The sequence below is a fragment of the Dermacentor silvarum genome, chromosome 1, assembly GCF_013339745.2.
Source record: "Dermacentor silvarum isolate Dsil-2018 chromosome 1, BIME_Dsil_1.4, whole genome shotgun sequence".
NCBI classification, from domain to species: domain Eukaryota; kingdom Metazoa; phylum Arthropoda; class Arachnida; order Ixodida; family Ixodidae; genus Dermacentor; species Dermacentor silvarum.
Genome location: NC_051154.1, coordinates 346,533,895 through 346,661,335, shown reverse-complemented (window position 1 = coordinate 346,661,335; position 127,441 = coordinate 346,533,895). Strand labels below are relative to the sequence as shown.

The following is a 127,441-nucleotide window of genomic DNA, read 5'->3' as shown; positions in this document are numbered from 1 at the left end:
TGAATTCGAATCGTCTTGGTGGCGACGATTGTTGACCCTTTTATTGCGATAGCAATTATATGGACACTCCAAAGCAGATTTCTGCCGTCGGCGTCGCCGTTGCCGTCGCCGTCGCCGTGAGGTTCCGTATGACGTCAATGGAGATGAAATCGTCGCCGCGCGCCGCCGAACGCTGTAGTGCGAGTGAAAGGACGCGAGGGACGCGCGCTTTCACGGGGAGTGAACGCACGGCGGAGAACAAACGCGCGTTCTGCGCCGTGCTCCCTTAAGGGCTGCAGAAGTAGGCGTCTCTTTCCTCCTTTACAATCACCATATATGTAGAGCAAACGCGCCTTCTTCTGACGCACGAAAGGCCGTGGGGGGGGGGGGGGGGGGAGGGAAGGGAGGCGACGTTTAGCTGCGGCACCAAGTGCCTATTTATATCAGAGGCTCCAGCAACAGTCACCAACGCCGCACGCATTTTGAGCTAACGCGGGCAAAACGCCGATGGCGTCGACAACAGTTCTGCGTGTTGTTGCTACCAAAGCGGCTCACCTTACTTCGTCTGACATTGCTGTGTTGCTATCGCATTCATTGCTTCGCCCTTAGGGCGAAACTGTGACATTTTTGTGTATGCAAGTGGTCGATTGTGCGTGATAAGGAATCGGTTGGTCGCATTAACCTGTGTGTGTGTTTATTTGACCAGAAATTTAGTTCGCTCCGCCGTAATGCTTCAGGCTCTTTCTATGTTCTCAAATTGCGCAATCTGTTCACATCTGTGCGCCCACTAACCTCATGATTCCAAAAAGTCACGTTAGAAACACGAACTTTCCGTTTTCTTGAACCAGTAAGCTGTTGCCGGTTAGAGCTACGGGAAGTCCGCGTGGCAGGTCGAAAAAGTAAGGCGACTGTTGCAATGCACCTGTAGATCGTGAGCGCGTTTGTCAACGCAGATTATAGGCTGACTTTATTTGAACTTGTGAATCGATAAGTCGCGCAGTGTGTGCTGCTATGAGATGCAGAATATGCAAAGGCACAAACGGAACCGAGATCGAGTTTTCTCAGACGTGCAAAATTTTTACAATAATCGGTTCAGGTCAGCCTGCTAGCTGGAACCGTGCAGTGCTGATGACATGCTGATTGCAAAATAAACTGCACCACCATAAGCTTAGCAACTGCCTTGCGGAATAGATAGCATTACATTTGCTAAATGTTTTGAGCATCAACAAGATCGAACGACCTACAGAACGCTGATTTACGCACAGCAAGATATGTCAAGGACGGGTGGGAGGGCAGGTAGGTGAATGGCCTCGAAGTCCAAGCAGAAAAAAAAAAATATATAGGAATGCTAGGCGCCGCCACGCCGTTCAAAAATCAGATGAATGTTGAAGAGTGCGACAGTGACTAACGTAACAGAAAATAATTTTAAGAATGGGGGGGGGGGGGGGGGGGGGCGTATAAAAGGCGTCAAGAACGATTCGAGAGAGCGTCTCGTCACTGCCCGATCGCTCAACACCAGACGGCCGTGGCCAGTCGCCTAGCTGAGGCTCACCCACAGAACACCCATACGCTCACCTACCCTGTCGTTACACGTGCTAACTTAGATTTCTCATAAATAAATGCAACATAGTTTCATTTCTCTTTAGAATAAGCTGCAAGTGTAAACCTTGCGCCCACGTTCATCTCCTGCGTGCACACATGTTGAAATCTGGCGCACGCACGTACGAGGAGGTGGAGGCGATAAGAAGGCGAGCGCGCACGCAGTCGCGTGACTTCACTAGGGACATCTCCGCCTCGCAAATCTAGGGAACCGCACAAGACGAGATCTGGCAACACTGGTGTGTTCTGGTGGGGATTTAGTCGCTCCCAGAAACCGTAGGTAACGTGCAACTACCAGAAGCGCTTGGGTTTAAAGTGGAAGGAAACATAAACAGATCAGCCGTAGAGATCAGCAAGAGACGATTAGAATAGTGGTGAAAAAAAAGCAGGGAAAACATGGATACGACCTGATCTCTTAAAATGATAGGCAGCGGTACAAGGTAATTTTTAAAAAAGAAAAATAATAATGAGAGGTATACAAAAATGCTAGATAAATAACATGTACAGTATACCTGATTAAATCAAGCAGGCTAGGTGACTATTTGTCGCCGCCCCGTTTCAAAGGGGATGCCAATAAATCATCATCATCATCATCATCATCATCATCATCATCGCTGCTTTACCGGAACTTCTTAAACTGTAGAAGGGAAGAATCTCATTTGATCAATGAGAAGATTAGAAGAAAGGGGACCCAATGGTTGTCAGAAGTAAATAAAAAAGGATAGAAAAGCAGCGAAGAAATTTTGGAATTCATCTCAACTCCTTGAGTAATAAGACTAGCCTAGAGCAGAGGTTTATAGTTACAGCTCAAGGAGTTCGGCTAGAGGGAGATGAGGCAATGGAACATATAAGAACAATGATGACAGAAAAATTTAAAGAACAAAACATAGCATGTGTTCAATCAGGTGAGGATAGACTATAGTTAGGGCAGTGGCTCCACTGGCACAAAGCGAGTGGGAAAGGGCAGAGAAGACGGTTCCTAGTAGCACGTCGACAGGTCCTGATGGCATCGCAATTATGTTAATAAAGACACTGGGCCCAAAATCTGAGAAAGCATTAAGAGAGGCAGTGAGCAAAACGATAATGGTAGGTAAAGCCCCCGACGGGTGGAGACTGAGCAGGATGAGCATGATATATAAGGGAAAGAAGGGACAAAGCCGACATAAACAACTACCGTCCCATAACAGTGACGTCAGTGGTTTACAGGGTGGTGATGCAGATTATAAAGGACAGACTGCAGGCACGGGTGGAGAGCGAGGAGGTGCTGGGGCAACTACAAAATGGGTTCTGAAAACAAAGAAGGTTAGAAGATAATCTGTTCTCATTGACACAGTGTATTGAAATAGCAGTAAAGGAACACAGGCCCCCATGGCTCGCATTTCTGGATATCAAGGGAGCCTTTGACAGTGTAATCCAAATGGACTTGTGGGACATACTGGGCACTCTAGATGTGGAAGGTGGAGTAAGTAATCTTTTAAAAGATATCTATAAAAGTAACAAGGTGCTTATAAAATGGAAAAACAAAGTATCTGAGCCTATAGAGATACAGCAGGGGCTTAGGCAGCCTGCAGGGGTGCCCTCTGTCACCTTTGTTGTTCATGCTTTACTACTTACAAGGATTAGAGAAAAAAAATTGAGAGGAGTGGACTTGCAGGCTTCAACCTTTCCTTTTTTCATGCAAGGAGAATGGATTAAACAGTCATTACCAGGACTGATGTATGCGGATGACATTGTGCTTATGGCTGACAGCAAGGAAGACTTGCAGGGATTAATGGACATCTGTTGTAAAGAGGGAGATAGCTTAGGTTTGAAGTTTAGTAAAGAAAAATCAGCAGTGATCATTTTTAATGATAATCAGGGCAGCAAGCATAGCTAGATACAGGAGATTATGTTGGAGGTAGTGGATAAGTACAAATATCTTGGAGTGTGGATAAACAATGGGGATGAGTACGTAGCTAACACAACATGAAAAATATGTAACGACTAAAGGTATACCAGGAATGCAGCTGTGATGAAAAATAGGGCACTGTGGAATTACAATAGGTACGAAGTGGTGAGCGGGAATTGGAAAGGGGTGATGGTCCCTAGTTTGACTTTCGGTAATGCGGTCCTGTGCATGATATCAGAGGTTCGAGCAAGGTTGCAAGTTAAGCAGCGAGGAGTAGGTAGGCTTGCTCTGGGAGCACACGGAAATACACCAAATCAGGGGGTACAGGGTGACATGGGATGGACGTCATTTGAGGGCAGGGAAGCCAGCAGCAAGAATTTGAGGAGCGATTGAGAGAAATGGCAGAAAAGCGGTGGGCAAGGAGAGTTTTCAGTTATTTAACATGAGGAATGTTGACACAAAATGGAGGAAGCTGAGCAGAAAATTGTCAATCAAATATTTGGACTGCAGGAGGGGTGCAAACCAGGAAACAGCGGTTAAGAAAAAGGCTAAAGAAACAGAGAGGGGTCTGTGGAAAACAGGGATGCAGACAAAATCAGCACTGGGAACATACAGAACTTTCAAGCAAGAAATTGCCAAAGAAAATATATATGATAATTCTAAGGGAAGCTCTTTGTTGTTTGAAGCCATGGAGGACGGGAGTATATATTGCGGACTAAGATGTACCGAGTCAAGTACCAAGCAGTACGTTCGATTCGCCTGCACCGCATGAACCAGTTCACGAGGTGCTGCACCTTGCCATTCGTTTCAGCGGTGCAGCAATGGCGCCTGCTGAACCACGCCGTTCGTTTCAAAAGGTGCAGGAAAGGTGCAGGGCTGGTTCATGATTTTGCTGCACCCACTCCGCGGTCGGTGCCGCCTTGGTGCAGGCGTACAGGTGCGCGGCAGCAGCACAGCAGACGACACAGCACATGGGCGCGAGCGCCGTTGAAACCCCGCTTATGCACGTCTGATGTGTCTACGCGAGTGTGGTGTGTATTTACGCCCCAGAATTCGATCATATCTGCAGTTCAGGTCCTCTCAAACTTACGCAGTCCGTGCACATTAGTCGGACATGACATAACGCCTGCACCGCGTCTGCACCTTGGCATTCGTTTCGAGTGTCGCGCTGTGCCTGCACCACAGAAATCGAGCTGCACATTTTCTGAACTTCTCGTGAACCACCGTGAACTGGTTCACAGTGGTGCAGGCGAATCGAACGGACCCAAGGTATAGACACGTTGTGCGGTGCATGTGGAGAAGAGGAAACGGCTGAACACCTCATACTTTTCTGTAAAGGGCTTAACCCTACAGTGCAAAGCAACGGGGCTGATTTTTTTCATAGCAGTGGGGTTTAAGGACAGTGAAGGCTTTAAGCGGGTAGAAATAACCAAACGGAGGTTATCTGATTAGTGTCTAAAATCAAGGCAGGGGTGAAATTTCACCCACCACAAAGTACAAAATATGTTAATAATCATGGCTAGGTGGCGTACGCGTATGCCACCGGCCGATTTAAAGGGTTCAGCCTCATCCATCCATCCATCCATCCATCCATCCATCCATCCATCCATCCACCCATCGTGTGGCGCCATTTTGTCTGCGACTGTCGGCACTGATACAGCGACGATAGCGAATATTCGCTGCTAGGACGGTAACGAAGTGCTGACGTGAGCATGTGTCACAGAGGAAGGTGAGCTAATTTTGCAAGAATATAAAAATATCTTACTCACGGTTGATGCGGGCTGTCTGACTCCCGGCTGTTGTTATGCATTGACAGGTTGTCTTCGTGCACCGCGCATTCACGATGTATTTCACTGCAGTTTGTCCAGATTTGCTGATGAAAGGAAACTCGTACATTGGTGTTTAGTTTTAGGCAAGGGCATATACGCAGCTAGTAAGTGCGAAGTCAAGCGAAGTGCGGATTCGGGTGCTTTTGGTCTGCTTATGCAGACGACGCGCAGTCTGCTCTGATTGGCTACAGCCCAGCAAACCAAGTGCAGCATGCGACGTCATAACCTCTGCCCGGCACTACACTCGTCTACACGAGCCTGCACGAAGTGCAGGTAGAAAAAAATAGCCCTCTTGTTTGTCGTTTGCTGCCTACACTCAACAAAACCGCAGTGTAGAAAGTGTGGTTTTCATGCTACACTACAGCTATAAAAAATGTCTTCGTGTAGGTGGGCGGAGCTACAAGTAAAAAAAAAAAAAAACATGGCGACTTTCTACACTAGCTACACTCGTGTAGGCAGTGTAGGTAAAAAAAAAAAAAAAATAGCCCTCATGTCTCGTTTTCCTGCTCCTGTAAAGCGCGAGCAAAACGCTGGAACTATTTGGCGTAGTAACACGAGAGCAGAAGCTTTGCACGTGCTAGCGCGTGCGCGTAGCTTTGACTGTGCTGCCACAGAAAGTTGTCGTCGGTTAGCGTTGTTGCCGATGTGTCATTGGAGAACGTACAAAGTAAGTTGCTTATTTAGGAACGCCTGCTCTCGACAAAACTTTACATCGAATTGATGTTTGAGACATTTTTGCGGCCCTAGCTATCCGCAAAAGTAAGCTTCTTGGGAAGGGTTGCAATGATCTCGAATAGTCATTTCGTGCGAAGCAACGAAATGCGAAATGTTTCATTCCATTTACATATGTTTCGGCACTTTAGCGCGGTAGCTTATTGTTGAAGAGTATGACTTCCATGTCTGGTTGGACAGAATCCAAAGGAGCGTTTCTTTCCTGTTATGGTTTGACTGGATCGTCTGAGCAAATCAAACCCTCGTTGCGCCTTGCAGAGTATTGCCTTGGCCATATTCGAGAGCTCTTGGATTAAGAAATCTACCCGTCTACAAAGAGCGTTTTGCGACGCAGCCTCTACTAACACTGCCATTAGAGCACGCACACACACAGGCTCGTTGCAACTGTTCATCCGTTGCGATGTCTGATAGAGCATAATTTCTCACGTTTTCTGACCCTACCGCTTTAGCAGATACGGACCGGGAACGTGCTATGTCAGTAGAGACCCCTCTAAATAATTGGCATATAACCACTAGTGTAAATGTGCTTATTTTGTGCTCCTATTTAAAGGCTCAGTGGCCGTGCGCTGTTAACTGTTTTGATATGCTTTGGCATTTAACAAAATAATGTGCTTTCACTAAGCTGCTAAAATGTGTTAAGAGTAGCGTGATCGTCACAGCCATTGTGATACGAGTGTTGAGCACAGGAGGCAGATAAGGATGTGTAACATTTAATCGCATGTATAAAAATTCGGAAGTTGGAAACAACGAAAAAGACCGCGCGCCTGCCGTGAAAATGGTACCTGTAACCATCATATGTTGCATGCATTGTTTTGAAGTAAGTGAAATTCATATATGCTTGGAGAGCGTTAATAGGCAGCAGCAGCAGCAGCATTTGAGTAGCCCTGTGACCCATACGTTGGTGTTTGCTGTAGATATATATATGACTGGCAGCCTTACTGACATATGAAGTGCTCATTATTGGCCCACTCGGTATCATTGTAGGTATGCAGTGACATTACATTGCTGCAGTGTAACGTTTTAGTGCACTGACAGCTTTGCTTGTGTGACCTCCTTAACTATACTTGTGTTCTACCAAATCTCTGCAAGTAATCAAAATGATGTGGGTGGGGGAGGCCTGTGTTCACTAACCTGAACTGAGTGCTAATTTATACTGCTGCGGCTGAGCGTGCTGTCAAGAGGGGGCTCGCCTTACCAACCTTAAAATTTGAAAGGCGCTGTAGTTGAAGGCCAAAAAATACTCAAGGTTAGTGAAAACTACTTATAAAAAAAACTTGTTACTCAGGATGTTGACTTTATTGATAAAGTTTACAGACTTCGTTCTGTAAAGGTGCTGTGAACAGGCACACTGCTCAATAGACCAGAATTCTTTCTTTTACTGTCAAGCCTATTTAGAGTACGCTCAGTTAACCTGAACCCACGTCATCAGTTGTTGGCACAGCCCACACTGGGTGCAGGTTTGATCTCTGGCCATGTGACAACAAAACCATGCCAAGTGAGCACTGGTGGCAAACAAGTGACAAGAACAGGCTGAGTGTTATCATGCTTCTTCGTTCCAACAGTTCCCATACTCCCCAGCATGAAATGGCTGCTCCTTAAAAGTGCTAGAAATTCTGGTCTATAGCAGCAGCTACAATGTGGATCTGCAAACAGACAGTTGGAAATAATCATGAAATTCATTAAATGTTAATCAAATGGCATCTGGAATTTTGGTTGCCATTATACACTGTTTCTCTGGAGTGGTTGTTGCGGATGCATTTGAATACTTGAGTGGGTCCAGAAAATCGGGCTCTTAAAAACTATATAGGTCTAGGTGTGACCTGTGCTGAATGCACAATTGTGCCAGTGTGCAAAAGATATTTTTTGTTAATTTTAATTCTGGGATCTTACGTGCCAAAACCACAATATGATGCAGGATTAATTTTAACCACCTGGCATGCACTACAACACAAGTACATAAACTTTCTTGCATTTCGCCTCCATCTAAATGTAGCCACCTCTGGGATTTGATCCTGATTTCGTGTTGTGGCCATAAACTTTGTGCAAAAGACATATTTTGTTGTGGCCATGAACTCTGCAACTTTATTTGCAAAGGAATGCCATTTGTGTGCCTCCTGTTCAACAAGGATCAAAAAGAGAAATGTGAAGTGGCTGGTGTTAGCTTTCTGGCATTGCTTTCAATGACTGTGCATGATGTTGCAACAAGTATATCGGTTTTATTTTTGAACAGTGGCCACATATATATCATTAACTTGTTGCTGAAGGACAGGGCTACATGGTGATGCAATTCATATTGCCATATTGCTAGGCCAATAAAAGTTACAATGAACTGAAAGATCAGATTCGTTTTTCTGTTTCATTTTTTGACCATCACGCACTGCCTTACACGGAGCATTTTTGTATGTTCTTTTTAAGTACCAGTGAAAAGTTTGGTATCAATATATTTGTATTGAATGGATCTAGACAGTGATGCTATTTATTTCTAAAGTTGTCTGCCAAATTCTAATTGCCGCTAATTATAAATGAAAATTACCAAAAATATTGCAATGAGATGTACATCTGGTTTTTTCACACTATAAGCGCACTGAGAACAATAAAATTAGTATCACCGGCTAGAGCAACTCTCTGGAATTCTCTCGCCATATACATTGCTTATGTTTTTGACAAAGTCACGTAAGAAATTGACTTAATTTTGTAAAAGTTTGTATCTTTTGTTCTAATGCAGATATACAAAATCTAATTAGATATTTACAATCAACAGAAAGAACTGAACAATACTGTTATATATCATCCAATTCATACCAAAATTAACAAAACCAATTTTAGAACCCACATCTCTCCCTAACTATGAAGAAGGTAACCTGCTGCTCCTTATTGCCCAGGCGAAGTGGCAATGATGCTGTGCTGAAATGCTGAATCACATTTTCTTTGTAGCTTGTCAGCGTTGTCTTGCTTGGGCAGACTCGCACAGCTATTTTTAGCCTTGCGAAAAGTGAGTGAGGCAGCAAAGTCCGCCTGTGCACCAGTGTCGACCTTAAATGTCATAGCTTGCGTGCCCACTGTTGCATCAATTGTCCAGTCACAACCCACCGTACTTGCCACGCCACTGATTTGCACAGCCAGAATCTGGAAGCCATGCTCAGAGTCTTCGTATTCTTCGTGTGCTTCACGGTCAAGTTCATTAACTTTTTTCGCTCTGCACCAAACGGCAAAATGGTTCTGCTCAATGCCGCTTTCGCACATCTTTTTCCATGCTGGACCCTTCCTGGGTGGAATCTTGCAATAGGTGCATCGATGGGTGGACTTTTTCTGATCTTCACTTCGATTGCATTTCTCTACGACACAGGCCTTTGCTGTGCGTTCTTTCTTGCCTAACACTTGGTCTTGGTTGGCTGCAAGCTCAGCTGCTTTGCAAAAATATATAGCCTTGGAGAGGCTCAAATCATTTTCCCTCGGGAGGTGGGATCTGGGCCAGTATTTTTTAGCGATGCCTTTCTGATGCTAATACCTTTTCGTGCTTGGTCAGTGGTCAGAGCGACGGTCCGCTCACGTTATCAACGGGACCAGCCGGCCGTGAGCAGTGGATTATAAGACTAGTATAGAATAAGGCATCGCTACAAAATACCGGTCCTGAGATTCTTATCTTTCATCCCACAAACAAGTTGGTCACGCACCATTGAATCTCTTAGGTCTCCAAAGTTGCACGTCTGCGTCGCTATCTGTACGTCTCGGGAATTGTTCAAATGTTTCATCTTGCTGCTGCAGGTGGGAACAGAGAACATAACTTTCGTATGTTTCATTGTGCTAAGGAGTGCAATACTCTTCGAATTTTTGCACGATGACATCGTAGTCTTCTGCTGGGGCGAGCTGAAATGTGTTGTGCACATAAATGGCCTGGCGGGCAACGTGTAGGAATACAGCAGCTTTTTACACACTCGTCTTGCCTGTCGCCTTGAAGTATAGTTGAATGTGCCGCTCCTTGAACTTTTTCCAATTTTTGGCTGCGTTATTCGGGAGGACGATTCGGTCGGGGGTGGAAGCGTTTCCATCTTGGTTTACCTGGGCGAAGCTGGACGACGAGTACACTGCGCATGCGCCACTTATCTGCGACGAGCCACATCTGACACCATGCATTGATTGATGACTGACAGTGAGAGGCTGACACGGTAAGACTGGTCACGTCGGTCATTGTCGCGTGCTCCTTCTTATACTGATCGGGCTGGCCAGAATTGCCAGACCACATAGCGATACAAATAGTAGGTGATATTATATGTAGTTGCTCTACATTTGTGACTGTGACTCTGGTTTGCCAAACATTTTGCCCAATGTGTGCTCATTCAAGTGATGACGTTATGTGTGAAATGTCAAAGAAACAGTGGTCGAGAGCTATTACGTCGGGCATAGCTTTAGCCATTTGCATGGTGTGTATTTTGCTGCCAATTTACCAGCGCTGTCCAGCTCCGACTCGACGGACCAGCTCCTGGACTGTGGACCAACTCCTGGACTGTGGGGACCACCCACTGCAGAGTGGAAGAGCTACCTACGCTCGTGTGCTCTTTTGCATAAAGTTTATTCTCTCTCTCCCCAACAAAGGAATAATAAATTGTGCACTTTTATAGTGTTGTGGGGCATTAAAAGGTTGAGTGAAGCAATGAGCAGCGTAGAATGTAGCTGCAAAGACCCCATAGCATTTGAAACAGCAGCAATAATCACATGCTTCTGTTATACTGACTTTACATTGCAGCATTTTTTAAACACTTAAACCATTTCCACAGGAGGGAAAGCATCCTCTTTTCCCTGTAGTACATTTTTCGCTCGTCTCAGTGCCTCTCCAACCTTTCATTGTTTGAAGCCCATAGTGCCAACCCGTTATACTGTGGGGAAGTCCTGTGTCTGAACAGTGGCCAGCTGTGTGGTGGCACACCTGCACCGGTCTCGTTCCTCTTCCTTCTTGAGATGTTGCTGCTACTTTCGTAAGAAGAGATCGCTCGTGGGAGTGACAAGAATACCCGCAATACAAAGTCTTTGCATGTTTTGCTTTTGAGGAAGTATAGGCACTGAAGAACAGTGCCTTCGGCAGTGTCTAACGGAAAGGAGTCGGATAAATTGGTGCCGTGCTTAGGTGATCATGCGGAGAGTCTGGTGGCATGTGCCCACATTTTCGTTTGTTTCATTTGGTCACCAACTTGAGAATGGGTTGGGGCATAAGAATAGTATTTTTTGAGATTTAATTGAATGCGAGTTGAATTGGTGCCAGAGGAGAATTGAATATTGAATGCGTTTTGAATAATTGTTTTCAAAACCATTAATATGAAACAGTCTTGGCATCCTAGTATTCATAGCATGTTTCTGTTATTACATTGTAGTTTATGCAGTGTTGTTTATTAAAATTGCAAGGGGAACATTAGAAAAAAAAAGTAGCTTCTTTGCATACATAGGGCCCTTTGGAGAGTGGGAATTATTGTAGTGATGTAGTGTGCTCCACCGTGTAACTTCTTGTGCGTTACATTTACTGTGGCTACAGGGATAAAGATTACTTTTGTGCCAATTTAATTTTAGACTGCACACAGTTTATTATGTGAATTATAAAAAGAAATATTAGAAGAATAGTAATGTTTACGAATAGTGACTACAGTGTAGACCACTTATAACGAACCACTTATAGTGCAGAACCGGATATAGTGCGGTCTTTTCAGACTCCCGTTAATTTTCCCATAGCACTCCATGTATACACATATCGCTTATAGTGCAGTTGCGGGAAATGAAATACCGGTTACAGTGCGGCTGCCTGGGAGTACGGAAGTCAGCGGAGACGGCAAATGCTCCCCTCAAACGGGCACCCCAAGGAGTGCTCGAGGAAGAAAGAGTGACGAAGTGGAGGAGAAGGGCACGTGGTGCCAACGAACGGCCAGTGAGGCTGAAGCCAGAATTTTGAGTGTGAGTCGTGAAATGTCACGGCGCGCATAGCGAGCGAGGGCCACGAAACTGCCAACGCCGGCCAACGCTCGCTTCATGATAATGGCAGTAAACGAAACTTCAGGGAGCGGGCGGCGCCGGCATGGCACGGCGAAGGGCGCACGCTGAGACCGTGGAATGTGAGGAAGGAGGGCGGCAGGGCAGCGGATTTCGCCTCGGCAACTCCACCGCTTCGGTGGCTTCCCTCGCCCTCCCTCGTAGCTCCCCCACTTTCGACTATCACCGTGTGCGCCCGCCGCTGTGCAGGCACCGCCGCTCCAGCCGGTCCGGCGCCAGCTCCCCGAAGTTTCGTTTTCTGCCGTTATTGGGAAGCGGGCGTTTGCCGGTGTGGGGCAGTTTCGTTGGCCGGCCTAGGACAGTGCCGCTGCTTCCCTCTGCGCCGTAGCTGCAGCGTGCAAGGTCAACGCGTGACTAGAAAGTAGAGGAAGCATAAAGGAGAAAGAAGGGTTCACTGCCATTTTCTACGCGTCGCTACGGTTGCGTGGCTGAGACGTCGGCACGTACACACATGTTCCGGCGTAATGCAGGATCGGCGACCTTGCCATTTGAGAGAGGGTGAAATTTCCGCCGCGTTTTTCTTTCTTTTTTTTGTTTTGTTCGTGCGCGACATTGAGGGGTCTCTCCTAAGCTTTTACTCTATGGTGGTGCTGGAGCAATGCCGGTTGGAGGCGCCGCCGCGTGATTTGGTTCGAATTAACGAGAGTCAACTGTAAATTGAATGCCAACGTTCTAGCCGCATTCTTCGACTGTCGCATACGTGTGGCGGCTCGGTGCACATGTTTTGCATATGTGCGGGCCTTTAAAATTGTTGCTTTGGTTATAGTGTGGTACCGCTTATAGTGTGGATATTCGCGACTCCGGCGACTTACCTTATAGGCGGTCTACACTGTATTTGATTCAAAAACCAAATGGAATAGGACAGTATTGGATTCGTTATTTGAAAGTTTTGAATATTAGCATACCTCTACAATTGGGTGAAAATGCCACTGATGTGGGTGGGCCCCCTGATTTTTTGCAGCTAAAGGGAATCTACAATCTCGGCCCTTGAAGCAGCCATGGGGGAGGCGACGCAAGTTAGTTCACTGCCGCTGCCGCCGATGCAGTATGTTGGCCTCTACACAGATGAAAACGTGCAGCGTGGACGAGCTCCGTCGCCACCTAGGCCACTGCATGAAGGTATGTGCATAGCACGTGTTCTTTTTGAATATGGAATACTCGTAGCCATTGTCAACCACATTTGTGCTAAGCTGTAGTAGAGCTTGCCAAACAGGATGTGTGTTTAGCCTTGAGGTGGTGAGCCAAAGCAAAGAAAGTTTGGCAGCATTGGTCGATATGGAAAACGGACTTTTGAGCACTCTTGATTTGAGCACTAGACCTAACAACTCTGCCACAAGTTAAGGATGTTTTTTTTTTTGTTGCAACACCTCACAATCTTGACACTGCTTTCCTGGAAAGGTGGTTGGTACTACTGGGCAAGAGCCCTCATTTGTACTGGCTGTGCACAAGCCTATTAGGGACAGGACAGCATATTTAAGCTACTTCATCTTGAGAGAATGTGGTTAGAGGAAGGAGGGCTAATGCTGAAGAAAAATAAAGCAGCAGGGGATGTGTTATAAGTTTTGTGATGATATGAAAGGGGAGAGGACGTCCTCAGAATAGAAAAAGTCGGTAACATTGGCTGTTTCGTACTCTGTGATAAATGGACGTTAAGTGGCAGTGAGCACAACCAGTGCTACGTGAACTATGGAGCCTGTTGTCAAGGCTGATAAAGGGGCCCTGCAGCACCTTTATGCTAGCTGCAGAATATGTCTCATATTAAAGAGACACTAAAGGCAAATAAGAAGTCAAGCTAAAGTGATAGAGCAATGCTCCAAAAATGTCTAAGGCGTCAATATTATCGCTAACAGAGCTTTAGTAATCGAGAAATTGAGGTAAATGCAGGACACGATGAGAGACTTCCCAGGGACACTCAGGTACTTACTCGATGACGAAGGCACTCCTAAAAAAATGTCACTTGTACTAAACCACTCGGATTAAAAACATAATTTTGTTGGATTAAAAGACGGAAGAAAATGCTACTTGTCTACTTATATTAGATTCTTAGAAAAAAAGAACTTTTTGGCGTTACTCTTGATAATTGCATGGGTAGTGTAAAGGTTTCATTTTAGCTCGACTCTGCGCCGCGCGCTTTCGCGTTTCAGTAGTTCTGATATCGCGTAATGCTGCGCTTGTGTTACTGGCTCACTAAACTCGCACTTGAAATTGCAAGCAGCAGAGAATGCCGCGTCCATGTGATGTCGTGGGATGCCTGAATGGTCTGCGCGACGCCGCGTCCAGACGGGGACCAGTTTCGTCGCCCGACGTCGTATTGCTGGAGTCCTTGCTACTGTCGCGCTCCGAAGAGCCGGTGTCGAGGCTGTTGTCGTAGTACGCAACGATGCCATCAGCGCGAGCCCTCAGCAGCATGTCATGCTCATCGGAGCTTAAATTTCTCAAATCGAGCCCAGCGTCGCGAACCAATGTGTCGTCAGTGTCGTCAACATGGTCCATTACGACGAGTGTCGACTTCATCATGTTTACAATGCGGCACACACTTTTTCTTCCACTTTCGTACTGCCGTCAGCTCTTCTTGGCTCTGTTTCTTGCCGCGCGTCTATATTTTCTGCAAGAAAGCCGTAGTGCCGTCTGCGGGCGGCGCTTTCTCACCGGCGGCACAACGTCGCTGTGAGACCTTGGCTCGGGAAGGCGGGTGATTTGAATGGCGCTAAAGGTACGCGGACGCTTCAGACGCAATTTTCTCATAAAATAAGTCTTTTCTTAGCACAAAACAGCAGTTTCGAGGTTTCTGTGATCGTATTTCAACATTCAACGTTGACTTAATATTTGCCTTTAGTGTCCCTTTAAAGAGCTTCTCCTCAAAATACTTTTCCAAGATGTTTTTGAGTGCATTTTGTATGAGCGGAGTTATTGGGAGTCGAAACTGCCGCTGCCATGCCCATGTGGTAGTGATGCAGAACTACTGATAGTACATATCAATGCTATATATAGTTGAATCCCTATTGAAATAACAATCACAAAAAAATAAATATTGATAGTACCATTGATAGCACAAAATCACACGATGTACCATACATAATCACTGTAACACAAAATTGGCAGCATTTTCCTGCTTATTCTTAGCCACATGCTATGCAGACTGCGATAACGATCATAGCAATCTGCATTCTTGCAGAGCATGCATTAGCAAGCACTGCAGGCAGATACCCCTCCGCACCATGGCAGTGAAATTTTTACATGGTATAGCTTTCCATGCTGATAGTATAAGGCCATGCGACAATTGTTAGTGTACAAGAGGAGCGGACTATAAACACTCAACTAAATCTGTTGTCTTGTGTGAGGTCTTTCGTGTTACCTTTTATTTTTCTGTCAGCATCTTACTGTGTGAAAGTTTGTTATTGACCTATCTTGGTACTGCTGTGCATTTTGCCTTTGATTGCATGCTTCGCTTTATCTTGAAAATATAAATTTCCTTTATCGCTTTAACTCATGTTCAGATTGGTTCCAATTTGGTAAATATGTAGCTGTGTTTTGTTTAATTTTCATCATATTATTGTTGACTGCAGACACAAACTGTGTGGAGGGGGGGGGGGGGTCGTCAAGCTACTCATGCCACTTTTTCGCTTGGCACACCCCAAGTGAGAATGGCATACCAGCTGAATCTCCCAAATCTTTCACGAACGAAGTTCATGAATTAGGGCTCATTCAACAATTTTATAAATGGTGTGTCAAGTATTACGAAAAATAAATCCTGCTGTGGAATAGTTTCGCTCGTGGGCCTAACACTCGACTGCTAAATGTCTTGTGATGGTGAAAGGACACCAGAAGGGTACTTGCCTTGGGTATGTTTATGCCGACAAGTTCCTGTAGCAGGTGAAATTGGGAACACTAAAGTAGCTGAAAAAGTCACTGTGTCTCTACTGTTACAACTTTGCTGCTGCTTGTGGTCTCTATGTAAAGGTAAATTGGCATTAAAGGAGTACTACTGACAGGAAAATTTGGTGTCCCCCTTTTCTTGCTTTTTCTTAGGTAGCTGTTGACTCCGTAGTTAGGGTACGAAGCCTGAATTCCTCGAGAGCACCACAAATTAATAATTACCGCACCTTTTGTATGGCCTTCTCAAAGCATGAACGAGGTTACTTCTCGTGTCACCGAAAGCGGAGGTGGCGGTGTGTGGTGATTGAAGGGCATACAATGACTGTGTCACCAAAAGCTGCCAAACTGGCCCCTCCGATCGTTCGTTTCTTTTGGAAACACAGGGGGTACGCTCTGTCCCCTCTTGTCCCATCGAGTGCTGAATGGACTCAGCTTTAGGCACCCTGGCCACAGTATAGGCGCAACCACAAGGGAGAAATCTTCGACGAATTTTTGGCGTTGGTGCCAACCGGCATCACACGGCGATGGCCGGCCGCATAGAGAACAATGCACCGCCGGTTCACGCTTGCTCGGCGCCACAAGACCGAGCATGCCAGACTGCAGCGCCTACGGCGGAAGTGGTGGTAGACACAAGAGGCAAACAAACTATGGCCTCCAAGATTGCTCGATGCGCAATGTGAGCGAGCTCGGAGGCCATTTACAAAGCGAGCTTCCGGCGTTGCCGTCTGCAAGTGCCTCGTCGACGTCCTAAGCAGCCGATTGCTCGCACGTGCTCCAGCCATTGCAAATGGTGCAGCTTTGTACGGTATCACTCTTTCCAGGTAGTGACATGCAAGGAATGCTGAAGTGCGCACTTAAGGCCCGTCCATGTTACTGGCACGGCAACTTGCCGCACGCTGTGCGCATGCCATCGTTCGACGGCGGTTTTGCTCGTGAGCGGCGAGATTTCCTTGCCGTAGACAGGATGGGACCGGGACCCATTTGTGCGGCAGCCGTTCAGCGAAATGGCCAATCAGTGACCGAGGAATGGTCACTTTGGCACTGACGGCAGCCTACCGCCGCTGATCGTTCGGCGGCGCCGATATCGTCGCTAGGCCTTCTCCGGCTCACTCGAAAGCTAAAGCTGACGGCGCTTCGGAATGAATCACCAACGCTCACAAGCCGCAATATTTTCTCACCATTGTTGTCGCTCTTCGCAATAATTATACGCAAAGAAGAATATGGGCTGATATCAGCAGCACTGTCGGCTGCGATGCGGGCACAGCCGAGCCGGTCGTCTGCCCTCGGTAGCCGTGCACTGCAGCCGAGTTCGACATGTATTGGAGCTCTCGTTCGTGTTTAACGTTTGATAGTGGATATCGTTTTTCATACAATGTACAATTTACGTGTCACGTTATCTAGCGGAAAGTATTTTTCTAGGAACAGAAGCTGCAGCTGATGTTTGCGTCGCTGGTGACGGTGGCGCGCAGAATCTCGGTTGTTATTGGCCGGGCGACGGTGCGCCGGCCGAATTGTCGTCTACTTTGGACACCTTTCGCATGGCAGACGTTCTGCGTCACTGGAGGCCGGTTCATCGTTACGGCATGTTTGCCGCTAGCGTGGACACGTGCCTTTATAGCGAGCACGGCAGCTGCTGGTGATGCTATCCATGTGATGTCATTGGTGCTACATTTTTCAGTAAGACAACCAGCAACACACTTTATATGTTTGCACTAGAGCTACGGACAATTTTTATGAAGTTTAAAACTAGAAGTCCTTATAAAGTAAAAATAATTGTTCTGTTAGCGCAACATTTTGCAATACTGGCCAGCTAAATTCGGGGCCAAGGATCTGGCCACATTGCGCCACGCTTCAAATACGTCGAAGCCGAGAGTCTCTTGTGGTTGAGAGCCGTCAATAAACCTCCTTGAGCGTTCATGCCGCGTGCCGCTGGCCGGCACCGACGTCGAAAATCTGCCGAAAATCAGTTCCTTGTGGTTGGGCCTTATGTGTGTACGTGGCAGTGGTATCTGATACCATGAGACCGCCACAACAGGTTTTGGTGATGAAATGGGCAAACTTTTTCACGTCCAAAGCCATGCCGCTCTCGGTGCGTGTTTTGAAACTGTTGTTTTAAAAGCTAATGTAGTTATTTGCTGCGCTCTCGGGGGAATTGAAACTCCGTAACATAATTACTGGGTCAAGGGCTATGCAGTGAAGTAATAAAAACGGGCTAAAAAGTTTCTATCAGTACGCCCGCTACGCCCTGAGCGCGTCCTGCAGGACCTAAATAAAGTTTTTCTAGTCCAGTCCTTTAATGAAGTGCATATTCGCCCCATAGAAAACATTTGCTCAGGGCAAACTTAAAAAAAAAATCTCCTCCCCCTTGGCGTTGTTACCACAGGTTTTTTAACTAATTTTATAGTTCACAGGTTGGCATGTATGGAATGGGGAGTAAAATAATTTGAATTTCAAGTGCATGTCGGAGTGAACAAAATAAATGAGGTGTTTATGAACATTAAACGGCCCCTAAACCACCCAGAGGTCGAAATTTAGTTGTAGTGTTGCAGTTGTACACGAGTCGACAACGAACACGTAGCCGCGAGAATTTTTTGAAATGGTGCCGTAATAGCGGAGTTACATGCGTTTGATGATCGAAAAACGGCCCTCGCTCGTTTTGCTCTTTCCTTCGCTACGGCTGGTCTCTCCTCCTCGCCGATTGCTGCTACAAATGTCACATGACATACGTCATCGCCAACGCGCTTCTCAAAACACTGCCTACTTCCAGTTAAGCCACGTCCACGCTAGCCATGCTAGCAGCACATATGCGGACGATGATACAGCCTCCAGTCTGCCGCGCTAGAGGTGTCCAAAGTAGATGACAGTTCGGCCGGTGCCCCGCCCGCTGCACGATCAATGGGCCAATCGACGACCGCGAAGCTGCGCGCCTCTGCCACCGGCAACGAAAACATCGGCTGCAGCTGAGTGCACGGCTACCGACGGGAGACGACCGGCTTGGCTGTGCTCGCATCGCAGCCGACGGCGCCGCTAATATCAGCGTATTTTTCTTCTTTGTGTACAATTATTTCGAAGAGCGATAACAACGACAATAAAATATTGCTGCTTGTGAGCGTCGGTAATTCATTTCGAAGCGTCATCCGCTTTAGCTTTGAAGGGAACCGGAAAAGGCCTAGCGACAATATCGGCGCCGTCGAGCGATCAGCGGCGGTTAGGCTACCGCACAAATGAGTCCCGGTCTCATCCTCTCTACGTACGGCAAGGAAATCTCGTCGCTCGCGAGCAAAATCGCTGTCGAACGGCGGCCCGCGAATGCCAAACGGCGTGCGGCGAGTTAGCGTGCCGGTAACGTGGACGTGAACTCGGCGCTTCTCGGCTACCCGCTGTTGCTGCGGTGCCGGTGCATGTTATGCGAAGCGTGCCGTGTGTTGCGCGCACGTCTGGAAAGGCCAACACTGTTGCACTCTGTTCGCGCAGCTAATGAGACCGCTAAGCATGACTGTGTTGGAACACGAGCGATTTGGTACTTGCGTTGCGGGCTGTAATTGCGCTTGTGTGCGCTTGCGCACACAAGCGAGCAACACGGCGAGGATGAGCAGGGAGCGTGCGTACGTACCTGCTAGCAGACAAACCGGAAGTCGTAGGTTCTTGTTCGACCAATGGACATCGTTTCCGCCGTTGACATCACCAGATTCCCCCTGCTGACATCATGACGACCGCTGGGGTTACTGGAAAGGCGAGAGGAGGAGGACGCCATTGTTTTTTTTGGTTTTGTGGCGTGTGTTTGGCATCGTTGATCGTGACGGCATTCTGAACTCGATGCGCCTGTTTACTTGCAATGTTCAAAAAATATCTGAGGTGGTTTAGGGGCCCTTTAAGGGTACTTTTGAGAAAATTGGTTTAATGCAGTGGTCTTGGGCCATTGATGTTAAAGCAGTGTACCCTTGCGCTGACTTCTTTGTTATTGCTCTTTGTACTGGATATATAGTGGAAGATACTATACGGGCATGTCATGCCCCTAACTTTGGATGAAAATATAAACCCTGAAATAGTTTAGGGTTTCTGTTTCTCAAAATAAGCTGTGCACCTAACTTTTGAAATGAAAAGTGCCTTTTAAAGAGGTAGAAAACCCTGCTTAGTTGTGCTAAGTTGTATCCAAAGCCTTATACTGTAATAGTCAATATTTGGTTCCCTTACAAAAATTTCGCTTATAAACAAACAGTTCTTTATCTGCATAATGTGATGTGTAGCGCAAGCAAGGCACGCAAGCCGACAGAAGATGAACACACGGTGCTACTAACAACTGATGGTTTGTTGCACGATGTCAATACTTATACAGGGTGTCCCAGCTAAAAGTAGCCAATGTTTTAAAAACGACGGAGTGTGCTAGGAGGCTCAAACCAACTCAGTGGTGTTGAGGGTCGCGTGTCCTAGTCTGTGGTATTTTTTTCGTTTTACAAAGTCAATTAATTAGTGTAAACTAATTGCCAAACTTTTTAAATATTGGCTTCACCAAGAAAGGGCCAATACGAAAGTTGTAGATCACATTCAAAAATCGCTGACTGAAGTGTTTGCAACTAAGTACCATTGATGGAGGTTCTTGTAATTGCCTTTAAGGAAAGCCCGCAAAATACAAAAACAACCGCGTGATAGCACCACTATTTCAGCGCTCCCAGACGACCGATCAAGAAACGAAATCTGCATATCTGTACAGCGTTTCTCGGATGGGCTTGGCGTTTCCGGTGGCCGCAAGGTACATGGCAGCAACTCTCGCTAGTGAAATATGATCGCAAACAAATAGAACATGACAATTGCATTTTCCTTCCCGACTAAACAGTTCTGCGGTCAACATTTACTCAAGCCTGAGCTTCTTTTCTTTTTCTTTTTCTTGCCTTGTGCGTTCGGGCTTCATTCCACAAGTTGAGAGAATGATACGATTGCCATGTCATGTTGAAGTGCGACACAGCTTCATCGACGCTGCTCACTCTATGTGCCTGTTTGCAACAGGGCACGCGAGATAGTAGTCTTGAAAAAAGGCATGCAAACAATGTCCTTTACTGATCGGTCGTCTGGGGGCGCTGAAATAGTGGTGCTATCTCGCGGTTGTTTTGTATTTCGCGAGCTTCCTTTAAAGGGCCCCTAAACCACCAAAAGGTCGAAATTTAGTTGTGTTGTTGCAGTTGTGCACGTGTCTACAACGAACACGTAGCCACGAGAATTTTTCGAAATGGTGCCATAATAGCGCAGTTACATGCGTTTGATGATCGAAAAATGGCCCTCGCTCGTTTCGCTCTTTCCTTCGCTACTCTGCTCGTCGGCTGGTCTCTCCTCCTCGCTGAGTGCTCCTCCAAACGTCACGTGACATTCCTAACTATGCACTTCCGGTTAAGGCACGTCCGCGCTAGCGGCAACTATACCGACGGCGAACCGACCTCCAGTGCCGGAGGACGTCTGCAGCGGGAAAGGTGTCCAAAGTATACGGCAGTTCGGCCAGCGCACCGGTGCGTTCGCTGCACGATTGGCGGGCCAATTGATGACGCACGAAGCTGCGCGCCTCCACCGCCGGCGACGAAAACATTGGCTGCAGCTTCTATTCCACGCAAAATTATTTCCGCTATATAAAGCGATGCATAAATTGTACATTTTATGAAAAACAATATCCGCTGTCAAACGTTTAACATGAACGAGAGCTCCGATACTTGTCGAGCTCAACTGCAGCGCATGGCTATCCGACGGGAGACGAATGGCTTGGCTGTGCTCGCATCGCAGCGGACGGCGCTCCTAATATCAGCATATTTTTCTTCTTTGTTTACAATTATTGCGAAGAGCGACAACAACGATAAGAAAATATTGCGGCTTGTGAGCGTCGGTAGTTTATTCCGAAGCGCCGTCCGCTTTAGTTTTGAAGGGAACCAGAAAAGGCGTAGTGACAATATCGGCGCCGTTGAGCAATCTGCGGCGGTGAGGCTACCGCACAAATGATTCCCGGTCTCATCCTCTCTATGGCAAGGAAATCTCGCCGTTCGTGAGCAAAATCACTGTCGAATGGCGGCCTGCGAATGGCAAACGGCGTGCAGCGGGTTACCGTGTCGGTAATGTGGATGGGCCTTAGCCGCGACTCAGTGTTTCTCAGCTACCCGCTGTTGCTTCCGTGCTGGCCCATGCTCCTGCGAAGCGTTCTGCTATGGACCCTGTGTTACGCGCATGTCTAGAAAGGTCAACACTGTTGCACTCTGTTCGCGCAGCTAATCAGATGCTAAGCACGACTGTGTTGGAACGCGAGTGATTTGGCATTTGCGTTGCAGGCTGTAATTACCGATTCGCAAGTGCGCACAAGCGAGCAACACGGCGAGGAAGAGCAGGGAGCGTGCGTTCCTGCTAGCAGATTAACCGGAAGTTGTAGGTTCTTGCTCAACCAATCGACATCATCGACCCGGTTGACATCACCAGGTGCACCCTGCTGACATCGTGACGACCGCTGGGGATATACCAGAAAGGAGGACAGCATTTTGTGGCGCGCCCGCGGCGCGTAGCGCTGCAGCGTTTGGCATTGTTTATCGTACACGCGCATCGCATTCTGAACTCGATGCGCGTCTTTACTTGAAATATTCAAAAGATATCTGAGGTTGTTTAGGGGCCCTTTAAAGGAAATTACAAGAAGCTCCATCAGTGGTACTTAGTTGCAAACACTTCATTCGGCCATTTTTAAATGTGATCTGCAACTTTCGTATTGGCACTTTCTTGTTGACTCCAATATTTTAAAAGTTAGGCAATTAGTTTATATTAATTGGCTTTGCGAAACGAAAAAAATACTGCAGACTAGGATAGTGATCCTCACCACCACTAAGGTGGTTTGAGCCTCCTAGCATCCTCCATCGTTTTTAAAATGTTGGCTACTTTTAGCTGGGACACCCTGTATAGTATACCAACACACAGCAGGAAGCAAAAAATAGAAATAACATCACAACATAGATGACATACCAGCAGAGCCATCTGTCTGAAGTCGCCATTTAGAAAGGAACAGAATTTCTTTTATGAAAGAGAAACAGATGGACAGCTCATGCAATTTTCTCTTCTACTGTTTATCTGCTATCTGCTGCTTCAGCTATCTGCGTTGAGCAGCACTTGTGCTCTACCAAGCAAAGAGCTATAACCGCTGTGCACATTGTGTGGCAAGTTGACCGGTCATTGCCAGTGTGCTAAATTTGTTCCAATGTTTCCATAAGTGATCGTTGAGGCAGCTGCCTGTCTGTCTGATATATTCTTTGCTGCATGACAAAGTTGTGTTGTTTTTTCCCTTTTATTCTTCCTGTTGTACGATCGATCGTATATATCATATGCAGGGCTCTCTCCAGAAAAATTTTCGAGGGGTGGACAAGATATCCTCTGCCACTCGGTCATGGGGGGAGATTACGCCTTTTTTTTTTCCAATGTGACCTGCCATTTTGAATTGTAGTCGCCAATTTTGCATTTTGGATGCATTAGCCTAAGTAACGTGAGCCAGTGTCACATCTGATAGTGACAAAGAAATGCACAGCTCGCCGTTGTCAAAATGCGCTCGAAACGCGCCGGCGATTCAATTCTGTGTCGGTCTTTTGTGTCTAGCACTTTTGTATCCACGTGGCAGCAGTAATAAATTGCGACTCTAGTTCTTCCCCTTTTCGTTCGCTTCCCTTGCTTTTATTTTTGCACGGCAAAGTATGGTGTTGCAGCTCTCAGATGCTGAGATCTTTCTTCTTAATGATGGTTCCGAAATGTCCCTGCTGCATCAATGAAAGGTCGTGCGGAAAGTCAGAGGTGCCATTTGCCATGATGTGGCACTTCCTGACGCCCGATTTTCTGCAGTCTTTGTTGACAGTGCACTAGGAAAGTGCGATTCCCTCGATTGGACATCACTTTTCTTTCCAACATTTCTTCCCATGATAAAGAAACAAGCGAGGATAGCGAAAAAAAAAATTTTTGCCAGAACCCATCTCACGATGACTGTTGATGGTAATGTGTTTAACTTCGAATCAATATAATGACACAACGTGTATTGCCACCGTCCAAACGAGTTATGTATGAGGCGTGTACTGCAGCGGGACTCCTCTTTCGTGCTTCCCTAAGAACAGACGTCGCCATTTAGCACCGCTACCGCAAAGCCTGTGCATGGCCTTGGAAATCCATGGCGCATCGGTGCGTGCGAACACTTAGAAATGCGTCATGCAGAAGCCGGGCTCCTCTCTCGTACTTCTTTCTGGACACGCTGCACTATCTAGTGGCGCTGCCGAAAAGTCTGCACATGGCCTCTGAGACGAGAAATGTGGCGTACTGGTGCCTGCGAACACTGAGAATTGGTCCCTCGCTTGCCGCACACCCAGTGGCACATGCTCAGTGACCCAAGTTGGCGAGAGGATCATTGAAGAGTGGACCAACCAGTGTATTCACGGTGCAGCTTGCTAATGCATCGGGTTGCTGTCCTTGAGGAACCCATGTGACGTGGGCTTGATTCCGCTCAGCATGGGAGAAACTTAAGGGGTCTTTTTCGTCATTGAAGATTGGCATGCACCTACTGGCACATACTCGGTGACCCAAGTTGGCATCAAAGAGGTTCATGGAAGACCAGCACAGACCGAGTGGCACATAGCCAGGGCTCCAAGCCGGCATCAAACATGGGTCACTGTAGACCCATGACTGGATAGGTACTGCCACGGCCGCTGGATAAAAAAAAAAGGTGCGGCCTGCTGCGTACATCGAAAACGGTGTGATCCGCCGCGGCGCCACACGCCGGGGTCTGTTGTCTGGCATCGGCATAGAAAATGTGTCAGGAACGCGCTCGGAACGCCGTCGCGCGTGCAAGCCGAAGCGTTCCATCCCCCTCAGCTAGCGCCGTTCGGCACAGCCAAGCGGCCGACAATGCAACTACGGCCATCACATTCGCTCCCATAGGAGCGCGCCCGACGCGGCAGGCCGCTCTTTTTTTTTATCCAGCGGCCGTGGTACTGCTGTTCAAAGAAAATCTTTGATGCCAACTTGGATCACTGGGTACATACGACTAGTTGTGTGCTGCTCTTCAATGAACGCCTTGGACGCCAGCTTGGGTAACTAGGCATGTGCCACTGGGAATGTGCAGCCCTACAATGATGAAAAAGGTTCCCTAAATTTATCCGATGCTGAGCGGAATCATAGTCCCTTAATAGCTTTTTCTGGTCACGAAACTCCCGCCTCAGTTTGATATAGAGCCAGCGCCTGCCACTAGGGGCGCCATAGTAAGAGAAAGGCCACCTAGCCGAGCAGCCGTCGCAGGCGGCGGCAGTATTTTTTCTGCTCTGGTCGTGTTGTGGCCGAAAGCCCAGCTTCTTTTCGAATATGAGCAGTTACAGTATCCAAACTTGAACATCTGAGTGTGTTTTCTAACCGAAATCAAGGCGCATACAAAAAGTAAACAATCTCAAAGTCAGCTGGTGGCTTTGTGTGTCAGCAGACGACGTGCATAGAACTCTTCTTACAGAGAAATCTGTCGTTAGTTGGCCCAACCGGCTTCGATTAAAAACTTTTAAGTGACTTTTATGCGCAGTACAAAGAATAAGACATTAGCGGCGTGGCGTTGCCAGCAAACGACAACCTGAGCTCAAGGTCGTGTGCTGTTACTGAATTCCGATTACACTCGAGCCGCTCAGGTGATGGTGACAGATTCTAATCGCAGGTAACATAAAATGTTCTATGACGTCAGAATTAGTTTGGAGCTGGTACATCGGCACATCGTAGCTGTGAATGAAATGCGTGCTTGAAGGGAAGTATTGTCATTCGCATGTATCGTAAGCTTTGCTAGTTTTCATGCGTATTATTCCAAATGTGCAACAAAGTTTTCAAATGCTATTTTCGTTGTCAATATACCCTATGAAAACCCAAACGGATTATTATGCCCCACTGCCTCAGCAGTGCGCTTTAATCTGCACTCTGCAATCTGCAGCAGTGCGCTCTCAGCAGTGCGCTTTAATAGCAGTAATCTCTAACTCGCACGAGCAGACTGACAAGGATTGACGGTTCGTTGCACACAGTACCATACCTCCTTGGCGAACTGCGATGCATAAATTATGGACGTATGCCAAACAGAACAGCGAAGGAGGCGTGAAACCAGTTCTGAAGTTTGATACGCTTCACTTGGGGAGCAGGCGCTTTCAATGGGACAGTAAAGCCGGCGCTGTACGGGAGCAATGACAAAGTACTGTTAATGCTGCGATTTGCCCCATCAGCGTTCTATTAGTCAACTGCCGCAGTGTAAAAAATAAAGTTGATGATTTTCACATTTTTCTTCGTACCATCCAACCGACCATTGTTTTGGGAGCAGAATCTTGGCTAGACCCGACTATCGTAAGCACTGAAGTATTCCCTGACACGTACGAGTGCTTTCGTCGAGACCGCGGTGCACGTGGCGGAGGGGTGTTTATTCTTGTCCATAATAGTATCCCGAGCGTCCAAATGAAATTTCCCGATAATGTAACTGAATCAATTTTTTGTAAAGTAAGGCTGCCGAATGGGAAAACAATTGTTCTTGGGTCATTTTATAGGCCTCCTGGTCCTTGTGTAGAACCACTAGTTAATTTATCCAATTTTCTTGAAACTATTACCAATGAATGCCTTGTCCTAGGGGGGGACTTTAACCTTCCAGATATTGACTGGTCAGCTGGGGAACCAAGGGATACTGCTCGAGGGAGCCTATACTCAACTTTCTTTGATATTGTAGATCAGAACACTTTCTATCAGTATGTGCACGAGCCATCGCACACTGACGGGACAGGTCACGTTCTCGACCTCTTGCTCTGTAACGTACCTGATGTTGTGTACAATGTACGGGTGTTGCCAGGTTTGAGCGATCACAATGCTGTTCTAGCAGATTTATCAGTTCTGTATGTGAAGGTTGCAAAAACACCTAGTCGAAAGATTTATGCCTACAGCGGGGCCAACTACGAGGCAATTAGCACTGCTTTCGAGTTGTTCTTTCCAACCTTTGATGCACTCGCAGATGATCTAGATATCGAACAACTGTGGAATGCTTTCAAACTGAAAATGTTTGAACTACGTGAAGCTTTTGTCCCATCACGAGTTATATCAAGTAGGCGAGCTCGAGACAAACCCTGGTTTAACGCAGAGTTACGTGCCCTTGTTCGACGACAGCGACGAACTTATACAAGGCGTCTAATTCGCCAGAGCATTTGGCATTGCTGAAAGCAATAAAAATTGAATTTATACAAAAGTCTGACATTGCTAAGGACTTGCATTTTTTTAATCTAGGTGAAAGACTTGTCAGGGATACCAAAGAATTTTGGAGGTATGTGAAGCGTAATGGCAAGGACAACAGATCAATACCTGCTTTAAAAAATGATGAAACAATTATTCATGATAATGAGTCTAAAGTTGAAATTTTTAGCCATTATTTTTCATCTGTGTTTTTGCCGTCTAGCTCATGTACTGTCTGTTTTGAATTACCTGTTGAAATAGACCGCATGCTGGGAGTCGCCTTTTATGTCGATGGTATCCGTAAATTATTAAAAGATGTGAACCAGGCTTAGGCATGCGGCCCTGACGACATTCCTGCCGCTATCATAAGGAATTGTGCGGACGCGTTATGCTTTTATTTCACCCGATTGTTCCAGAAGTCCCTCAGTGAAATAGACATGCCTGATGATTGGAAATTAGCTCGAGTCGTGCCTATACATAAAAGTGGTGTGCGGAACTCCGTTCAGAACTATAGGCCCGTTTCCTTAACTAGTATTACCTGCAAAATTATGGAGCATGTAATATACAGTTGCGTTATGGCCCATTTAACTAAGCATAATCTCCTAAGCCAACATGGTTTCAGGTGTGGTTTATCTTGCAATACACAATTGGTAGAGTTTATACACTATTTAGCCTCGGCAATTGATAAGCAACAAGTTGTGGACTGCGTTTTCTTAGATTTCCGTAAAGCATTTGATGTAGTCGCACACAGTCTCCTAATCTCAAAATTAAAAGCTTATAACTTGGATGGTCAAGTAATAGCGTGGATTGCTGAATATTTGTCATTGCGGAAACAGGCTGTTGTTCTGAACGGTATATCTTCACAATATGCATCAGTTACGTCGGGAGTTCCCCAAGGCTCAGTGTTGGGGAGACTATTGTTTTTGTTGTACATTAATGATATTTCAATTGGTATACAGTCTTCATTCAGGATGTTTGCCGATGATATAGATTCCATTTCAGATTCACAAGTCCTACAAGTTGACTTAAATACTATAGCAGACTGGTGTGTGCGTTGGGATATGTCATTAAATATAAATAACACTGTTCACGTCACCTTTACAAGAAAATGAGCTAATCATCCGTGTAGGTATAGAATTAATGATTTTACTCGAAACATAAGCAAGGAATTTAAATATCTAGGCGTCTTTTTTACTTCTGACTTACAATGAAACAAGCATTTTAACTATATTGTAAGTAAGGCAGCATCAGTTTTGGGATTCTTGCGGCGCAATTTTAGTCATTTACCGAGTAACTTAAAAACGCAGCTGTATTTCAGTCATGTACGTTCAATACTTGAATATGGATGTGTTTGTTGGGACCCACACACATCTAAGCTTATAAATAAATTAGAAAAAATCCAGAATAGGGCAGTTAGATTTGTTCTTGGTAACTATAGTCCGCAGCTTAGCATGACAGAAAGCAAACATAAACTTAAATGGCAAGAGCTGAAGGATCGTAGAAGGCATATCAGATTAAAATTTTTCCACGATATTTATTATTCTAAAACGGGCATAAACCGTGAACAATATATCCAGGCACCACACTACATATCTAAGCGACTGGACCACTGTTTGAAGGTCAGAGAATTTTCTTGTAGGGGTGACGTTTTCCGTTATTCTTTTTTTTGTTAGAACTGTTCGAGATTGGAACAGTTTGCCATCGCGCATTGTATACATCACAGAAAATGATGCTTTCTTCCACGCATTGTAATTATTTGTTCATGTATTTAGTTAAGTCTGTAACCTCCCTGCTGTAATGCCCTATGGGGCGATGCAGGTAACTAATAAATAAATAAATAAGTAAATAATAGTATTTGAATCGCGAGCTTTCTTTGAAGCAAATGTAACCGTTCTAACTCGCGAAAATTTTTATGAGAAATAACATTTAATTTTCGCTTTCACTCAGCACTGCTGTAGTGTAGAGCTCAAAAACGATCTGAAAGTTGTATTGACACAGAAAACTGACATCTTGTTTTTTCCTGTTGCACCAAGTTCCTAATGCCCCATTTATCACGGCTGGAAGCCTACTTTGCTTCAGGAAACAAAATTACTTATGTGGCATGGCCCTTTTGTAAGCCGTGCAGCGCTGAGGTAGCAACCTTAAGCAAATGTTTGAATTGTCAATAGCTGTTGCTATCAGCATATGAAATCTGTAGGCAAGAACTCGAACTAAGTGGTTATGCGAATAATTTGCCGTCTATAAATATCAACACACAGACAGTGCAATCATGGTTACAGGTCATAAATATTTTATTGTTTAAAGCAGAACAATGTTTTTATATGTGTTTATGTTCTCAAGGAGGGTACTAATTGGCACCGATTTTATTTGCAATATATAAATGAAACAAATCTTGTAAACAGAACAGTCTGGGAATCACACATGCGTGCACGCACACACAGACAGACAGAGGCTGTCAAAAACATGAGGAATGGCAGCAACGATACAGCGTCACTGTTTATCGTGAAATCGTCCGTACTGAGATGGATGATGGATCAAAGTGCTTCGCGCACACACGCACATGCTTGGACTCGAAGCTGAAATCGTCCGTTTCTTGCAGTGGTGTGGCTCGCTTCCAATTCTCGAAGTGCTCTCGAACACTCGGCATGCAAAATAGCGATACCTTTTCAGTAGTGCCTTTGTAGCCGGAACGGCCCCCCCGGCACACAACACCTGAACGGCATTGTCAGGCGAACGTGCCAATTAAATTGTAGAATGCCAGAATTCGGATCTTGCCTAAAAATCAATCACAAATATAAAGTATGCGTCCAAACTTTCACCCCACGCCGGCCGCATCTGCAGTCTCTCCGGGTGTAACACGGAGAAAGGTGGCGTCTCGGCTGCGGTGGTGCCGCAGTGCGGCGGCTTCATGTGACATATCAAGCTCTCCCATAGAGTGACGGCGGAGTTACGTGACCAGAAAAGTATTGAAGGACTGTGGCGGAATCGAACTCATGTCGCAAGTGTTCCTCAAGGACAGCAAACTGACGCATTAGCACGCTGCGCTACAAATGCACTGGGTATGTGCCACTTTTCAATAACCGTCTCTCATGCCCATTTGTTAGCGAGCTGCTCCATGAATGCACTGTTCAATGAACCTCGAGCCTCTCGCCAACTTGGGTCCATGAGTATCTGCCACTAGAGTGCACTGCAAGCTAGGGAACAATTCTCAGTGTTCGAAGGCACCGGCACGTTGCACTTCTCATTTTTGAGGCCACGCATGGACGCATTTCCAGAAAGAACCGTGAGAAAGGAGTGCAGTTGCCCCGTTTCACAGTGTTTGTACGCACCGGCGCACCATTAATGTTGGAGGCCACGTGCAGGCTTGCGGTGGCGGCGCTAGATGGTACTGAGTGTTCTTGGGGAAATGCGGAAATGGAGTCTCGCTGCAGTACACGCCTCATGTATAACTCGTTTCGACTGTGAAAATACATTGTGTTGCTATATTGATTCAATGCTAGCACATTGCCATTGACAGGCATCGTGAGATGGGTTCTACCACCATTTTTCTCAGTTGTTTCGTGCCCCATTTGCACTACATATCATGCAGTCGTAATATCAACTAGCCCATCAGTCAGTCTGTGTATTATGTTTTGAAAGTCTTTTTTTTCTTTTTTTCATTATATGCGTGCCAACTGATAGTGTAATATCCTTGAAAAAAAAAAAAAGGGTGCAGCTATCACTCAACCTTATTTTTTTATTGCGATAGCAATTATATGGACACTCCAAAGCAGATTTCTGCCGTCGCCGTCGCCGTGAGGTTCCGTATGACGTCAATGGAGATGAAATCGTCGCCGCGCGCCGCCGAACGCTGTATGTGCGAGTGAAAGGGCGCGAGGGACGCGCGCTTTCACGGGGAGTGAACGCACGGCGGAGAACAAACGCGCGTTCTGTGCCGTGCTCCATTAAGGGCTGCAGAAGTAGGCGTCTCTTTCCTCCTTTACAATCACCATATATGTAGATCAATCGCGCCTTCTTCTGATGCACGAAAGGCCGTGGCGGGGGGGGGGGGGAGGGGGGGGGAAGGGAGCGGACGTTTAGCTGCGGCACCAAGTGCCTATTTATATCAGACGCTCCGTCAACAGTCACCAACGCCGCACGCATTTTGTGCGAACGCGGGCAAAACGCCGACGGCGTCGACAACAGTTCTGCGTGTTGCCGGTGCTGCTGCATGTCCAAGTTTATACAGCTGATAAAGCTACTATCATTACTCCGTATAACTCTCTACAAATTTGCTATCGCAATTGATGCTTCGCCTTTCAAGCGAAACTGCGACAACTTTTTTAGTAATGTGTGCTTAATCATGAAGCTGCACTTTCAAATTGATCCAAGGTTACTTGCTGTTTTGCTATCATTCAATTTCCCTGGTAATCTCGGCTTCAGTTGAGCAACTAACAATTCTGCAATCTGCTTGTGACAAAGGTTAAGTGATGACTATTAAAACCCTAAAAAAAATTGAGTTACAGCATCTTATGTGACATTTCAAGAGAACTCTATTGTTTCAATGGGACGAACAGGGCAAAGAATTTGCAAGGAGAAGCTGCAGGATTGATAGATGCTTAGTCTTGTTCATTTCTTCTGTGCCTGTGTTCTTAATTTGCTGGAACTTTGCCGTGATGCCAATCTATACACATTTCCAGTACTGTAAAATGAATGCTCTTCGTCTATTGCTGTGCTATCAGCAGCTAATATGTGAAGGCACGTAGAACTAGGTTGCTCATAAATGCAAGCATTAACTTAATGAAGCGAAAATAGCAAGAGCACCCACAACAGCTTCATTGGCAGAACTGCATACAAAGCAAGCACGACGATGTTCATTTGTGTTATGCTTGGTATTCCCCTGCTGTTTCTCATTTCTTCTTGTCCACTTTCTCAACATCGCGTCATTATTGTTTCATTTAATAGAAAACAGATTGATTTATGAACCCCCTTAAAGCTTTTTTGGCATGAGTGACCACTGGCATGTTTTTATTTATTTTATTCATAGTACCCTTTTTTTTTTTTTTTAAACCTTGTCAACTAGTATCTGTTGTGCTGTGCTACCTTTTGCAGGCTACTCCATGTTCGGTGCTCCATTTCATGGGGATGAACCTGTCATTCGCCCTTTGGAAAGCCAAGGTATACGGCGACTATACCCACAAAACTACGAGCACAAGAAAGAGCTGAAGAAGCTCAACCACTCGCTGCTTGTCAACTTCCTTGACATGGTTGACATCTTGATACGGTGTCCTGACACTTCCAAGCGGCTAGAGAAGAAAGATGACATGAGCTTACTTTTCATCCACATGCACCACCTGATCAACGAGTACAGGCCTCATCAAGCCAGGGAGACACTCCGAGTTTTGCTCGACATGCAGAGGCGGCAGCGGCTAGACACAGCACATAGATTCCACAAACACTTGGACAAGGTTAGTGCCTGTCTTTGTTTCTTGTGTTCTATGTAAATGCATAACCAGGTTTGGATGCACACGCACAACGGGGACATTTCTGATTTTTTACAAGCCTGTTAAAGTGCCCCTAACCAGGTTTGGACATTGCAAACAGACTAGCATGGTGCTTGGGTCAAGCACTGACAATGGTGTCTGGAAGGTATTACAGTAGACTGCATGGTATAATTTTTTAACTGCGCTAACATACACTGACAAGGATGAGGCAGACAAGACGTGCGCAGTAATGGGTGAAAATGACATATATACAGAGAAAAATGAACACATCTGATTGGCAATCCAACCATGGATACGTTGACGTCACACAGTAGCATCTAAAAACGCCATCTCGCAATCAGCTAGTGACACCGAAGGTTCGCTTACACACCCACGTGTAGTTTTTATCTTAAATGCCTCAAACAGTTCCCTAGTACTACGGTCCCTATGACGGTACAAAATTCTAGTTTGTTTAAGAAGTGGGAGGCAAGTTTTGTCGACAAGACTTGCACGTCTTGTCTGCCTCGTGCTTGTCAGTGTGTGTTAGCGCAGTTAAAAAATTATACCATGCATGTCAACCAACTAGCCCGACTTGGAGCTCTATTACAGTAGACTCTCGATAAACAGAACTTCAAGGGACCGAAAAAAATGAGTTCCATTTAACAGAAGTTTCGTTTACTGAGAGAGATGTGCAAAAGTGCAGATTTATGTGCGTACACTCTTTTAATACCATTTTATGGAACTCTAAGCACTAGAAAGTGAATGTACCTGATAGTTTTTCAGAAAGCAAGAAAACTGAAAGAGGTTTTGGCACAGTACTCGCAAAGTTTATTTGGCAACAATTAGTCACTGTGCACTAAAAAATGCACCAGTTTTACGTTGTTTGAGTCCTTGCAACTGCATCTTTAGGATAGTTTTTTTTTTTCATGGCAATTAAAGGGGTTGAGACACCAAATTTTGAAGCTATAAAAAGCCTGCTGTAGGCTTCCTCTGTATGCAAGAACACTCAACATCAAGTGTTGAACTCAGCAGACGTTTAAAATATATTTTAATTCGCTTCCAAAGAGTGCCTAAATGCTCATTCTCGCGATCAAGACCCATCGCTAACGCGATTGACACCGACGTCACTGTCTTAAAAGCGTAACGGAATTTTTAGTGACGTCATACCACATTAGAATGACGTACAATGAGCGGTGACCCAAGGCACTGGGCAAGCATAGAGAGCCTTGAGTCTAGAGTGCAGGGAACCGCATCGGACGCAGACGTAGAGTCAGAATTGGAGCTGCCGCACCTAGCCATAACAAGTGTCGGCTTGGTTTTGTTTGCCTGTGCTGGTACAGAGTGTGTGTGCGAGAGCAGACGATGTAGCAGTGCATGCGTCACAGCTTTGTGGGACCACGTGACCAAGCTTCCTAGACAGTGATGTCACTGTCCAACTCGGCGCCCAGAAACCGAAACCGAAAATCGTTCACATAAATAATGCGATAATAAATTATGTGCCCAGAATTGCATTGCTCAGTTTTCCTGGGAAGAGCGGCCAGAGGGGTGCGGCGATGAATAGCAGCAGTGCAGAGGTGACCGGGAACGACGATCGTGCGGAGAAGGTGAACGGCTGGAGCTGCGGATTGGTGCAGGAGCGTCTCGGCGCGGGGAATTGTTACGAGCGGGAAACTGCAGGGGCCGATTGTCCTCCAGGTGAATGTCAAAAAATGAGCGAGGGGAGGAAGGTTGGCGATACTGGCAGTGACTGGAAATATGTCCAACGCCGTGGCAATGAAACCATATGGGCTTATCGTCCTGGGTTCTCCACTGGGCCGGATCACGATAGTGGGGCAACGTTGCTATATTTCTGTAAGGCAGAAGAACAGAACTGACCTGAGGGTGAGGAAGGGAGGCAACAGGCTGGAGTCCTACGTTAGCCAGTTCTTCCCTCACGACGGCTTGGATTAAAGAGACTGTCATTTGAGAATCGTCAGAAGGGCGTGCGAAATAGGAAGGTGGCAACGCCGCCTAAATTTCGCGACGCATGATGCGGACAAGGCTATTGGTGGTCGGTTGCTGAGTGCGCGGCTGAACGTCCGCGCAGGACGGTGTAGCGGTCGTGTTTGGAAGCCGCATGAATTGTTGGGCGATGCGGCGACTCTTCAGTGCTTCAAAACACCGGAATTCCTTGATAATGTCTTCAACGGTCGAGCACTCCTTAATGACCAGCAAGTTGAAAGCATCATCAGCAATGCCTTTCAGGCCGGGACTGACTTTGTCCGCCTCGGTCATGGTGGCATCAACTCGGCGGCAAAGGGCGATAACGTCAAGAATGTTGTGGGAGACTGGGCGCGACAGGAGAGATCTTGCGAAGCAGCGCGCTGGCGGCCAATTAGTTTGCCAAATAGGTCACGAAGCTTCTGCTTACATAGATCCCAGCTAGTCAGCTCTGTTTTGTGCGTGTCATACCAGATGCGCGCTGTCCCACTGAGGTAGAAAGTGACATTGGCGAGAGTTACTATCGGGTCCCACTGATTGTTCGTTGCGATGCGCTCGTAATTTCCAAGCCACTCATCGACGTCGATGTCGGTGCCGCAAAAAGAGCCAGGGTTGCGGGGTTGGATCAAGACCACTGGCTGGGGTGCCAGTGTTGCAGTTGACGCAATGTCCTTGCCTGGGTTGACAAGGTGGAACTTGCCAGGACATGTCCGTTGCAGAGTTCCGTCTTGAGTAGTGAAATGGTATAAATGAAAATATATTTACAAACTATTTACAGCGAGCTGTAGCACTGCCAAGATGGTGGAAAGACCATCTTTTCAATCGTTGTCTTCGCCCTAGTGGCCAACGTCGTCTTTGTCCCATTGCACACAGTCTCGTGACATTATGAATCTTTGAGCATGTATCATGCTTCCGGGAGCCATAAGAAACGTTTACAACAAAGAACGCACAAGCCACAATTTTGATGTCTCAACCCCTGCTTTGGACAAACATTTCAGATCCCAGTTCCTCATGAAAAAAATTTTTGAGGTACTGCACAGCTGATTCTGCTCCTTGGAAGTGTGGTAGGCTTCACGGTAGCTGCCCCTTCAGATTCCTCTTCTGGCTCATCTTCCTCTTCATCACACACCTCAGCAACAATGCTCTCCACTGTGTTCTCAGGGCAAGTCGCAACATCACTGTAAATGTGCATGTACTCATCAAAGTCCAGATGGATTTCCTTTAAAGCACACTGCTCTATTACCTCCTGCCTCTCAAGGGCATCTTCACTGTCGCATTCAGGTAAATCCTGCAAGTCGGATGTCTGGTCACTTGAAAGAAATCCTGCATGCCTAAAGCAATTTGCTATAGTATTAGCAGTCAGCTGCCTCCAGGCGTCGGCAATAAGGTGAATGGCGCCAAGAATGTCCACCTTGTATTCCTTATTCTGGTTCATACACACCAGCATCTTCTGCAGGAGACCCTTGCGGAAGCGGGCTTTCAGGGCTTAAATCACTCCCTGATCCATGGGCTGCAACAGTGCCGTGGTGTTGGCTAGGAGAAACTCCAACTGAATCGACTTCAGTCCTGTTACAAAAAAATAAAAAATAAATTATGGGGTTTTACGTGCCAAAACCATGATCTGATTATTAGGCACGCTGTAGTGGGGGACTCCGGAAATTTCTACCACCTGGGGTAACGTGCACCTCAATCTAAGTACACGGGTGTTTTCGCATTTAGGCCCCATCGAAATGCGGCCGCTGTGGCCGGGATTCGATCCTGCGACCTCGTGCTCAGCAGCCCAACACCACAGCCACTGAGCAACCACGGCTATAGTACTATGTCCAGGGCAGTTATCAACAAGGAAAAGTACTTTCCTCTTCTGCCACGAAAATTGCGCATCCTTGGTGTGCAGCCATTTGCTGAAGAGGGCTTGCTTCATCCACGCTTTTGAATTCGACTCGTAAGTCATGGGCATACCGTATTTATTCGAATCTAGGCCGATATTTTTTTTTTTTCAGATAATCATATACTCTATGGTCATATATACTCTAGGGAAATTCCAGGGTCGGCTTAGATTCGAGGATTTTAAAGAACGCGCCAGTTTTTAGCTGAAACTGATAAAAATTGTGAATAGGTTAGCGCCATCTAGAAAAGTCAGTATCGCAGCCGCTACTAGCCGCGCCAGTAGCCAACTGAAGTACACGAGGGACGTCGCCATTTTGACCTGTGTCGTATCGGTATGGTGTACCATCGGCACGCGGCGTGGCGTTATCGTAATGGCACCAAACAGGTGATGCCACTATAGTGCCGCTTTCTAACGAATACCGTATTTACTCGAATCTAACGCGCACTTTTAAGATGACCCTACATCTACGTTAACATATAACCGTCGGCATTTCAAAATGGCTGCCTCGCACGCGCGTCGAGCCTAGCTGCTTTCTAGCCTAGCTGCTGTAGCTTCCTCCGTGTGCTGTAGTACACGTGCTTAGGCATTAGTCTACCGTCAGTCTTCACGTTCTCTGCGTCTGCTCTATCAGCATGAAGTACCGAGTTCATCATGATGCCGCATTTAAGGGGGACCTGGGCCACGAGCAATGCTATTATTAATATTGATACTAAAGAAGTGAAATTTACAGGTAATATGCAATTTAATGTGCTTGATGCAAATATGCAATTAGTTTTTCTCTACATAATGAGAAAAATATTTTACACAATTTTTCCTGTTCCAACGTTTCAGGTTGACTGGCAGAAAATGTTTTACAGTAAAAAAGCTAAAATTTATGTGAATGTATTCCTGAATGCCCAAGGAGTGCAATAAGCATTGTTTCATGTTTTTACCTCTATTCTATCCAAAGTTGCAAAAGTTCGAAGTTGGAACTTGACTTGTGATCTTTCTTTTTTTTTGTCTTCTTGAATATTTAAAAATGTTTCAAGGTAAATAAATGTGGTATTATAGACTTACTGCTTTCCCTGAGGGCCTAGCTATCAGCTAAAAGAATGATTTTTCAAATTGAATGATTAGGAGAGCAACTATGCCTCCCGGAAAATTGCTGATGACAAAAAAAAAAAGTGTTTTGAGAAAAGTGGAAAAACTAATCACCGTGTGAAAAAAGCATTTTATTCTTCTGGATGCATGAAATTGTCATAGCCAATGGCTCAGAAGGCTCCAGGGGACTAATCTGGATGGGGCTTTCCTCGCTGCCTCCATTTCGCAGCTGCTTGAAAAGCTGCTGAGGACATCCGCTTTCTCTCCGCACCAACAGTGCGACGGCAATCCTTTTCTGTGGCCCTCTTACTACCCTGAGAGGTCTGTTCTAATTGCAGCTCTTTCAATATGCTTGAGCTGGCCTCATGGGTACCAAGGTTGAAGCGAATCACCGCCTCTGCAACTGCTGCCTCAACTGCAAACAACGATGCATTTTTGTCTTTAGGAGCAAGGCTCCAAATCACAGAGTGCAGTGCTTCATTGGCATTCTGCGTCTGCCCTCGCATGCACCGTTGTAGCAGCTTCTTGTCAGCCAGACATTCAAAGATTGGACGCAGTGCACTGCTGACCGCTTCTGGCAAGTTGTACCTGCTTTTTGGTGGTGGCTCATTCTTTGCCATAGCTGAGTTATGCTTGCACCATGACGTAAGACCATGCGGGCAGAAGCTGTGATTGGGCCGCTCATCGGTCGATGTAATATGATAGAATGTGGCCCATACTGCATTGTGCATTTTATCGACGTCTCCAGCAAAAGACTTAATTGCCCATCCATCCCGTCCTTTGCCACTAATGCGCTGGCCATGTTCATCAGACTTGTGCTTTTGCACAATGTTACGAAGTGCACTGCCCATGCACTTCTGTACGTGATTTGTGCAGTCTTCTTTTGTTACTGGAATAAAACCATAAACTTTGGCTTCCTCAATGGCGTTAAAAGATCTGCTGTCCCCATCACAGAGCGTGGTGGTATATCTGAGGCCATGTAGTGAGAGAGAACGTTGAAGGAGTACCTTTGCTGCCTGAACTTCCATTTGGCCTGCCTTGCAGCTTGTGTTCTTTTGGCATGAATGTGTTGCCTTCCATTCTGGATAACCTGGGCTGTCTGGTTTTTGTCCACACTCACAGCCGAGGTAGAAATTAGAGAGGACCACATAATCCAGCACATACCCCGAGAACAGCTCAATTACAGTAGCCACCCCAATGTGAGAAGTGTGGCCTCTGGTGTGCCATGTGCCATCAAAACAAACGGCAATGTTGCCCGGGTTTCCAAAATTGAGCTCATTATAAAGCTCTTTAGCTGTAGCTGGCAGACTTTTTCAAGTTCTCGGTGCATGCTCTGGTTGCTGCTGGGTTCAGCTTGCTCTTCAATTAATTCTGGTATGTCTTGTTGTGCATACCTCTGTGGGAAACTCCTATTGCGAAAAAAATGGCATTTAGGGCAGTCTGCCCGTTTCCGGAGCTCTGCACAGCACGCGCTGCAAGAACATTTATCTCAAACGGGTTGCAATTCGCTGAACCGGCAACTCGTCGCGAGCTCCACTGCCAATGAAGTTCGCCACAATTGCTGCACGTCATCACTCACGCGTGTCCCTTTCTATAGTCAGGGCTCCGGAGCACACCCGGCAAACAGCAACTTCTAACAAACTGTTCACAACAACCAGGTCTAGAATCGTATACGTCGTGGACGAACTTGGGGCACTACACTCACTCGCGAGGTATAGTGTAAACCGCTTATAACGTAAGTCGCCGGAGTCGCGAATATCCGCACTATAAGCGGTACCGCATTGTAATCAAAGCAACAATTTTCAAGGCCCGCACATATGCAAAACATGTGCACCGAGCCGCCACGTGTATGCGACAGTCCAGGAATGCGGCTAGAACGTTTGCATTCAATTTAGAGTCGAATCTCGTTAATTCGAACCAAAATACGCGGCGGCGCCTCCGACCGGCAGTAGTAGTACAGTAAAACCTCGGTAATTCGAAGGTCGCCGGACTGCGGAAATTCTTCGAATTAAGCGGATTTTCGAATTAACCGAAATGAATAATAAAAAAAGAAAACAAGCAAGAACTTGCCGCAAAAAGAAATCACCTTTATTTTCCATGTCCGAGAAAAATTACTCAAAGTAATCACCGATGCGGGATTACTTGGCGCGCTGGTTCGCCGCCCCTAGTGCCATGCTCTCCAGCTGGCTCAAAAAACTTAGCATACAAATATCACCCGCACTGCACTCAACAAAGTTGCGGACGATGTTCACGGAATCAATAACTGCCGTGAAAGCGGGCGTGGTGGTGCTTGACTCCAAAAATTTGGAGTTGCTGGATATTCCGGACTTCAAAAATGCACCATCAGGGTTCCCATTGAGTTCATGCATTTTCGCACCCAATTTTTCGGATGAATTGAGACCCCAAAGTTCGATTTTGCGGACTAAATCGCTCTTTCCAAGCCGCGCTACCCAATCTTGGAGACCGCCATGTTGGATTTTGCACTGGCTTGAATTCCAGTGGCTCGCTGTATAGCCTCCAAGATTGGAACGCGCGCTATCAATAGAGAGCTCGCGCAATCCTCCAGTCTCGGAGGCCATGCCCGCTCTTCCTTGGCTGACAAAACGCTCCAGAGTACTGCACTTTTTTTTTTCTTAGTATATGCGCTCAGCACTATCGTTGTAACCATTTATTGTGGGATGTTTTTTTATTGCGACAGCAATTATATGGACAATTCAAGCGGATTTTCGCCGTCGGCGTCACCGCCCTGAGGATCCATACAAAGTCCAAGGGCGATAAAATCACTGCCGCGCGCCCGCCGTATGTGCGAGTGACAGCGCGCGGGGGACGCGCGCTTTCATGGAGAGCGAACGCACGGCGGAGCATAAACGCGAGTTCCTCCCACGTGCGAAAGGCCGTGGGGGTATGGGAGGGAGGGAGGGGGGGGGGGCGACTTCTACTCTTCTAACAACTGCGTACTTAGCGCCGGAGCGGTTTCTCGCGCGCACCGTATCTTGAAAGCGATCTCCAGGCGGCTCTGACCTTTTGTATGCGCTGTGCTCTCGCCGCTCAGTTTCCATTGAAGCGATAGACCGCACGAACCTTCGCTCGCTGCGGGCTGCGGCGCCCACGCTCGCTCGTGCGCGCTGACACCACGCGTGTTAATTCAGTGAGTTTTTTTTTCTCGCAAGTTTCGGTTGCTATTTTGAACGTGGCGTGTACACTGAGCAGGTGTCTCGGAGACCAATGTCTCAGTGATCGGCGCTACCTCCTGTACCTTCGCGAGAGCTAAGCGGTGCGAAGCTCGTTTCTTGGATCTCCATGGCGAACTCCGTTGGCGGAGATCGCCATGGAGTGCTATGTACACGGAGGCGACGTCATTGCTATGCAAATCCAAGCAAGTCGATCCCCTCCAAGCGTAGTATGAGGCAGGGCATTATTAGAGATTTTTTTTAAGCCGCACTAATAACTTTTTTTTTCGGCCGAACGAGTTTTCCGGACTATTTATCAGTCCCCACGAGCTCGGAAAATCGGTTGGTGACTGTACGGAGCGCCCTAACCTAACCGCCGCACGTTGCTACTAGCCGGAAACTTTGAATTATCCGAATAGAGCCGCGCGGGCCATTCAAATTATCCGGTAGAATTTGCATTGAGAATGACGGGACCGCTCAAATTGTTCGAATTAACCGAGTTCGAATTATTGAGGTTTTACTGTAGTAGTAGAAAACGTTTATTCACAGAGAGAACATTGCTCCGGCACCGCTATAGAGTAAAAGCTTAAAAGACCCCCCTCAATGTCGCGCGCGAACAAAAAAAAAGAAAGAAAGAAAGAAAAAACGCGGCGGGAATTTCATTCTCTCTCAAATTGCAAGGTCACCGATTCTGCGTTGCGCCGGAACATGCGTGTACGTGCCGACGTCTCAGCCACGCTACCGTAGCCACGCGTGGAAAATGGCAGTGAACCCTTCTTTCTCCTTTATGCTTCCTCTACTTTCTAGTCACGAGTTGACCTTGTATGCTGCGGCTATGGCGCAGAGGGAAGCAGCGGCGCTGTCCCCGGCCGGCCAACGAAACTGCCCACGCTGGCAAACGCCCGCTTCCCAATAACGGCAGAAAACGAAACTTCGGGGAGCTGGTGCCGGGCTGGCTGGAGCGGCCCAGCGGCGGCGCCTGCACGGCGGCGGGTGCGCACGGTGACAGTCTAAAGTGAGGGAGCTACGAGGGAGGGCGAGGGATGCCACCGAAGCGGCGGAGTTGCCGAGGCGAAATCCGCTTCCCTGCCGCCCTCTTCCCTCACATTCCATGGTCTCCGTGTGCGCCCTTCGCCGTGCTGTGCCGGCGCCGCCCGCTCCCTGAAGTTTTGTTTACAGCCGCTATCGTAAGAGCAGAACACCTGTACAAACTTGTTTCGCGGTCCTCGCTCGCTATGCGAGCTGTGATATTTCACGACTCGCACTCAAGATTCTGGTTTCAGCCTCACTGGCTGTTCGTTCGCACCACGTGCCCTTCTCCTCCACTTCGTCTCTATTTCTTCCTCGAGCACTCCTTGGGGCGTCCGTTTGAGGGGAGCGTTCGCCGTCTCCGCTGACTTACGTACTCCCAGGCAGCCGCACTGTAACCGGTATTTCGTTTCCCGCAACTTCACTATAAGCGATACGTGTATACATGGAGTGCTATGGAAAAATCAACGGGAGTCTGAAAAGACCGCACTATAAGTGGTTACGTTATAAGTGGTCTATACTGTACTTCGTTTTTCTTTCCGTCGCCGAAACAGACGCAAGTTCCGAGATTCTCTGCTGAGCTTGCTGCTCCCGGACTGCAATATCTGCACTCGTCAAAAAAGTGGAATCGCACCTTATGCGTTCGTGCCGCACGGCTGGCCCGGCTCTGTCGGCCTGCGCGGCCGCTATCACAACTGCCGGGGCAACGTCCAAGGCGTCCGCGTCGATTTCCGGCACGTATTCCTTCAATTATATTAAAGGGTGCATTTCCCTACTAGCTAATAAAATCTTTGACCAAAACACTATCGCACTGTCCAAATTCATTGGGCCCCAGCCCACTCCTCACTCCCCGGCAATGAGGCCGCCCACCAACAGGCTCGAGCTTTCGCCTCCCGAGCCCACGGCCCAGCCTAAGTCGGAACGGAGAATGAGGAGACTGAGGAATTTGGGTGGTCGACACGAGACCGTATGGTGACGTATAATGAAATTACGCAATATGATAAACTAGGCATACTTATGTACCCCCCAGCTCGCGAATCGCTAACCAAACGGCAGGAGCTCATCTGGAGGAAACGACGCGCTCTTTCCCAACACCGATTTTGTATTCATACATTTTTCCAACAACCTTTACGCCGCAGTGCAAGCTGTGCAGAGCTCCCCAGGCCGACCTGTTCCATATACTGTGGGGCTGTCTGAATACACGTAACCGCGGTAGTCCACAGGGCTTGCAAATTACCACGATGCAGCAGTGGGAGGCCACACTGCTCAGCTCCAACCCAGAGGAGTAGGCCTGGGTCACGGAGCGGGCAGAGGCCGCCGCCAGGGAGAAGGGACTCCAGGCCGACTAACCGCCGTCGCCTCCCGCATCTGAAGAAACCACGAGCCTCTGGTTTCAAGTAAATGTTCTGTCCTTCTCCTCCTCCTCCTTCGATGTCGAGCTCTCTGCTGCTGTTGCAACACTTGCTATCGTCTCCATCAATGAAGTGCCGTAGAGTCGCACGGCTGGCACGGCTCCGTCGTCCTGCGAGTCCACTATCGGGACCGTCGGGGCAACGTCCAAGGCGTCGGTTGTCGGCACGCATTCCGTCGATGTCGAGCTCTACGCTGCTGTTCCAACGCTCGCTATCGTCTCCATCGATGGCAGCGATACACATTTTTGCGTCCCGGCACATTTTTGTCGCTTTTTGCCGAACTTGTAAACGGTGCGGAACTTCCGATAGTCGTTAGGCATAGCGTTCGAGTATGACAAGATGGTGGCAGCCTTGTTTGTGCCAGGTGCCACCGAAATGGCCAATAGCCATTGACAAGCCGCCGTTTCGTCACATGTTGGCTGCGGGCCAATCAGATAGCAAGATTTTGTCTGTTTTGTTTGTTTGACAGCCCTCCGCCGCGTAGACTTGAATGCTCGCGCTTTGCGGAAAAGAAAGCCCGAAGGGTGCACTTTCAAAGAAGACCAATATGGCCGCGCTCCGGTGAATGGTTGAGATGTTCCGTACGGCACAAAATTCCCTACTCCGGGGCGTTTCTCAAGAAAGAAACCCGCGCATTCTCACAATAAATATTAGTTTTTAGCAAAACTATGCGTTTTTCAGCGATACATTTTTGCGAGCACGTGCAGAATGATGTATTAAATGCGATCACAACAAAATTGAAAAACCGACTTTTTTGCAATTTTTTTGTGTTCAAGACCCGTATCCCCTCTAAAAAGGAAAGTGATCATGTGTGCGGAGACGGACGGAAATCGGGCCGCATCACGGGCATTCGGAGAATCCGAAACTTGCGTGCGGGACGGCGCAAACAGAAGAAGAGGATTTTTGCCAGCAAAGCAATGCGGAATGGTTTCACTAGACGGAAGCCTGCGACGATCCACTTCGACCTTGGCCCTATCTTGAAAGCAATCTGCGACGGGGAAAGTCTGCGGTGCGCCGTTCAAGCGAGAGGCATGCTACTCAAGCGTTTTGACAGTTCGTTTCCGTGGTCAATGAGCGAGATGTGTTCATGTTTGCTTGTGCGCGCGTGACACCATGCTTGTTAATTTATTTAGTAAGCGAATGTTTGCAAGTTTATACGGCCGATAAAACTGCTATCCTCACTTCGTATTGCGGTCTACTAATTTGCTATCGCATTCGATGAAACTGCGACTTTTTTTATTCAACGCAACTTAAGTGCATCGGGAGGAAATGTGTTTTTTGAAACGCAGAAAGTTATATTTCTGTTTGAAAGCATGAGGTGCGCGGTACTGTAAAGGACTTTTTTGTCGTCATGGAAAACGGGTGCGCATTACAATCGCGGGCGTGTTAGAATTGAGTAAATACGGTAGTTGTGCGAGCTGTAGAGGCATCGTCAAATGTTCAAGCCGGGCGGGACTTCGGCATCGATAAGAAAAACATCCATCATTGGAGGGGGCCATGGGAGATGCTTTTTGCGTGCGCTACAATGAGGATGGCAAACATCGATTGTGCGCTCCTTAAAAAAGTGCAGCATCTCTAATGCGCTTGATGGTACTGAAAGTAGTGCACTGTTTGAAGGTGGCAGATAGCGACGAGGCTAGCAGCGATGGTGACATAGAATGAGCTCGGCATGTTCATATTTAATAAATGCTGTTTCATTTTGCAATGCTGTTCTCGCCTTTTTGTTCGGCCTACATTCGAGGTAAGTTTTTTTTTTTCTGGCTTCGAACTTTTGGGGGGTTGGCTTAGAATCGGTGTTGGCCTAGATTCAAGTAAATACGGTATTAGTTATGCCCTCAAAACAGCGAGGATTTTTTGGATTTCCCGATCACAAGCAGCTTCAACTTGTCGCTGCCCGCCATGTTTGCTCCTACAAGAACAGTTAGTCTTTCTTTGCTTAGTTTGCCACCTTTGCATTTCTCACCTTTGAAAGTGATCAATTTCGTTGGCAGGAGCTTAAAAAAAGCGCCGTTTCATCTACGTTGTAGACATCATCGTCCTTGAACTGACGCATGATCTCCGGAAGACACGCTATCACATCAGCTGCTGCGGCTTCTCCTGCAATGGTGCGGAAAACGAGGCCGTTTCTCTCCTTAAACCTTGTGAGCCAGCCTGTTGCACAAGAAGTCTGTTATCCCAAGTTGAAGGACAAACTCTTCTGCCTAGGCACGGATTAGTGGTCTGTTGATGGGAATGTTCTGGCTTCAGGTTCTCCTAAACCACAACACGAGACACTTCTCCAATCCTTCATGGTCGCCTTGCCGCAGCCGCTTTTTCTGGGGCCCAAATCGCGAAGTTTCAAAGGCATCCCGTAGCATCACCTTGTCATGCAGGATCCTTGCTAAGCTGCTTTTCGGGACGCCGTGCTTTGTCGCAAGCGCCGACTTCATGTAAGAGCCGCGTTCGAAGTCAAGAATGATGTCGATCTTCATTTCTAACGTAAGTGTATGGTGTGCACGCTTCTGTGCTGCCATTGAAACAACAGAGGCTAGGCCTCAACTTCGCGAGCGCTTACGAGCCGTCGAAGTTAGAAGACGCCAACGCAGTAAGGAAGCACAAATGGCACCACGACGGTACGAACGAGGCGGCGGGGACCAAGCCCTGTAACTTCGGCGACTTGAACCGAGACTGAATGACTAAAACAAGAACTGCAGCGTTGCATTCGTTGTGCTAACACAGCTGACTACCTACGAGATAAGGCTTATGAGGCTAAAAACAAAACAGCTGGAACTGGAAAAAACTGATGCTCATGGCAATGGGTCTGACAAGAAGTTTCATTTTTGGTTCCGTTTACACAGTGACGCGGACATTGAGAGTTCCGATTACTGAAAGTTCTGCAGTAATCGAATCGCGGATTTTCAGAAAGCAGTATGTCCGTGAGTGGCGTAGAAGGTCTCGAAAGCGTTGTTTCAAACCATCAATAGAGAGCTAACGATGCCCAATGGGCACGGTACGGAAAGAGTTAATGTCAAGATGTATTCTTTACACCAGTGCTGCCAAAAGTCATTTATTTTTGTTGTCTACATCTCGCTAACTTGTGCTTGAGGAAGGGCAGTAAGATGCCTACCTGACAAAAATAGTGACGGAGTGTGTACTTCGGTTTCGGTAGCATCATCAGAAACGTATACGAGTGGTCTAGAATTTATCAGTGCCTTGACCTCTGTTAGCAAAGTGTCGACCTGTTCAAAGCTGAAGCATCCCTTTCTGAGCGTTTTCCTGAGGCACTTGTTAACTGTTCGAATCATTCTTTCCCAAAAATTTCCCCACCATGAAGCGCGCTCAGCAATGAACTTCGATGTGATGTTACTAGATGCACAAAAGTTCTGTACCGGGACATTGCGTAGAAGTCCATGTGTAAGCTTAAGCTCGCAACTGACTGGCTCAAATGTTAAAGCATTGTCAGAATAAATCAAACTTGGTAAACCACGGTGTGAAATAAAGCGACGAAAGGCCAATAAAAAAAGAATTCACAGTCATGTCACTGGACTTGAAATGGATGAGGCCTCGAGACTCTGTCGATTGGAAGTGGGGCTGTAGGAGCTGAAGCAGCTTTAAGATGAAACCTCGCACAGACACCGCACTGGCCAAGCACCTTTTTAACGCACTGGTGACCACGCACTACCCAAAACTTTGCATGCAACTCGGTGAGTGTAACGCCGACACCACTGTGAAGAAGGCACTGATGTTCGCTGTGCACGATAACATGCATGCAACGATGATCTGCGGGTAGGAGCACAGGACATTTTATGTTTTCCGAAGCTGCTATGTTGTCAACGCGACTCTTGAACCTGATAATGCCCTTGTCATGTATGAATGGATGGAGGTCCCGTATGGTCGGCCTCTTGTCAAGAGGCTTTTCAGTGGTTAGTGCAGCAATCTCATTTCCAAAGCTGTGGGCTTGTAAAGTCCTGAACCACGTATCGTCACTTTACGAGATCTTCTGAGTGGAAATAGGTTCAGGCTTACTACTCTGAGCCACCTGAGCAGACTCATCAGCCATTTTTCTTTCGTCTGCGAACAGCTCAGATAATTTGTCATTCCTTTCTAACAATGTGTCTCTAGGCTGGTGCTTGATGGAGGCTTGTTGAGCCAACCAATGGCATCAAGCTCGAAAACTCGCTGTAACGGTAAGACAAGTTCTTCATTCTCACGGGCGTATGTTCGCAGAATGCAGATACAGTTGAACCTCGATATAACGAAATTGTACTTGCAGCGAAAAACTTTGTTATATAGCGAATTTTGTTAATTCGAGGTTTCGTTAATTCAATGGAACTACGGGAAATAATAATTCGGTACATTGTGAATTTCATTCAACTGAGGTTTGTGATATCAAGGTTTGACTGTATGCGTGCTTGTGTGATGGCCGACTTGTGCCTCGGAAGACAACAGGCCTTGAAGAGTTCAGCCGATTTTTTAAATTGGTTGCGATTAACGCTTTGTTTCCGGATCCCATCCGGTCTCACTCGAATCGGGCATCATTTTCCATAGTTGGTCGGATCCGATTGGGACGCTCACTCCAGGCTCGCAGGTGACGCTTGAGAAAACAACCGTGTCTGCCAATGATTTGCCCTCTGCAACCAGGGTTTGTAGAAACTTGTTCTTTTTTGGGGCTTTTATCATCTTGCTACGTGTACTTGTTTATCCTTCACCGGTGACCGCTCTTCACCGGCTCACAAATGTTAACCGTTATCGCTCGGCGCAGGACTCGCCTGCATGTATTGGAAGTTTCTCAACGTTATTGATGCTTCTTTCCATTGTCTGTTTTCACCGACGCTTATGTTATCTGATTGTATGACCGACGCAAATTGTCTAGAACTTTCTGGAAGACACGCGGGCACCAGGGAATAATCTGGAACATTCGATGACTCATGTATAAAAGCCAACGTGTTTCGCCGCTGATCAGATTTTCGCCGATTGCCGACTGTGTTCGCCGCTATCGTTTACCTTGGAGTGCAACTTGCTTTTGTGGGCACAGGTTCGCCCTATGAAGTCTGTTTCGTCATTCACAGTTTTGTGACTGTTTTCTTCACCGTCACTACTACGTGACAATCTCATCGCAGATAAACGGCACGACAGTGGCTTCCACTTGGACCCCAACGCGTTGTCATGTTGGCTCTGAAGCGTAACACTGATGACCTTTGCACGCCGAGTGTGTTGGGATCGCATTCGTCCAAACTTGCTGATGACCAAATTTTCCTAATCGAAGGTAGCTTAAGCTTCTTGCAGACGCCTTCTCGCAGAAAAGTTCTCTGGCTACCATTGTTCAAAACACCACGGACGTAACAACGTGTCGAAGTCATCAGCCATGCACGGAACGTCTGGAGGAGAATCTCGTCAGTAATTTGAGGCATTGCGCCGTTCGTTGCAACGTGCATGGCAACATGAAACGTCTTTTCTGGTGCTGAAGAAGGCGAGCTTTCGTTAACCCCAGTGTTGCACGTTGTGGAAGCATGGCGCTTGCAAGCGGTCCACTGGATCCTGTGACGGCAGTTCCACACAAAGTGTCCCTTCGTTGTGCACTTGAAACATCGAGCATAATTCTTGAGCATACCACGTTTGTCTTCGAGGCTGACGTCACTGGTGCATCATTTGGTCCTGTGGTCCTTGGCAGAACAAAAGCAGCATGGTTCTCCTAAGACTTCTGCCTTGTTGTGAAGCACCTTTGGAGCAGGAGTCGACGACATATTGAAGCTCCGACTGTGTTTAAGACGCGTTTCGTTCAGCCTTGGCGCTCTAGTCTGAGCACACTTTTCTCTACATTCGACTTCTACGTGAAGAAATTTCAGAAGGTGCTCTAACTCCTGTTCAGATGAATGCTCTCTATTGCGTGTGCCTGCTGATGGCGTAGTGGACTCGACGCTCTCGTGCTTGTAATAGTCTACTACCGTATCTTGAGGTATAGCTTTCAGGAGTATTTCACATGGCATCAATGCGTAAGATGAAGCACTCGCCCCAAGGTTTGCACAGCCTCTTCGGTTGAGTTGAATGCCGTCGAACGACTTCCGCAAGGCTACAGTGTAACGTTGTTCGAAGATGTCACTGATCCGAGCATTTGTAGGTTTTCCAAGAGTTTATGCTCGATCAGCTTGTGGTTTCCATAGCGCTGCTTTAATATCCCAAGTGCGTCGCTGTAACTTGATTCTGTCACTTGAATTCCGGTGACCACTTAAGCAGCACCTCTGTCAAGCAGAGAAACCAGGTAATGGAAGCGATCCGTGTCAGACAGCCGCAGGTTCTCGTGTACAGAATGAAGAAACATATCCCCGAACTGCTGCCATCGGGTGATGGTTGCTTCGAAATGTAGAAGTTTTTACTTTTGTAACCTGGCGCCCAACTCTCGTTGCGAACATGTCATGTTTGTTGAGGAAGCAGACAGTTGGTTCCTGTCAGATGTGGTTGCTGGCTGAGTTGTTGGAGGCGAGGAGGAAACCTTGAACATGTCAATATTGTGCTCGAGCAAGGCCAAAGCGTTGGTACAGCATTTTCATATTCCATGATGGAATCATAATCTGCTGTGGCTTGCTCGTCTGTCATGAACACTTCCAACTCGATGTTGAGCATGGACAACTCCGTCTTCATCGCAACTAACCGGCTATGCAATACACGAAGGGCAGAAAGGTCAAACTGTCCGGATTTAATGATCTCGTTCACCTTGTTAATGATCCTTGTGCGTTGTGCTCGGCGAGAAGTCTGCTTGTTCGTGATGCGCTCCATGATGTTCTGGCTGCTGATGTCTCTCCCAGAGGAAGCTGCTCGCTGCAAAGGCACTGGCTGGCTTCCCAGGTCATTTGGCACCAAAAATACGATGTGGGAAAAGACACTTCTGCCGGGTTTATTGGTGCAGAGCGCTAAGCCGTCCTAACAAGGTGAACTCAAGGTGACAAGCCTAACGTCCGCGTTCTGCCGGTCGCCAGCCCATCTCCCTCTTCATCCTCTTCGATGCACCGCGCGAGCACGATTTCCAACGTCATCGCACTTGAGGTGTCTCCACATCACACCTAATGCCTGTAATATAATTGATTATGGCACGTGACTTCGGTAAATCATCCGATGCAGAATGCAGAACAGCGTTCACCACTGGAAGTACGATGCGCAGTAAAAAAAAGGAAAAAAAATAAAGTGAGACTGGGCTCGATGTGAACATGGTGTAGTCCCATAGCTTCAATATAGGAGGAGGCAGGAAAGTTTTGCTTGTGGACACTAGTCAACGCATAGAGAGAGTGTGTTTACTTTGGCAGTGAAGCTTGCTTCCTATCAGTATGGCTTTGCAACACTTGCATTTTCTCCTTTCTTCTCTATAACAAATTTATTAAAGATTAGTGTGAGTAGAATGCTCCTTGGATGGCACTTTCCAACTTCCAGGGTATAACCAAAATTGTGAAGGGGCTTAAAGGGTCCCTCACCAGGCCTCATAGCAAATTTTAGTTATATGCTGGAAGTTGTTACGTGCCCTCTAGGGAGCATTCTACCGCAAGAAGTTTTCTAATTGGTTAATTAATAGCCGAGATAGAAATATTTGAAGTGCCACGAACCCATGATTTCAGGAGGCGAGTGTCACCGCCAACATAGACACTCTTTCCATTTGCCCCCGTCTAGCCTCTGCAAACGAAATTCCCTGCGGTCTCCCATATTGGAGCTGGAGGATCGAGTGACACATATGTCATGGGTCCCGCCTTCTTTTTTTTTGTTGCTTTTTTGCTGCGCGGCGCACTTTCGGTGATGGTCTTGTGTGCGAGCTGTTTCGTTTGTCTTGTTCTGTGCAATGCACGATTTTGTGCGCTGTGCAAGAGAACACCTGACTAGCGGCATAAGTCATTGCTACACGAACACTGAGGCAGACACAAGCGGATCACAGAGCATGATTGCGCGCTGGAACACAGTAGCAAATGACAGTTTCATTCTCTGTGTGCATGACTGCATGACATGGGAACAAGCAGATGAAACGGAAGTACATCTCGTGCTATGGTACGAAGTATAACAAACACGCAGACATTTGGTTTGTAGGTTCTGTGATTTTTCTAAACTTTAATTCATCTATTGAAGCAACAGATCAAAGAAATAACTGTAGTTGCCTTGAATAATTCTAAAAGTTAGGTGTCACTGAAAGTGACGTGACAGCACGGCGATGTATGTAGTGCACTTGCATGATTGACGTCAACTCTCTGGCTGGAAGCACGGCGCCTGTGAGGAGAAGGGCAAACGGCGTTTGGTTTGAAATTTCAGCTCTTTCCACGGTGCGTAGCAATGTAATACTTAGCACAAGGGGTGTGCAAATATTCGAAAAGTTAGAATATTATCGAATCTTCTATTTTTAGTACTCATATTCAATTTGAAAAATAGATATTCGAAAATGGGGGGGGGGGGGGGTTGGAATATTTGGTTGGATATGAATATCCGAATCATATTGAATATATTGCTGGCTGTGTGGGAGCAAACACGGTTCTTAAAATTTGTTTCTATCTAATCTAAGAATATTGGGATGAGTTTGCACTGAATTTTGTTATGATTCCGTGCTGCTAGCGAAATTTTGCCTGTAAAGCACACCTAGCCACTAAATGTCTAAACTATGCGGGAAAGTCAGCCTCTCAGTTGCAAGGGGCATGGGTTTGCGAACAGCGAGGGTGCACTTTTTTAAAAATTTTATTGCGATAGCAATTATTAACTTTTCTTTATCATTTGGGCTCACACAAGTAGATGGCGCAACAAGACAGAACGCACTCCTTGACCTGGTGTTTATTAGTTCAGACCTTGTTGATAAATTGTCCGAGTGTGAAATTATTGACGGAATTTCAGATCACAAGGCCGTGTTTATATCGCTCAGTTGCATAATTTGTAAACCGCGTACCGAAATTCAAGCTTTTTTCGACTTTAATCGCTCTGACGATACTTCTATTCCTGAAGTTTTATCAGAAGGTTTCGAATCATTTTGCACACTCAGTAAAGATTGTGACGTGAATACACTAGTTCAGGGGTTCTCAAGCATGTTCGTTCCAGGGAACCCTGCTAAGCTCCATGAAGTGTCAAGGAACCCCCCCGAATTAGCCCAATTAAAATGACGTAATTAACCAAATGTCGAATTATCGAGGGTATCCAATGTCGAATTATCGAGGGTATCAAGAAAACAATAAACAAATGCTTAATTACGTCAACACGCTTTTATTTACTTAATGAATCAGCCAATCCTGTTTATATTTATTTAGCACAAGACCAGTGCGGAAGCTGAAATTCTAGTCATCTCATGACTGATTAGCGCTAGCAGCGGCGAAGGCCTCGCGCGCGTACACTCGGCCACAAAATATTGCGGGGGGCGCGAGCGCGTGGCGAAGCGGTCCTCCTCTCCTTCTAGCGGCGCACCCCTGGTGTCGAGACTAGGGTGCCTCGATGTCCTCCTCGCCCGCCGCTCCGTACAGGGTGGAGACAACTGCGTCGTCTGCTACGGCGTCCGCCATGTTCTTGCCCGCTGCGAGCGGCGCGTTGTAGGCGCGCGTGTGATGAGCGGTTTGACGGAAGCAATGCGCTGTTTTTGTCGACGACAGCACTTCAAACAGGCACTAACGCGTCATGACAGTAAAGTAGCAATATATTTTATGGCATCCGATTTAACGGAACAGCTAAATAATCTTCGTCACGTTATTTGAAGGGACACTTACGAGAAACCGGAAGTTGAGCTGTATACTGGTGGATTGCAGTCCTGTTACGATTACAGTCGTGTCATTCTTACTGCGAACAGAGCTTTAATAAGCGAGTAAACAGCAAAAAACTGAAGGATCCTACAATACCGAATCAGGGACGACAGAAATTGAGGAAGAGATATTTGGACTTCGATTACGAATTTCTCCACTAATAAGACATCATTTTGCACCGAACAAAAACTGTGCGCATTCCGTAAGACCCCTCTTATATTCCAGCTGAACTTCCAGTTTCTGTTTAGTGGCGCTTTAATGCTGTCGTCTGGAAATACCCTCGTAAAACGCGTTGCAACCGCTCATCAGCGTGGCGTGTTTTGTTTACGAGCTGTAAATACAGAAATTAGGTTGCGCGGCAATCACTGACTTTGTTTCAGAGTGGGAAATAATGCTTTTAACACAAGCGTTCGTAGAGGAATGCAAAAATTGCTACGTTGCCAGCATTGCTGTTATTCGGGCAGTTACGCGGTGAACCTGTGTTGCTGTGTTGTTGTGTTGCGGCCGGACAGCAATTTCACAAGTGCACTCCGCTGGCATCTACCCCACATAACAACAGGCTATGCCCTTCCATATCACCCCGTCCAACCACCGTGGGTGATGGTTCAACCTTCGGTATGCGTGCATGTCCCCGGCATACTAAAGAAATCATTAGTTCCCGTTAGCGGACTACAACAACTTGCTCTGGCATACACCTGGTCAGAATACCAGACCTATGTTCATGTTTACACAGACGGGTCCGCGTCACCAAATGCATCGACAGCACCTGTGGTGATACCAGCCCAGCAGATGACTCGAGGCTTCATTATAGATCACAATTGAACATCAACCGCTGCAGAGCTTGTGGCTATTCGGGAAGCGATTCGCCACATCTGCGGGGAAAGACCTCAAGAATGGTGCATTTCACGGACTCAAAACCCGCGCTGCAAATTTTGGGATGCTACCTGCGCCACACCGCATATCAAGTTCTGGCACTACAGATTACCGAGCTACTTTCATGCGCTCAAGAAAAACACCACCGCATAGTGTTCCAATGGATCCCGGGACACTGTGGGCTCAATGATAATGAGATGGCCGATGCTGAAGCAAAGCGCGCCCTCAGCAATGGCCTACGAACTGTAGTGCCGTTCTCTAGACCGGACATCACATGCCTCCTGTCAAAATTAATGAGTGCGACGACACAGCTAGACGATCGTCACGTCCGCCTTAAAAGGCTGGATCCCGATATGCAATTTCCTGTTCTGCGTGGAATTCTACGCCCTCATACATGCCTAATACACAGACTGCGATTAGGCGTCACTTTCACGCGCAAATACTTGCACACCATTGGACGGACAGACTCCCCGGACTGTTCAGTGTGTGGTGTTATAGAGACTATACACCATGTGCTCGTGGTGTGCCCTGAGTATGCGCGCGCAAGACTGACACTGGCAGCTACCTTGAGGCATTTATACAATGGACCACTGTCGGAAGACCTCTTGCTGGGCGCATGGCCACAGACTTGGCAGACGATAGAGACAATGCGTGCTATTTCACGTTTCTTAGGCAACACGGGCCTGGACTCACGATTGTGATAAAATTTATGCAATGTATCCTTTCACCTCGTTCCTCCCATTGTCATCCCCCAATGTGACCCTCTTTCTTTCCCTCTTCCCCTTCCTTTACGTAGAGTAGCAGGCCAGATGTTCCATTTTCCGGCCGACCTCTCTACATTTTCAAATCATTAAACTACTTCTTCTGTGTTGCTTGTCAGCATGTTCTTATGCAGCCCTGGAAATTCCTATTACATAAAAAAATGCCGGTGCTAAAGAAAAGAGGTCAATAAGTGACGAGTAGACACGTGATTTCTGTCATGACGTTTCAGTCGCCATGCAGGTTTTTATTATGTCAGCTGTCAGGAGGTGTCAATTGCCACAGGTCTTTCGTAGATCTTAGACCAGGCATTTTGTACCGACGACACCCAGCGAACTCGTCGCAGCGATGTCCTACCACCTGCACCGGGCAGCGTGCGCGGCGGGCATGAACATGGCGGCGGCGGCTGGAACGAACCGGTTCTGGCGGCACCAACGCCGTCAAAAGGCTGTTTCACATGGCGCGATTGGGGCGAAAAAAATCGTTCTGCCGAGCACGTCGCAGAGCGATTTTCGCTGAGAGCTTTCACATGCGTCTGTGACAGCGCGATTTCCGTCGCAGCGACGCCGAAGGTCGCCCCCTGCTCACGAAGCACCCAAGCCTGCATCGCTAAATAAAAACAACGTGGAAAGTAGTCACATAATAAAATGTTCTTCTTATTATTTGAAAATAGAATGAGTACACTATTTTTTAATGTTTAAATGCGTTGAGCCTTTACGATCGCTTAGTCTGCAACCGCGGCGAGTGAAACGCTGCACAACACAGCAAGTATGAGCGTGCGGCTAGTGCGGCGCGGTTTCGTTTATTACCCCGTTGTTGCGGTAATATATCGAAGCCACAAATCTTCTCCTGGAGGAGTATATGCTTCTGCAGAAGAAGCGACCATTGAGTGTGTAAGCACCTGGCACAATTTGTAGCGATAAAGAGGTTCACGACGGTGACGATCAAGTGGGTACTTGCCGTATGTTGAAGGCGGCGTCTGCTCCTGACCTGGATTGCGTGCAGCTTCTCATTTTAAAGAAATTGTGTGAGCTAGAGAAAACAAAAATTGTACATGAAGCTCCTGAGCCACAGGCGCTGGTGGATACGCTCTGTTAAAACATCATTGAAACTGGTGCGCGATATTGCTCCGCTGAGCTTCCAACACGCGGTAAAACAGGAAAGCGCCTATTTCGACGGCGCTTGCTGTTACGTCACGTTGCTCCGCCCACATCGCGCCGATCGCTGCGACTCAGCGACGGAAATTCCAACATGTTGGAATCCCGTCGCGGAGAGCCCGCGGCGTCGCGGCGGTCGCTGAGCGACGGAATTGGCTGTGTCGCTGTGCACGTGGTCGCTGTGTGAAAATCGCGCCATGTGAAACGGCCTAAAGTCTCCACCCTGTACGGAGCGGCGGGCGAGGAGGACATCGAGGCACCCTAGTCGAGACCTGCGCTTGCGCGCATGCGCGTCCTTCCGTGACTGCAAGCGTGCATGTTTCCGCGCTTGTTCCTTGCGCGCCGACGATATCCCAGTGTCGCCGCGAGGTGCCCCTCTTGCGATTGGCACAGTAGCGGCTTCGACGGGAAAAAAAAAAATAAAAATACTTAGCTGATATAACGGAAAAAAGTTTATTTTCATCTTGCCTATCATTCTATAGAGCGCCTTTTCTGCCACGCTCTTCCGCGGGAGAACGCCCCGTTAAAAAGAAAAAGAACGAAGATTGGCCACGAAAAGGCGCAGCGCAGAAACTAGAACTGCGTTGTTGCGTTCGCGACCGGGAGATATGCATCCGCGCTCCTGACGCGACAAAAAGCGGCCGCAGCTACGCACGCCAGCTCACTGTTCACATAGTTATGCCCGTCGAAGCCGCCACCTCGCGACTACACTCGGATATCGCCGGCGCGCTAAGAGAAAGCGCGGGAATATGCACGCTTGCAGTCACGAAGGGACGCGCATGCGCGCAAGCGTCGGTCTCGACACCAGGGGTGCGCCGCTAAAAGGAGAGGAGGACCGCTTTGCAACGCGCTCGCGCCCCCCGCAATGTTTTGTGGTCGAGTGTACATCCCGATTATTTTTTAGCCAGTCAGCTGCTCGCCAACAAATTGTCCGTACATCGCGATGTAGCCGGTGCTCTTAATCTTCGACAGCTTTGCAGTGAGTCAAAGCAAAACTACTGCTTGCCGCAACCGCTGCGGACGAAACCACGGCCGCTATCGACGCGATCATGGACGGCGACCTTGCGGTTCAGAAGGCAGGCCGCCGACGCACGCAAAACAAAACTACCGTTCGTTGCAAGAGGTGCGCACGAAACCGCGGTCGCTATCGACGCTTCCATGGTTGGCGACTACGCAGTTATGTGGCACGCAGTCGACGCGCGCACCGAGTGAAAACGAAACTACTGTTTGCCGCAGCCGCTGCGGACGAAACTGCAGTGGTTATCGACGCGATCATGGATGGCAACTACGCACTTATGAAGGTGCGCGGCATGCCGCCAACGCGGTGTTACGCGCGACGATAAACGCAAGAATAAAGTCTTTAAGGGCACAATTAGGCACGAACCGCTCCGGCGTAGCTGTCAATCACGTGCCGCGCACGATTGCCACTGAGGACCATGGCGATGCGGACTGCGCCGCTTCGTTTTGGTTGGATGCTAGCGCCGTTCTTGCTCTGCTTCGGCGCGTATTTGCGATGCTCCGCGCATTTTTTTTTTTCATTTTTTTATTCCTCTAACGTATACATCAGTGCGCACGCAATCGGCACCTACGCTATCTACAAATGGGAGAAATGCGCATGTTGGTAAATTACGGCCTCCGAGATTTAAGTGCGAAAGCTTAGGCGCGCTGCCCGTTTTCGGAGGTTGGGTGGCTACAAGCTGCTTGCGAATTTATTGCGCAGTTCGCGCGTTGCCGTTACGCGCTGTGAGTGCTTTTTGACACTCGGGCATGAGTAATGGTGGTTCTGTGGATCGAGCGCACCTCGTTGTCGCCGTTTTAGCCGCTTGGTGAGCGCGGGACCACCGAAAATGTATCAGTGGTTCGCGGAACCCCGAGCAGGGGCCTGCGGAACCCCAGGGTTCCGCGGAACCTACTTTGAGAACCCATGCACTAGTTCTAGAATTTGAAAGCATTACAAAGCTCTGCATTAACCGATTTTTTCCGTTAAAAAGTAAGAAAAAGAATCGTGCCATCCCTTGGATGACGAGAGAAATTTTGCAATTATCACGCCGCGCTAGACGGCTGAGATGATCAAAACGCAGTAACAACCCTGATGCCATTACTAGATTCACATCTGCCAAAGAGGAACTAAATCTGAAAATTAATTTAGCCAAAGATTTTTTCTTTCATGTCAAGCTGCCAGGATTGCTAAGAAATAATCCTCGGAAATTCTGGCCTTCCGTCATGCCTGTTACAGATTCTTCATCTTCCTTTACTATTAATGATGAAAGTGTAAATGATCCTGTGCGCATCTCCAATGCATTTAATGAATATTTCCATTCTGTCTACGCAAACGATGCTCCCATCTGCCCGGCTTTCGATAATCATTCAGTTTATTCCATTCCCGACATTTCAGCTAATGTTAATGGCATCCTCAATTTGATTTTAAAGTTGGACACAAAAAAATCTGATGGCTCTGATGGTATTCCGAACTCGTTTTATTGCGATAGCAATTATATAGACACTCCAAAGCAGATTTCTGCCGTCGTCGTCGTCGTCGCCGTGAGGTTCTGTATGACGTCAATGGAGATGAAATCGTCGCCACGCGCCGCCGAATGCTGTATGTGCGAGTGAAAGGGCGCGAGGGACGCGCGCTTTCACGGGGAGTGAACCCACGGCGGAGAACAAACGCGCGTGCTGCGCCGTGCTCCCTTAAGGGCTGCAGAAGTAGGCGTCTCTTTCCTCCTTTACAGTCACCATATATGTAGAGCAAACGCGCCTTCTTCCGACGCACGAAAGGCCGTGGGGGGGAGGGGGAGGGAAGATAAGCGACGTTTAGCTGCGGCACCAAGTGCCTATTTTATCAGAGGCTCCGGCAACAGTCACCAACGCCGCACGCATTTTGTGCGAACGCGGGCAAAACGCCGACGGCGTCGACAACAGTTCTGCGTGTTGCCGGTGCTGCTGCATGTCCAAGTTTATACAGCTGATAAAGCTACTATCATTACTCCGTATAGCTCTCTACAAATTTGCTATCGCAATTGATGCTTCGCCTTTCAGGTGAAACTGCGACAACTTTTTTACTTCGTTATTCACAATGGACATCACATTATCTTGAAATTATATTCAATAAGTCTCTTGAAACCGGAATCGTTCCTTCATCCTGGAAGCTTGCAAGAGTAATACCCTTATATAAAACCGGCGACAAGACAGACCTAACAAATTACAGACCAATTTCTTTAACTTCTCACTCGTGCAAAATGCTGGAACATATTATTTGCAAACACATCATCGATTTCTTTGAATCAAATAATATTCTACCTAATGTTCAGCATGGCTTTAGACGTGGTTTCAGCACTATCACGCAATTAACTGAATTCACAAATGACATTGCTTACGAATTAGATCTCGGTAAACAGATTGACGCTATCTTTATTGATTTTTCTAAAGCATTCGATTCAGTACTTTATTCTCACCTCTTGCAAAATTTAAATGCCGTACTGAAGAATTCCCGTCTGGTCGACTGGATTGCTAGTTTCCTTTCTGATCAGTCCCAATATGTCTACTTCAGTTCCGCAAGGTCATCAATTCTTGAGGTAGGTTCTGGGGTTCCTCAAGGGTCAGTGCTGGGTCTTTTACTGTTTTTAATTTATGTGAACGACCTACCAAAAAATGTTTCTTCCAGCATTCGTCTTTATGCCGACGATTGCGTCTTATACGCTGTGGTTGATTCTGCGACTAATCATAAGCGACTAGGCGATTCCTTTGCCTCCTTCGGTGCTTGGTGTGAAAAATGGAAAATGAACATTAATTAAAAAAAACAACATTGTTTTGACATTCACAAAAAGAGCAGCGCCAGTCATTGCGACATATTCCTTGAATGGATCATCTTTAACCAGAGTTCGACAATATAAATACCTTGGTGTAACATTTACTCACAATCTCTCATGGTCTGCACACATTGATCCAAACATGTTCTAAGGCATTAAAACAACTTGGATATTTACGTCGTACTATGCAGAAGGCTCCAAAGGATACTAAACTCTTAATGTATAAAACACTTGTCTGCCCCATTATCGATTATGGCGCCACAGTGTGGTCACCCCATAACCAAAACAACATAATCAAACTAGAAGCAGTTCAAAAGAAAGCCGTCCGCTTCATTTTTCGCCGGTATGACCGCTATTTTTCACCATCATCTGCCCTCCCTTCTCTGAACCTAAGATTACTTTCTGTGCGTTGTGACGTGGAATCTTTAAAATTTTTGCACAACATAATTAACATCTTCTACTCTGCCAACAACTGTGTTCGTACTTTGCCCGGCTGTGTCCGTCGCCCGCACCGTCTCTTATCTCCACACGGCTCTGACCTTTGTATGCGCTGTGCATCCGCCGCTCAGTTTCCTTTGAAGCGATAGACCGTGCAAACCTAGCCCGCTGCGGCGGCTGCACTTGCTGCCAGCGTTTTGACAGTCGTCTGCGGTCATTCAGTATGATCTATTCGTGTTTGCTTGTGCATGCTGACACCACGCTTGTTAATTTAGTTAGTAAGCGGATGTGTCCAAGTTTATGCAGCTGAAAAAACTACTATCCCTACTCCGAATAGCTCTCTACTAATTTGCTATCGCAATTGATGCTTCAGCTTTCGGGCGAAACTGTGACTTATTATTATTTATTTTTGTATTTCTTCTTGCAGCACCACCCTCAATTCTGAGCTTATTGCTGGACAGCAAGTGCGATGAGTGACGACTGGCACAGAGTCAAAGGCCTCTGAGTTTATGGGCATTTGATGCGGTATAATAAGGCACAGGCTTGCGAGGACAGCTAGTGAGAATTACTAAATTTTTTAAGTTAACATGAACCAAGTAGACAGTGCTTTCGTATAACGGCTTACTAGTGTAGTTTATAACATTGAAAATGGAATTGTAACGTTCCGACATAACAAATTAACCCAACTTGCTAATAAATGCATGTGCATATCATTTTTTGATATTCAATTTGATATTCGAAGCTAAGTATTCGTATTTGACACCCCTACTTAGCAGACACGATCGTTAGCGCGCTTTATATGCACTGCGCTTGTCAGCTCAAAATGGCCAGACCTGGTGAGGAGCCCTCACGAGCAGGCGCGGATCCAGGGGGGATGTCCGGATGTCCTGACCCCCCCCTCAGATTTCCGCATCGGCCCCTCGCTGACAGGGGGACGGCCCTGTCGCAAAAAAATATGGCCACCAGCATTCTTCAAAAGTATTTTTCGCGAGTACCAGTGATATCAGCCATGTGGAAGTAAAGCTAGCTCGCTCACAAGCTTAGTTGTATTCCGTCGGGGTGTGGTGTTGCGAAGTTGCCGTAGCTATTTTTTCTCATGAACACCTCGACCTCCTGGCGCCGGCGGTGCCTTACGCGTCCCGTCGGAGGCGTCGAATGAACGAGGAGACGTCCCTTTTGCCAAGCACGCCGATATCCGCGCGAGTGCCTTCGCGCCTGATCAACTTAGTTGCCCCTTGGGGTGTCGTCGGTTGCCTCATTGGCTGTCATCGGTTCCGCGACCAACCTGCTTGATGAAAGAGATCACTTGCTGAAGTGTTCATATACAGGGTTTGTCCGAAAAGTAATGTCAGTGATTATATTGTGAAGTGACTATACGTCGCAGCGCGCTAAGACCAGTTGGGATTGGTGTAGGGGGAAGTTAGCTTACGCACGCGCGATTGCTCAGTCATCTGCGACCATCTGGAGAGTAAGGACAAGGTTTTACAGCGTAAGCTCTTATGGGCTCATTCCAATAGCCGTTTCAGGTCGCGATGATGCCGCCGGCGATGGAACGCGTCGGCTTGCACGCGCGACGGAGTCCCAAGCAGGCTGCGTCGGGCGCGTTGCAGTGGGAGCGAATGTGACCACGGCCGGGCTCGACTGGCGCGCGGCCTTCTCACCCGTCGGGGAAACACAGGCAGAGTTTCTCAGCACGTTTCGCCACCCGTCGGCAGTAGGGGCGCTGTGACCCTTACCCTTCCTCCCCTGCTCCGCGTACATGCGCTTGCCTTCGGGCTCGCACGATCGTTTTCCCGCTCATTTTATTCGGTGCTCTGTCAGTGTTGTTCAGTATACAGTCTCCTGAAGACGGTCGTACAGCTTTTAGTACGCGCTGCCACGGCCAAGACTTGGCGCCGTTCATTGCACATCGGTATATAACTGCTGTGTGATGGCGTATGGCTGTCTTCCGTATTGCAAGTCCCGTTTCGGGAAAACACCCGGTGTTTCTTTTCATCAGTTCCCAAGCAATGAGGTTCTAGCCAGAGTTTCTAGCGCTTTTGGACAAGATAGCATCAACTAATAAAGGAGAATTATAAGATGGACATAACAAACATCGTAGCCTTCTCTTCCGGATACGCTACTCGGCAAATACATAATTTCACTATAACTCCTTTTTCGTCACGTAGCAACTCTTTTAAGTATTCTTTTTTTCCGCGCACAATAGTGGACTGGAACCAGCTAAAAAATGACGTCGTCTCTGCGCCTACATTAACTTCTTTTTTATCATGTTTACAGTGACATTATTTTGTTTGTGCCATGTTTGCAGTGGCAGTGTTTTACTTCTTTAGTGTAACGCGTGTGCCCAACCTGTACGCTTTGTATTTATTCAAATAACAGTTTCCTTTATTAACCTGTGTATTTTCTGTACATACCAAGCATTCGTTATGCTTGTACCACCCTGCTAAAATCACCGCATGGTGATTGCAGTATTTATAAAATTAAAATAAATAAATAATAGCGTTTTTTTTTTTCGATAAAGCCTCCGAACACCTGCCACGCAGGAATGTACTAGAAGTACTCGAAAGAGCAGTCCAGCCCTATTTACAACACGCTCCCATCTTGAGCTGCCCTGAAGGTGTTGACGACATTCATGCGATACGATCCGCAAATCTAATTGCCGAGAAGTTTCTGAGAATACTCCTTGTAAATCAGTCAAACCAACTGACTGACGAAAACGACAAGCCTTCGGCCTATGTACACAAGCCGCCAAGGAAACACTTTGGATTGTAATTGTGAATAAGACACATTTGTGAGCTACTGTGTCCGCAAGAGTTTTTGCCTGAAAGTATGGTAACTATTGTAAATGCATGCGAGCAATAAATATTTGTTTTCATTCCTCAAAATGCATTTGATGGCGGAGAGCTGTTCTCCCGGCGGCAGTGAATTTAAAGCTCGATGTATTAATACAGTTACACTGCATCCATTTATAAGAAGCCTAGATGAACCATTTACGCGTCCTCTACAATTAGGCGACTTGTTGTTGAATGCACGGTGAGGTAAGAAGCGCGCCCGACCAAATCTTCCAGCGTTGCGCGCGCTGCACAGATCGGCTGGGAGCAGCTGAGCAGGGTTAAAGCCCCTTTAAGCAGGGTTTAGTCGAGCCCGGCCGTGATGTGACAGCGTAGTTGCATTGTTCTCCGCTTGGCTGGGCCGAACGGCGCTAGCCATCGGCGATGGAACGCGTCGGCTTGCACGCGCGATGGCATCCCAAGCGCGTTCCTGACGCATTCACTCAAATTACTAGGTAGTACTGTTGAATCGCTCCTCTAGCTTACGCTGTGACTCTGCTGCGTGTGCCGCGCAGGCCTGGCATTTTTTCGTCAACTCATTTTCAATAACCGTGCAAGCCGTAATGCAGCGCTCGTTGGAACAAAGGACCGCCATCGAGTTTTGTGTGAAACTTGGCAAGTCTGCAGAGGAAACTCTTCCTATTATAAAGACAGCTTTTGGTGATAATTGTTTGTCACAACGTCAAGTTTACCGGGGGCACAGGGTCTTTTTAGAAGATTGTGAAGAGGTCAGCGATGGAGCTCGCGCTGTACCACCATCAACGACCATCACCGACGAAAATGTGACGCCCGCGAGAGATCTTTTGTACTCAGACCCTCGTTTGAGTGTCCGTTTAGTGGCACAGACAGTAAACATTCTAAAAAATACCGTTCACAAGATTTTGACGAATAATTTTCAGATGCGAAAAGTGTGCGCGAAGATCTCGCGCAAAATGTTAATGGACGACCAACAATCGAACCGAGTTGAAACGTGCCAGGAGGTTTGGAACTTCTGCGAAAGTGACCCCCACGTTTTGCACAATGTCATCACAGGTGACAAGACTTGGGTGTTTGAATACGACCCCGAAACAAAAAGGCTAAGTGCCAAGTGGCACAGCTCGGCGTCCCCTCGCCCCAAGAAGGCCATAATTAGCAAGTCAAAGGTCAAAAGTGCTCAAGCGACTCAAACGAAGGATTCATGGCACCCGGCCTGAAATCGGGGGCGATTGGAAACTTCACCATGAGAATGCACCATGCAGCCTGCACCGCCTTCCTTGTGACCCGCTTCCTGGCCGATTGAAAGATGCCAATGGTTCCCCAGCCACCCTACAGTCCTGACGTGGCTCTCCCAGGCTTCTTCTTCTTTCTGCGCTTGAAAATTCCCATGAAAGGACAACATTTCGCGACAGTTGGCAAAGTCGAAGAGGCTTGCACCAAGGCTATAAAGGACATTCCTAAGGAGGCCTACCGTCAGTGACGCCTTCGATGGTTGGAAATCTCGCTATAGAAGCAATGTAACGACGCGGGAGGAGCCTATTTTGAAACATTTTATTGTGTTGTACCGATCTGATCAATAGTTTCTTTTTAATCGACATTACTGACATTACTTTTTGGACAAACCCTGTATAAATAATAACAACTAACAGCTAAACTAAGAACTACGCATGGGCAACTTTTTTTTAACTGTAGCACTCATTGTGATCACAGTTACACGTTGACGATATCCAGTACGAGCGGAGTACGCTACAAGTTTTTCATTGTAACTTCGCAGTTTTATTGTCGTACATTAAGCATAGGAGGCTCAAAGCAGCCGGATCCGTTTATCTGAGTGGGCGTTCTTGCGGAGCGGGGCGAAGCCTCGAGCAGCGGCTGCGAAGTGGCGGAGCATGATGGCCAACGCCAGCGCGCGTGCCTAGGATGGCGTCGCGTGGTTAGAGAAACGGGAGCAGATGCGCGCCTTGTGTAAAAGGATGGTGTCGCGTGGGAAACAAAACATGAAGACGCTGGCTCGCGCTCTCGGCTACTACGCCGCATCGTTCTTCTTGTAGGTGGCATTGTGAGTCTTCATACGCGGTGATTCGCATATCGTAAACAACCAGCGTAGTGGTTGCCGCATTGGAGCTCCAAAGCAAACGAAGGTGTCTCAGCCGAACACATAAAATCTCCTTAAAGAAAACAAGGTGTCCCAACAGAACTCCAAAGACGGACCTGTGCTTACGCATTTATAATGAACCTGCAACAGATCATCCCAAATTTTATTTTAAGAAACAATACAGGCTAGATATACCAGGTGTTCAAAATTAAGCTTTATGGTTTTCCTAAAATTAGGCACTGGGAGGCACGTGAAGACCACCTGCGCAAATAAGTCATGTGGCCAGGGGGGCACAAAGTGAGATCATAATTATCGCTGTCAGCAGCCGAACTGACTAAAATTGAATAATTAACTTTTTATTGACTGCAGTAATAAACACGACTGCCTCTAAGTTTTCAATACAAACATACCCACTTACTGCAGTCGACAAAAAATAATTGTTCAATTTTAGTTAATTGGGCTGCTCACAGCGATAATTATCATCTCACTTTGTGCCACCCTGGCCACATAACTTATTTGCACAGGTGGTCTTCATGTGCCTCCCAGTGCTTAATTTTAAGAAAAGCATAAAGCTTAGTTTTGAACACCCAGTATTATCAGGCACAGCCACCAAGCACATGGCTGTATTGGGTAACGTCCTTTTCCTATAAGCTCGGAGAAACCGATATCTGGTTTCGCTACAGGTCTTCTTCCTCTTTCTGGGGTTTTACGTGCCAAAACCAGTTATGATTATGAGGCACGCCGTAGTGGAAGGCTCCGGATTAATTTTGACCACCTGGGGTTGTTTAACGTGCACTACAACGCAAGCACACGGGCGTTTTTGCATTTCACCTCCATCGAAATGCAGCCGCCGCGAATCCCGCGATCTTGTGCTCAGCAGCGCAACGCTGTCTGAGCCACTACGGTGGGCTACAGGTGTTGCTCTAGCCATATAAAACGCGGGTTTATTGTGAGCAGAAACGGTGAATTTCAGTAAATAAGAAAGGCTACTATCATCATCATCATCATTGATAGAAGCTGACCCCCCTCTCAGAAAAAACCTGGATCCGCCCCTGCTCACGAGGTCGGGCCATAAAGAAAAATATTAAGTTCAGCTAGGCATGATTATTCGTTTGGAAGCCTATCATCGTTTTCTCTTTGCCAATCTGTCACTTTTTGCATATAAAATTGCTGCCAAAGGTCTCACTGCTGCTTGTCAATTAGAACCACACGTGCCAACACTGATGAATTGGCATAATCGCTAGGTGACCTCCCTCTATGGCACTCTCATGAATCAACAAGAGCTGATGTCACAGGAGAGGTACCATAGTCCATAACAGATGGCGGCATTTTGATTTTTGTCATTTGCTTTTTTACAAAGCTCTATTCTTGCTATGAATGACGAATTTGTTTTTATGCAAGGCTAATCCTTTAATCTTGCTTGACTAATAGTTTTTTTTTATTGGGCCTGTAACGTTCTACCAGTTCACAGCGTCTCCTTCCACTCGCAAAAGTTCTCTTCATTCTGTTTACAACTGTGTGAAGCCAATGAAAGCATAGAGGAAATTAAGTCTTACTGAAAAAATTTAGCCCCCTTGGTTCCTTTTATTCTTTCGGCTGATTTGTATAGTGAGGGTTCAGATCCTGGTAGCCTTGATGCCTTGGGGTAGCCTACAAAGGTTTGTTGGAATATAAGCCACGGTCCTGTTTGCACTTGTAGCGGAGTGGTTTGAGAAATGTGGAATATCAAATGCAGTGGACCACAAGGAGGGTGTCATGTTGTGGACCAGAGACACGGATAAAAAGCTGCCTGAGAGTGAAAGTTGTGGGGTCTCACACATGTGCCCTTGGGACAAAGGAACGACAACGCAGTAGTGCAGACAATCAAAAGGGCATTTATTGCACCTTTCATACACTAATACATACTAGCCGAATTACAACCAATAGAACATTCACACGGGCGCGCGACAAATCAAGGAAGTCCGACTCACCGCGACCCGATAGCGAGCGAATACGTTCGCCCCATGCTATGACACCATCGCCTAGTCGTTCACGTGTACGGTCACGCGAACGGTGGCGCGCTCGAACGATCCATGTTCGTCCATACCGGTGTCGCGCGAAGCGGGCCGGCGCCGATCCCAATCCAAAGAGAGAGCGCCTCCGACCTTTTTCTCCCAAGTGACCTCGCCCTTCGGTGGCGTTAGCATCGCGACACTAGCGCCATCTCTCGCAACGCGCCGCAACCACCGCCGGGCTTAGCCACGCAGAGAAGCCGGAATACAGGAGACATGCGGGGAAAACATCAGGGGACGCGTGAGAGTCGCGCATCCCCACATCCCCCCAACCTTAAATCACTACACATACGCCGGCGAAACATGTCACAAGGCCTATCAACGCGCGCGTCGCGAACAAAAGTTAGTACATGCGACAGTGGCGCCGCCGAGTAAATGTCCACGCGTTATCCACAACGTGCGAGCCGACATTGACTCTGGGGTTCACCGCTGGCGTCCGTTGATCACAGCACCACGTCTGCAGATTCGATGGCATGACTCCAGCACAAGACTCCAGAAACGGCGACGCAGAAGTCGGCACGAGCGAGCGTCGCTCCGCCGACGCGCCCTGCCGGCGAGAGCCGCTGTAGCCGTTGGTGACTGCCGGCTCTTTTCCCAGCCGCCGAGGGTAGCGAGCCGGACAAACTGGCCACAGGCATCTGCATCGCCTGGGGTAGCTCGATTGTAGTCCGGGGCAGCAGCGCTGACGATGTGCAGGTGACAGCAAACCAGGGGTGACTCCGCTCACGCTGCGTACACTCAACGCACTCGACAAACACTAAAGTAGTGCAAGGGAGAGGAATTCGGCATACGCATTGCCCATGTGGTACGATGTTCAATTCGGCTAGCGAAATTTCGGACGGCATTTCAGATGCTAAGTTCACGTGAACAAAGCTTGCTTTCTTGAGTCGAACGAGTAATTTCAATTCGTGCAAGGCGAACTAATGAGGGAAGCAATGTGCGACATCTCAACACCACGGTCCACCAGGTTGTGTCCCTCAACGTGCGACAGGCAGCTTTGTTAAGCCTTAGGCCTAATGCGTCGCTACTTTGACAACAACCGGCATCCAAAAAAAAACAACAACAACACCCAAAATGGGCACAAGAACAGGCAGCCGCGAGGAGACGTTAGCTCTGTGAGGTGGTCCTACTCCGCTCGGTGCACACAGCATCCGAGTTGACGGCGCCCACCGTCCCAGACGGTGTCGGAGCGCCCGGTGCCAGGCCGCAATACCAGTCAGCCCGTAGCGACACCCGTGGCCCGCGGCCACCCGGCTCCCTGAGCCTCGACTTCCGAAGTCAAAGATATAGAAGAAGCTATTTACATAAGAAATTCGGACCACCCACGAGGCTTCCGTACTCACTCGCTTCAGGCTTGCCAATGCTCCGCGGGCGCTAGGCCTCGCTCTCCCAGGATGCAGACCACGTGGCTCTCGTACCGACGAGTGTACTTCAACAAAACACTAGCGAAAAGGCTTAGCACGTTGAAAAGTTCAAACACGCTACAGCAACCGTCGCCTCGCTCAAGAAAGCACACCGCCGACACTAGCGATCAAAATCCACGCTAGGACTACGCTTCGGTTGAAACATCTCGAACCGAGCAAAGCTGTTAAAATTATCGTCCGATGCCCCAAGAGCCCCACGTTGGGCAGCCAGATGTGGGGTCTCACATGTGCTCTTGGGACAAAGGAACGACAACACAGTAGTGCAAACAATCAAAAGGGCATTTATTGGACCTTTCATACACTAATGCACACTAGCCGAATTACTACCAATAGAACATTCACACGGGCGCGCGACAAATCAAGGAAGTCCGACTCACCGCGACCCGATAGCGAGCGAATACGTTCGCCCCATGCTATGACACCATCGCCTAGTCGTTCACGTGTACGGTCACGCGAACGGTGGCGAACTCGAACCATCCGTGTACGTCCGTACTGGTGTCCCGCTCTTAGCCTCGCGCGACGAGTCGCTCGAAGCGGGCCGGCGCACGCGCGAAGCGTTCGTGCGTGTTGGTCTCCGATCCCAAGCCCAAGAGAGAGCACCTCCGACCTTTTTCTCCCAAGTGACCTCGCCGTTCGGTGGCGTTAGCCTCGCGACACTAGCGCCATCTCTCGCAACGCGCCGCAACCACCGCCGGGCTTAGCCACGCAGAGAAGCCGGACTACAGGAGACATGTGGGGAAAACAACATCAGGGGATGCGTGAGAGTCGCGCATCCCCACAAAGTGATGGACAATAAATAAATTTATGTTCTGGGAAAGGAAACTCTTAAGTTTCATCTTATAATCAGCTTCCAAAATCAGTGCCATGCTACATTTTTTGTGTTGTTAAAATTGGGTGTGCATCCAATTTGTGTGCACATCCATTTCTACTATGAACCCATAAAAAAATGTCTGCACATTTGCTTTGAGGGCGCATTAGAATTGGGTAAATGCTGTCATGTACACCAGGTTGTTGGCAAAGATGCCAAAGCTGAATTTGGGCTGTAAGTACGTGCCAACGTGGATGCTGCTGGGCTTATGCGCACAGGAATTTTCAACTTTAATGGTGACGATGAAGAGGACATAGTGGGCAGCGAAGCACCTTGTAAGACTACTGACGTGAAATATTCGTTGACTTTGAAACAAAGTGGAAGTGCAGTTGCTACAAACAGAGCCTGAAGAGGTGCATAAACACCTTAGAAGATGGACTTCCGGCCCCTTGATTACGTGCTCATCAGACACTACTCGCATTCTTTTTGCTCTAAAATAAATGACCTCATGTCCTCAATATGAAGTGTGGCTTTGCTTGAACACGTTTAACAAGCCTCCGCACTATTGGTTGCATTACTGTAGCTGTTTCAGAGGCTCTCAACTTTTCAAGAAATAAGTTTATAACACAGTCCTTTTCTGTCTTGATAACTACATTATGATGAGGGTTTACTGTAAAGGAACATTGCAACCTCCCAGCTCATGCACTTGGACGTAGTTGCTGCTCCTTCAGTCTGGTGCTGCCTTTATTAAACCATTAAGTTATATGACAAAGATGTGGCATCAGCTTAGCCTTTTAGTGGTGGGTATTTGGAGGACTTATGCACAGCCCACAATGCCGTATTTTTTAATTTTTTTTTGTCATCAAGTATTTTTATACTGAAACTATTCTGGTATGTCTCATGAAATATATTCATGTACAGTCAAATCTCGATAATTCAAACTCGAAGGGGCCCGAAAATTTGTTCGAATTAAAAGGACATATTTTTGAAGTATTTGTGCACCATAGCACGATGCACGAACAGTGCGAGTCTTGAAATATCGTGGCACGCAAGCGCATAGGAAGCGCAGGCCACGAAACTGCCCACGCCGGCTAACGCTTGCTTCCCGATAACGGCAGAAAATGAAGCTTCGGGGAGCGGGCGGCGCCGGCACACGGGTACGCGCGGAGACCATCGAAGGTGAGGGAGGAGAGGGCGGCAGGGAAGTGGATTTGGCCTCGACAACTCCACCGCTTTGGTGGCTCCACTCGCCCTCCCTCTCAACTCCTTCGTAGCTCTCTCACCTTCGAATGTCTCCGTGCATGCCCCCCACCGTGCCGGCGCCAGCTTAGCCCGCTCCCTGAAGTTTTGTTTTCTGCCGTTATTGGGAAACGAGCGTTTGCTGGCGTGGGCAGTTTCGTTGGCCCGACTGCGCCTCCATCACTGCTTCCCTCTGCGCTGCAGCCGCAGCGTACAAGGTGAACGCGTGACTAAAAAAATAGAGGAAGCATCAAGGAGAAGGCTTCACTGCTATTTTCTCCGCGTTGCGAAGACGTCGGCACTAGAGCGCTAGAATACGGTTGTCTAGAACACTCTAGTCAGCACGTACACGCGTGTTCTAGTGCGATGCAAAAACGGCGACTTTGCAATTTGAGAGAGGGTGAAATTTCCGCCGCGGGTTCTTTTTTCCCCCTTAGTTTGTGTGTGGCATTGAGGGGTCTCTCCTGAGCTTTTGCTCTATGGCGGTGTCGGAGCAATGCCGGTCGGAGGTGCCACCCCATGATTTGGCGCACTGCTAAGAGCATTGTCGGTGCGTGGTATGTTCGTATTAACTGTCGCTAATGCTTTCACATTCGAATTACTGGGCGTTTTCGCCCATTGGAATACATGCAAGTTTGACGGGACCACAGCGTCAGTTCGAATAAACCAGCAATTTGAATTAAGCGTGTTCGAAATAACGAGATTCGACTGTATATCATAATGTGTCTACCCATTCTAAAACAAAGGAGTCTTCGCAGTAGAAGGGCGGGAAAGGGGCAGTTTATTGCCTGAAGGATAGTAACAACCCATTCATACTGGCCATTCGAATCAGTCCAGAAGCGCCAGATCACGAGTGAGCTGCTTGCGCTGAGCGCTCTAGTCGCCGTCGTCGTCCTCTTCCTCTAATATTTAACATACTCCGGGGCCTGAGGTGGCGAGTTCTAAAGGGTACAATTTCTGCACAGGTCCAATCATCTGTGAGCCACTGGGTATTTTAACTTTACATGCACGGACGTTGCCATCTTTAGTTTGGATGCAGTCACTTACTACACCAGTCTTCCAGAACATTCTGGGAGCTTTGTCTTCGTGAATAATCACAACATCACCTTTACTGATTCTATAAGCTTTTGATGCTTTCCTCAAGTGAACGCTTCCAAGTGTCAGTAGATATTCACGAAGCCATCGCTTCCACAGTCGTTCCATTATTAGCTACCTGTGGACCCACAAACTGAGCAGCTCAGCATTTCTTTCTCGCCGTTCATCCGACGTTTTAGGATTAGACAGGAGACGGCTGCCTAACGAACAATGAGACGGGGTTAGAATGTCTGGCTCCTCAGTAAATGAAAGTTATGGGTCTGGAATTCACAGCGGCTTCTGTTTCAGTCAGCAAAGTGCTCAGTTGCTGTAGGTCAACAGACGCCCTTCCCAATTACTTGCGAAGGCACATCTTCACAATCCTAACTAACCGCTCCCTAGAACCACCCCACCAAGGAGCTCTCTCTGCAATAAATTTCCAAGTTATGCCGTGGGTAGAGCAATACGGGCTGACCTCCTCTTTCCTCGACAACTGGTGCTTGGAAGCTAGCACGCGTGCAGCTTTCTTAAATGTAGTAGTGTTGTCTGAGTATACTATTCGCAGTGTTCCACGTCTTGAAATTTTGAAGGCCATGAGGAAAGCGTTTGTAGTAAGTCCAACCACATGCTCAAGGTCAATGGCTGCCGGTGCACCTGCAGCCTTGAGTCGGAAACAAGCACAAATCACGCATTTACGTAGCACTCTCTTCACTGCTTGTCGCACTCTGGGCACCCAGAACCGGGCGCGAAGTTCATTCAAGGTGTCACCGACACCGCCATGGAGAACAGTTTTGTGCGCTTGCAAAATGACGAGTCGCGTGACCGGGTGGTTGCACGGCAGGAGCACAGGCGTCTTTTCGTTGTATGTGACATCGGCTTTTTGGAGGCGAGTTCTAATCCTGATGACGCCCTTTTCGTCATCATAAAGGGATGCAGGTCTCTTATAGACGACGTCTTGTCGAGGTCTTGTCCCACTTCAAGTTGGGCTCTCTCTTTGGCATAGGTATCTGTATGCATTTGCTTGAACCAGATGTTCTCAGCTTCTTGAACTTCACTAGCTGCAAGTGATCCTTCTGTATGCGACGTTGGCGATCGACAGTTGTCCACGAAGCGTTTTACCCATGCTGTCACTCTTGCCATTCGTAACCAAGAACTAAATTGTTCGGCACTGAAAGTGGTTCTCTTATCACCTTCACCAGTACAGGAGCGTTTGTTTATAACTCGGAAGCAAGTAACTTGTTCGTCTTCCGGTCCAGAATCTTGGAACGTCAGATTTCATTGGCCAACTATTTGCCGCACGTAGAAGCCAGTTAGGTCCTTTCCACCACAGCTGGCTATTTCGAAGGTTTGTGAGCGAAAGCCCACGCGTCAGCAGATCAGCCGGGTTTTGTGTTCCCGGACAGTGATGCCACTAGTCTGGATCTGTTACTAGACGTATCTCGTTAACTCTGTTATAAACAAATTGCTTCCACTTGGTTGCCGAGCTTTGTACAGTACAACCCTGCTGTGACGTTCCCCGGGTGCTGCGTTTTCCCGTCTGTTAGATCGTTTTCGGTCAATCCCGGCACAGCTCCCATAGAACCCAATGCATTGGTAACCCCGCAGTTGCGTCGCAACTGTGGGACCATTCCTACATCATACATTCGAACTGCCACCCCGCGCCCGCCCGAGCAGCCATTTTGACTTTTCATGTCGCTTGACTTGGTGGCTTGACGATGGCATTGGCCGCCCAAAGTGCCGGGGTTGAATACCTATGACATATTTTCGGTTTCCGCCAGCAAAAGCATGGCCTTTGAGATACGTATTTGCTATCTAAAGATGGTGTCTGACGCGTTGTGGCCCTAAAATTGGTTTTGCCACATAGATGTTCCGTGTAAAGTCCAAGGGCGATAACGCTGTCGCCGCCCGCCGTATGCTGTATGTGCGAGTGAAAACGTGCAAGGGGAGCCAACGTCCGCGTCTGAATCTTGCGCGCGCAAGAAAGAAAGGCAGGGAGGAAGCGCGGCTTCTTCCGTTGCGCTCGAGGCACCGGCGAGGGGGAGGGAGGGGTAGCGGGCGGCGTTGTACTCTGGATTTCAACTGCGTACTGCGCGGCGGCGCGCGCGCGGGCTGTATCTTGAAAGCGATCTTCCTTGGGGGAAAAGTCTAGGCAGTGTAGGTGCGTTGGCTGCTCGTAGCTTTACGTGTACTGTGTTCTCGACCCTCAGTTTGTGTTGAAGCGATAGACAACAGTACAAAGGTCACTTCGCTCGCTAATGTAGCGGCGCTTCCTCATGCCAGTGTTTGACAGCGCGTGTCCGCGCTCATCGACTGTGATGTGTTCATGTTTGCCTGTGGGCGCTGACACCATGCTTGTTACTATAGTTAATAAGCGAATGTTTACAAGTTTATATGGACAATAAAACTACCATCCTTACTTTGTATGGCTCTCAGCTAATTTGCTATCACAATTGATGCTTTGGCTTTAGGGCGAAACTACGACTTTTTTCACGTGTAAGAATTAAAATAATATTGTATGCAGTTCAACACTACTCTCGTTTCTCAATTTTTCCTTTTCTCGGCTCTTACGTTTTTTTTACGGTTCCGTGAAAAACGTATCAGCGGCGTTCTACTGTATCCAACAAAGCGCTACAGTCGAGTCCATCCACAGGTGCTCTTCTATTTTCCATTGCCTCGACTCTAGAGCCTCTCGCAAGAACTTTAGGACTCTATAAGCCAGAACCGCTGCTATCAATTCCAAACGGGGTAACATGATCCGTTTGAGTGGAGCTACTCTACACTTCGAAAATATAAGCTGAACATCGACGTTACCACATTAATCTTCCATTCTCAGATAAGCTACGGCACCATAAGCAATAGAACTGGCATCAGCAAATACGTGAAGCTGGGAGCTTGTAGGCTTGTCCGATAATAACTTCAGTTCACACCTGGGAAGTGAAAACACCGGAGAGCATTTCAGCTCATCGGACCAAGTTCCCCATTCGTGTCTAAGTTGCTCAGGCATAACTTCTTCCCACGCTGTGCCGTGCTCCCACAATCTTTGAAAGTGGACTTTCATCCTGACGACGAACGGTGATAGCCACCCTAATGGATCGAAAATCTGTGCGGGTCATCTGAAGGACTCATCTTTTGGTGTCGTTCTTTTTTTTGAGATTCTACAACAGAGATTCTATGTTTAGAATAAGTTTGTCAGCAGCTGTGTCCCACATAGCAAACCAAGAACTTTCGTAGGAGCCATTGCAGAGACAGAGTCTAATCCATCAGTGATGTACTGTCTTAGCTCATCATCATTGGTGGACCATTTTTGCTACTTCATGCCCGCTTTGCTCAGGATGAGATTCGCTTCTTTATAAAGACGGAAAGCTTCTTTTGAAGAAGGAACTCCTGTGACAAGATCGTCAACGTAAAAATTTTTGGCAAGTTGCATTGCAGATGATCTCAGCACATGATTGACGTGCTTGAAATGATACTGGAGCATTGCTGTTAACAGGAATGGACTTGCTGTAGTTCCAAATGGCACTCGTGTCATCCTATACTCCACTATTTTCGGCACATGTTCACTTGACATTGGCGTTCTGTCAAACAATAAAAACCATAAGGTGTCGCGATCAGGCTCTTGAATGCCGATTTGAAGAAACGCTTTTTGTGCATCTGCAGTATTTCCAATCTTGTGTAGTCTGAAATTCACAAGCATTTTAACCATATTGTTCTTGATCTTGGGTCCTTTTTCTAATAATTCGTTCAGAGACGCGGCTCCATGTGTGTGTGACGAGGCATCGAAGACCGTGTCGTCGAGGATGATTCCCTAATAACAGCATGGTGCAGCATGTAGTAACATCTCTCTGCCGCGTCTTTTCCGTTGACTCTTTCAGCATGATCATCCAGTTCATACTGCCTGACTGCCTTGTTCTGCTGAAGAAGCTCCTCGTTACTACCTAATCGCCACAATAAACCGTGTAGGCATCGAACCGCAACACTTCGGTTGTCTGCTAGGTATGTGTTGACGGGTTTCCACGGTAGCACAACTTCGTACCTCCCGTTCTTGAATGCTATGTTCTCTGTGAATTGCCGGACCACTTCATTTCCATGTTCATCATTGGTAGAAGGGTCAGAAATGCTTATGCTGTCTAGATCCCAGAAGTGCTGTAAGGTTTCAGACACGTCAGTCTCTGTGCAACTCGTGTGAAGGACACAAACGTGAGCGCGGACTTCTTTAAAAATTCAACCGTCGCATGGTACAGGCATTTGAAATGTCCAGCCAAGCTTAGTGTTGATCGCAGCTAGTCCTGTCACTTTGTCATGCGACCAAACATCATTTAGCACGAGCTTCCACATTTGGTCGACTCCAATGAGCAACCTTATGCCGACTTCTGTTTTTAGGCCAGGAAGCGATACGAAGTCAGCAATAAACTTCTTTTCAGTAGCCAGCTTCTGCACAAATGACTGTGACTGTGGAGGTTCAAGCAAGTGATCGCAGATAAAGGAAACCTCCAAAGCCCCAATTTCATGCTTGGAGCTGTGAAATTGGCTCATCAAAGTCACCTTAACCAAGTTGAGCTGCTCTTTTGGCGCACCGCTTGAACCACCAAACGCTTTCACTTCAACATCTACCTTCTTCAGTGTTGGCAGGCTTAGTTTTCTGGTTATATCTTCTCTGATAAACGTTCTCTGGCTCCCGTTGTCCAGGACCCCTCTTATATAGCAAGAATTGCAGTCACTTAGAGCCCATATTCGAAACGTCTGCAGTAATATGTCATTTTGAAACAAATTGCTTCTAGGTGCCTGTGCGGCAGCATGCAAGCTCGGGGTTTGTCGTTCACTTGGTTTCTTCCTGCTAGCATAGTTGGGGTCACAAACAGCTGTTGTATGCTTGCCTTTACAGGTAGTGCAACGGTTGTTGCGTTGGCAATCTTTCGAGCGGTGGCCTGATATCGTGCACTTGAAACATCTGCCCGACTTGGCCTGAAGGCTCTTCTTCTCATACAGGCTTAGTGTAGAAGTGCACGTTTTCATGACATGGGTGGGTGAAAGGCAGAAAAAACAAGTACCTTTCGTCTTGCTGGATTCGTTGTGTAACACGGAGGCGGTAGGCGTGGGAGAGGGCTTCTTGTCACGCCTTCCATCGTGCGTGTGGCGAGCACAGGACTCTTGGTGACCACTTTTTTCACGGGCTTCGACCTCCAGTTGTAGATAATCCAATAGCTGATGCACCTCCGTCTCTGACGACTGGGTCTCGTCGGGCTTTTGTAGTAAGCACTGTCGCTTGCAGTGTTCCACCATGATGTCATTGGGGATAACTTTCGTGAGAATCTCAACGAGCATCGCAGCGTATGAAAGCTCCGATCGCCCAAGAGCCTTGAGACCTCTCACGTTAATATGTACGGTATCCAGGAGATTCCTCATAACGGTCACGTCAGTAGAAAACCTCACTGGTCTCAGCATTCGAAAAGAATGCTGAGGCCAGATTGGAAATAGCCATTTGCAAAGATTGCAAATAACCATTTGGTCATTCGTGTTGTACCTGCTTAGTAATCCAGTCCTTGAATGACAACTTACCTTTGAATAAGAAGCTGTTGCCTCTCGGCTTGCCATTTGACCTAAATGTCCATTATTGTCACTCTTCTCAGATTCTGAATGAGTCACAATTGGCTGAGGGCCTAAATGTACCCAGATAAACAACTTGGATTTGTTTGTTAACAGATAACAGAGCGTAAACTCGAGTGCAATGCTAGTGTGTGTAGTCTCATTTTGTCCTGTTTAAAAGCGCAGTTTCTTTGCCCAAACTTGGATTTGCCCCGTTTTAGTGCAGGAGTCTGCATATGCTGTGAAGAGTGTGAACTGTTGATGCAGTATTTGTATAAAAGCTGCATAGATTGTGTGAGTAGTCCACAGCTTTTTTTTTTTTTTTTGACTCTATGTGTAGTAGAAGATGTGATTTGAGTACATTTGGGCATGGTAGGGTGGGAGCATGGTAAGATATGGGCATGATAGTAATGTGATGTTTTTGTCACCGACCTCGGAGGCCTGCGGGTGTTAAAAGAGATGGAGAAGGTAGGCGCATGGCAACACAGCATAGAGATTGTTAATAGCACGCATACTCAAAACCAAAAACCTCAAACTAAAAATCAAGCACACGAAAACATAGCAAACAAATACAAGTACAACTTAAAGCTTTATGCACTAAACAAATTCTACTTTGCGCCTACGCTTGTCTGTGGCGGCTAATCCTTCAAAGTCGGGCAACCCTGTCCTATCTCGCTGAAACACACGCCTGAAACACTACAAAGAGTCACCTTGCTGCACCCGTCGTTGCCTGTGTGTTCTGGCTTGTCGGCTCTTTTTCCCCAGCAGTTGGTGCTCTCGTTGATGATGTAGTCGCCTTGTAGTCACGTCGTCTCTTTTATCGGTGGTGAGCTCGTCGGTACTTCGTCGGTGATGAGCTCGTCAGTTATTCTTCAGTGACGGTGCTCGGCGTTGCTTAGGCCCACCTGAATAGGCCTAGCGTCGGGATGCGTCACAACTTCATCAGTGCCGACGTGGCGTCCCGAGGAGAATCGAACGTGCCAGTCTGCCGCGGAAGAGGGATCCTCTCTGGGGTGCCCGGTCCTGCCGTGAGAGGCTGCAGCCAGTCCAGGTGCCTCGCTCGAACTTACCGAGGTCGACGGCCACACCTTGGACAGCCAACGTCACGGACTCGGCCAGACCCCCAAGTCTCCTGTCGCCAGAGCGTAGCTGGCGATGCGATCTTCCTGGCCCGGAGCCACGTCGATAATCAACGAACAGCGCCGTTCATCTCTCGATTACGCCTTGGCTCACGCGCCTCGAGAGCTCGTGCCGTTCCGAACACTGCTTCACGTGCTCTTCTTTTTCGCGCCGCAGGCGCCCTCTTACATATGACATGGGTCCCCTTTTATGAGTTTTTTCTCAAAAAACTGCCTTCTATCCGTGTTCTTTTTTGGTGGTGAACTTGACTCTTGTGACTTGGGTGCTTCTCTGTGCTTCGTCGCCGCTTACCATTTATCACCACACTTCACTGCACTGTCGCGCGCATTTTACCATTTGCCCTGTTCACAGCACTCACGAGTTCATTGTTCGCACCACTTCACATATGTACACTTGTTTTGTCCGCGTTATGTTATCACTGCTTGGTCAGTCCATTGCCCTAATCATGTAATCTGTGCCCACATTCTGTCGTCCCTTATTGTACTCTATGTGGAAAGTAAGGCTCCCTTTCATTATATCTGTTATACATCGGCTTAGCTTTATATACGCGGGCTCCTCTGTTAAACACTGCATCTCGCTCCGCCCAACTTCTATTCGCTCGGGTAGGTCTGAAATTCCTTCCTCGACCTTGTTTGTTTGCCTGGGGCCTGTCCACTGCTTGTATCTTATCTCGTGTATCCTCCTTGGGCTCGACTCGTCCCATTCCCAATTTGTGCCCTAAAAATTCCCTGGCCTTATAGCCTAGCTCATATTTGGTTGGCTCTATCATCAACCCTACGTTCTTGTCTTCGGTAAACACCAAACAAACACCAGTCTTCTCCTCGTTTTTCCCCTTAGCCATCGTCTTTTGGCATACGTCACATGATTTTACATATCGTCTCACATCGCTTTGCACCCCGATCCAAAAGAACTCCTCTGTTATTTTTCCTAACGTGTCTTCTATTCCCTGGTGACCTGCCATTCCACTATCATGCCCTACCTTCAGTACTTTATCCCTCAGTTCCTTCGGGACCATCAACTGTAATACTTCCCTACCTGAACTGAATATACATTTCCGGTACAATAAATTATTATTCTTTATAAACTCTGCTACTGTCCGACTCTCTTTCCTTTGCACCCGTTCCCCTATCTTCTGTTCACACTTTCTTGTCGACTCATCCTTGTTCTGCAATTCTCTAAATTCTGCTACAGTTATATTTAACCCCTTAACGACCGTAACCTGCAATGCTGGCAAAGGTTTGGTACCCTTACTACTTGCTCGTGTTTGTACTGCAGCTGCTACGTCTGTGTCTTGCATCTCCTCCATTTGCGCTACTGAGCGTTCCTTCTCTACCACGTCCTTCTCGGTCCTCTTCCAACTTAGGTCGGGGTCATCTGCCTTCCTCACTCCCGATACATTTCCCGCAATCAAATCATAGAGGGGATCGTCCACACATCTAGCTGTGACTAGTCCTGTTTAGAAGGGTGTCGATATTTGTATCTGTGCCTCTGGCAGATACTTGACGGACTTGTCTACGAAGATTACTGGTTTAAAGTATCGGGTCATGCTTTCATGTGGCACTTAACTTTTCCTCACTAAAATGGTATTTGCTCCTGTGTCCCTCAACACTGTAACCTTGTGCCCTTCTACCTCGCCTTCCACTACAGGCATGTCTTGTTCTCTCTGTTCATCCTCTCTTGAGCTCATAATGCATGCAGTCTTAACCGTGGAACTAGTCCTGCATTCGTCTGCTCTGTGACCTGTGACCTTTCTTTTGGCACAACTGACAAACTACCGGTGCTTCGTGACGATTACCTCTCACTCGACAGTTCATCTCTACATGGCCCAACCGATTACATAGGAAACACCTCTGCGGTCCCCTTAGTCTGTTCATTTGTCCTTGATTCCTCACCTCTTCTACTGCTGTTGCGTGCGTATCTTTATCACTCTTTCCCAAATTCTTCAATCCCTGTGCCTCTACGAACTGTTCTGCTTGTTCGGCCATCTGCTTTACCGTTTGTAGCTTTCTTTCTTTGAGGAATATTGCCAAGCTGTTACTACACCTGGCCAGAAATTGTTCACCTACGACTTTGTCACGAACTGCTTCATATTGTTACGGGGAGGCAGACACAACAGTAAAAAATGTATTTACGATACATTTACAAGGCGATGAAGCGCTGAACCATATGGGCGAGAGTGTGCTAGATCAAAAACGTCTTGTTCATCGACGCTCCTCTTGAGGAATAGTCCCGTGACATGACCCCCGGATGCTGAAGCACCGTCACGGTGCTTGCTGTGGTGTGGGCGAGTGGTAGGGTTTAAGGCGGGACACGTGGACAACGTCTGTAGGGGGCGAGACGGAGGGAGAGGAAGACGCAAGAGGGCCAATCTCGTAAGTGAGATCGGTTACACGCCTTAAGACACGGTAGGGTCCGGAGTACCGAGAAAGCAATTTTTCGGAGAGTCCAACACGCCGAGTCGGAGTCCATAAAAGGACAAGGGCACCCGGAGTGTAGATAATGTCGCGATGACGGGAGTCATAGCGGTGCATCTGGTGTCCTTGCGATGTAGTAAGGCGATGGCGAGCTATTTGGCGTGCCTCGTCAGCTTTGGAAATGGCATCGCGGGCTTAGTCAGTGGGGAAATGGACGGTATCAGGGATGATCGTGTCAAAAGGTAACTTGGGGTCACGGCCAAACAGAAGATAGAAGGGTGAAAAACCAGCGGTATCATGACGGGAAAAATTGTAGGCAAACGTAATGAAGGGCAACGCAGCGTCCCAGTCTTGATGGTCAGACGAGACATACATAGAAAGCATGTCAGTGAGCGTTCGGTCAAGCCGTTGGTTTGCGGGTGGTAAGCCGTCGTAAACTTGTGTTTTGTCGCGCAGGAGCGAAGCAAGTCATCGATAACTCTGGAGAGAAAGTAGCGGCCACGGTCGGTGAGAAGTTGACAAGGGGCTTCGTGATGCAAGATGATATCGTGGAGCAGGAAATCAGTGATGTCCGTAGCACAACTGGTAGGGAGGGGGCGTGTAATTGCGTATCGGGTGGTGTGGTCCGTAGCAACGGCAATCCATCTGTTTCCAGAAGTAGAGGCAGGGAAAGAACCAAGGAGGTCAAGGCCAACTCGGAAAAAAGGGTCAGACGGGATGTCAAGGGGCTGAAGGAGGCCAGCAGGAGGCATTCGTGGTTTCTTTCGGCGTTGGCACGGTTCGCAAGCAGCAATGTAGCGACGAACGGAGCGGTAAAGATCGGGCCAGAAGAAGCCATGCCGAATGCGGTCGTAGGTCCGGGAAACTCCAAGGTGACCAGCGGTCAGAGCGTCATGGAGTTGGTCGAGAACGCTCAAGCGCAGATGCGTAGGAATGACGAGCAACAGCTCGCGTCCCTCCGGAAGGACGTTGTAGCGATATAATGTGCCATCTTTAAGCACGAAGAGGTGAAGAGACAGATCGGGTTCCGCGGAATCCAGCTTCTGAATAAGCTCATGTAAAATGGGATCATGCAGCTGTTCATCCCGGATGTGGCCGAAAGCGGAGAGCGAGAGTATACAGGCAGGTGTGTCATCGGATGCTTCAGGGGGATCCACAGGATTGCGGGACAAACAGTCAGCGTCCCTGTGCAATCCGCCAGATTAATAATAAACAGAGTAAGTGTACTCTTGGAGCCGCAGTGCCCAGCGACCAAGACGCCCTGTGGGATCTTTAAGGGACGAAAGCCAGCAAAGTGCGTGGTGGTCGGTAGTGACGGTGAAATCCCGGCCATGTAAGTAGGGGCGGAATTTGCCCACCGCCCTAACGAGAGCAAGTCATTCCCGTTCCGTGATGGAGTAGTTCTGTTCGGCTGAGGAAAGGAGGCGGCTGGCATATGCGATAACACGGGCATGCCCATTCTGATACTGGACCAAAACAGCGCTGATTCCGTGGCCGCTGGCATTGGTGCGGAGTTCTGTTGGAGCGGAGCAGTCGAAATGAGCCAGGACAGGTGGTGTAGTGAGCGACGTGATGAGGGTAGAGAAGGCGGTAGCCTGTGCAGCGCCCCAATAAAACGAGACGCCTTTCTTCAGTAAGTTTGTGAGAGGGCGTGCGATTTCTGCGAAATGCTTGACAAAACGACGGAAGTAGGAGCATAGGCCCAGAAAGCTACGAACTTCCTTTGTGCGAGTTGGAACGGGGAAATTCTGCACGGCTCGAACTTTGTCAGGGTTGGGACGAACACCAGTGAAGTCGACGAGATGACCCAACATGATAAGTTGCTGACGTCCGAAGTGGCACTTCGATGAATTAAGTTGCAGGCCGGCTTTGCGAAACACAGAAAGAATACAGGAAAGTCGGTCGAGATGCGTTGCAAATGTCGGTGAAAATACAATGACGTCATCAAGATAACACAGGCAAATGGACCATTTAAGACCGTGTAAGAGTGTCCATCATGCGTTCGAAGGTGGCTGGGGCGTTGCATAAGCCGAAGGGCATGACTTTAAACTAGTTTGTTTGCCTCCTGCATCTACCGCTACTTCCGCCGTCAGCGCTGCAGTCTGGCTTGCTCGGTCTTGCGGCGCCGAGCGAGCGTGAACTGGCGGCGCATTGTTCTCTGTGCCGCTGGCTGCCGCCGCGTGCCGCCGGTTGGCGCCGACGCCGAAAATCCGTCGAACATTTCTCCCTTGTGGTTGCGCCTTTATATTTTAGGCATAGGAATGGTTCATGCAGTGACATTCTCCAAATATTTTTATTATCCTGATTTTTTTACACAGATTATATTCATGTTTGTAGACTGCAGTCGTTATCGTCGTGTCAAGTTAGCTAAAGAGTAAGAAAATGAGGTAGTAATTCAAAAACACAGGACTGTCACTGTGTAGACAATTTACTAAGGAATACAATGCAACGAACCTCATGAAAATCCATCAAGCCATAGTCGCTTTCTGCAAGCAGGACAGTCGGGTCAAAACACACTCCTGGGAAAACTGGCACTAAAAAGTTGCACAGCAACTACATGTCCATCAGGATGCACAGGGGCTGTAATATTTAGTGTCTTTGCTTGCAGGGGTCTTCTTATGTCCTTGCTCTTTCATTTTTTCTCTACTGCATGCTTTTCTTTTTCTTTATTGGTCCTTTTTCTCAGCTCTTTGAAGGGCAAGGCTACCAGGATTGATGCCCACAGACTTGCATATTTCGGTGTAGGCACACAAGTTCCTAAAGTTGTAGCGTGCAACTGCTTCATGTACTGCCGTCCCCACTGCAAATAATGAAGCGTGTTGATCCTTTGAAGTCATTGACCAGATGACTGAATGCAGGCATTCTGCTGCATTCATCTTCATTAGTTATTGTTTTATAAGAATTTGCAAGTTCCTTGCTTGTGTAAAGCCTGGCACAGTAACGAAACATGGTAGGGGAACTGGGAATACTTTGTAAGTTTGCCCAAATGTCTAACCTACATGAAGACAGTGTTAATATTTTTTTTTTAGTGCCCTCATAATTTTTTGCTCCACATGACATGTATATGACTATGCTTCACTGCATAGACCCATGTAGTTTTTGTGAAATAATATAATAATGAAAAGATAAAGAAACATTTCAAAACTGTCTTGAATTACAGCACAGCTTATAGATTACAGCAAAACAAAATGGATCAAAATCGGTCCAGCCATTGTAGTGCCATGCTTTCCACGAGCAAGATGACTGAGAAAAAAAAAATGAGAGAACGGGCTGCAGAGATATTCAAGCAGTGCAGATTTATTAGAAGGCATCAAGACTGTAATATTTGACATCATTGCTGTCGGGCATCTTCTTGCATATTTGCCTCTTCGTTTGGTGGGCGTTGAAAATTTTTTCGTAGCCTGCCTGGTCCATCAAATTGAACTTCCGTTCAGTTGCGGACAACGCGAGAAGGTAGTTGCGAATGCTGGATGCTTGCGCAGGGCTCGAGGCGTGTCTGAATGGTGCGACGGTTCGGGCGACGATTCTTCCGGTGGATCTTCGGTGATCACGCTGTAGGTCGTCGACGATTGGGGCTTGCTCGCGCTGCGTGTCGTGTCGCACGATGCATCAGAAACTAATTACACCGTCTTTGCCGGCGATGGTGACCATCGACCCCCATCTCCTCTAACAATGAGATCTCTGCTACTGATTCGTGCGGTCGTACGCCGAGGCGCGGGGCCTCTGTTGGCGCATCTTCCGTCGACCGCGTTATCGTTGCCGATGGCACAGGCTGATTGTCGGCTTCGCTGCTGGAGTCGCACGGTGCAAGGTAGCGCGGCACACGGCACGTCTAGTCGGGTGATCCTCCGCTTCTCCCGCTAATCGCCGTATTTTTCTCGCCGTAGGAGGCTTGCGCTTCTGTATTCCGAAGGTGTGCTTCGTCCAAAATTTCTTCTCAAACGAGCAACAATCCATCACTAACCTGGGAGCTCCGAGAATTCCGAATTCTGTGTGTCAAGTGAAGACGCCGGCGAGGTTTGCGAAGCAGGCAACTGCGGTTGCCATCTTAACCGCTGCCACAACAGCAACCAATGCACGGCACCTTTCAGCACGGCAGCCAATCGGATGCCCGCTTTCATCGGAGGGCCCGTGTGACTAACTCCTGCAGACCCGCGCTTCTTTTGCGTTTGTGTGTTTGTTACTAGATGACGACGACGGACGAATTAAAAAGCAGAACGACGAACTTTCAGCTTTCCAACAATACCAAGATGGCAGCGCTCGGTGGCGGGAAAGACGAGATATGGCCCTGTGAACTGCGGTGATTTTGCGCTATTTAAAGCTGTTTTCTCGCCTTGTGCACTGACAAATTTTTTTTCAGGCACTTTTAATGCGTTTTCAGCCAAACCATATTGATACAGTGTATTACGCGTTACAGATACCGAAATGCGTGATTTTCAAAAATCGATCTTTCTTGTGATTTTCGCGATGCAGTCAATGCAGTGCGCTCCATGTGCGCATCTTTGTGTCACAAGATCTATGCTGGTTCACCATCGTCCTTGAGGGGGCAATAAGAGTACAGTGCTTGCATGCCACAGCATATTAGGTGCTTACAAGCACCAGGCTGGCTTCTTTCTTCCCCCAGAAGATGTAATCTCTTCACCTAGTTCTTTTCTAAAGGACTGTGCATAAATTTAGATAGTAATCTCCCCTGCTACTCATTCAACAACTGTCGCCACTGCTGGTGGCACCTGTTGGTAGAATTCGCAACTCAAATGAACTGCAGGGGGCGCTGCGAAAATTGGCCACGTTTGGCTACACTGCGCAACATGGCGGCTATACGGAGGTCCCCGCGTCACCGCAACCGCTGTGTTGGATGTACAGTACACTGTAGTTTGATGATTTTCGTGCAGTGTGATGCCGGTTTGCGCCGTTTTGTGGAAGGAAAGCGAGTAGCTTACGCCGACCAAATCATTTTAGCCGATGTGAGAGAGGCACAGTTGGTAATGAGGCTGAACTGGTCGCACGGTGTGTGCAAACATCTGGCGTGACAGCGGACCCGCACGAGATTCTGATGAAAATCACCGATGTATTCTTTAACCCATTGGTCGTGGAACCAAAGTACTCGTTCACTGTTGGGCGCGGATAGATAGTCCGGTGTTTCGAGCGTGCGAGACAGCGACTGGCGAAGTTGGATACGTCACACTGGCCTCGCCAGGATTGCCGAAATCTTACAACCTGCTCAGTTTGGCACGTTTAACATGGCCCGCAGAAGCGCACCGACTTGCTCGATCAGCTGTCAACTCGACTTGCTTGCCACTGTACATGCGGAGTCGGCACGCACTTTCTCATTGTTGTTGCTTAACACATTTTCGTTCGGCGAAGGCGCAAACTCTGCACGTTCTTTTCAGTCCTAAGAGCAAGCGAACCTAAAATCAAGCTTTGCACTTTATCGCGAGCATGCACTATGAATCTGTGGCGAACCTTTCCCGCTACTTTTGCGTTCCTGTTATCTATTTTACATTCAAGATTTGCACAATGTGACTGGTGCTTCGCTTAGCTGTAGTTATTGTAGTAGTTGGCGCATTGTTTCCCTCGTAGAGAACAAAACAATAAATAAGAAACCGAAAGATCTGCTTACTACAATAAAAACATTTGCACACCATGTACATGTATGGCTTGTGCTGCGTGGCCTGACCATGCAATGATTACTCCCCGCTGTCTACGAACATGTCGCTTATGGCTGCTATGCAAACTAATGAAATAAAACAAATGTTACTGTGCAAATTAATGTCAACTAAGCTATTGTATTATGAATCAAATTAATTTTCCATGTTATTCTATAATTTATGTATCCTGCACTTTAAGTAGCCAAAACTGTGTTCGCCTCTGAACTGCCAATTTCCTTCAGACACTGATAAGAGATACAATTGTTTGCTAATTACGCATTTTCAAATGAGTGCCTACTAATTTGCACTAGTTACACGGGCAGCGTGTCCAGGTCGCAAGGAAGGCATACTGCTATGTCACCCCATAGTTATTTTGCACGCTGGCGTGTACATGTGGTGCTTACATAGAACGATTTACCGATGTTACCCGGGAGTACCTGGAACTCCGATGTACTGATTTTCGCTGATGTACCATACTCTTCCACGTTGTGCGCCGCTTGTATTCGATATAACAGCTTTAATGAAGGAAAGCTTGAGTACCGCGGTGACGTTTTCATTATAAACTGCATTGCCATGCCGGCTATCACATGAAACTGCATGTTGCAGCACGCATACGCTGAACGTTATCACGATGGCAGTAACATCCTCAACACAAACTTCCTGAAGTTCGCTGTAGCGCTTTACTGCAAACATAGTACAAGCAACAGGATCGCGTTCTCTTCACACAAACAACAAACCGACCCTCACCGAAAAAAAAAAAGAAAGATAACTTTCTCGAGCAAGATGTTGGGAACACAGCTATTGCCGTTGTCGCAGCTTTGCTGTGATAAGATTCGCAATCCATGTGGCTCTTCGGTGCCGCAAAACTGCAAAACTTAGTGCAATTCCAAGTTTCGTAAATGGTAGCGCGCACCCGATCGCAGTGCGAAGGCTACGGACGGAGCGCCTGCTCCGACGCTCCGACCTCCGTACGAGGTTTCCGGCGCTCGCCGCTAGGTGTTGCATGAATTGCTGGAGTCGCGAATAGGGACTTCACATGAACTTGGCACCTAGTCTTTAAGAAAGAAAATGGGTGCAGTGACGTCTTCCTCTGGCAGGAGAAATATGAATGGTGCAAGCACCGTAGTCCTATGTCTGCTTGAAGGATGCTTTTAAATTGGCACTTGTCATTTTGAGCTAGAGGTTTCTGCAGGGAGTGAGCTGCAGTGACTGCATGCTGGAGAAGATGCAAGTGCTGCACGTAAACTTCATACATGGGCCACTGTCATCACAGTATTGAAAAAAAAAGCTGCATCAAAAAGAGATGCGAAAATGTGCTCTGCTCAAATCGGAAGTAGACAACACTTTTGTCAATGCACAAGGTTGTGGTCAAGGAGGCTGGACATCGACATGGCTGCATCGATTACGCATTGATGGTGAATGACGCAGCTGGAGTGCAGGGGAATGTTTTAACCTCCTGAGAGATAACTGACGACTGAATATTCTGTTTGACTGGTGAATTACCCGCCGTGGTTGCTTAGTGGCTATGGTGTTGGGCTGCTAAGCATGAGGTCGCGTGATCAAATCGCGGCCACGGCGGCCACATTTCTATGTAGGCGAAATGCGAAAACACCCATGTACTTAGATTTAGTTGCACGTTAAAAACCCCAGGTGGTCCAAATTATTCCGGAGAACCCCCACTCAGGCCTTATTATCAGATTGTGGTTTTGGCATCTAAAACTCTAATTCAATTCACCGATGAATTGTGCACTGTGTACCCAAAAAGTGAGTAGAAAAAAGTTGTACTCGTATGCAAGCTAATACAAATTGCCTCTGTGTCTTGTTCTGTCGTTACAGGGATGATACTAATGCAATGAGCCTCCAAGATTATGCATGACCACATGACAGCACGCTTTGATTTCATAACTGCATCATGTTTGCTTTCTGTATGCTCAGTACAACTTTACATGAATGGCATTGCTTGTGTTGGCAAAACATTTGAACACTGTTTCTCCCTCTTTCACGTGTGCTACATAGGTGCGCGAAATCCTACAGAACACAGTGAGTGTTCTCCCTGAACCAGAGCCAACTACCACCTGGCAACAGCCAGTTCAGACCACAGGTGCAACTGGAACCACTCAGGGGCAGCCACCTGTGCAGGGACACTGTCTCAGCCAAGACCGTATTATGTGTGGAATAGTGGATGCTCTGTGACTGCAATAGCTGGTACTGACTGCATTGAACACAAGACACTCACGACACAAAGTGCATGGTGTATAGAAAGATTGAAGTTGAAGCACTGTGAAAACTGATCCACAGCGCAGAAAAAGGTGGAAAAGTTGGTCCTCTGTACAGTTAAAAATAAAAATAAAGTATATGCACTCGTTGGTGATGCATGAGGGGAGTGGCAGGGTTGAGGTTAATATAAGATTGTCTAATGAACATGTGGTGGCTGTAATAGTGCAGCACATGCCATACAATTGTGCATGCAAAGCAGTTTTGCAAGGTAATTTTGATTTTAAAGACAAATCGTGTGTATTTTTCTGTGCTCGTTCAGAGAGCAGGAAAATTGAATAAGGTCATTTTATGTCAAAGGCAAATCGTGTGTATTCTGTGCTCATTGAGATACTTGAGAGACAGCCAAAGAGATTCAATAAATATGAATGGTGAACTACTTCATGTTGTTGGTGACAAAATTGGTGTTGATAAGGTGCTCGAAGGACTGGGTTGGAAATAATTAGTGATACATCTATTCTAGCACATTTTAGTTTCTTCTACAAGAAATATGGACTGAATGAGGGTGTTGATATGGTCTAGGTGATACGTGTTAAAAACACAGGACAAGTCAAGATGAAGGATGACGAAGCACTGCCCTGCAACTATGGTTATTGTACGCTGCGCATGGTACTCTTGCTCTTGCTGTTATTGCCCTATTTTAATGTGTTAGCATTCTTGGGGGGCTTCATACAACTTTCCACGGGCCAAGTATCTCTCTAGCTATATCTATGTATGTGTGGCAGTGCAGGTAAAAAGTTGCTACCACATTTAAATGCAGGAATCAACTACAGTCGAAGCCGGATGTATCGAATTACAAGGGGATTACAAAAAAGTTTGATGTATAGGTAATTGGATATCTAAAACAAAGAGTTTTGTAAAGAAATCTTCAAGGGGATTTTACTGCTGCTCGTTATACACAATCATTCATTATATGTGGGTTCGATATATCCAGGTTCGACTGTGCTTCATTTTTCCAACTCCCATGCACTCGCTCTGCTTGCCCCTTTGTGGTCTTCGTTGTTGTCGGTGCTCTAGCAGTGTGTCGGAACGGAAGGATTACAAAAACGAAACAAAACAATATTTTTGACAGGAACGAAAACGTAACCGACACGTTATTTATTATTTTGTTTCGGAGTGAAACCGAACTATTTTTGTTCGGTTCGAGGGGGAAGTCGGCAATCAGAAACAAGTGTTTGGCTGCTGAGCACAAGGTCGTGGGTTCGAATCCCGGACACGGCGGCCGCATTTTGATGGGGGTGAAATGCAGAAAACACCCGTGTACTTAGATTTAGGTGCACGTTAAAGAACCCCAGGTGGTCCAGATTAATCCAGAGTTCCCCCACTACGGCGCACCTCATAATCATATGGTGGTTTTGGCACGTAAAACCCCATAATGTAATTTTATTAATCAGGAACAACTGACGTCAGTCAGCGTCAGAATTAGTGTGTATCTCAGGGTTTGGGATAAGCGCGTATCTTAGACAGGCGTAGTGCAAGTGATAGCCGGACGAGCACTCCGCTTATTTAAGCCTGCCGCACTAGCAGACCGGCATCATAGCAAAGCGCAGGGCTTGAGCGCTAGGAGCTTATCGTTTCGTTTTTTACGGGTACAAAGCTTTGATACGGAAGTTTTATCCTTCGTTTGCATTCAGTTCATTGTCTCAAAACAGATGTCTCGAATGATGGCGATTACACTTGATCACATGGTGCTTCTGAGATCATGCTCAGTGCCTTGACTCAAAGCACTGAGCATGACCTCAGAATTTAGAATTCACTTATTCCGAAAAATTAATACTACGTTTTTATTGTTATTTTGTTCAGAATTAACGTATTCACAAAAATTAATACTATGTTTTTATTGTTACATTGCTTAGACAATATTTGCATGCGAACCATATGAACTGTTATGGATATTTTTTTTCGTTCCGGAGCAGTACCAGAAGAGAAATTTTTTCAGTGAAACGAAACTAAAACCAGAACGAAAAACATTTCGTTCCGACACCCTGATCGGCACATCGGCAGTGGAACATGTTGGTATCTAACAGTTTTCCCGTTTACCTGGGTCACTGGGTACTACGTGGTCGAATGGGTAGTGCATAGGGCTGCTATTGTAGGGGAGCAGGGTTCGAAACCAATCGTCTCAACAACTCCGGTCATTGTGTAAGTGGCAATGTGTATATATGTGCTGCTCTTCTATGAACCTCTTTCGTGCCGACATAGGTCACAGTAGATGCAGGACTACGTAGGCACCACTGTACGAAGAAAGTTTTTGATTCCTGGAAAACTTGGGTTACTAGGTATGTGCCAGTAGGTGTGCGCCACTCTTCAGTGAACATCTTTGACGCCAAATTGGGCAACTAGGCATGTGCCGCATGGGAATGTGCCGCCCTACAATGATGAAAAAGATCCCTTAAATTTCTCCCATGCTGAGCGGAATCAAGCCCACGTCACGTGGGTTCCTCGAGGACAGCAACCTGACACCAGGCTGCGCGTGAATGCACTGGGTATGTGCCACCATTCAGTGAACCTCTCGCCAACTTTGGTCACTGTGTTTGGGCCACTGGGTGTGCGGCAAGCTAGGAAACAATTTTCCGTGTTTGCACGCACCTGTTCGCCATGCTTCTTGTCTCGGAGACCATGCGCGGACTTTTCGGCAGCGCGGCTAGATGGTGCAGCACGTCTAGAAAGAAGCAGAAGAGCCCGGCTGCCGCATGACACATTTCTTAGCATTCGCATGCACCGGCGCGCCATGCATTTCGCAGGTCATGTGCAAGCTTCGCGGCCCCGTCGTGAGGTGGCGCCCAATGTTCTTGGGGAAGTGTAAAAGAGGAGTTGCGCTGCAGTATGTGCCTCATACATAACTCATTTCAACTGTGGCAATACGTTGTGTCGCTATATATTAATTTAATGCTACACGCATTAGCGTCAACAGTGATCATGAGATGGGATTCAGCCGAATTGTTATTTCGAAACAGAACCTTGGCTTTATGAAACGGGGCATCGCAGTGACATTTACAATGTGCAGGCAGATTTGAGTTAGGAATGCTTGTCAGTGCAATAAAACATTCAGTTTTGAGTCAGCGCCCCTGTTGTCTGAATCTTTGTCTATAGTCTGTTTCGCGCTGTTATTTTGAAAATGTTAAACTCGCCGAGCTTGCAGTTTTGAGACTGACAGGCTCAAAGATGATCATGTATGCAGAGGATGCTTATCAAATTAGAAAATTCCAACAGAACCCATCTCACCATCACTCAACGTTATTGCGATTAAACCAATGTAGCGACCCAAGTCCCAGAAAACAACCGCTAGTTTCATTTTTGAATTCCACTGCGCCGACCTGGTGGAGGATAGCTGCTTAAACAAAATATGAATGATAAGATTGTATAAACTAAAACTTATCAATTGTGCTTGCTGTTGCAGTATTTTTATAACTAATACAGTAATGAAATAAAACCCATTTTATTGCGTGAAAGAAACGGAAGCGGTCCCCCTTCCTTTCACCTCAGTTTGAAAGTCTACTAGTTTCGTCTGAGATGGCCGACGGCTGCTCATGCATGTTAGTGTTGTGCGCGTTGTTCTTGCCCTTGGAGACAATTTAAGCTTTTACTGGATGACCGACCATAGGAAACTTCAAAACCATCCAAATTTGCAGGGTGTTGGGAAATGAGCAAGAATCAGAACACGAAATGGCTGTCAGGGCATTGGGGGAAAGCTGTCAGGTGAAAGGACAGTGTAGTTGGCAGGGGAAAGGGGGGTGGAGAGCGAAAGAAATGGCGCTGGACATCGCCTCCGGTTTTGTTTTATTTGTGCATTGCCTCCACGATTGCGCACACTGACAAGGGAGGGATTTACGGTGATTGTAGGCCTGACGGTAATTCTGACGCGATTCTGACCCGACCAATGGGAGGAATACGGAGCTTCACTGTCCTGGCGACGCTTCATGTATGAGCCGTGTACTGCAGTCGGCCTGCTCTCTCGTACTAGCCTCTGGGCACGGTGCGTGTGAACGTTGAGAATTAATACCTTGCTGCCCGCAGTTATTCGTGGTGCAGTGCTAAAGCATCAAGCTACTTTGAGGTGCCTGATTGAGGATGCTGATTCGAATCCGCCCTGCACCGGAGAAATTTTAAACGATTTAAAAAAATTGAGTAATGTAAAGAGGCTAGATAGACAATATATATATACACACACAAAGTGGCTGAAAATGCTGATCGCATAGAAATAGTAGATGCTGTTTTATGTTATTGCACTTGGTTTCATTTGCATGAAGATAACGTTTGGCTTTATTTGTGCATTATTGCTGGGACAAACCTTGCCTATATGCTGTCGAGACAAGTACTAGTTGTTGCCCTGATGAAGATATGTCCCTTTCCAGACACTCTGGAAGAACTTCTGAGAAGTTATACTGGTAGTCTTTAGAATCGCTTCGTCACCTCAATCTTACGTGAAACAAACTAAGCTGCGCTTCGTGAATAAAGTTAAGCAAAATGGTATAAAGCCAGCACAGGCCTTTGAATGGTACGTCCTTGATAACCTGGAGAGGTACTCAACTACTCAATTGTAATTGTCACACATATGAAGTTTTGCAAGATGGGCAGCCCTCTACCATATTAAACATTCGATGTTGACATAGCTAGGTCATTCCGAAAAGGTTGACGAGTAGCACCGTTTTTTGTTTGGTAGTTGAATAACTGAATTTGTCTTCAATGTTCTTGCGCATAAATCTGCTATAAAACTGACAAATTTGTTAGGGGAGCCTGGCCATCCGCCCCCCTCCCCTCCCTTGAGCAGGGTAATCGCCTGGCGATGAGCAAATGCGTACCACTGTGGCAGGAGAGAGCTTTGTAACAAATGTTACTTGAAGGTTTGGCCATAAATAGGCACAAATAACATGAAAAAGACACAAATCAAAACAAGAAAAATGAACTATGTGCACCTGGAGAGCACTCCCACTGAGGACAAATAATTGTTTTTCTTAAAACTGCTGGATAGTTGTAACTAATTTCAAGTTGTGTTACTTTCTCTTTGACAAAATGGGTTTAGTCATTGTATACTGCGGTAAACTAGAAAATGTGGTACTATGTGTGTGTTAATTCCCTCAATTTTAGTGTCAGTTTATTTGTTACTCCCTTTGCTGATTGGGATTTCAGTTTTGTTTCTGCAAGAGTGATACATTGTCGTTTTTTTTTTGGAATGTGGGCCTTGAGGGACCGGAATGGCCATGCACCCATGAAAAACTCACTGGTCGCGGGCCATATCATCATCTTAGCCTCAGCAGACAACTCATCAGGAGTCGCTTTTCATGTCTTTGTCTATATGTTCCTAGCCAGTATGTGCAGTCAACATTTTTTATGCCAATGAACTCCTTAATCGACTTTACATGCAGAAGTTTGGCTACTGTAGCTTTTCCTGCAATTGCGGGTGCAGCAGCGCATCATCAGCGCACTTATGCAAGGGAACTGCCTTCACGTACTGCCTTCCCTTGAGCACACAGAGAATTTAAACACTGGCCCTCACTGTACCGCTGGACTTGTGTGGCGCAGCCACAGTTTATTCAACTATATACGACGCTGTGCAACTGTGTTATAACACTGCCGGGCCAAGAACGATACACAACACAATTCACGATGTCAGGAGCTGAAGTTGAGGATCAGGCAGTGCAAGCCCATTGGTATGTTTTGTCTTTCGCTCTCTCTTTCGCGCCCTCTGTGTGTGTGTGTGTGTGCAAAAGCAGAGCAAGCTGCAGCTATAGGGTCACCACGGCCACCTAATGCACCCAAACATAAACGACACGAAACCGCCAAAGGGAGCTGCAACTGTCGATAAGACTTCGAGTCCCGAAGTTCATACGCCAATCCCGAAGTATAATCAATAACCGACTCACAGTGGCTTTCGTTGATTAATCACAAAACTTAATAAGGGTGTATGGTGCTCTTGATGTTCGTAGACTCTTTTAGGGTGCTTTACAATCAATTTTGACTGGTTGTATGCTTGGTGCTCGAACAGGCTCTTTTTTGTGAGGCGTTTTTTTCTTGTTTCATTCCACTGAAGGATGTCCTGTATTGGCTCCGCTATACACACACTGCAAAAAAAAAAAAAACATCTTTGTAGAAACTTGTACCAAGTGTCACCCGCAAGTTAGTTACAAGTTCGCAACTGGAAGATGCATGTGCCTGCTGCAGCAAAGTCCGGAGACAACTCAGCAAATCGTAATGGAATTCCAAGATATTCAATCGGCTAGACCAGTTGAAACTGTCCCGCCCACCTTCAAGAAGCGCTGTGATTCAAGGCAGGTGGGAGCAATAACTGGTGAGGGGTCGAGAAAAGCAAGATAGGCTAAGAGTGCTGATGGGAAAAAAAAGGAAAGAGATCGATAGAGCCTAAGTCGTTACAGGCATAGGTAATTGTAGAATGTAAAAATAGTTAATTAATGGAGAGAGAAAAGATATAAGAGAGATGCAAAGTGCTAGACTGCAATAGAGGTAGCAAAACCTGATTAGCTCAATGAGCCTTGGTAACTCATTGTCACCGTCCCATTTCGAAGGGTATGCCAATAGAAATAATCATGATCACTGAGAATTGGTCACCCGCAATTATTTGAAAAGCTACGGTAGCCAAACTTCTGCATGTAAAGTCGATTATGGAGTTCACTGGCATAAAAATATTGACTGCAGATACTGGCTAGGGGCATGTAGACAAAGTCTAGGAAAAGCGACTCCTGATAAGTTGTCTGCTGAGGCTCAGATGGTGATATGGCCCGCGACCATTGAGTGCTTCATGGGTGCAGGGCCATTCAGTCCCTGAAGGACTAACATTCAAAAAAAGAAGGAAAAGAAAAGACAATGTGGGACTCTTGCAGAAACAACACTGAAATTCCAGTTAGATAGAAGAAACACGCACCACCTAGGCAAAGAGGTTCAGGGGCGTGGAGTAGGCATTCTTGATCCGGAGGTACATTTATTGCAGTTCTCTGTCTCCCCCCCCAATAGCGGTTCGGTCAGTGTATGCGGCGTTGATCGCATTGGCGATCAAAAATTACGCTCTCATATATACTCTTGTGAGCTGGTATAGTGGCCGTCGACAGCTTCCCGTACATGTATGGAGAGCAGGGGCGTAGCCAGTCCCTGCGCCCTAGCGCTGCCGCCTCCCCAGCTTTTGCATGGCTTCCCAGAGCGCGCCGCGCTAATGCGCAGGCGGGCGCGCCGCCGTGGTCCGTCAGGAGGATGCATTGAGTCAAACGGTGTTTAAAACTGACTGGACACAATATGTCACTTAGCTTGGATCTCAATTTCTTTCCCCTTTTAGTTTTACCATACGTTACCGCATACGGTAACGCGCGCACCATGTTTTGCGATCCGAGCCGGACCAAGCCTAAACATAGCGAGCAAGTGGCGTCGGCCACAGAGCCCACGCCGTGCATGTCCGCGTCTCGCGTGCGTTTTTCACCATGGTAGGACAAGGGACGAGTTAAATTTAATTCACCTTCTGCGACGTGGCGAAGTGGCAGCAAGTATGACAGACCCTCTAACCGGAAGCATAACCTTGAGCTGAACTGAACTTCTGGCCGTACCATTCGTACAGGCGAGTAATATTCTCAGGCCGAATGAGAAAACAAATTCAAATAACCGAAAAAAAAATATATAAAGCGTGGCAAAAAAAAATAAAAACACTTCAGGTTGGTGGCGCCATCTAGTGACGTAGACATTACTTAGAGGGGGCGCTGAGTTTTTATTGCAGTAACTAACTATATTCTACTTATCTGCTGGTGTAAAGTGTCGACAGCGGTGCAATTTCCAACAAACAGTCCTATTTTTATATATTGCTTCGACAAACACACCTACGTAACAAAAAAAAAAAAAAAAGGTTTCACGTGTTGTTGGACAAAGCGTCACAAGATGTCGCCACCAGCTTTGTGACTGTCGTCCACATTTGCCGTAACAGGCAATTCCGTAAAGAATAATACGTGTATAGACAAGCTAAAGCTTCCTAGTATCTGCCAAAATTAATATTTCGCACTCATCACATAGTTCTTGCATTCTGCAAGGCCTGAATGTTAGCCGTTATCATCATTATCAAGTTACCGTACGCATCGAGCACACACGCAGCCCAAACGTATTCGGTCATCGCGGTACGGTAACACGGCACTACTAAAACTAATTGACTAAACAGTCGCGACAGGAGTAGAGCAGCAATGTATTGTCTTCTTGCCTGTTTACTAATGGCAAGAAATTAGGCTCTAGCACTGTGGCATAATCAGAGAATAAAAGTTCTTTCAGGTATGACTCCGAGCTTGATGCTCGACCATTGGTCCACGATCGCATGCATACTTCCCTCCGACTTCATGATCGGCCAAATGTAATCACGTTTTAACACTTCGCCGGCGCACAAATGCCATCGTCGTTTTAATATTGACCATATGACACAAACGTAAGTTCGTACGGTTGTATACACTGTCGCTAATCGCGTCAAAATCCCGCAGTGTGCGCAACACCTGCTCGCGGCGAGTTGCCGAGCCTGGCCGAGCGAAGGCGTCCCCGCGGCTATAGGCACCCTGCAATGCAGTTTGGCTGTACATGTCGCGCCACCTAGCAGCGGCGGTGAGCACCCGCCGCTGCCATCGATGCGAAGACGACGGCCGCGCGGAAAGCAGAGTGGAGCCCTCGCCGATCCTTTCTCAGGACTTGCGTGGGGCACATCCAGATCTACCCCTGTGCCAGTGACCAAGGAGCTACGAGATGCGACCCAGCTGATGCTTCGTCGGCGACAGCAAACTTTGGCTTGGCTCGTCTTGGCGTGGTGTTTTTCGCAAAAGTGGTGAACGGGGTGCTCTTCCGCGAAATTGTGGTGAAAGTGAACTGTGTAAGGACAACATAGACTATATATTTTTCCTGTGGCGCCTAAAGCGCCTGCCCTGCGTCAAAAGGGACTAGGAACAAATTTACTTACTTACTTACTTACCCGCGAGTAGGCCCTCACCGCCGTTTCACCTTGGTCCGTACTGCGCTCAGGCGCGCCTGAAAGCTTCCTTTTCAGAGTTTTCAATGGATTCACCGCGACCACTCGGAGCTCCTCCGTGAGAAGTGTGAACAAAAATAACATGCGCATATACTGCTGCTTTAGGTATTTTCACAACCGCGAAGGGGATGTCGGCATCAAATTGTGCCGCTTCCCTTCAAGGCTGTGGGGAGAAACCCGGTGGCTGAAGGTGGATCGTCGTGGTTCGGGCCGTCAAGTAAGAGTCGCTCTTGCGAATTTCTGTTGAACTATGACGCAAACGCAAAATTAAAAAAAAAACAAAAAAAAAAACACAAGGCAGCATCCAAGAAAACGCACAATAAAGCGACAACTGCATAAACACGCGTGATCTGATTCCCGCTGTTGTAAATTGGTTTGGATAATTGTTGAGCTATTCGCGCTCCAAAACAAATGCGCAGTTGTTATGTGTCAAATCTAGCTTCGTAAGCGCTCCGCGTTGGACCTTTGTACGCACTGTAGTTCTTGTTGTGCATTAATAAGCCAACGTGCAGCTCCTTTCTGCGCCTGGATCAAGACGCGACTGCTGAAACCGGGCTCATTCATGCCGACGTTTTCTCGCGTTTAGAACAACAGAACTAAGGCTGGAGTGCACCGCAGGACACATCGAGTATTCGCAAAATAGCACTTCTCTCGCGCACGCTAGCACACATTTGTTCAGGTGTTGCTTAGTGTCAGCTGATTGCTCTCTGTTATGTTTCAGCGATGATGACCTCTCACACTGGAGCCCGAATGACAACACCAGAATATGCTCGAGGCACTTTGTCAACGGAGAAAAAAGCGCCATAAAGAATAATTCAAGTTACCTTCCAACTCGCCAAAACCTCGACAAATGTGATAAGCAAGGCACGCTCGAAGTATAGTGAAGATACAAATGAAAGTTGAAAAACGTCTACGGCCGTATTTGCCCCCTTAAGCGGAATAAATTATTTATTTGTTCACTTACTTTGAGTTCGACGTCGTAAACGTGCTTTATTTGTCGTGACAAGAACTTTGCTGCGATGTCCGTCCTGTTTACTCTTTTGACACAAAATACATGGTTGTCGTAAAGTTGACGTCCTTTCTCGAGTGTAGGTGGTCGAAAATGGGCCTCAATGTTTTCAATTGCCTTAAAAACCACAGTTTAGAACGCCCGACTTGTTTCAAATGAGCGCCGCAGAAGCATGCCTTCGTAGAAGTGGCCGCCTCGGTGTTTCGCGGAACTGACACGGCGGCGCTGACGGCTGAGCCGATCGCTGCGCCGCCTGACCATTGAAGGGAGCCTATGGCGGCGAGCGGGGACTAGTGGGCTCGATCACGGTGTAAAAAAGGAAGGTGATCCGACGGCGGCGCGAGGCGCGGCCACTTAGTGTGACTCTACGCACGCCGCTGCCGCAAGGGGCAGCACCTGTTCTGGGGGCCACTTTTTCGCTCGCTTTGCTGTCGCTTTTATGGGCACGCGTGGCATAAGCGCTTTATTTCGATGAATATATGTTGTTCGCCTGCTTAAAACGACTCTACTTGGTTGGAGGAACGTCCCTTTATATTTCTGCCGACATTCCGATTGACTCCGACGCGGCGAGCAGCGGTAAGCGCAGCGCGCCGTCTGCTCGAGCCGACGACGCGTCTCTCTCGTGTTCGAAATGACGGTATTTTGACTGTAAGTGGCATGGAACCTTCTACCTGCTCAGGATTTGGCGTCTAAATAACGAAAAGTTGCATATCTTTGGGTATGGGTGTTTAAATGCTGACGGAGGTCGTAAATTATCCACTGTTGTGCCGCTTCTCCAAGGCCTCCTGAACACGTGCTGCCCCTAGCGGCGGCGCTTACTTCTGGTCACACGAAGTGGCCGCTCTCTCGCCCCAGCGCAGGCGCGCCGTCGGAACACCTATCTTCTTACACCGTGGGCTCGACTATGCCACCATTAGAGTGTACTAGACAATGGTTGAGTGGGCCGAACGGCGCTCTGCCGCTGAGTAGCCGCATGTGGAAAAATAGTGCGAGGGCGCTGCGAGCGAACTGGATTGGGGCGGAGATGCGCTCCGCGGCATATTCAACGTACTTTCGCTACGGGCGCCGAGGCCGATTGCGCATAGTACGCTCTTAAAATAGTGCTTTATTATTGCGATAGCAATTATATGGACACTCAAAAGCAGATTTCTGCCGTCGGCGTCGCCGTCGGCGTCGCCGTCGCCGTCGCCGTCGCCGTGAGGTTCCGTATGACGTCAATGGAGATGAAATCGTGGCCGCGCGCCGCCGAACGCTGTATGTGCGAGTGAAAGGGCGCGAGGGACGCGCTCTTTCACGGGGAGTGAACGCACGGCGGAGAACAAACGCGCGTTCTGCGCCGTGCTTCCTTAAGGGCTGCAGAAGTAGGCGTCTCTTTCCTCCTTTACAATCACCATATATGTAGAGCAAACGCGCCTTCTTCAGACGCGCGAGAGGCCGTGGGGGAGGGGGAAGGAAGGGACGCGACGTTTAGCTGCGGCACCAAGTGCCTATTTATATGAGAGGCTCCAGCAACAGTCACCAACGCCGCACGCATTTTGAGCTAACGCGGGCAAAACGCCGATGGCGTCGACAACAGTTCTGCGTGTTGTTGCTACCAAAGCCGCTCACCTTACTTCGTATGACATTGCTGTGTTGCTATCGCATTCATTGCTTCGCCCTTAGGGCGAAACTGTGACATTTTTTCCACTGCAAATTGATGTTTGCACCACTTTGCCAAACATATATATTTGAGGCATGGATTATACAACGCGACGTCTTCAATTTTGCTGTCGTTGTCAAGCGCGTCGTCTGCTAGCGAGCGCGCGTTCGCTACGCGGACGCTGGCGGACGCCCAGTTTTTCTCTCAGAACCTCTGTGCATACATTTTTTAATGGTTTAGCTGCTTCGGTGTGCCCATGACTCTTGACGGCCGGTGCCAAATGTAGTTTTAGCCAGGTGAACTGCTGTTTTTACCACTGTCCTCTAAAAGTAACTGGTATCTCCGCACCATGAAGCCTACATAAGAAAATTTTATTATTGATATCGTGTCATTTTACACGCGCTTCTTGTTGGTGGATATTGATCAGGGCCAATGATCGAAGAAAACAGTATTAGAGTGAAATAAACCAGATTTATTAACTGCGTGGCGCGAAGAATGACCAATGTATTTCTAGGTAATTAAATCAAACGGTGCATAGACATATGTATTTACGATATATATAGGTAAGGGAAAAAGTAAAGAACTATTCTAAATGCAATAATTGAAATGAAAAAGTGAGAACTCGCGACCGGAATAAGCGCACGTGTTTGCAGCAACAAACACCACTTATTAGTGAATACTGGAAATAAAACTCTCATTCGCAACAATAATATTCATAGCAGGCAAAATCATCTTATATATATATATATATATGTGTGCGTGTGCGTGTGCGTGTGTGTGTGTGTGTGTGTGTGTGTGTGTGTGTGTGTGTGTGTGTGTGTGTGTGTGTGTGTGTGTGTGTGTGTGTCATTGATATACTGTACGACGCCTAATAGTCATTTCGGTTTGAATGCAACGCATGACAGAACTATTGAAATCTCAAAAGTGAGTGACTGCATGCAAGTGACGACTGTTATTCCGAATGATTTTGATGCCGGAGAGTCGTGGCTGTTGCGTGGAGGCGCAGTTCCTGAGAGAATTAACGGACGGGTGTTAATAAGTCCTGCTTAACAACTTCCTAGCTCTCATTCAATATAAACGCCCCGTTTTGGGGCAGCCTGTAAATCTGCTAACTTGACTCAGACAATAATTTTTGACAGTCTCACCATGTTTGCAACCCATTAAAACTGGGTGCCCCATGTGGTACGTACACTTATCTTCTTCAACGAACGCAACAGATCTGCACATATCTCTGCGTGTATGTGAGACATGCCGTTCCTTTAATTGTTTCATTAGGGTCGTTATGATAGTGCACCGGATAACTGAACGCAGCCGTTTATAATATACAAGCTGCAGAGTTGAGCGGTCATACATTTGGGAACGGCATTACATTTATGCATCCATGCATAAATGTATGACCGCTCAACTCTGCAGCTTGTATATTATAAACATAAAATATAGCATAAGCTTAACATGTTTTTCTCGGAAATCAGACTCGAGAATAATTTATGTTGTTTACACCCCCAGAAATAAGCCGAAGAACGCAGCCACCCGCTTTTTTCTTTTTTTAATACAAGCAAATTCTTCGGTTTTACGTGACAAAACCACGATATGATTATGAGGCGCCCGGTTTAGTTTTTGCCACCTGGGGTTCTTTAAAATGCACCTAAATAGAAGTACACGAGTCTTTTTCCATTTCGTTCCCACCTGGATTGAACCCGCGAGCTCCAGTTTAGCAGCGCAAAGCCGTATCCACGATATAGGCACTAATTAGGCTACCGCGCAGGCTTTCTTTTCTTTTTTGAAGTATCGACTGGAAACAAAAGAATTCCACGTACGGCTTACGGCCAAAGATTAGCATATAGAATGGCTAACTATAAAACCGTTTTCGGCGCTCGAGGTCCGACTGCAATAAATAACCCCGTACCAATTACTCCGCATTCTGTTACGCGAGAAAGGCGGCAACTTGAATGGAATGTTGCACTGCAGTTTACTTTTTTTTTTAAATCTATATCAATGCTTCCCGTAAATCTAAGTACAAGGCGCCGGAGGGGGCAGATATGCTTTACTTGTTTGAAGCGTCAAGCAGGAAGGTTACTTATGTTGCTTCGTCTGCGTTTCGCAAGACCTACCGATAAAAAACTATATGCGTAACAATACACACGAGAGATACATGCTGCTTGAAGAACGAGGAAAGTATTTTTTCTCCAAAGGGAACCGTACAATTACATAGTAGAATGAAAGCTGACACTGCGGCCGCAATGCGCGCGCAATCATCGAGCGGCATTAGAAAATAATAAAAAATAAATAAGTAAAAGAAAGAAAAGGAATTTATTCTTAAGGCATAACTACATGTCATATGCAATTATGAACCCCATTTGATTGGTCTGAACGCAAATACCAGCGCGCGAAGTTGTACGAATGACCCTGCCGAGCAGTATCGCCAGCAGTTTCCAACGGCGCGACCTTGATGCGGCCCAATCCACTTCGGCCGCAGCGCCGCCCCAGTATTTTTCCACGTCGGGCGCCTCACTGCAAAGCATGCGCCGCCCCAGCCGCTCGTCCCATCGACCATATTCTAGTACACTCTAGTCTACGGAGCTCCTTCATCACAGCGGTATGGAGGGGCTTTAGTTTACATCTCTGCCTATCCGTCAAAACACCCAGCCCGCCTGTGGTTACCGGAATACTGGACACGCTCGGCGCTGCGACAGAACGCTCGCAACGCACGCTGCTTGATCGCTCTCGCAGGGGCTCGACGGCCGCGCGGCTAGCGGAGAGGTTGGAGAGCCTTCGCGCGCTGGCTCCAAGACAACCGGAAGTAGACGACAACGTACGTCACAACATGACGTAGAGCCAGCGAAGGCGGAGCTTAGCCCCGATCACTCGGCGAACGAGTTGAGGAGGAAATGCATGACTAGGGAGGAGGGCAACTTGTAATCGTCCGTAGCTCTCTTAATATGAGACGCTCCTCTTAAATTGTGACGCGAATGTTTTACTGTAGCTGTATCCTACACGTCTACAAAATTTGTCAGAACCGTTTCAGGGACCCTTTAATATTCTGCCGTACGCGCGGCCGAGTGGCTTTGCGTTGAGCTGCTAAGCACGGAGTCGCGGGATCAAATCCCGGCCGCATTTCGATGGGCGCGAGTTGCAACAACACCCGTGCATTAGGTGCCCGTTAAAGAACCCCAGGCGGTCGAAATTAGTGCCCCACTAAGGCGCGTATAACCCCGGAATTTAATTTTAATTTCTTAAATTCTGCCGTTGTTTATTGGCACAATTAGTCCAACTAATTAAATTTAGACTTTCAAGTGTCATTTCTTATTAGATAAATGCGTTAGGCCTAGGAGAATCCTGCAAATTTTTCCAACATGAGTGAGAGCGATGTGAAAAAAAAAACAAAAAAAAAACAAAAAAAAAAACAGGACGCAGACAATTTCATTCTGCACAGAACACTCCACCTGATCTACCCCACGGCATACAGAGACATATGCCCGTGGTGTGGAGCAACACCAACACTCTTTCACATCACGTGGGAGTGTACAGAACACGGAGAAGAACACGAAAGAAACGGCACGTGGAACGAATGGGAAGCGCTGCTGTCTAGCCCGGCCGCGACTTTCCAATTGCTAGAAGGTACAGCCCGGCCCTGGAAGATCAGCTGGGCTGCTGCTGGCTGATCCAACGAGCTGAGCGGTTGGCCCGTGCTAGTGGCCCCTTGGCATAAGGGCACCACCCTGCTTGACAAACTCCGTCTTTAAGCCCCTACCCCCTCTGGGGAACTGGGGTAGGACGGTTCCTGAATATAATAAGTTTTACTACTACTACTACTACTACTACTACTACTACTACTACTACTACTACTACTCTGCACAGTGCATTTCTCTTTTGAGTGCTATTTTCTCACCTTAAGTGTTTCAACCCTCGTGTTTGCAGCCTTGTATATGTTTTTCCTGGTGCAGTATTCGGCCACTACCTCCCTCATGACTCCGAAGATCGCAGGGAGAGGCCTTCGTCCTGCAGTGGACATAAAATATAGGCTGATGATGATGATATGTTTTTCTAGCACTAGGAGCGCTCCCAGCCAATTTGCGTAAACAAACAGGCATACAAAATATAAAAAAAGTGGAAACAATGTGTTGCCTAGCGGTTCATGCACTTTGCTCAACACCCTACCCCTTCCCTTCCGCCTTTCTCCGAGACATAATGAACCGCTGTCTGGCTGTCCTGCAAAATGACTTTCAACCAAAACATCCTTGTTTCTATTGAAGCACTCGAGGTAGGGTGCGCTTGCTGGAAAGCATGAAAGGTGAGCAAAATCAGTCTATGATTTTTTATTTTATTTTTGAGAACAGAGTGGTCGTAGCTCCGTGTCCGTGATGCTATCGTGAGAACAAGGGAGACGGTGTCCCAACCCTTTCCCGAGTGGTACTAACCGGCTTTTACTCTTTTATTGCGATAGCAATTATATGGACACTCCAAGCGGATTTCTGCCGTCGGCGTCGCCGTCGCCGTTGTCGCCGTCAGGTTCCGTAGAAAGTCCAAGGGCGATGAAATAAATCGTCGCCGCGCGCCGTATGCTGTATGTGCGAGTGAAAGAGCGTGAGGGACGGGCGCTTTCACGGAGAGCGAGCGCATGGCGGAGAGCAAACGCGACTTCCGTCGCGTGAGAGGCTGTGTAGGGATGGGAGGGAGGGGGGCGACGCTGTGCTGCGCAAGGGGAACTGGCGGCTCAATCTCCCACGCGAAAGCAGGGAAACGGGAAGGCAGCAAGGGAGGGAGGGGGTGCGGCGTCTACTCTGGCAGCAACTGCGTACTTGTACTTTGTGGCGCTGCGGGCTGTCGCGCGCACCGTATCTTGAAAGCGACCTCCACGCCTCTTATCTTTGCATGCGCTGTGCTTTCGCCGCTCAGTTTCCGTTGAAGCGATAGACTGCACGAACCTTCGCTCGCTCCCGCTTGCTCACGCCAGCGTTTTGACAGTGTTGTCTGCGGTCATCGAGTCTGATTTATTCATGTTTGCTTGTGCGCGCTGACACCATCCTTGTTAATTCAGTTAGTAAGCGAATGTGTCCAAGTTTATGCAGCCGATAAAACTACTATCTCTACTCCGTATAGCTCTCTACTAGTTTGCTATTGCAATTGATACTTCACCTTTTGAGCGAAACGGAGACATTTTTTTCTCTTCTCTAATTCCTCCAAGACGCTAAGAACGGCTCCCTTGAAGGGAGGCGGAAAGCAACGTTTTATGCTTGCCCCTAAATCACTGAGACTATGACTACTATTACTACACAAACGTTTTGAAATAAAGATGGAGGGAAGTCTGTGGACGACATTTTTCGGATGAAAAACAGCCTTGCACCACGACAAGCTTACTGAATTTTGCTGAGCACACTAACAGTTAGGCGAAAACCGTTGGAGACATTTTTATAAGTGAATCGATAGCCCCATGGCCTAAATATATTTGACGCCTCACAGCCATGACGCGGCTGCAGTTTCCCTCTCACTCAGTATTTCTTGTCCAACCCAAGCCACGCTGCTGTTCAGGACAAACATTTCTCAGCATTTTTTATTTCAAGCTAGAGCGACCGTTTAAAACCGCTGTGCAACAAACTTTTTATTTTACTGCAAAATATATTATGGCTTCACAGGCGAACACGGCAAAAACGCCGGCGTTGTGAGTGCCTTTGTCTTTAAATATTTTGTGCTAAAACACCAGTCCCAAATATCGTATCAATAAAGCCGCAACTAAACCGTTGCAACGTTAGGCATCATCAAAAGATTTTTGCTATTCCTTGCGTATACTTGGCCGCGTCGCAGTGAAGACTTAAGTTTACAATGCCGGTACTGTTTGTGTTTCTGACTCATAACTTCACCTTAGCATTACTAATATACGCACATAAAAAAACTCCGAGTATGTTAGGATTTTGGGAACACAGCTGCAATGTTTAAAATTTTGAGGTGTCTCCTGTCGTTTCGTGTAATCCCAAACTCATGAACACCACTAAAACCGCCCCCCTCCTCTCTCTCTCTCTCTCTCTCTCTATATATATATATATATATATATATATATATATATCTGTAAGTTCTGTTTGGCAGTAACGGTGAGTTTGTAAGTGTTCACTCATACTGCCGATTGATATATGCACAGGTGCGAAGGCTACGTGAACTACGTCAATTGCAAAGCAAATAGAAACTAGCTGCTTTTGACATTTATTTCTCAAGAAAGTCCACGCCATGGCTCGGCGCACGGGTGGTGGCTGCTGTGTACTGCGGTTAAAGTTTTTTTTTCTTTTTTTTTAGTAGCGATTCCTCGGCCTTGCCGAACCGATGAATGATGTGGTGCAGCAGCAACGCCCCACGCAGGGGTAGTCGTCACAAAGCTGGCCTTGCCAACGGATTCTTTTACCGTTCGGCAGAGTGTTCATGACTGCATGACGTTGCTTGATCCATGACATGCTTCTCAGCGCGGAGCTGGCAGCCAGGTAGTGGACGTGAACCAATTCCAGCAGTGGCAACGTTTCCACCATGCGTGAGATGAATTTTGCCGCCGCGTTGTCCGTTGCTTGAACTCCGGTCAGCAGGCACAAGGTGCGCAGGGTCTTTGTCTCAGCGAGCCTAGCAGCAAAGTAAGGGTTCAGCGCAAGCTTCACGTGGCGTGCTCCAATGGTCAAAGTAGAGAGGCGTTCATTTGCGCAAAGGTGGCTGCATCGACTGACGTAGGAGGAAGAGCCGGCGTCAATCACCAGACTGTCTAGGCTGAAACGAAGGTCGGTGACTCGGCACCCAAGAAGGAACTTGAAGCACAATATCCTTGCCGTCTCAGTGATACTCAGCCGCCACAGCCTAGTGTGCACGTGCAGGCACTCGAAGTCACGCTCCGTGAACATCAATGGCACTTTGCAGGCGGCGCATGGAAGCGTCTCGTCGTTGCTAACGTCCAGCTCCGCGAGAAACCGGCAGCTTCGCGCCAGGCACTGAAGCGAGTCTTCACAATTCACGGCGCACGGTGGAAGAGCCAGCGAGCGCAGCTGAGACACGGCCGGGCCCACGACTGAGCAGAAGTTGCAGGAGAGCGAAAAGTGGCTCTTTGTCAGGTTCAGCTCGGAGATATTAGCGAGGCAGATTCGGAAGAACTTCCGCATCGGTTCCAGGAAGTCGGGAGCAACTCTGAGAAGTACCTCGAGCTGGACCAGTTGCGGCGGCGGTAGCAGGACTAGTGAGAGGGACCTTATGTCGTTCCAGTGCTCCGGGTGCTTCGCTGCCCCGAGGAGGCGGCCAGCGGCTTCCGAGTCAGCTTCTACGGCCACGACAGCGCGGCGTACTCCTTGAAGCGACGTCCTCATCTTCCGAACGTCCTCGAGTAGGACGAAGCTGTACGAGGCTTCGGGGGAGAGCTGGCCCGTGGGCGGAGGTACGCGTTCGCAAGTGTAACGGAAGCTGCGGAGACCGGGCCTGGGTGTCTTCAGCCTTATATTGGCATCGCCCATCGGCACCTCTACTGCATCCTTACGTATGGCGTGAACGTGCAAGTTCTGCAGGCCATGGCAACCATTCAAGATGTGCTCCAAGAAGTCGGCGGTAAGCGGCGTCGCTACAACTTCCACGTACATGGTCTTTAGTGCTTTCAGCTGGCAAGACGTGCTGGTTTGCGCCACAGCGTCTTTCTCCAGCCACGACTCGTATCGGCGGTCCTCGTAAAGCGACCACGCTAGCTTCTTCACTTTCGCGAGCTTCTGTGAGAGCAGTTTAAAAAGCGCGGGAGGCTCAACGATGCAGTTCAGAACGCACAGCTCCTCTACGTTCTCACAGCTGCCGAGAAATCCAAGGAGCACGTCGGAGGGCAGTGCGAGGCAGTTTGTGAACCTCAGCTGGCGCAATTTCTTCGGATTGACCTTTTCCCAGTATTCACCAAGCGTCGCTTCATCCGTGTCAGGACTGAACGTTGCAGTCTGGGCGACCCGCTCGCTGTTAGCGACTGCTGTGAGCTCAGCTGCTGCCTCGGCGAGAGCAAGGCGGGAGGCACCGTCCAGGAGTTGGAATATCGATTCCCACGATGCACGCGGGAGTCCGGCGATCAGCTCAGCACCGGGGTACGGTTGCGCCATACCGAATCGCTTCGCTCACTACCTCGACGTATGCGTTGGCTCAACTGTGCGCTTGTTCGGTATTCTTGACGGGCCCGGCAAAACGCGTTTTCAAAACGCCGCCACTTGGCTAGAAGTCGTTTGCTGCATATGAAGTCTTAGTGCCGGTTGATGGCCTTTCTTTGCAAGGAGACACCGCTTCCTAAGAAGGCGGCGAGGTCTGGAATGTGAAATGATTTCTGTTAGTCAGTGGTCGTCTATCTGCAGACGAAAGGGATCGTTAGCTGACAGGGCACTTAATGTGCCTCTTGTCAATCCTGTCACAGATAAGATAATCAATTACGGACCCTGCTGTCGTTTCTATGCTGAGGCGTCTACTCAATCCTTACGAACGCCAGAATCTCCGAACCATTTCATAAATTCGATAAGACATATACGCTTACATCTAGTTTCAGGTGAGTTTAGAAGAAGCGAAAGCTCATTTCACTATTTATTGGCGTCCAACGGTAGCGAGAGCACTGTAATAGGGACATTTCGTACTGAAGCGGAAGCCGCGAGCGATGCCATATTTAACAACTTGAAAAAGTGGGTTACCAGCGAATACACAAGGACGCAAGGACACAAGAATACACAATACACAAGGACACAAGAAAAATGCGTTAGGCACGGACAGGCGCTGGGCTTTCAACTGTACTTTATTGGAATGCACCTGGCCACACAAAACATATTTAAGAATGTTTTCATTGCACAAGCAGCGTACGCAAGCCGCTGAAATCCAATTACGTACAGATCATTAGGAGCGAGACCAACACTTCTTACATACGTGAGATGTTTACGCTTCCTTGCAAATGCGATTGTACAGCTCTCTAGCATTATTGACAAAGTACCGATTTCCTTGAAAGGTGCTCTTGGGGAAAAGGTGTAAGCATCCGCGCCTCCGCATGTTCTTTGCTTAGGGAGTTAAAGGGTTTAGTGAGCCCATCCCCATCCCCGAGGTTATTCCTGCCTCCAATCCAGTTAATTAAGCCCCGCTTTCACGATAACAATATACGCAAGGACGAAATTAGCAGCGCACCCTTCAACACTCCTCCACATAAAAAAAAACACTTCTGAACCGCTGGCCGGTATAATGTACTGATTCCATTCCAATTGTTCTTTTTCTTTTCTTTTTATTTGTTTTTGGAATGTTTTTGTTTCCTCATTGGGTCCGAGCTGCTCTCCACCTGCGTATGCTATATGATCGGCCGGTCATGAGACGTTGATATGAAAGCGACAAAATCGCATGAATAATAAATTCCGGCAGAATCCATCTTACGGTGAATGTCGACGTCAGTGCGACTAGCATTGAAACAAACGGCGGCCAATCAGGAGGAGGACCACACCTCTTTGAGCCTAGACCCCCTCTGGCCTGAAGTCACCTGACTTCATCCATTGCTACGTCGGGCTACTAAAGGAGTCCGTCGTGTAGCTTTTTACTGTCATAATTTCTCAAACCTTCACCATGTTCTAATAAATCGTTGACGTTTTTATAACGGTTAGTCGTCCTCTCTGCCCATTCGTCTGGTGTCCTGATGCCCATGGCACGTACAGCTCGGACCTCAGCCAAATAGTGACGCCGGACGAAAAGCCGCGAGTAGTGAGAATCTGGCGTCGGAAAAATACCCTATCGCCCAAGTTGGTCCGATTGTTGGTTTTGGTACATACATACATACATACATACATACATACATACATACATACATACATACATACATACATACATACATACATACATACATACATACATACATACATACGCGTACTTCACTGTATTTACTCGATTGTAACGCGAGTTTTTATCCTGATTTTCGTTGCTTAACTCGAACCTTTACTCGAAAAATTCCCAATTATAAAAGAAATATCCGAAATTCCGCAATTGTTAGCGTTTCGTTGGAAACCTGTACCTTTACGTATCGATCCAATCCTTAGACAAGTCGACCCAAGTCAAAACTTGTTTTCTGTCGGAATCCACGTCATTTTTCGCTGTACTCGTGTTAAGGTTACAATGATGCGGTCTTTCGAACGTCGACTCCGCTTATTCATGACGTTATGGTGACGTAGCGCATTCGATATGACGCCCGCTTCGAGAGACGAGCAGTTTTGATGGCCGAAAAGGAGGGAAGCTCCGTCTTGGCTCGGCGGCTCGACGTCAACGATTCGTGGAAGCCGTCTTTAAATGCGAGGCCGGACGGAAGGGCTCTGTGGACCTCGTAGTGGCCTGGTACCGTCCTCGAATGAAATAGTCGTGTGGCCTTTTTAGAAGTACGTAATCTCAAACAATCTCCAAGATGACGTGATCTAGTGTGATCGCTTACGGAGATAGTTTCGCTTTCGCGAGACTCCGCTCGTCGCGGCACCGAATCCCTCGAGGAATACGACTGATAGTGCTCTTGGCACCGATAACGAGCTTAGCACAGCGCCAAAAACAGTTGTAGGACACGCTTTCGCTGGCGAGTCACACGAAACTTTGCGAAAGTGAAACTTTCTCCGATAGGGATCGCCCAAGGAAAGCTGTCTCACCTGGGACGACGACGATAAGTGAAGAGAAGTAGTTTTCGAATTGTGATTTCTTGAATAAAAATAGCATTTCTGCTTCCGTTCATCTCGCGTTATATTTGCGTTTTTCCCCCGCGTGACTGGAAAGTAGACCCTCGCGTTAGAATCGCGCTCGCCTACATTCGAGTAAATACGGTACATACAGCAAACTGGGCGAAGTTGCCAAAGAACGCTAATCGAATCAAAAATAGCTTTGTTATGCCGGCCCTGCCTAATTCACAGGTCATAGTCCGTTCTAACCTCGACTTCCACATTGTGACTGCGTTTGCTTCTTTTTACGGTAAAAACCGGGCAGCTGTGCTACCACGACCGTTTTTCATTCGTGCCATAAGTGAGAACTTAGTAGGGTTTACCCACTAATTGGCGCATGAAACGTGAAATACTCGACAAAAATAGTAGGCTTGGACCGTGCATTTCATAGGAAGCACTTACATTGATGTGTTGACGAAGTCGGTCTTGGAGCAGCAGGAACTGCAGTAGACGTAGATCCCTGTGGAACAGCACGGGCCATCGAATGAGCGACGTTGTCGTCGTTTTTATTTGCCATGCGCCAAGGGGCGCAGACCCACTACGAGGTACTGTGCGGTAATCAGTTCGTGGAAACGTAATCTCGTGCACCATATGCGTTAAAAATGCATGCAGGGACACTAAAAATTGAACAGAAAAAAAAAAATCAAGCACCACCTGCCTGAAAGCAAAGAAACAGAGAGAGAGAGAGCAAGCGAGAGAGGAAAGGCAGGGAGGTTAACCAGAAGTCAGTTTCCGGTTTGCTACCCTACACTGGGGTGGGGGATAAAGGGGTTGGAGAGAGTGCAAAGAGAGAGAGAGAGAGAGAGCGAAAAAAAAACAGAAAAAAAAACACAGGCATTGGTAACAAAGGAGGCGTTCCAGTCACAGACGTTCACACAGGCCAGTGGGCTTCAGGAACCGCAGGAGCGCTTGCACGGCCTTCTGATGCGATGTTGAGTCGCGTCGATGTTGCAGAATTGTTTCTTCCGAAAACGGCTGGTCATCCAACTGGTTCAGCACGACGGAGAGCGATTGTCTCTGCACACTGTATTGTGGGCACTCACAAAGAACATGACGAATCGTTTCCGCGTCTCCACAATTGTCACATGCTGCACTGTCGGCCATCCCTATGCGGAACGCGTAGGCATTGGTGAACGCGACGCCCAACCATAGCCTACACAGAAGGGTCGCATCTCTTCGGGGAAGTCTTGTTGGAAGTCTAAGGCTTAAGGTTGGATCCAAGGTGTATAATCGGGCGTGCATAAAATGTGGTTTATTCCAGTCTGATGAAGTGCATTGGCGTGCAAGCAGGCGGAGCATCCTTGCAGCATCTGTCCTAGACAGCGGGATCGATAGGCGGTTGTCTTGTTCATGAGCTAAACGAGCAGCTTGATCGGCACGTTCATTGCCAATAATTCCACAGTGACTTGGCAGCCACTGAAAGATTATTTCGTGTCCTTTTTCAGTCAGGTGATGTATGGCCTCTGTGATTTCGAAAACCAGCTGTTCCTGTGGACCGCGCCGTAAGGCTGACAGTAAACTCTGCAGTGCCGTCTTCGAGTCGCAGAAAACGGACCATTTGTGTGCTGGTTCATCATTAATAAAATGTAGTGCGACTCGAAGCGCTGCCAGTTCTGCTGCCGTTGACGTTGTGAAGTGAGATGTTTTCATCTTGATAGTGGTGGCTTTTTCTGGGATAACGACAGAAATGGTAAAAGGAATAAAGACGAGGCAAACAAATACTTTAGAGAGGCAACCACCTTGAATAAGAGAGAACGATACATTATCCTGAAAAATTACCGGTCCACTTTTCTCTTTTTTAAGCCTGAAAGGAAGCCCGCGAAAGAAGAAAAAGTGCCGCGGACTAGTCGCGTTTGACCAGGAATTTTTCAGGATGGCCTAAAGCTTTCTAATTGATACTTTTCCTCAGAATATTATATTTGAGAAGTTGATTAATTAATAATAACTAATTATGTAATTAGGCCAAACACAAACAAATAGTCTGACTTACTCCAAGGGACAGCTAACCACATTACCTTGGTTCTGTCCAGCTACGTACGGCCCATGCGTATTTTTTAATTTTGGCACAAGTTACGCGAGACATTTGGTGTGCTTCTCGTGGGAGGTGGGTGCCCAGCCCCCATTTCTGTTGATGCCGTTGAGGGAGGGTAGGTTTTTTGCAGTTTGTTTTGTCCCATTGATAAAGGAATGTATATTAATTAAGCAGGCAGGCAGGCAGGCAGGCAGGCAGGCAGGCAGTGAACTTTATTTTAGGTTCTGAGGAGCAACTCCGAGAACTCCTTACGGGGGAGGCGCCACCGCGGGCCGCTCCCACGTTGGGACGGGCAGGCCGTGCCTGACCGCCGCGTCGTGGACCCTCTGGACAGCAATTAATTAATTAATTAATTAATTAATTAATTGTAAGTACTCTCAAGGATGGAAGGCGCTACAGAGAAGAGTGGTTAAAAATAAATACATAAGCATTCAATTTAACAAAAAGCATGGGCAGTAGCAGATTTGAAGTTGTTACAATCCAGGATGTCAGCGATGGAAGCAGAAAGGCGATTCCAGTCTACGCTTAGTCCTAGAGGTGAACGATTCGCTAAACAAGTTCGTACGAGAAGCAGGCAGTCCTACCTTAAAACTGTGGTGCGACCTACATGAAACGTACGTAGGGGAAGAAAAATGTTTCTTTCAAAAGAATGTTTCTTTCAAAACAGGTTTATAATGATACATTTTATAACGAGACAGAGGCGGGAACCCTTAGGACGCATTCAAAGGTCGGGTAGACTTAAGAGGGTCTTCATCCATGTGACGCTGGCACGACACGAGTAATTGGAAAGAACGAAACGTACTGAATGCCTCAAAGTGTGTTAACAAGGGTGAGTTGCCGGGGTCACAAAATGGCAGACGCGTGTTCAAGTTTTAGTCTAACGAGTGCTTTGTCAAGGCTTAGCTTAAGAGAAGTCGGTGCAGGGTTAAAATTTCGTCGCAGGTAACCAAACATGCGTTTGACGCTGTTAAAGGTGTAGTCGAAGTGAGCGTGCCATGAAAAGTTGTTAGTAACCTGAAGACCAAGGTACTTGTAGTCCTTTACAGGTGACAGAGGAAAACCATCAAGAATACAGTTGCGCGCAGTGTTGATGAGAGAACGACGATACAGTATATTTGCATGACTTTAAATTTCTCCATATTAAGTATAGATTCATATGCAATTTCAAACACCATACCGATACATGGTCTAGATCGTGTTGGAGCTGACTGCAGTAAGATATGTAATTTGTTTTTTCATAGAGAACGCAATCATCTGCAAATAATTTAATTAACGATAATTTGAGGCAATTAGCAAGGTAATTATATCGATAAAAAAGAAGTGGTCCAGAGCTGACCGTTGCGTTACGTCAGAGGTTAGAGAAGAAGCACTTGAACGAAAGCTGATAGCTGTTACATATTGCGTTCTATCATACAGAAAACGTTCAATCCAATGAAGCACGTGCTGATCAATATTAAGTTCACCAAGATATAGTACAAGCGATTAGCGCGACACAGTATAAAAGGCTCTGGCAATGTCTGAAAATAAAATCAAAGCCCCTTTCTTAAAGAAAGATGGTTGAACGCGAACCTTTCTCCTATGCAAACTGAATCGAAGTCAAAGTCCGAAGCCAACGACCACGCAACGAACCCAAGAAATGCTGAGCGACCCGATGCGATGCATATGTGATTTGTTTGCTTGTTTAGGATTGTATTTTTTGAACGTTGACGTTGAATGAAGGCACATTTCGTTAAGTTGCATCGCCTTTATTTTAGAACATGTAGCCGTTCATTACACGCACACACTCACACTTTCATCATCAACTTTGGGGAAGCTTCAGGACTCATCAACGAGGCACCAGTCTAGTTGATCTCGCTGCCTAGCACGGACTGAAAGTTTTGAACGATGGCAGCCTGACTTATCTCCAAAGAGTGACTTACAGCAGCTGCTTGCACTTGACATTAGTGTCGCATAGTTTAAGTTCCAAAGTTCAATGGTTCACAGACATTGAAATTCACGGCAGCGACCATATGCCTACCTACATTACTGTCAGAAGCTTGACAGTTCTGACAGTTCAGAAGCTTTGACAAATTGTGACAGATTAAAATAGCAGCACAGACTAACAAACTGTGAACATTCATCAGAACATCGCCTATAGGAAACTGAATCGCTGTACCATATAATATCAGGAAAATTGAAGTCCCCGAAGATAAAAAGTGGGTACTTGGGAAACCGAACTACGGCTATATGCGCATGCACTGTTCTACGGCATCGGCCCACGTTACTATAACATTCGCATGCCAAGGTCGGTCATGAGCATGAAGGCATGGCAATGACTTTATGATGACGCATTCACGGCAATAGAATGACAAATAATGGATGACGTCATGAAACGACAAAGGCAGTATGACGACAGTGAGATGCCAATTGTGAAATGGTGACAGTGGTATAACGAGGACATCGTGACGACGACAAGATGACAATGGGATGATGACCGAAGTTACTACGACTGTGGTGAGACGACGACGGTATCTCGAAGACTGTATGCCGACCACTGCGTGATGGCCACGGCATTACAGCAATGGTGTGACGACGACTGTGTCATGAGGATAGTCGAATGGCGACGTGCAAATGACGACGATGGAACGAGCACGACGAATGCACGACGACGACTGTATGGCGATGACGGAATGAAGAGGGCGGCATGACAACGGGCATCAGGGCAACAGGATGACGATGATTGTACGAAGGTGACTGTGTGGCAACGATCGCGTAACGTCGACGGCATGGCAAGAATTGGATGACGAAGCTGCAGTGACGACGATGCAATGACCACGAGGGCATCACGACGACGGTATGACAACGGTATGAAAACAGCGGGATGACGACGAGGGTATGACGACGATGGCCTGACGATGATGGAATGAGCACGAGGGCATCACGACACAAACCCATACCTAGTGGCCTTAGCGGGTAGACAATTTGGCCTGACAGACAGATAGATAGATGGATAGATAGATGGATAGATAGGTGGATAGATAGATGGATGGATAGATAGAGATAGATGGATAGATAGATGGATAGATTGATATAGATGAATAGAGAGATAGATGGATATACAGATAGATAGGCTCAAAATGCCCCAAGTAGGCAAAGAATGCTAATCGCTATAAAATGCAGTCCTCGTTGCCAAGCAAAGTTTGCACACAATCAAGTCCTACGACGACACTAAGGCAGCTGTAGTCGATACCAGTGCTTCGCCGACGCCGATTGAAACACCACCGCCTGATCGGACGTCGCGGTTGTATCGGTAAGAGGAATATTTTTTATAACAGTCGAATAGATCGTCGCTTTTAACCTTAGCAGATGGCCAAGTCTCTGTGAGAATGATTTTGTCTGCGGAACATGAGTTAGCAAGAGAAGGCAATGCTGGACGTTTATTCAGCAAGCTTCTCACGTTGGTAAACACAATTCATATGCTGCTGTTATTAGGCTGAACACTTGCTAGCTACGCAGAGCCAGCGCGGGAGGAGCTACCGTCAATGTTGGTGATATCACGTGCGCTTGTCTCTCTCGGGGGATGAAGCTCACGGAAAGAATCAGTGGCTGCGCAGTACACATAAGTTTTCAGTTTACGATAAAATTGTTGAAATGCAGAATGAAGGGTTCACCTGCTGACTTCCCCAATTCAGTTAACTTGGCCCGTGTTTGTTGTGTTGATTTACAGAAGTTTTCACTGAGCGAAACGCCTGTGGGCTGGAGCCTGGATCTCTATGAAACAATCCTTTCTTTAATTTTAAAACACGAAAACTTTACAGCTTTACACGAAGACATTACAATCAATGGTGCACATGCAGGGTTAATGCGCACTAAATACCAAGCCTGTGTGCTTTGGAAATCATATTTTCAGACAATTAGAGTATCAGAGGTTAGAGTAACGGGCTAGCAGGTCACAGACCAGACCCTCTGACTGCACCCATATTTCGTACGCACTGCCAGCAATGCCATAGAAAATTATGTTTTCTCTGCGGGTTTTATCTTTAAGGTCATCAGTGCGTGTATGCATCAGTTACTCGTTTTTATTTTTAACAGCATAACCAACTGTCATCTCCAACTGACCAACATCTCCAAGCATCTCCATATGCCCAGGTTCGGGCTAAACAGCTATGTCAGAACTGAATGTTACGGTCTCGACTCCTGTGAGTTCAGGTGCTGCCTCAGTCAGAGCGAGGCGGGAGGCGCCGACCGAGAGTTTGAATACCGATTCCCACGCTGCACGCGGGAGTCTGCCGATAAGCTCAGCACTGGGGGATGATTGCGTCATAGCGAATCGCTTCATTCACTACCTTGACGGTTGCCTTGGCTCGGTTGTATTTGGTATTCTTGACAAGCCCGGCCAAACGCGTTTTCAAATAGCTGCAACTAGGCGCGAAGACGTTTGGTCGATATGAAGTCTTATTGAAGGTTGCAAGCCTTTCGTTGCAAGAAGATACCACTTCTTAAGAAGGTCATGTCTATTATCTGAAATGATAAGTCTACCGACTTCCTGCAGACGAAAGAGAATGTTAGGATGGGGGCGAAATGCAGAAAACAGCCGTGTACTTAAATTTAGGTGCACGTTGAAGAACCCCAGGTGGTCCGAATTAATACGGAGTCCCCCACTACGACGTGCCTCATAATCAGATGGTGCTTTTGGCACGTAAAACCTTATAATTTAAAAAAAGAAAATGTCAGCGGACAGTGTGCTTATGGTTAGTTGTGTCAAACCTCTCGAAGCTAAGAAAATGCATTAGCAACTCTCCCGTCGTTTCTATTCACACGCGTCTCGTCAGACTCATGGACGGCAGAATATACGAACCATGTCACAATATGGACGCGATAGGTGCTCATAATAAGAGTTTCTAGTGAGTTTAGAGGAAGAAAAAGCTTATTTAACTATTAATTGATATTCAACAATAGCGAGAGAGTAGCCATTGGGACAATTCGCACTCATGCGGAAGGACACTGCCAAATTTGACAACCGTGTTTCTCAGCGAAAGTAGTGAACGCCAGCCACTGCAACAATAGCGTAGGGATCGTAAGTAGCGAGGAGAATTTTTTTACGTTTGCTTGCAAATGAGATTCTAAAAAGCTTGGTAATGATGCTATAACATCATTGACAAAGTACTGACTTGCTATATAGAGGAAACGGGCTTATGTGGAAACAGTGTTAGCAGTGGCTGAGCGCATTTAGGTTGCTGAGGGCCTCTCACTTCCATTCCCGAGGATACACCCTCCTCTAATCCAGCAAATTAAGCCTCGCTGTCACGGTAAGAACAACGGAAATTAGCAGCGCATCGCTCCCTGCCCCCCCCCCCCTCACACACACACTTCAATATACACGGACAGGACCGCTGACTGGTATAATGTCGTTGTTACTGTTCCTCAATGACCTGGTGCAACCCACTCTGGGGGGAACGGCCGTGAATCGGTGGTGCAAGGGTTAATAAGTACTACTACTAATTTTGAGGAATTTTAGCAATGAATTATTTTTGTCTCGTGCAGAAAATTACAGAGGGCATCGCAAACGTTCGCGTGGCTAAAACCCAGTCCCGTATATATCGCCAAAGGAAAGGACCACCGGGAGAGCCAACGTCAAGCGAAGTTTCGGTAATGGTTCTTTCAACAATCTTTTTCTTTGAACCTTAAAACGCCGACATGCTAAAAAGAAATGTTCGAGAGATTCACTCTCATTTCAGAAGTGACAGATGGGTGATATCGCAAGTTCTTGCCTTTGAAGGTAAAGGTTTACTGGGGGGACTCGATAACGTAGTCTCGTAAGCGACACTTCACCATTTCTAGTGAAACACCATCTATGGTTCCAAGAAAAATTTAGATGCGAATATTCAGAGGTGGACAATGAAGATGTGTGAAAGTTACTCTCAGTGGTGAATCTTCTAAATCGCGCCACGGTTACCAATGCAGAAGATAGTAATATAGGCCTTACTGGGTGACCATGCGATGCAACTACGAGTTCATTATCAGATTCGTTTATTGGACCTTTGTTTCATGGCGCCCACACCAAATGAACGAGGCGTAATTTTGTGGAACGAACGAATAGAACGTTTCTAATGCGTTTGATAAAGTATAAGTGGTTAGGGAAGAACAAACAGAAAGACAAACTGTTAAAATTACGGCTGCTGACAAAGATGAAGGTAATTTACGTAAAGCTAAAATAACTGCTAATAATTCAGCCTGAAAAATAGGTGTGAAGTCAGGTAGTCGGATTGAAAAAGACCAATTAAGATATGGCGATACAATGCCCAAACCTTCCTTTTCATTACAGAGAGAAGCGTCAGACGATATCACTGTAATTGTTTCTATTGTGCAAGGTGACCTAAATTACCATTTAGGAATTGATAAGGCAAATGTTGAGCATAATTTCGGAAAATGTCATCGAACTTAATCTTAGCTATCAGAGCAGAGCTGCTTCTGAAGTCGATCTCACAAATAGGGACATGTAGTGGGTCTTATAGAGTTTGCACAAAAAATGAGAAAAGAACAGAAAAAAGAAGAACTTCAGGCCAACGTAAACGAGGCCACTGATATTTTTAAAAGTCAGTCCGACTCATTAATGAAAGCCTACCGAGACCTCCTCTGTGGGGATGCATTGATCTTTACAAAGGTTTTCACTGGTAGGATGTTATGCGCCGTAATGGTATTGTCAAGGGACAGTTATCCTTGCACGTGCACGAGGACGCAGCGAAAGGTAGACGATCAAAGCGTGCCTCGGCTCGTGCAAGGATTTCACCATATAGGCTGCGGTACATACGCTACTGTAAATATGGTATGGTATGGAGAACTTTATTGAGTCCTGAAGGTCAACCCTGGGTTGACGCGGGCCGCTCCCACGTTGGGACTGTCAGGCCGAGCCCTTCAGCCTTATCGTGGGCCTTCTGGACTGTCCGTAATTGGTAAGAGAGTGATTCACTTTGTAGCACTTGCCGCCACCATTCTTGTTCCTTGTCACAGTCTGTGAAGACCGCGGGGCACTGCCAAAGCATGTGGTCAAGAGTAATGATGCCATTGCACTTATTACAATTGGTTTGAATTTCCCTCTCCGGATAGATCCTGTTAATAAAATATGGACTTGGGTATGTCCTTGTCTGTAGCAAACGTAATGTGACCGCTTGGGCTCTGCAAAGCTTACCATGTGGCAATGGGTATTCCTGTCTGCTTAAATAATAATGTTTCGTGATTTCGTTATATGTTAATAATCAATCCCTGTGTTCCGCGTGTGAAGTGTAAGTTGCTCGGTCTTGAAGAGCACGGTTAGAAAGTCCTCGTGCTGCTTCATTTGCCACCTCATTGACGGTTCTTCCGAGTTTCGTCCACCACCCCCAGATGTGCAGGAAACCAACGGATTTCGATCCTCTCACTGTTGACCTTGTCTAGTAACCTGGTTGCTATCCGTGTCACATATCCGTTAGTAAAGTTGCGTATGGCAGTTCTAGAGTCGCTGTAAATATGTGTCCACCGATTTGCCCGGATGGCTAAGGCGATGGCTACTTGTTCTGCTACTGTTGGGTCCTTGGTATAGACGGTGATGGCATCCCGTATGTTACCTTGAGTGTCTACAACAACGGAGGTATACGCATCCTTATTTTTAACCCAGGAAGCGTCAACGAACACCGCCTGCTGCTTATGTTGATCTATGTCTTAAAGGAGTGCCTTGGCCCTTGCCTTCCGTCTCTCGAGGTTATGTGTCGGGTGAATGTTCCTAGGGAACGGGGTCGTCTTAATTTTTTCGCGTAGTCCCGCTTGCAATTCTGTTAATAATTCTCCTTTGTTGGTTTGGTTGTTACTTTCTACGCCTATTTATTCAAGTAGCGCCCTTCCAGGTCGTGTCCTCATTAGTCTCTCTTGGTGGGCCACCTGTTGAGCCTCAGCTATCTCTTCTAGTGTGTTATGTAGCCCTAGGCGCAATAATCTATCATTGGCCGTGCTGATGGGAAGTCCTAGTGTAGCCTTTATAAGTCGTCTGATTAAAGCGTTTAGCATGTTCTTATCGGCCTGTGTCCATTGTAGCATGCCTGCCACGTACGAGAAGTGGCAAAATGCGAATGCATGTGCCAATCTTATGGCACTGTCTTCTCCTAACCCCTTATGCTTATTGGTAATTCTGCGCAGAAGTCTAATGACTTCTGACTTCTTAGAGATATGTTGTATCATCCTGCGATTAAATCCATTCGCTTCCAGGAAAGTCCTAGCACCCTAATAGTCTCCACCTGCCTGATTGGTTCTCCATTCTTGGCGTATATGTCAATGCGGGGTTCTTCCTCTGGGATATATCCGTTCGGCTTGCGCCTACGCTTACTGCTCCGTAGTACCAATAGTTCTGATTTTTTATCAGAGCAGTTCAGTCCCGTACCCTCAAGTATGGTTTCCACCACATGAATGCTTTCCTGTAGTTTGGTCTCTGTTTGTCCCATATTACCTTCAGCACTCCAGATTGTTACATCATCTGCATATATTGTAAAGTGGATACCTTCAATCTGCGCGAGACCTCGAGCCATTTTTGACATTGCCAAATTAAATAACATGGAAGATAGGACAGACCCTTGTGGTGTCCCACGAATCCCAAGTTCCAGGCTTGTCGATTGGAGTTCGCCTAACCTGAGACAAGCAGAACGGCAACCGAGAAAGGCTTTGACTATATTGTGCAATCGCTTACCCAATCCCATCTCCGAGAGGATATCTAATATGGCCTTGTGTTTGATGCGATCAAAGGCTTTTTCTACATCTAGGCCTAGGAGAGCTCTCGTATGTAGCGGGCTAGCAAGAATAAGGTGATGTTTGATTAAAATCATTGCATCTTGAGGCGAAAGTCCAGGACGGAAACCGATCAGGTTATGCGGAAGAACATTTCTGTTCTCTACATACTTAGTCAGTCTATTAATTATGACATGCTCCATGGTTTTGCCCAGACATGATGTTAACGATATGGGTCTTAGGTTATCTAGATTGAGTTGCTTGCCTGGTTTGGGAATAAGAATTGTGTTAGCAATTATACATTTCTTCGGATAATCAGCGTATTTCCAGAGTTCATTGAAATACTCAGTTAAATACTTTATGGAATCATCGTCCAGATTTTTCAAAAGCCTATTGGAAATGCCATCAGGACCGGCAGCGGATCTACTGTTGAGGTCGTACAGGGCTGCGCGAACTTCGCTTTCTGTGAAGTCTTGATCCATAAGCTCACAGTCTTCCACTGCATATTCAGGCTGGTCTGTACTCTCATTGCTATCCTTAAGTGGTAAATACTTAGCTGCGAGCCGATCAAGAATGGCCTCCTCCGTTGTGTCCTGACTCTCACGATGGACGAGTCGTGCTACTGCTGTTCTCCTATTAGATTTCGTGTCGTTCTCATGAAGCAAATGTCTAAGTAAGTTCCAATTTCCACTTCGTTTGATTCGACCATCTATGGAATTACAAAGCTCATCCCATTGTTGTTGCTGTAAGTATCTGGAGTGTTCCTCAATCTCCCTATTCAACAATGCTCTACGCTTCCTGAGTCTCCTGTTCAGCCGTTGCGTTTTCCATCTTTTTAACATAGATTGTTTGGCTTCAATCCAGTGCGCCAGCCTACTGTCCATGATTTCGATGTCCTCCTCAGTAGTAATATCCTTCGTTGCCGCCTTTACATCTTCCCTGAGCTGAGTGGTCCAAGTTTGGAGTGTTTTCTTTTGTCCAGTCTCTGTTTCAGCTCTGCTTTTCCTTGCTTTCCGAAAAAGATCCCAGTCAATGTAGTTAAAGTGCTTTATCTCATTACTGGGTGTTTCCAATTTAATACTATTTGTAATATGTGATGATCACTACCCAGGTCAATATTGGAGTTATTCCAGCCAGCGTTCGCCAAATTTGATACAAAAGTAAGGTCTGGGGTGGAGTCCCTGCACGTAGATGTACCACACCTAGTGGGATAAGCTGGGTCAGTGATGAGGGAGAGATTAAGATCTGTAGCTAGGTGCCAGAGTCCATCCCCTTTCTTAGTATTCCAGCGATATCCCCAGGTTTGATGTGGGGCGTTGAAATACCCTCAAATTATGAGTGGAGCGTGCTTAGTAACAGCCATAGTCTTATTAAGTAGTGCCCTGAAACCCTGTTTCATGTCGCTAGGGCTGCTGTAAACATTGAGACAAAAGAGGCTTTGCGGTTTGCCTCTATTCCTTTTCAAAATGATTTCCACAAGTAAGTGTTCTAATTTGTTAAGTCCAAGGCGCAAATCATGTTCCATGGATGGTATTTTCTTATCTACGAGCGTGGCTAGCCCCCTACCCGGCTCTTTGCCCCTGCATGTCGCTTTGTATCCGGATAGGCTGATCTCATCCGCCAAGGTTTCCTGCAGCATAATTATTTTCGGTTTATCTGGAGATATTTTTATTAACTGCATGAGAGGTGCTTTTTTGTGATAAAATCCTCGGCAATTCCATTGCCACACGGTAAAGCTCCCTCTGCTAGCCATTGCTTAGTAGAACCCGCCTTACTGCTACCCGCTAGAGTACGCTTCGTAGAACTCCCCGACGAACCAGGGAGCAATCTGACGCTTTCTGCTTCTGGGGGTAGGTATTCGTCGTCCTCGCCTTGCGCTTCTACTTTGGTAAGCCTCTTTTCTGTCGTCAGTCTCCATTTCCATAACTTATTAACTTTGAAGGTAGTTTTATCTGTGGCATCCTTACTGTAAATACATTTTTCTGTTCTGGCGTTCCTTGTTACAATATTGTAATTCTTATTTTCCTTTTCACTATTCTTCTGTGGCATGTGCTATACTCTCCGAATGCGTTATCCCTATGATCGGCCGGTTATGAGACGATAATATTTAAGGGACAATATCCTACGATAAAAAAAAATCACTACATGCATTATGTCCACTCTGCCTAATTCCAGCTTATGCATTTTAATTGCGTTTTCTTTCTTTTTCTTTTTTTTCTTGTGGTAACTATGGGGACGGCTTTGCTACCGCGACACCTTCTCATTCGTGCTAAAAGTGATAACTTCATAAGGTTAAAATACTCATTGTCTCATGAAACGTGAAATGCTCGACAAATATAGTAGGCTTGAGCCACCCAAAAATTTTACGAAAAAAAAACATAAAGCGCCACCTCCTTGAAAGCAAAGAAACAAATGGTAAAAGGAATGAAGACGAGGAAAACAAAGACTTTAAAGAGGGGACCACCCTGAATCAGAGTGAGTGAGTGACATAACTTTATTTTAAATCCGGCGATTGGGAGGCCCGGGCCTGGGGCCGCCTAGATGGCCACTGGGAGCTGTTGCTCCCGCACGGCATCCATGGCTCGCTGGACGGCCCAAAGTTGGTCTTGGAGTTCTGAGCTGAGCAGCGTGGACGACCACCGCGCCCGCAGATTTTCCGGGGAGACTGCCATTTTTTCTTGATATATTGTGCATCCCCACAACATGTGTTGAAGGGTGGCTCTAGCAGACTTGCATAGCTTGCATATATCGCTGGCGTATATCTCGGGGTAGAAAGTCTTTAACTGCACGGGACTCACATAGGTTTCTGTTTGTAATCGCCTCCAAGCAACGGACTCAGTTCTGTTCAGTTTAGTGTGAGGCGGTGGTAATATTCGCCTCTGATTTTGATAGAATTTTGTAATAAGATGCGATGCTTTAACTTAAGCATCAGATAATCGACTATAAAACGCGCTCTACAAGGGCCATCTTGTGCCTTGATCTTAAAAAGGCTTTTGATAATGCCAACCACGCAACCATATTGGAAAACATCGAGCGATTAGGACTAGGGCAACGGACGTATAACTATATCAAGAGCTTTCTATCAGATGGGAAAGCAGTCTTTTCCGTCGGAGGACTTACGTCACCCGAAATCGACATCGGGGGGGGGGGGGGGGCGGCACGCCGCAAGGCTCTGTCATCTCCCCGATGCTGTTCAATCTCGTCTTGATGGGACTCCCCGAAAAACTAAATCACATAGAGTCCCTCAATCATACAATATATGCGGACGATATTACCATCTGGGTCTGTGATGGCAGCGACGGATCAATAGAACAACGACTCCAGACCGCAATAAACATAGTAGAGGAACACCTCATAGGAACAGGCCTCACATGCTCTGCAGAGAAATCCGAACTTCTCTTATACCGCCCCACACTTAGGGGCAGGCCTCCCAAGGGATACGACAGAAACAAGGCTCATGAGGAAATCAAGCTACACACCAAGAACGGGCGGAATATCCCAATAGTAAATCAGCTCAAGGTACTGGGTCTAATAATCGAGAACAAAGGTACAAACGGGGAAACCATAAGGAAGTTAGACACAAAGGTAACGAACACCATGAGATTAATCAAACGAATTACTAACAAGCACCATGGTATGAAGGAAGAAAGTATCATACGGCTCATACAATCATTCATAATCAGTCAGATCACATACATAGCAGCCTTCCACAATTGGTTTGCAGCTGAAAAGACCAAAATTAACATCCTCATAAAAGAGGCATACAAACTAGCACTAGGGATTCCAATCAGTACAAGCACAGATCAATTCCTAAAGTTAGGACTCCACAACACACTGGACGAACTCATAGAAGCGCAACAAACATCCCAGGTGGAACGACTAACCAAAACCAAAACAGGACGGCATATACTACGCAAGCTAGGAATGAATTACCACAATCAATACGGGGAAAAGACGACGATAACGAGAGAAATTCGCGACAAACTCCTAGTAACAAATATACCCAAGAACGTGCATCCAGTTTACAACAAGGGCAGACGCACGAGTAGAGCAGAGAAAATGATCCGAAGCTATGGCTCAGACGACAGCACAGCCTTCGTAGACGCGGCTGAATACACACACAGAAATAGCTACGTGGCAGTAGTCGTAGATCACACCCCAAAACCCCTTACAAGCGTGTCAGTTAATACCAAACATTCCGAGACAGCAGAGGAGGTAGCCATTGCACTAGCATTGGTCTCCACAAATGCTCAATACATAATTAGTGATTCTCAGGCGGCCATTAGAAACTATGCTAAGGGTAGGATCTCTCCTGAGGCGTGGCACATCATCATAGTCAACAAAGCAAAATTCTCTAACGCAGAGAAGAACGGCAGGCAATTGCTCTGGTTCCCAGCGCATACGACTCCAGCAATTCAGGCAATCAACCCCAACGAGGCAGCACACCGCGAAGCTCGACGTCTTACTCGCCGAGCTGAGCAAGGAGTGACTTCCATTGACATATACCCAGATACAATGATAGGATTTCGCAAAAACCTGAATCAGAGAGAACAATAAATTATCCTGAAGAATTACCGGTCCACTTTTCTTTTTTTTAAGCCTGAAAAAAAGCCCGCGAAACAACAAAAGTACACGGGTGTTTTCGGCATTTCGCCCCCATCGAAATGCGGTCGCCGTAACCGGGATTCGATCCCGTGACCCCGTGCTTAGCAGCCCAACACCATAACCACAAAGCAACCACGGCGGGTTTTTTAATTTAAAAAATTTTTTTGGCACAAGTTACGTGAGAGACTTATATACTTCTCGTTAGAGGAGGGTGCGGAGCCCCCATTTCTGTCGATGCCGTTGAGGGAGGGGAGCTTTGCAGTTTGTTTTGTCCCATTGATGGATGGATGGATATCAATTAAAAAAGAATTGTTTACTTTAAGTACTCTCAAGGCCCGAAGGCGCTACAGAGAACAGTGGTTAAAAATAAATACATATGCATTCAATTTAACAAAAAGGATGAGTAGCAGCAGATTTGAAGTTATTTCAATGCAGGATGACAGCGATGGAAGCAGAAAGGTTATTGCAGTCTACGCTTGGTCCTAGAGGGGAACGATTCGCTAAACAAGTTCGTACGACGAGTAGGCACTCCTACCTTAACGATGACGTGCGACCGACAAGCAATGTACGAAGGCAAAGAAAAAATGGTTTCTTTCAAAACAGGGTTATAATGATGCATATTATGAAAGAGACTGGGGCGGTAACCTTTACGACCGTCATTGGTAGATCGGGTAGGTTTAAACCAGTGTTGTACACGTTCCTCTAAAACAGGAACGCAGTCTCGTTCTTCGTTCCTTCCCAATCTTGGAACGAGTTCCCGTTACAAGTTCCTTTAAAGCGAAAGGAACGTGTTCCAGTTACACTTCGAACCTTAGAACGTGTCGTTACATTAACGTCAAATTTGATTTTAAAAAAATAAGATATAGTGCCGAATAATCCTGAGGCGAAATAAAGTGAGCAATTTAAAACTCACATCGAACTACATATATTATACGAATTCGAACATCGCCAGCGACAGATTATCTAAAGATAAAAAGAATACAAAGAAACTCCCCTAGAATTTTTTCAGGGAGGAGCGGACATACTCCAGACATGTCTAACTGCTACTTTCGTGCTCGTCTATTACAAGTGCAACGCATTTGGCACTTTCCACTTCGGTCTTCAAATGCGCAGTGAGGATACTGCGCTTCAGATCTGCAAATAGAAAGTTACTCACATGCACCCAATATCCTCCTGAGACCCGAACACAACTGTACAAATCGCTCTGCAAGGTAGTTTTTATTGTCTACTGTTATGTCTTCAACTTGA

The 127,441-nt window shown here is 47.1% G+C and overlaps 1 protein-coding gene across 2 annotated transcripts; it reads left to right on the top strand.

Moving 5' to 3' along the window:
* Positions 1 to 5,835: 5,835 nt before the first annotated feature.
* LOC119437393 (mediator of RNA polymerase II transcription subunit 7) lies at positions 5,836 to 88,868 on the top strand. 2 transcript variants are annotated; one of them, XM_037704422.2, is made up of 4 exons: positions 5,836 to 5,962; positions 13,022 to 13,179; positions 32,245 to 32,600; positions 88,232 to 88,868. In XM_037704422.2, exons 2-4 carry the CDS (start codon positions 13,059 to 13,061, stop codon positions 88,406 to 88,408), a joined length of 654 nt encoding a protein of 217 aa, XP_037560350.1. In that variant the 5' UTR covers positions 5,836 to 5,962; positions 13,022 to 13,058; the 3' UTR covers positions 88,409 to 88,868. The 2 variants fall into 2 exon arrangements, with proteins under 2 accessions (XP_037560350.1, XP_037560352.1); XM_037704424.2 differs by lacking the exon at positions 5,836 to 5,962 and adding an exon at positions 10,022 to 10,193.
* The last annotated feature ends 38,573 nt before the right edge of the window (positions 88,869 to 127,441 follow it).

Coding starts and splice junctions, on each gene's coding strand:
- LOC119437393 (XM_037704422.2), top strand. CDS start 13,059: ATGGGGGAGGCGACGCAAGTTAGTTCACTGCCGCTGCCGCCGATGCAG. Junction 13,180..32,244: donor ACCTAGGCCACTGCATGAAG/GTATGTGCATAG, acceptor TACCTTTTGCAG/GCTACTCCATGTTCGGTGCT. Junction 32,601..88,231: donor TCCACAAACACTTGGACAAG/GTTAGTGCCTGT, acceptor TGTGCTACATAG/GTGCGCGAAATCCTACAGAA.